This window comes from Antechinus flavipes, chromosome 2, assembly GCF_016432865.1.
Source record: "Antechinus flavipes isolate AdamAnt ecotype Samford, QLD, Australia chromosome 2, AdamAnt_v2, whole genome shotgun sequence".
NCBI classification, from domain to species: Eukaryota; Metazoa; Chordata; class Mammalia; order Dasyuromorphia; family Dasyuridae; genus Antechinus; species Antechinus flavipes.
The window spans coordinates 318290695-318398137 of NC_067399.1; the positions used below are offsets into that span (position 1 = coordinate 318290695).

Consider the following 107443-nt stretch of genomic DNA (forward strand, 5'->3'; position numbering starts at 1 on the left):
ATTCAATTTTCAGCTTCTAGCCACTACAAAAAAGGGCTGCCACAAACATTTTTGCACATACAGGTCCCTTTCCCTCTTTTAAGATCTCTTGGAGATATAAGCCCAGTAGTAACACTGTTGGATCAAAGGGTATGCAAAGTTTGATAATTTTTTGAGCATAGTTCCAAATTGCTCTCCTGAATGGTTGGATCCGTTCACAATTCTACCAACAATGTATCAATGTCCCAGTTTTCCCACATCTCCTCCAATATTGGTCATTCTCTTTTCCTGTCATCTTAGCCAGTCTGACAGGGGTATAGTGGTATCTCAGAATTGCCTTGATTTGCATTTCTCTGATCAATAATGATTTGGAGCACCTTTTCATATGACTAGAAATAGTTTCAATTTCTTCATCTGAAAAGTGTCTGTTCTTATCCTTTGACCATTTATCAATTGGAGAATGTCTTAAATTCTTATACATTTGAGTCAATTTTTTATATATTTTAGAAATGAAGCTTTTATCAGAACCTTTGAATGTTAAAACAGTTTTCCCAATTTATTGCTTTCCTTCTAATCTTATCTGCATTAGTTTTGTTTATACAAAATTTTTTCACTTAATATAATCAAAATTATCTATTTTGTAATCAATAATGATCTCTAATTCTCTGGCCCTATATTATTAAAGATTTTTATCAATGAATCATATAAAGACAAAGATAGTACAGTCATTGAATTTGCAGAGGGTTCATAGAATCAGGATTCAAAAAGAACTTTACAGGCTAACACACTGAATTGAGTCTAAAAAGACATATTTCAAAAGAGATGATTTTTAAAATCTTTTAATTGGGTTAAAAAAAACTTCATTAGTAAAAAAAAATAGGAGTTATATAATTATACAACAGTTATGAGAAAAAATCTGAGAGTTTTAATGGACTGCAAGCTTACTGGGATCAAGAATCTGAGGGAGCATCTAAGAAAGTTAATGCAATCTTGGGTTTCCTTGAAAGATACACCTCTTGGCTAGGTAGTTCACTGGACCTAGATTTAGGAATACTTGAATTCAAACCCTGCATTAGACACTATGTGCCTCCAGGTTTTTGTAGATCTAGTCCCTAACATATTGTGGACATTTAATAAATTCTTGTTTCTTCTTTTTGCCCTAGGCATAGGAAAGTGATAGTCCCATAGTATTCTGTCTTTGTCAGATCTCATCTGAAATATGTGTTTATTTTTGAATGTTACTGTTAAAAAGACTTTGATAAGCTGGTAAGGATCCAAAAGAAGGTCACCAGGAGGGTGAAGAGCCTTGAGTCCACTTTATGTAAGGATGGTTTTAAAGAATTAGGCATGTTTAGACTATATTACAATTGTGAGGAGAATGGGGAAGGAGAGGAGATCGGAACTTGATAGCTGTCTTCTACTTGAAGGGCTGTTGTGCAAAGGAAGGATTAGATTTGTCCTGTTTGACTCCAGAGGGCAGAACCAGATACAATGGATAAAAAGTACAAAGAAACTTTAAACTTAAGGTCAGGAAAAATTTCCTAATAACTAGACATGGTCCATAAATGGAATGGGATGTGTTAGAGGTAGTCACCCTTCCTTTGATTAGGAATCTTTGAGCTGAAGATGGACGATGACTTGCAAAGTTATATTATTGTGGGATTCCTTTTACATATAAGTCTGGTCAGATGGCTACTGAGGTTCCTTCAAACTCTCAAATTCTGTGAATCTGTTATTTTTCATGATTTTAGGGAAGGCCCTGCATTGTCTTTTTCATTGAAAATTTTGGAAAATTAGTTCATTAGGTATTAAGGTGGGAAAACCTTGTACCTTTATAATCCTCTTTGTTGCTTTATTTGCTTGTCGACTATATTTTAACTCAGGCATTCTTTAGACTTTTAGTTTTTAGCTTTTCTATTGAATATTCAGTTGCTTGTCCCTGATCCCTTATTACCCTTCCATTGCTGTAAAGCTGGTCCTGAGACTGGGTTTATTCAGCTTCCTCATGTTGAGAGCTATGGGCAGGGGATTGTTAAATTTTCAGTGTGAACAACATATCTCAGAAATTGGCAAATTTTATATTTCAGAACTTTATTATTTTATTGACTTTCAAAACTTAAGAAAGTGATGGAGAAAATGTTAATGCACATCAAACTTAAAAGTGTTTTTTTTTTTTTTTTTACTTATTTTGTTTTAATTTTCTTTTTCTGAGAACTGACGTCATTAAGCATTTACCAGCGTAACTCTGATTGTGGGAGGTTAGCCCATAACCAATTCCAAAAGAAAGGACTAGGCCCTACTAGATTTCCAGACCCCTTTCCCTCCAGTATACAGAAACTTTCCTCTCTACTAAGTTCTGGGTACTCTTCTGTACTGCTTACATTTTCCACATAACCCTCTCCTCCTTTGTTCTCCTTTCCTTCATGGGGCTTAGCATATTGTTCAACATATTGGCTGTGTTGGCTGCCTCTAATTGGTGAGGAGGCACAATGGAAGGACTAGGCAGAGAGCCTCACAGCTGAGCTCAGAAGATAAAAACCTGGGAGATTCTTATGCAGCTTGTGCTTTATATGTGGAATAGGTTTGGAAGTGAAGTTAATCCAGGCACAATTCTATTTCCTTAAAAATATTTTTTATTTTTTTATTTTCAAAACACATACAAAAATAGTTTTCAACATCCTTGCAAAACCTTGTGTTCCAAATTTTTTCTCCCTCCCTTCCCCCAACCCTCTCTCTTAGGCAGCAAGCAATCTAATACAGTTAAACATGTGTAATTCTTCTATATATATATTTCCACATCTATCATGCTGCACAAGAAAAATCAGATCAAAAAGGGGAAAAAATGAGAAATAAAATAAAAAGTAAGCAAGCAACAACAAAAATATGTGAAAATCCTATGTTGTGATTCACATTCAGTCCCCAGAGTCCTCTCTCTGGATGCAGATGTCTCTCTTCATCACAAATCTATTGGAATTAGTCTTAATCACCTCATTGTTGAAAAGAGCCACTTCCATCAGAATTGATCATCATATAATCTTGTTACTTGTACAAAATTCCCTGGGTTCTACTCACTTCACTTAGCATCAGTTCATGTAAGTCTCTCCAGGCCTCTCTGAAATCATCCTCTGGTCATTTCTTATAGAACAATAATATTCTATCACATTCATATACCATAACTTATTCAGCCATTATCCAACTGATGAGTCTCCACCAAGTTTCCAGTTCCTTGCCATTACAAAAAGGGCTGCTACAAACATTTTTGAACATGTGGGTCCTTTTCCCTTTTTTATGATCTCTTTGAGATTCAGACCCAGTAGAAACACTGCTGTATCAAAGGATATGCACAATTTGATAGCCCTTTGGGCAGAGTTCCAAATTGCTCTCCAGAATGGTTGGATAAGTTCACAATGTATTGGTGTTTCAGTTTTCCCATATCTCCTCCAACATTTATTATTATTCTTTGCTGTCCTCTTAGCCAATCTGAGAGGTATGTAGTGGTACTTCAAAGTTGTCTTAATTTGCATTTCTCTGATCAATAGTGATTTAGAGCATTTTTTCCTATGACTAGAAATGGTATTAATTTCTTCATCTAAAAATTATCTGTTCATATCCTTTGATGATTTATCAATCGGAGAATGACTTGTATTCTTATAATTTTGAGTCAATTCTCTATATATTTTAGAAATGAGGCCTTTTTCAGAACCCTTAGATGTAAAAAATTGTTCCCAGTTTTCTGCTTCCCTTCTAATCTTGTCTGCATTGGTAGAAAACTTTTTTTTTTAACTTTGTGTAGCTTTGTGGGTTTTTTTGTTTTTGTTTTTAATCAACATAATTAAGAATATAATGTTATATAGAGTATGTAAATCCCAGGCACTTTGCTAAGATGAAAGGTCAAATCCTTTGGGAACTTTGTGTACTCTAAAATCCCTAAATTCTGAACTGCTTGACTATTTATAGAAGACCCTCAGGGCAGACTAAGCTTCTCAGCCAATAATAAATATAAATAATAGATATTATTGATTTCTTTTGTTTTTACATTGTCTAAATCCTCCCCTACCACCTTGCTCTCATCTCCTTTTATTATAAGCTATTACTTGTAACAAAGTTTTGGGTTTTTTTTTTTTTTTAAAGACTTAAAAGACCAATGATCTAAAATACTGATATTGTAAGTAGTGTTCCACACTGTGGACAACCTGTCCATTCCTGCCTTTCTCCCTATTTTCATCCACTGCAAAGGATCTGAGAAAGATAGCTTCTCTTATCTTTTCATAACCTTATGGCTAATTTAGCAATGGACCTTTCTAAATTTATCTAGGCTGGCACTCAGGCAATAAGCATACATATCATTGCTGGGCCATACTTTAAGCCTTTCCACCAAGTCCTTAATTGCCTTTCCCAGGGGTTATTAACCTTTCAAATGCTAGGGACCCCTTTGACAATTTGGTTCATTCTATTGACTTCTTTTCAGAATAACAGTTTTAAATGCAAATATATATATATACACACACACACATAGGATTCCAAAAAAACTAATTATATTAAAATGTAACTATGCAAAGATTTTAAAAACAGGATCCCAAGTTAGAAACCTCTTCTAGATCCATTTGCTTAAAAATATTTCAAAGAAGCTGGTAGTATAATCCTCCATTTTCTTTCCTTTCAAGATAGGATTCAGGCTTTTCAAGACAATATGCTCCACAGTAGGAAGGCTTTTCTATTGAAAAGGCGTTTCTTTCTTCCCTACAGCTCAGCACATCCAGGCCCATGGGTGAGAAACTCAGTAAATAACCTCCGGACAAAATCTGTTAGTTGCTAGGAGAAGCCTTTTCCCTCTCCCATCTGGCCTCCCTGTGTCCTGGAAAATGTTTCCTTTACATTTGATGCCTGCAGCCACAGAACATGTTAACAACAGCTACTTAGTCACTGTCTAACTTCAGATGGTAATTTGATTAACTGGTTCCTGGCCAGAGAAAAAAAAGAAAGGCAGTGTCTGACAGCAGATTTTTGTTGCAAAGTGTCAGTAGAAGAGAAGGTTGGACAGAGAATTAAAAAACTGGTGTTTTTCTCTCATCTCCATTCATTATGGGGAATATCTTTAATAGATTGTATCAGTGAGTTTTGATTTTCTCTTCAAAATGGGAATAAATAGCAATATCATCTCCTTCAGTATTCCAGTATGTGATTAGAGAAGTCTGTTTATAGTGTTCACCTTTTCAGAGAAAGGACCTTTAAGAATCACAGATCATCATTGAATATGAACTCCACCTCTAAAATGAAAGGGAAAAAAAATGAGTATTTGATCAGGGCAGTCCTTCATCAATTTCACATATTTCTCTCAATTAAACCTGAGATTATAAAGCATGGACCTTTGTAGATTAAAGATAAAAAAATACCACTTATATATCACTTTAAGATTTTCAAAGTGCTTTACATATTTTTTTTCTAATTTGATCTTCACAATCACTCAATGGATAGGTGCTATTATTTATCTGTACTTCATAAATGAAGAAATTGGCATGAAAGGTTATATGACTTGCCTGGAATCACACATTTAAGAAAATATTTGAGGCAAGATTTGAACTCAGTCTTCCTGACAACAACAATAACACTACCACCATCACCACCATAGCTTTCTGACTCCAATTGTATGACTCAATCCACCCAACTCCCACCTACCCACTTCTAAGAAAGGAACACCTCTAGTTGAGTAGATAGTACTTTCCCTCCTTACTAAAAGGAAATTCCTCCACTTCAGTCTTAGTACCTGGGGCTTTATCTAAGATGACTGGTGTCTGAAGGCTATTAACCTTCATTTCAATTGGATCTTGGTGGGAGGGGAAACTGTAGTCTGAAACTGCTTAGTTCTTTTTTGTCCCCTTTCCCTTGATCATAACCCTATTACATATAAATATGTAATTCAGATTTTGAGTATGGGGCAGAAAGAGGAACACTGGTCTATTTTTATAACGCAGTACCACAAACATTAGGGTTTTTGTTTTGTTTTGCTTTGTGTTTTTTTTAAGAAAAAAGATTTTTTATCTCAGACGTAGGAAATGCTTTTAATAGTTTTTTCTTTTTCCTTTTTTGTAAAGCTTTTTTTATTTTCAAAACACATGCACAGTTTTCAATGTTCACCCTTGCAAAACCTTGTATTCCAAATATTTTTTCTTCTACTCTTTGCCCCATTCCCTCCCCTAGATGGCAAGTAATCCAATTATGTTAAACATGTAAATATGTTTAACATGTACAATTCTTCTATATATATTTCCACAACTATCATATTTCACAAGAAAGATCAAAAAGAAAAAAAAAAGAGAAATAAAACAAAATGCAAGCAAACAACAACAAAAAAGGTGAAAATACTATCACAAGACCATTGGAACTGGCCTAAATCACCTTGCACAAACATTAGTTTTTATCAACTAGTTTCAGTAACTGAATCTCAATGGCAGGGCCATAAAGTGTCAAGAACCGGAGAAGCAACTTATATTCAGACCCCAGATTCATGCCTTTGTGTTCTCAATCACTTATATGCCTTAGCAGGGCCCTCTTAACCAAATGTTCATATGGACATTGTTTCTGATCTGCAGCAGAGCATTCTGAGTTTATATTGATCTGATCAGCCACAGCTGGAAATGCTGTAATTCGACTCTAACTTAGTGATGTCATTTTGGTCCTTTTCAAAAACAAAGGACAACAATACGTCTCTCCTAAGCGTGGGTCAGACTCTGGGAACAAACTCCATCGCTGAGGAGTTTGCCTAGATTTTGGTGGAGGTGTAAAACATCTGGCCTGGAGGAACCACGTCCTGAGGAGAAAAGCTAGCATTTTGGTCAAAGCCTCTGTTCCAGACACTCACTCAGAAAAGGAAATTGATAGGAAATCTATCAGGGCAAGCAGGCCTGTGCTTGGGGAGGAGGGTGGTTCCGTGAGGTCCAGTTGACCAGTCACACCCCGTGGGAAAGCCTCGCCCCCTGGCATGGCTTGGGAGCCACCATGGTGCCGCCTCCTGCCCACGGCTTGGCTTAACTGGTTCCCAAGTGATTTTTATTTCCTTTCCCTACAGTCCCATGGGAGGCCCTGCTGGAATCAGCCACATAGTCATACTCTCCATTCAAGTAGTCCGGGAACCAGAGGCCCCTCTACCCTCCAGATTCTAGGCTTTTTCAGGGTAAAGGGTTATAGAAGGGCAAAGGACTGCTTCTTCAACTCTTCCATCACTTATACATACATAGGCAAGCCCTCAAACCAGGGTCTGTATAAGAGCATCGCCAGGCTGTGTCCCCACTCCTTCCGGCTCTCTCTGAGCCTCTGCGTTCTCTGAGGCTCTGCTTTCGGCTGCAATAACAAGGCTTTGGGTTCAGGCTGTTGTTTTTGCAGCTGGGATGGGGCGGGAGAAGCAGTGGGAAGAAGTCCCTATGGTATAGACAGTCTGAGAAACCCAGGATCCCTCATTCCCACTGAGAGAAGGGGCAGCTCTTCTTCAACCAGGGTGATTACTCTAAGATGGAAGAGAGAAGACCAGGGACATTGGAGAGCAGGAAAGAGCTAAACTGGGCTACGAATAATCAGAATAGCCAGGTCTAAAGTGACCATTCTTCTATACCAAGCTGCCTGGTCCTTTGTCCACTATAATTTCAACTGCCTCCTTCTTGTTTCATCACCCTCAATCTTCATGAAAGGCTCTGTGATGGTTTTTAGACAGTTCATTTTTCTCTTTAAATATCTTGCCCACTACTGTTTTAATCTTTGAATTGCCCCATATACTTCTGGTAGCAACCGAAAGTTTAAATATTAAAATAAAAATCATTGAGCTAGCTGCAAAGAAAGTGTTACTCCAAAAAGAGGAAAAAAAATTCCAAGTTCAACACTTTTTCCTCCCAGCACCAATTTCCCTTCTCTGCATAAGGAAGGACTTCAGCTTAGGATATACTCAGGTCTCCCATTCACGCAGGTCACATAGCAATACCCTGAAGACAAGGGACCCTCTGAAAAAGGACAGACATACCCAACAAGCTGGGCAACTGCTGCAATTCTGGAAACCCAATGTGGTACAATAGAAACAGCGTCAGATTTGAAGCCAGAACTGCTGAGATTACATCTTGGTTCTGCAAGTTACTACTTAGGAGGCACAATGCTTAGAGTGCCAAGTCTGGAGTCAGGAACACCTGAATTCAAATTCAGCCTTAGACACTTAATAGTTGTGTTATTCTGAACAAATCACTTCACCCTGTTTGTAGCAGTTTCCTCATCTATTAAATGAGCTAGAAACATGATAATTGTGGAGATGTGTGTAGAAGAATTGTACATGTTTAATATATATTGAATTACTTGCTATCTAAATGAGGGGGTGAAGGGAAGGGAGAAGAAAAAAATTTGGAACACAAGGTTTTGTAAGGGTGAATGTAGAAAACTATTTGTGCATATATTTTGAAAATAAAAAGATTAAAAAAGTGAGCTGGAGAAAGAAATGGCAAACTATTCTGAAATCTCTGTCAAGAAAACCTCAAATGGGGTAACGAATTGAAAACAATTGAACAACGATGACAGACAACAACCTGTGTGACCTAAGAAATTTAACCTAGTCTTTACATTTAGAGAGATGAAGTATATGACCATAAGACCCCTCCCAGCTCTAGAAATAAGATTCTATGATCATGCTGCCAGTCCATCAGTTAGATCAGTTTCTGGCAGCCAGTGAGGGCGGGGTTGATGGTTCCTGGCCAGGAGATGGCAGTGCCGAGCTGGCCAAAGGGTGGTTGTCCCCAGCGACTTTTGGTTCTGACTTGGAGGCCAAGTAGCTGCTCTAAAAGTTCTGGATCTTGGGGTTAGGGGTAATGAGGAAGGGATACAGAGAAGAGTATCTATAAAGCAGTAGGGTGGGGAGAAGGATGCCTTGAAGAGATCTAGAATTATCAAAGAATTTCTCCCCTAGGAGAAGAAAGTACATTGGAGATATGTGGAAGAGAGAGAAACTTAGTGGAGAAAAAGACAAATCTTAATAACACATCCCTATAGCACTTTAGGATTTAAAAAGCATTTTTCTCCCCACAATTCTGTGTCAGAAATAAAAGTACTTTTTAAATTCCTATTTTAAGTAAACTGTGGCTCAGCAAGCATAAATGACTTGTTTTCTATCACACATCTAGGTAAAGTTAGATAGAGCTATGAGTTTGGACTCAGGAACTCTTGAGTTCAAAAGTTACCTCAGAAACCTACTAGTGGTACAACCCTGGGCAAGTCACTTTATCCTGTTGGGTTCAGTTTCCTCATCTGTAAAATGGCAAACTACTCCAGTATCTTTGCTGAGTAAATCCCAAATGGGGACATGAAGAGTCAGACATGACTGAAAAATGACTGAACAATACTCGTGCAACTATTAAGTGTCAGAGCCAGCACTGTCTCCCTTCACTCTAATTCTAGAACACTTACCCAATATCTCTCATGCTATCTTATAGAGGTCTGATGTTGGAATAATTATTTTTGCATCTCCTTTCTTATAAAACATGTGATATTTATTAACTTTATTAGATCCTCCCAATATTCAGGAATGATTTTACAGATGAGGAAACTGAGATCAACTAGGTAGCTAATCCAAGACTCATACCAAGGTCTATAGCTTCCTAGTGCTGTGTTATTATTTTTTTAAAGGTAGGCATCAAAGTCTGTTGTTGTTGTTTTCCCCCAAAGTAAGTTATTTTTATTTATTTATTTATAATGTATGGAATAAAAACAATCATTTTTATATAGTATAATAGAAACGAGATTGCATATGAAACTGCAAATCTGTTATGTACAATTTTTAAATTCCTTTTAATATTCCTTTTAATTTATTCCTTTTAAATTCTTTTTTGCTATTCCTTTTAAATGTGTAATAGTAATATAAATGTCTTAATTTTTCTTTTCCCCAATTTTTCTCCCCCTCCCACACCTCTACCTAGAGATGATTGCCATTAGACACACATACACAATTATTCTAAACATACTTCTGTAAATTCTATTAAAGCAAGGTAAGTATGCTGCCTCTTCAGCAAAAAGGGGTGATTAATGAGATTAGGTGAGCTTGAAAGTTTTTTTTTAAGTGGTTTAATTTTTATTCTGAATTTATCAAATACCATGTAGAATGGGTACACGTACTTCTGTGTCCTTCTCCCTGTGGGATGCAGTGACTGTGTTTGAGGTGCTGGGAATCCGGGCTGGTGATGGAACATTGTGGCTGGCTAGTAGTCTATAGGAAGGGGGTGGTACTCCATCCTCTTCTCCCTTTCACTAATTCCCTGAGTCAGAATGGAAGAGAGATTTCAGACTAGAGATGGCTGCCAAATTGGAATGGGGTCAAGCTTAATCCTGGACTCTGTGAGGAGTTCGCCTGTCCCCCAACCAAGGATTGGGGAGGGGATCGAGGGCAGCTCAGGCAGGAAAGGCTGATGAGGGTGGCGCCAGAACACAGAGAGCCTGATTGTGTTACAGACTCTGTTCTTTGGGAAAATAAGCATCACGAATGCCTTTTGCTTGGGACAGTTCAGTGTCCCAGACATTTGGAGCCAAAAAAAATGTTAGTTGAGAAAGCAGTGCATGAAAGTTCAGTGAATCTGCAGGTGAAGTAAGGAATGACCTACATTACTTGAGAAAACAATGCATGGGGCGACAGTGAATCTGCAGGTGAAGTCAGGGATGTTCCAGGGAGATGGGAGCAGGTGGACAAGAAGATTCCTTACTGACAGCCTCCTATGGCAGACTTCCAGGGACTGAGGATGAACTTTTTGGTTCTAAGAAGAGTCAGTCTATCTTCCTTTCTTGAACTCCTCCTTCTTCCCTAGAGAAACCAGAGTAAACAGAAGCACTAGAGAAGGGATTTGTAATCTGGGGTCTATAGACTCCCAAGAGGTTCATGAAGAGATTTCAGGGCAGTCTGTGAGCTTGGAAGGAAATGTTACATCTTTATTTTTACTATCCTCTAACTGAAACTAAGCATTTCCTCCTATTATGAAGTTTTTAAGACCTATAAATCAGAGAAGAGATCATGGTTTCACCAGACTACAAAGGAGTTAACACAAAAAAAGGTGAAGAATTCCTGCCCAAATGAACAAACTGTGGTAAATACATGTAATAGAATAGTATTGTTAAATAGGAAATGATGAGCAGGAGGATTTTGGAAAAGCCTTGAACGACTTACATGAACTGATGCTGAGAGTAGTGAGCAGAACCAAGAGAACACAATAACAGGAGGATTATGTGATGATCAACTTTGATAGACATAGCTCTTCTCAGCAATGCAGTGATTCAAGATAATTCCAAGGGACTCATGATGGAAAATGATGATCACATCCAAAGAAAGAACTATGAAGTCTGAATGTAAATCGAAGTGTACTATTTTTACTTTTTTCTTTCTTTCTTGTGGCTTTTCCTGCTTCTTCTGATTTTTCTTTCACAATGCGACTAATGTGGAATTACATTTAATATGATTGTATTCATATAACATATCAGATTGTTTGCCATCTTGTGGAGGAAAAGAAGAGGGAAAGAGGGAGGAAGAAATAGAAATCAAAATATTATAAAAGTAAATGTTGAAAACTAATTTAAAAGAATGAAAAAAATCCTTGCCTGAGAATATTAGTTGAAAATTTCCTCAGGTTTTAACTTTTGGTTTTGTCACCTGAGATAGGCTGGGAAAACTTCCAGAATGAGGAGGAAGATAATAACAGCTCATATTTATATAGTATATTAAAGTTTGCCAAATACTTGCCTGTTGCCTCATTTGAGAATCACAATAAAAGTAGGTGTTATTGTTATCATTCAGATTTTACAGAGAGATTAGGTGACTTGCTCAATGACACACAATAAGAAGGTGTTAAGAGAGAGAATTCAAACTCTTAACCTTGCTGACTCCATGTCTAACATTCTATCCACCTACCACAGGCACCTCTCATTTGGTTTTGGGCAGGGCTAGTGAGGGTGGGTAGGTGGCAGAGTGGATAGACTCATTTTCCTGAGTTCAAATCTGGCCTCCAACACTTACCATGTGACCCTGGACAAGTCACATAACCCTGTTTGCCTCAGTTTTCTCATCTGTAAAATGAGTAGGAGAAGGAAATGGCAAACCACTCTAGTGTCTTCGCCAAAAAAATCCTAAGGGTGCCTAGGGGGAAAGTCTAGCCTCTCTGTCTGAAAAAGTTATATTTTCTATCTCATCCCCTCCAAATTGATTTTGTGGATGTATGTGCACATATTGAGACTCATGTGTTGCTCAAGGAAACAGTATTCTATAAGCCCAAATAAGGCAGTGAACTTTGATTAGAGCAGCCTGTGGACCTTTGTCTGGAGAGTATGTTATGGAAAATAATTTTTTGGCCAATGCTTTCCCAGCTCAGAGGTGCCGCCCTCTATGACTAGGTTACTTGTGGGAGATAGAGGCTTTGGATGGATTGGTACTGGGGCACCAATTCCCAAGGTCCCTTAGCCCAAAGAGACAGGAAGGGTAGACAGGGATGTAGGGGAAGAACATAACTTCCACCCAGAAATGTTTCAGAGGGATGAAAATCCCAAGAGTTCCTTTCTCAGGACCCTAAAAAGCATGTGTTGAGACAAGCTTAGCTGAGGACTAGCCAGATTTGGGGGAAATCAGTGCTCTGGGAGGCAGAGGATGGATTGGCAGGGAGAGCTGGATATGCACAAAGGGAGGGAATGACTGGACAGCTCAGGATACTTGTAGTAGGATTCCCTCTGGGGCCATGAGGACAGAAATCAGTGGTGCCCAAGAGTCCAAGACATGCCCAATTGATCTGGCACAGAGCTGAAAGGGTGACCCATTTGTATTGCAGTCGCCAGCCAAAGCCAACACAGGAAATGCCAGCCAGACCACGGCTATCCGGGGACCTCATTTACTCTGGTTGGCAGAGGGAATCTGAATTCCCAGAGCTATAGCATTGCCAGGATAGGGGGAGGGGAGAAATCCAACTTTCTCTGCCACTTAGAAAGGGATGTTCACTCTTGAGGCATTCCTCATGGGGCCCTCTTCAGTTCCACTAACAAAGGGACAGTATTCAGATGAGCCTTCCTCATCCCTTTGCATGTCCTTCAGGAGGTGCAAGCATGGAAAAAAGAGAGAAAGCAGGCAGGCAGGCGTTACTCTGGACGGGAGCCACAGGGGACGTTGGCTTGATGTCTCTCCTTTGAGTAGACAGGATCGCAGACAGTTGCTAGACACCGCCCGTCATGATTAAATCCAATGTTATTGGCCTCCCAAGTTGGGCTGGAGATGGGCCCCCACTGCCTTTGTCCAGCTGTGTCCAAAATCTTATTGGGTTGGGAATTGGAGGGGAGAGAAAGGGAGGGACAAAGGAAAGAGAGCAGGGGGAACAGTGTGTGCTGTGGCTGCTTGTGCTTTTCAAGTGAGTTCATGGAGCATCCCAGCCATCTTGGCTCATATGTAGTGAGCCGACATCATGATTTAATGGAAAGATGATCAGATCTGGAATTAGGGGATTTAGCTTCAAATCCCACATCTTTACATACTACTTCTGGGATACTGGACAAGTTACTTTTTTACTTTTCTGGGTCTCAACTTCCTCACCTATAAAATGAGGAAGTTGGATTGAATGGTCTCTAAGGTTTCTTTGAGTTCAAAATCCATGATCTTATGACCTTAGCATTTCTGGGTCCCTTCAAAGATGTAAAATGACTTTACTTATTATTATCCTTTGCACCAGGGTCAAGGTGGATAGCCAGATATTTTAAAATAATATTTTAATTTTTCCTGATTGCATGTAAAGACAATTTTAATATTCTTTTAAAAAATTTTTGAATTTCAATTTTTTCTCCTTCCCTCGCTCCTCTCTCCCTTCCCTAAGGTGGTAAGCAATTTGATATGTTATATATATATGCAATCATGTAAAACACATTTCCTTCTTAGTCATGTGATAGAAGAAAGAAGCCAAAAGAAAAAAGAAAGAAAGTAAAAATAGTATACTTTGATCTTAGATATTTCTTGGGAAAGGACAGTGTTAGTCATTCCCTAAAAGAGGCAAAGACTATAACTTAGCTTAGAGAAAATCCTTAAAGCCATGGTAGATAAAAATAGCTAGTATGTATATGGTGGCTAAATGAATAAATTTGGGAGTTTGGATTCAGAAATTCAGTACAAATCTGGCCTCAGAGACTAGAGACATGTCCCTGGACAAGTCATTCAACTCTGTTTATCACAGTTTTCTCATCTGTAAAATGAACTGGAGAAGGAAATGGCAAACCACTCCAGAATTCATTGCCAACAAAACTTAGGTCACAAAGCATAGAACATGACTAAATCGACATAAGTAACTTAACCTTTATTACCTCATTTCTTCAACTATAAAATGGGAAAGATGTTAACAGCATCTACTTTGCAGTCAAAAAAAGGGTTGAACAATGATAATGATAAAAAACCAAAGCGTTTACACAAGGTTTGTAAAGTGCTTTGCTAACTCATTTGCTACTTATTACAACCCAATGAGATTGGTACTATTTAGATTCCCATTTTGCAGATGAGGAAATTGAGACTGAAAAGTTAGACTTACCCAGAATCACACAGTTAGTAAGTATCTGAAACTGTGTAAGAACGAGTCCAGTTCTAGCCCCCATCCACCATGGTACCTAGTCACCTCTTTTTGCAGACATTGTATGTTCTGTGCAGCCACATGTATCTAATCTCCATGTGGATGGGCATTTCTCCATAAAATCCCAGGATGCTAAAGAACTTCTGGAGATTAATTGATTTATTCCTTCACCTCTAAAACTATTTCCAAAAAAAATGATTGATATACTCTACACATCTGCTGGTCTTTTATGCTTTTGTATAATTGTATAGGCGTGTCCTCTCTAAGAGTGTGTGCTTAGTACATGTGGGAATGTGAGCTCAGATGAAGAAATCAGACATTTGCATTTTGCTCATCCGTATTTCTTATTAAATTCTCGAGGCAGGGAAGAACTGGGTTAGGTGACAGCGGATGATAATTCTTGGGTTGTGACCATTTTATTGACTCATACTAGTGATGTAGCTCAATTCTTCGCCAAAAGCAAGGTCAGCTTCCTTTGGGGAGCTGAGCTTGATAAGACTGGAGAGGAGAAACAGAATTGCTTCCTTAGGGACTTACCTGGAAGCTAACTCCATTTCTAATCCTGGAAATGGGAGCCTAGGATTCTTGCCGTTATTGCTATTGCTACCTAAGGATCATGGGCTAAGGGAGGTACCTCTTGCCCATTATATGGACAAGGAGTTGGCTTGCTGTTGCCCTCCACTCACTAGCAAGACTTCTTGTCGATCATTTTCGTGAATGGGAAGTCCTTCAATGGAGCTTTATCTTCTCTCCCCTGGAGGGCTGGGACATGTCAGAGGCCTGGGAACAGCTGGAGACTGGAGGGAAGTGTAGGACGGTAGCTGGGCTAGAGGAAGAGAGACAAGCTCCATCTGGTCAGCATTAGCAAGACAGTGGGGTTGGCTGCCAGCACCCGGAGAGCATTAGGCAAGAAATGCCCCCCTGGGGGCTCCAGAGAAGAGGAGGGGATGAGGGGGAAGAATTTGTTTGCTTCGAGACACAGTGAAGATTGAAATGAAATCTCTCCCTCCCTGCTGACTTGGGCTCCACCCCAATACCCCTCTGCCGCCAGCCTGGCTGGGCTATGCTCAGCCTTGGGTCCCAACCCAGACCCCTGCAGTGGTTCCAACTGGGCAGAGGGCTTGACTAACAAGAAGTACCTTCTCTGGAGCAGTCCAGACTTTTGCTCTCCATTCCCTTTTCTAAGTTCTGTCTTTCTCCCTTTCTATCTTCCTTTCTGTATCATCCTCTATTCTGCTTCTCTGTTTCACAAAAACGTATCTTTTTATTCACTGTTCCTTTTCCTCAGAGTTAGACAATAGCTAACTTCTCACTTAATATTCCCCTCCCTTTTCTTGAAGTGGTTAGAGCAACAAGGAAAGTGAAGAAGAAAGAACTAAGGAGCTTTGGGGTAGGGATGGGACCTCTTCTAAAAAAGATATTTTCCTATCTGGTCCTTTAACTTCTCCCCAGAATAGAGAGATCTCTCCCTCTCCCCATCCTTTCTGGTCCCAGAAATCCCTGTATTCCTATATTTCTACAGCAGCTAGTAAAACACTGGTGGGCACTGGCCCTGTTTTAAATTATCTATGAAATTTGAGCCGGAAGAGATCTGTGAGGGTCCCATAGCATCCTGTCACTTAGAGGTGCGATGGATCTTTTCTGTCGACATCTCACTGCTTGTTGAACTTGGAGTCGTGGCCTTTTCCATTTTATATCCTCCAAGGTCAAGATTTTCACAGCACCATCTGTAATTCAGGGCCACCCAAAGAGAAAAGCTGAGTTGAGCCTGAGGATGGGTGGCAGAGGAGAAGGGGGCATGATGAGGGCATTCCAGAAAATGAGGAGCTAGAGAGAGAGCACCCCACACAGAAAACCTCAGAAAAGCTGGATTGTTCTTTTTAAAAAAAAAATTATTAGAGCTTTTTATTTTCAGGACATCTGCATAAATTATTTTCAACATTCACCCTTGCAAAACCTTGTGTTCCAAATTTTTCTTCCCTCCCTCTCCCCCATCCCCTCCCCTAGACGGCAAGCAATCCAATATATGTCGAGCATGTGCAATTCCTCTATATACATCTCTACAATTATCATGCTGCATACAAAAAAATCAGATTAAAAAAGGATGTATTGTTCCTAAAAAACAAGCAATCCATGGTTCATCAGAAGGAATGCTAACTTGGAAAAGTGAGACTCAAGATTTAAAACTAGTTCTGCCCCCATGTGACTTTGGGTAAATCAAAACCTCTCTAGGCCTCAGTTTCCCCATTAGGCAACCTCTAAGCTGCCTTCTAAATCCATCATCCTAAAATCTCTTGTATTTTCAAGCCTCAAGTCATAGTAGTCTGTCCTTTCCACCTCTGCCCCCATCTCATCTACCTCTTAAGACAAAGATAAATCTATTTTTCTCTTTCCACTTTTCAGAATCTTATCTGGCAGTCACCAATCATACCTACCTGAATACTTTTGTCAGCATGACTCTTCTTGAGCAGAAATTGTCTTTTACATATTCCTTATAGTGCCTGGTACAGCATTACATGTTACATAATGCATCATGAATAATGGTGATTAATGACTCACCTCCCACTCAGCCTCCTGCAAGCCAGCTCCCCAGAAGCAGCCAGTTCAGACCTCCCATCCACACACAAAGCAGGACCTAGACTGGAATGAGAAAGAAAAAATAAATAAATAAAGGCCAGTGCCAAGGTTTTCTCTCTTGTGCCCTCCTAGTATCTGCCTAATAATTTTTCCAAGGAATTGGTCTCTAGAAACATACCAGAAAGCCTCTTGGGAATTTGCACATTAAAATAAATGGCAACCACGTTCCTCTGTTCTTTTGAAGTAGAAGAAAAAATGATAGAAGATCCCAGAAGAGGAAGCAGAGAAAACCCAGTGACCAAGTTTTGTCTTTGATTGATATTGTTCACAATGTTGTACAGGCCCTGATTCAGTTTGGAGGACTTCTCCTGCCTCCACCCAAAGCTCCATCCAATCACATCCCCAAGACAAGAATTTTGTATAATACTGGCATCTCTCTTTTCAGTTTGAATAAGTCTCTGGGCAATGGCTAGGGATGAGGGAAAACTAAGCTGTTCGGAGTGTGTAGTACTGGGTAAATGTTTGGTACTACTCTTCAGGACACCAAGTGAAGAAGGGGAAAGTTTAGGGACATGGAGGTAATGTACCACTGAGGAAGTGACTTAATACTGAGGAGAGGATAAAGTGATTCTGTAGGACTGGAGAGAAGAATATTCACAAGACAGAGAAGAAAGTTCATTGGTCTAATCTCTTTCCTTTGGACACAACTTCAAACTCCCCTCACAAGATACAGTGACTCAGTCCTCTCACAGTTGCAGAGGACAAATAGTGGTAAAACCAGAGGTAAAAATCACGATAGAGAAAGGGGAGAAATATTTGTGGAAAGGCACCCTTCAAAGCCTGTCTAGCACTTCAGTCATGTTGATTCCTTTTTATAGTCACATATCTAAAGGATATTTCCATAGTTCATCTAGTCCAGTGTCTCTTGCTTTGTAAGCTTTGTAAAGCTTAAAGTACTGCTACAAATGTGAGTTGTTATTATTCAAAGGAGCATTATCTTTTTATTATACCTCACTTTGGCAGATTATTATATTTTTAAAAAATTAACCCAAATATTCTCTCTTTCCCCACCCCCTAAAGGAAAACATCACCCATAGTATATATGGGTTTATATACATTGTATATACACAGACAAAAAAATCCAGATTTCCACATTGGCCACATCCAAAACATATGTCCCATTCTGCATCCTGAGTTCATCTCTCTATGTTTAAAGGTAGACTGCATGTATTATCATGGATCTTCTGGAATCATGGCTTGTCATTGTATTGGTCAGAGTTCTTAAGTCTTTCAAAATTGTTTGCCTTTACAATGTTGCTGATACTATTGCTAATACAATGTTGCTAGTTCTACTCACTTCTCTGTGTATCAGTTCATATGTGTCTTCCCAGGATTCTCTGAAATCAAGCCCTTCATCATTTCTTATAGCACAATAGTGCCATTACGTTCTTTATAATAATTTGTTCCATCCTTCCCCAACTGATGGCATCCTCTTAACTTTTAGGAGTTTTTTGCTCACAACAAAAAAAGCTGCTATAGATAATTTTGTACTGTGGGTCCTTTTCCTCTTTCTTTGATTTCTTTGAGTTTTAGACTTAGTAGTTTCAGTGGGTCATGGGATATGTACAGTTAGTAACTTTGGGGGCACAGTTCCAAATTATTTTCTAGAATTGCTGGACCAATTCACAGCTCCACAAATAGTGCATTAATATACCTGGTGTCCCAGAATTCCTTCAACATTTGTTATTTTTCTTCTTTCTTAATTTTGCTGATCTGATGGATGAGCGGTAGAACCTCAGAGTTGCTTTAATATGCATTTCTTTAATTATTAGTGATTTAAAGTATATTTAAATGGTTCTTAGTATGTTGGATTTCTTCCTCTGAAAGCTATTCATTTATATCCTTTTATCATTTGTCAATTGGGGAAAAATTCTTATTCTTACAAATCTGAATCAGTTCCCTATATATGAGATTTTATCATAAAAATTTGCTGCAAAGATTTTTTCCCCAGTTCTACATACAAGGCAATGCATTCACATAATGAAGGATATTTACATAAAGTGCTACTATATATAATTTGACTTTTTTAACCTCAGGCTACCCCCTCCCAACTCCATATTATTTTTCTTGAAGAGGGAGTGGAAGTTAGAGTAATCCAGAAGTTAGTAAAAAGAGTAGACTGGTAGAAGAATATAATGTTGATGTAGATGTTCATTGTAAAGTATTTTTATGTGTTTGCTTTAATATATTAGTATCCACAATTTTGCCTTATAATTAAGTAAATGGTTTTTTATTATGATTTAAAGGTTTCATTATTATGAATGTCTAGTTGTATAAATATCCTTCATTATGTGGATGCATTGCCTTGTAAGTGGCTGGCTGTGTAGAAAGAAAATATATTTGATTGGGGTTCAAGTGCTAAAGTAGTAAATACAGAAAATGTGTTTCCCCTCAACAAGGTTACTCCTAGAAGTCTGATAGTTTGAATGTGACCCCTCGGTGATGGTCAGTCTCTGAAAACTTAGACTTTATAGCTGTTTTTGTTGTTTGTTTGTTTTGTTTTATTTAGGCAATTGGGATTAAGTGACTTGCCCAGGTCACACAGCTAGTATTAAGTGTCTGAGATCAGATTTGAACTCAGTCCTCCTGACTCCAGGGCCAATTGTCTGTCTACTGTGCCATCTAGCTACCCCCTCCTGTCTTTCCATAAATCTGAAAGATAATTTCTTCCTTGATTCTCTAATTTATTTATAATGTCATCTTTAATGTCTAAACTATATGCTGACTGGTATGAAGTATGAGATATTAATCTATACCTAGTTTCTGCCTGACTATTTTCCCAGAAGTGTTTCTTGAATCATGAACTCTTACCCTTGGAATCTTTGGGTTTATAGAACACTAAGTTATTTTGGTCACTTGTTTCTGTGTGTGAAAACCTAATATATCCCTGATCAACCTCTATTTTTTAACCAGTACCAAATCATTTTGATAATTACTGTATTGAAAATGTTTGTGGCAACCCTTTTTGTAGTGGCAAGAAATTGGGAACTGAATGGATGCCCATCAGTTGGAAAATGGCTGAAGAAATTATGGTATATGAATGTTATGGAATATGATTGTTCTGTAAGAAACAACCAACAGGATGATTTCAGAGAGGCCTGGAGAGACCTACAGGAACTGATGCTGAGTGAAATGAGCAGAACCAGGAGATCATTATACATGACAACAACAAGACTATAAGATGATCAATTCTGATGAATGTGGCTCTCTTCAACAATGAGATGATTCAGACCAGTTCCAATTGTTTAATGATGAAGAAAGCCATGTACACCCAAAGAGAGGGATATGGGGACTAAATAAGGACCACAGAATAGCATTTTCACTTTTTTTGTTGTTGTTTCCTTGCGTTTTATTTTGCTTCTCTTTTTTTTCTTGTATGGCATAATAAATATATATACATATATTGGATTTAACATATATTTCTACCATGTTTAACATATATTGAACTACTTGCCATCTAAGGGAAGGTGTGAGGGAAGGAGGAGAGGAATGGAATAAGGATTTTGCAAGGACTAATGTTGAAATATTGTCCATTCATAAAAATAAAAAAAGATAATTACTGCATTGCTGTATAGTTTGCTATTTGCTATAGCTAGAACTCCTTCCTACCATTTTTTCATTATTATAACAACAGATTTTATAGCAATACCCTAGTAACCTACTTTAATATAGGAGTTCTTCCTTTAATTTCCTAAATGTCTTTTACAACAATTTAAATCTGCCTTTATTTCATCCTAGAGCGGACATGGATAAATTCATAGCCACAAATGAATAAATTTTCAGATCTGCAAGAGACCCAAGAAATCATCTAATCCAAAATTCTTTTCATAGAGTAAATGAGGTTTAGAGAGAGAGAAATTCAATGATCTTGCTCAAGGTTGCAGAATGAATGAAAGGGATGTAGCCCCAATTCCTAGTAAGTCAGTATTTAAGCTCTGAAAGACACTGAAACATTCAACATTGATCAAAGGTCCCAGGCTTTAATCTATTCCTCCAAAGTTTTTATCATTGAAATCCAGGGGAGGAAAACCCATCAGTTTCTTTTCTCTGTCTCTTTCTCCATTTCTCTTTCTGTCTATGTCTGTCTGTCTGTTTGTCTGTCTGTCTCTCTCTCTCACACACACACACACACACACACATACACACACACTTTTGCACCTTCAGCTCCCTGTGGATTGGCAATGAAAACCACAGAATAACAGATTTCACTCCTTTCTCCAGCAACCACAGAGAAAGAGAAAGGAGCAAACTGATTTGAAATCAGTGAACCATGGTTTGAATCTCAGCTCTTCCACTCACTACATGTGTGACTTCAGGTAAGTTCACATCACCACTCTGAACCTCAGGTTCTTTCTCTATAAAATAAGGAATTTGTTCTCACTGACCACTAAAGTCCCTTCCAGCTCTAAATCTGTGAGCAGATGAGCCTATCATTAGCTTTCCACATAACTCATCTCCTGGTTCACAGCATGGCCACTGGACTGTGTTAGGAAGGTAAGAGAAAAGTTACCATGCACATAGCGGGATGGGCCACACGCCAGCAGCCCAGGGATGGTTACTCCAGGAGACATGGCCTTGGAGTTAGAAAAACCATAGTCCAAATCTGTCATGTGACCCTGTATAAGTCATATATTCCACCTCAGTTTTTTCATTTGTAAAATGAAAGGATTTCAACATCCTCTAAGGCCGCTGCTTTTTCTGAATCTGTGACTCTATGATTCTATTGTCACAGTTTTAACTTGAAAAGTGATAGAAATTTGCTATTTGTTATTTTAAGAAATCAGAATTCTTCAGTCAATGCTCCTAAAATAGGAAAGGGAGAAGGGAGGACTTTCTGTTCTTATCCATCCCCACCTTCCAAGGAACTATAACCAAGTATCCACAAATATGAACATTCTCACATACATATCCACTCCTGCAAACATGTGCACATGTACATGTGAATGGTAGTTTAGTAACTCACCATCTGGTGGGACATGGAGTGGGAATGTTCCATGGTCATTAGCATGGGGCTGAAAAGGACAAGGGAAGGAAGGAAGGAGTTTTGGGTGTCAGAGGAATATTTCAGCTTTTCTGCAGAGTGTGTGGCTAGTTCCCTGGGGCCCTCCAGAGTATTTACAGCTGGAGAAGCCTAAGAAGCAGACTAGATTTTCTGCTGAACTCAAGAGTCAAGAAGACTAGGGGTTTGGGTAAATTACTTGACCTCAATATGCCTCCATTTCCTCATCTGTCAAGTGAGGAGGTTGAACTAGATCATCTCTGAAGTCCTTCCAGCTCTAAATCAATCTTCCATGAGCTGGTGAAAGGACAGCACCTAAGCCTGGAAGAAGTGAACTGAGAAAGGAAGAATGATAGCAGCATGAACAAGAGGGACAGGCTAATCCTGTGGAGCCCTGCTCCACCTAGTCCCAGAATCTCCCCAGAGAACACTTCAATGGACCAGGCTACTACTGCCACCAGGAAAGTGGCTGTTGTGCTTAAGATTGTTGTTGTGCCATCATGTCATGTAATGATATTATCTATCCATCTTATTCTTTTGTTTCCTTTTCTTTTTGTTTCTGATTTCTCCCAGTATCTTGGGTCTTTTTAATTGCCTTGAATGTATCCATCCTTTTCAGTGGACATATAAAATTCATTCTTTCATTTATTTGCAAAGTGACTTGTCCAGGGTCACACAACTAGCAATTGTAAAATGTCTGAAACCAGATTTGATCTCAGGTTCTCTTGAATCCAGGGCTGGTGTTCTATTCACTGCACCATCTGGCTGTCTCAGATGTGTAAGATTCAAAAAAGCAGTGGAAGTCAGTGTTTTGCCGTAATAGGAATATTCAGAGCAGATCCAGATCCATCGGTGATAGGCACAATTCAAGGATATCCAATTCATCTATTGCACTTCTTAGAAGATGAACCCTGAAAGGTTTTAAAATGTAAAAGTTGTAGGGAGGCTACTTCAAAGAGGGTGAATTACATAAGCAAAGATATCAAAATGGAAGAGAATGAGACATTTTTGAGGGGCAGCAAATACACTAGTTTGGTTGGAGGGGAGATTTCTTTAAGTAAATGAACAATTAAGGAAATTTATTAAGTGCAAAGAAAGCATTGTGCTAAATGCTGAGGATACAAATAGGAAAGTATGACAGTCCCTGGTCGTAAGAAGCTTACATTTTAATGGAGGAGGCAATACATATGCAAGGTTTTAGCTAAGAGTCAAATGGAAAAACTCTATTAACCTTATAATTCAGCAGCAAAGCAGATGCCAATGTCTCTTTTTTAAATTTTTATTTTATTTTTAGTTTATTGAATGAGACAAATTTCCATAGCATAGTAAAATAAAAAGGTGATTGCATATGAAACCACAAATCTATTATGTACAATTATTACATGCAATTACACAATTATGTACTTGCTATTTCTTTTAAACATACAATAAAATTGTAAATTTCTTTCTTCTTCCTTTTTCTTTTTTCTTCCTTCTCCCCTTCTCCTGACTTAGAGATGGCTATCATTAATGAGTTCCCAGGGATAGGGTAAAAAGAGAGGCTGAGAAGGAAAATAGTGAGTAAAAATAAGATGGACACAAATTGACAAATAATTATAACTTTGAATATGAATGGGATATACATGTGTAAAAATGTTTGTAGCAGCTCTTTTTGTGGTAGTAAAGAACTGGAAAATGAGAAGATGCCCATCAATTGGGGAATGGGATATTGAGGGAGAGAAGGAAAGCATGGATAGTAACTTGGAGATTTTTGTTTTAGCCAGTGTGAGAGTGGTAAGGGAAAAAAGAACTGGTGGTAGCAAAACTGCCACTCTGCTACCTCTGTTATCGAGAGATCATCTAAACTCTCATGACTGTTTTCTTATTTCTATGGACCAGGTTGTATGACTTCTGTGATTCTTTCTCTTCCAATGCTAAATCTGGGATCTTATGATCTGGAAGGGATCTTAGAAATCATTCTGTTCAGTCCTTTCATTTTACAGATGATGAAACTGAGGCACACAGTGTTAAATGACTTACCTAGAGTCACACAGCTAGTAAATATCTGAGGTTATATTTGAACTCAGGAAGATGAGTCTTCTTGACTCCAGACTCAGAACTTGATCCACCAAGTTACCTAGCTGCTCTTACATTATAATTATTGTCATCTTCCTATGAGAGAGTTGAGGATCCTTGCTACATATATCTTTCTATCCCATAAAACAGTGCCTGGTATATAGCAATACTCAAATGTTTGAGTATAATACTGACTGGAAAAAAAAAAAGACATTTGGTAAACTGAAAGACTTTCCAGTATTTGCAACAACAACAAAAAAACAGAACTCTATAGAAAATTCAATATGAAAAATCTAGAAGAAATATAAGGAAAACATTAAAGGTTAGTTATAAAGCACTCAGTAGAGTAAAACTGTTTACTTATTTTACATATATACGTATATGAAAATGCAATCAGTATTCTTAAAACTATCATCATTACTAAGTCTGAAAGAAAGGTTGGTTGAGGCTGAGTTGTGTATGATGGGATGATTCTAAACAAAATTGGGTAGGAAAAGATAAAAGGGAGCAATCACATTATAAAAAATGGGCATTTATATTGTAGAATTACATTATGAAAATAAACATCATAAAAAAGATTTTTTGTTAATTGAAAAGAAAAAAGTTTGTTGAATATTTGAAAGAATAAACAAATAGAGCTGCTAAGGTTTGCAGAAGGTGCTCTCTTTGCCCAAGAGATTCAGGTATCCACGCAACAGAAAGCTTTTCTATGAGCAAAGGTGCCATGCTCTGGGTCTGGTTAGATTCTAGCCCTCCTGAAGTGCTAAGGATGGAATTTCCAGCTAGAATCAAATGACTTCAGTCAAACAGGTGGGAAAAATCTCAATGGCAGCAGCCCTGAAACATGATTTCTAAGACTCCTGACTATTGCATTTCCCACCCCCTATCCTGGGAAAATACAAAAAAGACTCACGTAACTCCAGTATATGAAGATTTTCTAGGAGTAGTTAAACTGCAATCCTGGGACAACCATAGTGATCTATTGATCAAAAGCCAAGCCTAGAACAAATTTTGGCATGTGAATGTAGTGGAATTATATTGTGTTGAAGGGAAATTCTATCATGTTGGAATTCTATTGTTGAAAGAAGTGATGAAAGGGACAGTTTCAGAGACTTTTAGGAAGACTTGTATGAACTGATGGGTAATGAAGTGAGCAAAATCAGGAGAACAATTTATATGAAAACATTATTATTATAAAGATTAACATACATTCAACAATTCTGGAGAGCATTTTGGAACTATGCTCAAAAAATTATCAACCTGTGCAATACCCTTTGATCCAGCAGTGTTACTATTGGGCTTATATCCCAAACAGATCTTAAAGAAGGGAAAGGGACCTGTATGTGCAAGAATGTTTGTGGCAGCCCTCTTTGTAGTGGCCAGAAACTGGAAACTGAGTGGATGCCCATCAATTGGAGAATGGCTGAATAAATTGTGGTATATGAATATCATGGAATATTATTGTTTGATAAGAAATGACCAACAGGATGATTTCAGAAAGGCCTGGAGAGACTTACATGAACTGATGCTGAGTGAAATGAACAGGACCAGGAAATCATTATATATTTCAATAACAATACTATATGATGATCAATTCTGATGGACTTGGCCATCTTCAGCAATGAGTGAACCAAATCAGTTCCAATGGAGTAGTAATGAACTGAACCAGCTACACCCAGCGAAAAAACTCTGGGAGATGACTAAGAACCATTACATAGAATTCCCAATCCCTATATTTTTGCTTGCCTGCGTTTTTTATTCCCTTCACAGGCTAATTGTACAATATTTCAGAGTCTGATTCTTTTTGTACAGCAAAATAACGGTTTGCACATGTATACTTATTTTGTATTTAATTTATACTTTAACATATTTAACATGTATTGGTCATCCTGCCATCTAGGGGAGGGGGTGGGGAGGAGGGGAAAAATTGGAACAAAAGGTTTGGCAATTGTCAATGCTGTAAAATTACCCATACATATAACTTGTAAATAAAAAGCTATTAAAATTTTTTTTAAAAAGATTAACAGTTTTGAAAGAATTAAGAACTTTGACCAATGCAATAGTCAATCATTATTCTAGAGGATTCACGATGAAACATGTTAACCACCTCCAGATAGAGAGATGATAGACCCAAGGTACAGATGGCAGCATCTGGTTTTTGGATGTAGTCAATATGGAAATTAGTTTTGCTTGACTATGTATATATGTTACAAGGGTAGAAGGGTTTTGTTTTTCTTTTCTTTTTAAAGGAGGAGTAGATGGGAGGGAGAGAGAACAGGTTTTGCTGTTTATTGAAAACAATTAATTTTAAAAAGCCTAATAAGCAAAGGGGAAAGAATATGAACTGCAAACAGGGTTACATTAGAAGGTAGTGGGTTTTCCTTCAAAGGAGGTCTTCAAGAAAAGACTAGATGACTGTTTTTCCAGTATATTGTAGAGTGGAATTCTTGGTAGGTGTAAGTTATATTTATTGGGATATAATGGAGAAAATACTGAGTTTAAACTCTTGCCTCTCCTGCTTGTTACTTATGTGATCTTAGTCAAATAACTCTCTGGTCTCCAGTTTTCTCATCTATAAAATGAGGGGATTGAAATAAATGACTTTTAAGACCTTGTGTGAATTATAGAAAGAAGGATTTGGAGCTAAAAGGAATTTCAGAGGTTATTAGTCCAAATCTCTCATTTTTCATTTTACATTTTCCCATCCAGTGGAGGAAATTCAGGCATGGAGAGGTTAAATGATTGGTTCATGATCACACAAGAGGCAAATGGCCAAAGAAGGATTTTTAAAATTGTTATGATTAATCACTTTATGTAACTAGCAAATTCTCAACTAATTAAGCAGAAGTTATAGAAGTAACTGTAGAGGCCAGGAAGATTTTGAGCTTAACATCTGTTTTCTTTCCTGGTGGGGGAACATGATGAGTGGGAGGAGTGGGGGAAGGGTGCAAATATCGATGTCTGAATCAGTCTTCTTGTTCAGTAGCAGATCTGCCTCTTACCTGAGTTTCAGGCATGTATCCTATGACTGAGATATGGGAGACCACTCCAAGTCTCCCTATCCCCATTGAATCTTAATGGTGACTTATTTTCTGGACCTCAACCCTGTGTCTAGCCGCTCTCTCCAGTCATCATCACCAGAGGAGTGAAATACTGACTCCTAATTAAATAGTTTGCTCAGTGTCTTTTTCCAGTCCTAGGACAACAGAGCCAGGTTTTGAACTCAACACTTTGCCCACTAGACTATGATGCATACTAGTAAATGACAAAGCTAGTTTTTCAATCCAACTTTTCTAATTCCAAACCCATTCCTCTTTCCTCTTTACTACACTCCCTGTCTAATGCAAACCCAGATCTAACTGTGTAATCCCTCTTCCAAAGCCCATTGATATGGGAATGTCTTCTTATTAGTTGAGATGAAGATTCTGTCCTGTGTGAGGATGGGAAGCAGTTAGTAAGAGGATAGAGAGCTTCAATTTTCAGCAGCCCCTTTTCTGATGCTCAGGATCCCCTTTGAGGGGGGACTTCAGGACTTTTTAGTGCCAGTCTTCTTTTGGACTTAGAAATTTCAACTATTTTTCTTTGATCATTGAGTCACTTTGGGTATCCTGGCTTTCAGTGCAGAGGGAGAAAATGGAAGAGACCAACCCCACTTCATATTGCTAAAGGAAAAGACTGTAAAAATATGAGAGAAGCTGGTAGTCTCCATTATGTATGTCCCTATATTTAGCTTGCCACTCTAGAGACTTTGGTGAGTTTTCTCCTGGGTGAGATCTAGATTATTCTCTCGATTAAGTTCTGTTACTCTCAGTGGGAGAACTCCTTCACCTTGTATTGTCTGGCATATATTCTTCTATGTATATCTTCTCTATTTTTTGTTTTGCTACTGATTTGGATAATTACTTTGGATAAATTTCTTTGCTATTCTCTATATAGATTCATGGCAGAACTGGTGAAAAAGGGATCAAGCCTTAGATATAGAGCTTGGAATTGTCCTTCCTCAAAATGACAATCAGAAGTTGAATCCTGATCACATGATTAGGACCCTAGGCTAACAATCTCCCCCCACCCTTTTCTTTATTTTAAATTTTATTTTCCAAACACATGTAAAGATAGTTTTCAACATTCATTTTTGTAAGACTTTCTATGTTCCAAATTTTTCTTCTTCCTTCCCTCCCTTTCCCCCTCCCAAAGATAGCTGGTAATCTGATATAGTTTAAATGTATGAAATTCTTTTAAACATATTTCCATAATTTTCATGTTGTACAAGAAAAATCAGGCCAAAAGGGGGGAAAATGAGAAAGAAAGAAAGAAAGAAAGAAAGAAAGAAAGAAAGAAAGAAAGAAAGAAAGAAAGAAAGAAAAAGAAAGAAAGAAAAAGAAAGAAAGAAAGAAAAAGAAGGAAGGAAGGAAGATGGGAAGGAAGGAAGGAAGGTGGGAAGAAGGAAGGAGGGAGGGAAGGAAGGAAGGAAGAAGGAAGGAAGGAAGAAGGAAGGAAAGAAGGAAGGAAAGGAAGGAAAGAAGGAAGGAAAGGAAGGAAAGAAGGAAGGAAGGAAGAAGGAAGGAAGGAAGGAAGGAAGGAAGGAAGGAAGGAAGGTATGATGACCCCCTGGATACTTTAAAATCAGTAGGAGTCAGGATAAGCGAAAGTCCTTGATTTTTATTCTTTATGGAGGGCGGAAGAGAGCTTGTGGACACAGGAATCTCCTCTTTCTTCTCCTGCTCCAAGCCACCTCACTCATCCTGCTCCACCCTTTAAATCCTGCCTCAATCTCTCTATATGCCAACAGATCAAAAACTGTACAGAGTAGTGGGCAGGGCCATTCTTTCTCCAAACATATACTAATAGGATATTGTCCAATTGGTAATTAGTTTTAAGTGCTCAGACCTCAGTGCATCAACTCAGTTTCAACCTATTACATCTCCCACTTTCTTTTGTTTTAGAATACAGGTGGTCATGCCATCCCTGACCTCTCAGGGAAGTGAGAGCCCCCAAGGGGAGGTGATCACACACACTCCCTCCCCCCCCCCCCACTTCTCAGGAAGGGAGGTGAAAGCATTAAAAAGGAGATGATCAGATTTTGAAGTCCTGCAATAGTCTTATTGTTTCTCAGAAAATCCAATGATTCCTGAGGGTTTTGAAGTCCTACAACAATCTTAACATGTCTCAGAGAATCCAATGATTCCTAAGGGTTTTGAAGTCCAATAATTTTTAATGTCCATGAGTCAAACACCATAACTGCCATGCTCTTTCAGTGGTGGGCACAGTCAGCAATGGAACCACCCGATGTTTCTTGGGTCTTCTCTTTTGTTTCAAGGGTCTGCTCCATCTCTCTCTGATGGATAAGGTGAATACGGCTCATTGGCATCCATCTGATTCCTTCTCCTCCTGTAGAGATAAAAGCAAACCCTCTCCCCCATGCAGTTAACCTATCTGGTCCCTTCCATCCACCACTTTCTGGGTCTTTATCCAAGCATTTGCAATTATGGCTGTGCCATAAGCAATAAAAACAGATAATGGACCTGCATATACTTCTAAACATTTTACACACTTTTGTGCACAGTATAAGATTTTACACACCACTGGCATACCTTTTAATCCTCAAGGACAGCAATAGTAGAGAGGAGAAACAGAGACATTAAGACGCTGCTCCAAAAACAAAAGAAAGGGGGAGCCACAGGTAACCCTAGAGAACTTCTAAATCTAGCACTTTATACTATTAACTTCTTGATTTTTGACAAAGATGCACTGGCTCCAGCAGACAGGTTTTATAACCCACCGGAAGGGCAGTGTCCAGTGCGAGCAGCTCCACTATCTTTAGATAATTGCCATTTAGATAATTTAGATAATTGATGTGGAGAGACCCAGAAAGTGGTGAATGGAAGGGACCAGATAGGCTGACTGCTTGGGGGAAGAGGGTTTGCTTGTATCTCTACAAGTGGAGAAGGAATCAGATGGGTGCCAACGGGCCATATTCACCTTGTCCATTGGAGAGAGCCGGAGCAGACCCTTGAAACGAAGGAGAAGACCCAAGAAACATCGGGTAGTCCCATTGTTGACTGTGCTCACCATTGAAAGAGTGTGGCAGTTATGGCGTTTGACTCATGGACATTAAAAATTGTTGGACTTCAAAACCCTCAGGAATCATTGGATTCTCTGAGACATAAGACTGTTGCAGGACTTGAAAACCCTCAGGAAACACTGGATTCTCTGAGACATGATAAGATTGTTGCAGGACTTCAAAACACTCAGGAAACATTGGATTCTCTGAGACATTATAAGATTGTTGTAGGACTTGAAAACCCTCAGGAATCATTGGATTTTCTGAGAAATGATAGGACTGTTGTAGACTTCAAAATCTGCTGGAATCATTGGATTCCCTAACACATAAAAACATATTGCAGGACTTCAAAAACTTGCAGATACCATTGGATTCCCTGACATGTGAAGCAATGGACAATAGATTGGTTTTGGACTATCTCTTGGCTGCTGAAGAAGGCGGATATGTGATTGTTGTTTACATAACCTCCTTCTAGGACTTCTGGCAATCTTTTACAACACCATGTTGATTCATATTGTTTGTTATATCACTACTTGCATGTACAATTCATGTTTGTTACACCACATCAAGCCTGCACTGACTGTGAGGAGAGTCATCACTAATAGCCTGTGCATTATTGCTATGTGCTTGAGTAATACCTCCCATGCTGATGGATTTGTGTATATGTGTTTCTAATAAGACCCTTCAGCCCAGAAACCTGCTAGCAACCCTCATTTCCCTTTGGTGCTTTTCATCTCCCTTCCTGAGATGTCAGGGAGGGTGTGATCATCTCCTTTTTAGTGCTTTCACTTCCCTTCCTGAGAAGTGTGTGTGTTGGGGGGGTGATCACCTCCTTTTTGGTGTTTTTCACCTCCTTTCCTGAGAAGTCAGGGAGGGCGTGATCACCTCCCCTTGGGGGCTCTGACCTCCCTGAGGAGTCAGGCATGGCATGACCACCTGTGTTCTAAAACAAAAGAAAGTGGGAGATGTAATAGGTTGAAACTGAGTTGATGCACTGAGGTCTGAGCACTTAAAACTAATTACCAATTGGACAATATCCTATTAGTATATGTTTGGAGAAAGAATGGCCCTGCCCACTACTCTGTGCAGGTTTTGATCTGTTGGCATATAGAGAGATTGAGGCAGGATTTAGATGGTAGAGCAGGATGAGTGAGATGGCTTGGAGCAGGAGAAGAAAGAGGAGATTCCTGTGTCCACAAGCTCTCTTCCGCCCTCCATAAAGAATAAAAATCAAGGACTTTCGCTTATCCTGACTCCTACTGATTTTAAAGTATCCAGGATGCTAACACGGTCATCATAGGAAAGAAGGAAGGAAGAAACAAAGGAAGGAAGGAAGGAAGGAAGGAAGGAAGGAAGGAAGGAAGGAAGGAAGGAAGGAAGGAAGGAAGGAAGGAAGGAATAAAGGAAGGAAGGAAGGGAAGGAGAGAGAGAGGGAAGGAGAGAGGGAAGGAAGGAAGGAAGGAAGGAAGGAAGGAAGGAAGAAAATAAAAGTGAAAATACTATGCTTTGATTCATACTCAGTCTCCAGAGTTCTCTCTCTGGATGTGAATGGTATTTTCCATCCCAAGTGTATTGAATTTGCCTTGAATCAATCACTTCATTGTTGAGAAAATAGGTTAACAATCTTCAAGGAAACACATAGATAGATTTCTAACAACAAACCTCCTCTCTCTGAGGAGAGAAGAATGGTAGTCTCTAGTTCCAACTTCCTACTTCTCCTCCCATCAGGAATGAGAGCCTCCCCTAGAGAGGGGTAGGAGGAAGACTTAGAGATATCTATTCTGCTTCACTTTGAGCCACACAACAGCCCTCACCATATGTATGTCCCCTTATGTTGTTAAAGTTCATCCTCTCTTTTTTGAGATTTATGGACTCTGGGAACTTCTGAGATCACTTCCAATTCAGAAATCCTGCCTCATTGGTGAGAATCTCTGAATTGGGTCTCATAAGATAGAAGGGAAGAAGTGCTATATTTTTGGAAGTTCTGTAACAAATTGGACCATATTTAGAGAAGTGTTAACTAGGGCTATTAAAAGAAAAAGTTAGAATTTGGAGCAATATTGATACCTTATGTGATACTTCAGCATCAAAAACTTGGAGTCTCTTCTTAGATACCTCCCTTCTTTCTTGGTTCTGGGAACACTTTGGAGAAAATAATTTTGGAGTCTGTACAGCCTCCAACTCTAGGCTGTTGTCCATTTAGAGCAGGAAGTGCTCATCCTAAGCAGAACAGGGACCTGCCCCTAAATCCACCTGGAGAGGGGCCAACCTGGCTGAAGCCCAAATCACATAAAACCCAAGGGATGTTGTCGGGAAAAGAGAAGGCTAAGGAGGAAATGAGCAGGCCCAAAAATTGAACTGGATTGTTGGGGAAAGGGGAAGGAGGAAGAGGAGAGGAACTATCCTTGTAAGGTCTATCCTGGGTCTACTACACGGTCTTCCCTGATTGTCAAGCACGTTTTGAGCAGGGTAACAGTCCTAGTCTGCCTCTACATACCCAGAGATCCAAGACTTTCAAGACTAAGTAATGGATCTGAAGTCAAGAAGACCAGAATTCAAATTCCACCTAAGATAACTTACTTAGCTATATAACCCTGATCAACTCATTTAATCTCGACCTCAATTTCTTCATCTGTGAACTAGGAATAATTATATTTTACAGGGTTATTGTCAGGATCAAATGGTGAAATGATAATATGTGCAAAGTAACTTAAATATTAGCTGTTGATACTATTACTACTTACTATTAGTAAAGGTTCTATGATAATTGGCACTGGCCTATGCTCTGCCTAGGGGCCCAACTCTGGGCTCCATTGGAGAACTCAGGTTCTTTCTTTTTTTCTTTTGACATGTCTGGTTTAATTGCTTTCTGAATTCAGTAAGCACTAAATTCTCTAATCACTTTTTTTAATTTACTTTTTTTAGGTTATACATGTACATTCTTTTTTTTTTTTTTTTTTTTTAACAAATTTTCATATGAGTCATGTTGGGAGAGAAAAATTACAATAAAAGGGAAAAACCATGAGAAAAACCAGAAGGAAAAAAGTTCTTTCTCTGGATGCAGTTGGCATCAAGTTCTGTCCTTTAAACTCTGAAAGAATGGCAATAAGAGACTCATCCTCTAGACTTCCAGTGTCCTCTTTCCAGCAACTAGGAGCTTGTAATAAGCTGTAGTCACTTAGAAAGCAGCCTGGGGCCTGGAGCATATTTTCTCTGCTCAGAAAATAAGTGAATGAGAAACCAGGGCCTGCCATGGGAATGTATTCCCTCTCGTCTCTCTGCTAGATGCCAATTGTACTGGGTTACCCATGTCCCTGCCTATATATATATATATATAAAACCTAGTATAACATTCCTTTAATTGCTTGATTCTTGTGGGGGAGGAAGGATGCCTTTCTGGTATCTTTTGATATCTGGAATCTCCAACAGTATAAAGAGGTAGTTAGTGTGATGCAGGACTGTCTGGGCAAGAAACAAGGAGAGCTGCTTTCCCTCACTGAAGCCGGTCTTGTTTTACCTAGTAATATTTATCTTATCCTGAAGTAGCAAAATCTTAGATTTTTGTGCTCATCATCCAGGAATATTAGATAGAAGAAGAAGGAGGAAGAGGAGGAGGAGGAGGAGGAGGAGGAGGAGGAGGAGGAGGAGGAAGAAGAAGAATAACAACAAGGAGAACAAGAACAAGAAGAAGGAAAAGAAGACAAGAACAAGAAGAATAACAAAAAGGAAAACAAGAAGAAAAAGGAAAAGAAGAAGGAAAAGAAGAAAAAGAAGAGAAAGAGGAGAAGAGGCTTAAGAAATTGATTAAGAAGATATCAACAACACAGATTAAATTTTAAAACATGTCATTCATATATTTTACAGAAGATCAGTTATTAAATTTACTAGCACACCACTTTGGTGGACCATGAGTTTAAATTAATTTTATCTCAGACTTCTATATTGAGAACAAGGGAGAGAATAGTGATAACAGTATTCATCCCTTCTAATCTGAACAGACTCTAGCTGTAGTATTGTGTCCATTTCTGGATGCCCCAGTTTAGACAAAATTGGTAAACTGAAGCATGACCAGAGGAGGGTGACCATGGCAATGAGAAGACAACTGTAAATCATATCTTAGGAATATGAGTTGAAAAATCTATGGCCATTTAGCTTGGAAGAGAGGACAAAGATTAACCTCTAGACAAAAGGGATATTCTATGGAAGGGGAATAACAATCATTTTGTTTAGCCCTAAAGGGCAAAGAACTATGGACAGAAGTTGCAAAGAGGCAGGTTTCAGCTAATGAATGCCAAGGAAGTTTCCCTACAACTAGAGATTTTCAAGCAGAGACTGAATCAACAAACATTTATTAAACATCTACCATCTATCAAGAGCAATGAGAGACTGTAGGGATAAAGAGATAAAAATGAAATACTCTCTGCTTTCAAGGAGCTTTTACTCTATCATGGGAAATAACCTGTACATATATCACCCCCATTAGGTACAAAATAAATACAGGATAATTTTATTTAGTCAATTAACATTTATTAAGTGCCTACTATTTGTCATACCATTACTAAGTGCTGGAGATAAGAAGGGAAAGAAGGGAATAAGCATTTATTAATCTCTAGGAACTGTGATTTTTTTTTCTTCCTGGAAAGGTGATAAAATTTATTCTATTAAAGAGTTTCAAAGAAATGAAATGAAACTGAAAATGGTTAACTAACAGTGATAAAAAATTGGAGCTTACTATTTATGAATTTCATTTTGAAAAGTAGACACATAAAACCAGCATTACAAATAATCAGTTAAAGAAGTGACATTGTTTCATTCTTCAGGTATAGGATTATTGTAAGCACTATCCACTTATCCACTAAGTTCTTACTTCTTTAGAAGAAGATTAGCTAATATTTTAAAAAATATATAAAAAGAGTAACTTCTACTTAAATAAAAAATTTATCAAAAATATTCTCATAGCACATTTTGGCAATTTTCCCTCTTGAAAAATAAAAACAATAAAAAAAAACCAGTAACATGTAACAGTCTTTTCATTTAAAATGTATAATCTCAGGCTAGTAGAAATAAAAATCATGAAATTAGTGTTTCCAGAGTTTTGAGTCCATCTTCGCTGTAGATAATAATCAGAATCTGATGTGGGTAGTGAGAGACGCTAATTACATCCTTTGCATAAACTTTAAAAAGTAGGCACTGTTATAATCTCCATTTTGTAGTTGAGAAAATTGAGGCAGAATAAGGTTAAGTAACTTATTTAGGTTCCACAACTAGTAAGTACCTAAGGTCCAATTCAAACTCAGGTCCTCCTAATTCCAGATTCATCATTCTATCCCCTGTACCCCCTAGCTGCCTCAATGTAAAGAAAGGCAAAAATAGTCCCTGGCCCCACATATAAACAACTAGGTGTAAATAAGCTTTATACAAGATAAATTGGAGATCAGGAAAAGAGAAAAGGTTCTATGAACCAGAGAGATCAGAAAAGGCCTCTTGTGAGCTCACTGAAAGGTGAGCCACTAGCACCAACCCTGAAGTCAGGAAGACCTGAGTCCCAATCCGATTTCACTTAACACGTTCTAGCTGTATGACCCTGGGCGAGTCACTTCATCCCAATTGCCTCAAGGGAAAAAAAAGTGAGCCACTGTCTTTTGCCTTTCTTTGTATGTCCAGTGCTTTACATAGCGTCTGGCATTGTGTTAAAAAATAAATCAGTGGTTAATAAATGATTATTGACTTTTAGTAATTGAGCTGAACTTTGAAGAAAACTAGGAATTCCATTTGTCAGGGAAAGAGCAGAGAAGATTTTTTTCTGTTTATGTCGAGGCTCGACTTGAAGACCTCTGAGATCCTTTCCAACTCCCAGGGTCCATAAGTGGCTGCTGTATCATTCACACATCCCAGGGCCCAGGGCACCTCTGCCTGATCTCAGCCTTGGCAGGGGATGCTTTCTCCCTCTCCTTGACCATGAGGTCCCAGCTCCAGACAAAGAGCAGAAGGAGAGAACAGGTGGCAGAGCTTGTTGGAACTGCAGGTGCAGGTTGCCGCAAGGGATATCCGGGGGTCCAGACACGTTCCCCCTCACACATCCTGCCTCCACCCCCACCGCATACCCTTGGAACGGGCGGGTGGAATTGACCCTCACTCAACACGAGGGAGCTGGCCCGCAGCTGCTGAGCAACGCAAACAGCCGCACGCATTCCAGCCCCGTGCAGGTGCCGGGGTGAGTAAACAGATCGGTGCTTCCTGCCTGCTGCCCCTAGCGACAGCAGGCCACCCCCACCCCCAACTCTCACAATGCTCACAGAGCCGTGGGGCACAGTCACTTCCCTGAATTGTCAGCCTCGGAACACCTGGTCTCCTCGGGAAGCGCTCACGTCCCGGGAGGGCCGGCCCGCACCTCCAGCTCGGCGGGTCGGAATCTCGTAGAAGGTGTGAGCCGACCAAATTGGCTTTGCCGGGAAGGAAGGGCACGGTCCTCCTGGGCACCTGCTGCAGGCTTCAGACAAAACATTTGCCTTGTACCAGCAGAGGCTCAGAAAAGATTTTGGCATTGGTCCAAATAGCCTAATGTGCCATTCAATCAACCAAAAAGCACTTTTATAAAACACCCACCATGTGCCAGATAGTGCTAGGGGATAAGAGTTAAAAAGTTAGTGGATAACAGCGAAATTACCTCTACCCTCAAGGGGTATATATTCTAGTAGTGAAACAATTTGTACATTTATAAGAGCACATGAAAAAAAAAATAGCCCAGAAGAATCATAGAGGACCCTTCAAGTTCCTCTAGTCTAATTTCTCTCATTTTATAGATGAGGAAACTGAGGTAGAAGAGAAGTGATTTGCCCAAGATTACACAAAAGAAGGGATTTGAATAAAATTCTTCTGACTTAAAATCTAGTGTTCTGTTCAGAGTTCAATGCTGTCTCTCAACCCGATGGTGCCCTCTGTTATTCAATCAGTCAGCAACAGTTATTGCATATTCACTGTGGGCAAGGCATCATCCCAGAAAATCTTGTCTGTCCCAATGAAGTGCCTCCTTTTTATCCTGTACAAAAACTATTCTGCCCATGTTGCTCTATATTCTCTCTGCATAGGACAACTGCATAACAGCTCATGGGGCAACACCCTGGATGACTATAGACAAGTCATTTCTGGCTCTGATCCCTCAATTTCTTCACCTTTATTATGAGAGTAATGTTAGTCTGGTTCTGAAGATTATATGTTTAACAACTCTGAGGTACCATCTCTCACACCTATCAGATTGGCTAATGTGGCCAAAAAGGAAAATGACAAAGGTTAGAGAAAATGTGAGAAAATCGAAACATTAATGCATTATTGGTAGAGTTGTGAACTGAACTAACCATTCTGGACAGCAATTTGGAACTGTGCCCAAAGGGCTACAAAACTATACATATCTTTTGATCCAGCAATACCACTACTGGGTATGTATCCCAAAGAGAGTATAAAAAAGGGGAAAGTTCCTACATTCACAAAAGTGTTAATAACAGCTCTCTTTTTAGTGGCAAAGAATTGGAAACTGAGGTGATGCTCTTCGATTGAGGAATGGCTGAACAAACTCTGATACATGAACCTAATGGAAAACTATTGTTTCATAAGAAATGAAAAGCAGGCAGATTTCAGAAAAACTTAGACAGACTTACACGAACTGAAGCTGAGTGAAATGAGCATAACCAAGAGAACATTGTACATAGTAACAGTAATATTGTGCAATGATCAACGATGATAGCTCTTCTCAGTAATACAATGATCTAAGACAACTCCAAAAAAACTCATGATGGATGACTAATATGAAAATATGTTTAAAATGATTATACATGTATAACCTATATCATATTGCTTGTTGTCTTGGGAGGGGGGAGGAAAGGAAAGGACAAAAAAATTTGAAATTCAAAATCCATTAAAAATTAATGTTGAAAACTATTTTACATGTAATTGTAAATTATTACATATAAATGTATCTTTACATGTAATACAATTAAGAATTTTTTTAAAAGATTCATATTGGAAAACGCTATTTCAAGAACTGAAGGAGTCTTAATGCAGATCAAAGCATACTATTTTCACCTTTTTTTGTCTTTTTTCTTTCTCATGGTTTTTCCCTTTTGTTCTGATTCTTCTTTCACAATATGACTAATGTGGAAATATGATTCATGTTATTGTACACATAGGACCTATATCAGATAACTTGCTGTTTTAGGGAGGAGAAAGGGAAGAAATAAAGAAAAAAAATTGGAAATCAAAATCATATAACAATAAATGTTGAAGAAAAATTATATATTTAAAACAGCTCTTTGTAGAATATACAAATATACTATACAAAGTCAATAGAATGTTGCTTTCTTGAGCATAGAAACAATTTCCAGTTTTACTTCCATATCCTCAGCTCCTAGTATGGTACATTGCCTATTGTAATCGATAGATAGATATGGATAACCACATATATATATATATATACATACATATAATTATAGAAGAACAGATATATACATAGACAACTGCATACGTACATAAATTGATAAATCATAATAATATCATAATAATGATAAATCATTTATCATAAATTGATAAAATTCATAGCTATATAGACAGATACATAACACATGTATAGATAGATAGATATATTAATAAATATAATATTCATAAACAATACAAATATTCATATCTAGATACATTGATACATATATAGACTAACATCTGTACATACACACATACATTTAATTTATATACTCACTGACAGATATGTATATAATTCACGAATAGACACATACATAGATATATAGCTGTGAACAGATTCGTATACAGACATATAAAAGTACACGTATAGAACATAAACAAATGCAGATAGATACATAGAGAGATAGATGATAGATGGATGAACAGATGGAAAGATGGAAGGATGGATGGATAGATAAATATGTGGATAGATGGATGGCTGGAAAGACAGAGAGATGATAGGTAAATGGACAGACAAATGTACATAGATAGGCAGAAGAAATAATACATTTTTCAAGTACATATTATGCACTGAGCTAAGTCCTGAGAACACAAACACAAGCTAGCAATACCTTCTCAGCTCTTGAGAAACTTTATATCCTAATGGGAGAAAACAATTTACAAAGGGAGTCCTTGTGATGTAGGAAGGTTGGTGAGATAGAAAGCAACATGGAGATCTGAGATTTAATAAGATAAGTTTCAATGGGAGGGAGATGGGTATGTCAGTCTCAGAATGAGTAGCATGATGAAACAGGGTTGGAAGAATAAATGTTTGTTGAATTGAATTGAATTACAAATGCAAAGAAACCTGAACTTTTCAAATTAGTCCAAAGGCCAAAAAAAAAAAAAAAAAAAAAAAAAAAGGAGCTGGAAGAGTGTTGTCCATCGCAGAAATTCTTTGTAATTATTGGGCCCACTCATATGGCATAGATGGAATATGTCTATGGAGCAGCTGGTGACCCAGGGGATGGGGCACTGGGCCTGTAATCAGGAAAAGCAGATTTCAATTTTGTGCCAAGACATTTACCACATAGGTAACTCTGGGTAAGTGATTTAACCTCTGCCTCAGTTTCCTCAATTGTAAAATGGAATTAATAATAATCAAATTGAATCAAATAATATTCGTAAAAGTGCTTAGCATAATGCCTAGCACATAATAGATACTACATAATTGCATATTCCTTTTTCCTTCTACCCACCTATTGACTATATTTGTGATATGTTGCTCTGCTGTCAGCAGGCATGAAATTCTACCTTTAGATATTAATTCCTTTGGATCCAGGGGATTTTCTTGTAAATTCAAATACAAATACTTCTGGAAGGTATCTAACACCTTATGATCTTTCTCCTTTTTCAATTTCCTTAGTCTTTGGTCCTACTTCTCTTACCAAACTTAATCACAATTCTCTTTTTCTTTAAAAAAATGGTTATTTGTGTAGTTTTCTTAGACCTCCTCCCCACTCCCAGAAAACTCTGAACTCCTCTAGGGTAGAACTCATGTTTTAATAGGAGCATGTTTCCGTGAAGAACAAGGATAGAGAGAGCATCTAGGTGGCACAGCCCTGAAGTCAGGAGGACCTGAGTTCAAATCTGGTTTTAGAGATTTAACACTTCCTAGCTGTGTGATCCAAGACAAGTCACTTAACCCCAATTGCCTCAAAAAAAAAAAAAAAGAATAAGGATAGAATTGAATTTTAAATAATTTTAATAAAAATATTTAATGTTAATGAACATTTGCAAAAACAAAATTATTTGTCAGGTCATAGATCCTGGTTTATGGATATAAATATAAATATAAATTAACTATACTCATTGAGATTTGAGAATATTTCCTTCTCTGAAGGAAAATTCTGGCATCATAGAATCTTCTGAAGTTGTTTAATACTGTCAAAGACTGAGTTTAGAAATATGTCTGCTTCAGGATGATGAAAAGTGCCTCCATTTATTTGGGGTTTTTTTGTTTTTATTTTTTTTTGAAAGCTTTGGGTTCATTTCTGCCCCACCATTCTGATCTCCCAAGGGAATCAGTCCCTAAGTAAAATTAACTCTCACCTCATTGAAATTTCTGTACTGCCTGGAAGTCATTCAGGTTTCATTGGAGAGAAGAGAGGAGATGGGACAGGCTAGTCCTACAGAATTGACAGCTAATATCTGAATTTTATATATTGGTCTCCTGTCTGCCATATTTATAAGGTAAGAGGCAAACTGAGCCCTAATTCTCTAACAAAAGCTAAGTCATGTAGATATAGCAATAAGATAACCAGGAAGTACTTTCCCTCCTCAGGACACAGAAGTACATGTATTAGCTCATTTTCTTTTGCATCTGCCCTAAGAGGGTAGGAATTGATTCATTCCTGTCAGAGATGGGCCATAAAGAAGCACAGAGTTGAGAGCAAATTGTCCAAGCACTTATATCCATCAGACTAATAGTTCTCAAAAGCAATTCGCATTCTTCATTTTTGTTTCCGATAAACTTTTGAAGATGGCAGATGAGGGAATTCTATAAATATTGTTTCCCTAAATTTTAGTTATTCTTGTAAACAAAATGGAGGCATGTAGCCTAGATGCTTGTACAATGTTAGATGATCTCAGAGCTAATTGAATGGTCTGAATCAAAGAATAATCATGAAATGGTTCAATGCTAACTTGGAAGAAGGTCTTTAACAGAAAGTGTACCAGATATCTACACTTGCTCTTTGGCCATGTTACATGGGGTCATTTTTAATGACTTGGATAAGATATATATGCTACACTTATCAATTTTGCAATTGACAACAAATTGGAAAGAAGAGCTAATGACAGGATCAGAGCCCAAAAATATAGTGACAGGTTATGATGTTTGGTCAAATGTGATAAAAATATATGTAATGAATAGCTTTTAAATAAAGAATTGTAAACTAAAGAATACTGTAAATCACTAATAATAAGAAAACGCAAAGCAAAGAAAAGGCTCAGAGTTTTACCTTGTACTCTAGTAAAGTGGAAAAGATGATAAAAGATGGGAAGTTAATGTGGTGGGGTTGTGGGAAGATAGGCACACTAATGCATTGTTGGTAAAACTATAAATCATTGTAACCATTTTGGAAGAAAAATTGGAATTATATAAAAAAGTAACTAAAATGTTCATACTCTTTGACCCAGAAATTCCACTAGTAGGCTTATACTCTGAGAAAAAAAAAGAAAGTCTCCACACAGTCTGAAGTATTTATAGCAGCATTTTCTGTGTGTGTGATAGCAAAAATCTAGAAACAAAATTGATGCTCATCCATTGGAGAATGACTAAACATATTATACTACATGAATGTAATGAAAATATTATTGTTCTGTAAGAAACGAAATGAATCACATGTGGAAAGATTTACATGAACTAATGTAAAATAAAGTAAGCAAAGACAAGAAGACAATATATGCAGTTATTACAATAATGTAAACAGAAAGGACAAACACAAAATAATATAAAGTAAATGCTGAAAAATCACAAACAACAAATGTTAATCCAAAGAAGAGATATAAAAAGATATATTGTAGATATGGATATATTGCATATGTTTTCAGATTTTTTTGATGTACTGATAAGTTTTTTTCCCCCTTTAAAAATATTGTTATATAGTTTGGCTCTCTGCAAGGGAAAGGGAAAAGTATACTGGAGAAAATTTTGCTGCTGTAAAAAAGTTATCAATTAAAAATTTATTTTTTAAAAAAGAATAAATATTAAGACTTCCATAAGAGTTAAAAAATTAAGTTTACAATATAAGATGGAGAAGGGAAGGACTGTATGATCCTGTCATATGATCATTAATTGAAAGTATATGTTTTAGGTCAAACAAAAACTAAAACATAGGCTCATAGGTGAAGAGGCTGAAAAGGACCTTTTTGTTGTTATTCAGCTTTTCAGTTATATCTGATTCTTCATGACCCTATTTGGAGTTTTCTTAGCAAAGATACTGGAATGATGTGCCATTTTCTTCTCCAGTTCATTTTACAAATGAGGAAACTGAGGCAAACAGGGTAAAGTGACTTGTCTAGGGTCACACAACTAGTAAATTTTGAGGTTGGATTTGAACATGAACATAAATTTTCCTGAGTCCAGACCCAATGCTTTTTCTAAAATATTATTTTTTAGTTATTATTTATTTTATTTTTTGCTTCATTGATTTGTTTATTTATTCGCTTTTTCCAATGTGCCACCAACTGCCCCAGGAAGGGGCCTTAGAAATCATTTAGATCTCTAGATTTAGAGATTCATTTCACAGTTGTGGATACTGAGACCCAGAATAATTTAGTGATTTGTCCAAGGTGATAGCACAAGTATTAAAGAGTTGGTCAATTCAATTTTTCTGACTCCAAATCCAGTTTACTTTCTACTATGCTCTTCCTGCTGCTTCACAGCTGTGAAATGAATCTGATCTAAATGGTGGACAGCAGCAACTTGTTTGAACTCTCCTAAATTCAGTCTCCAAATAACATTAAAATAATGCCTCAAAACAAATTCTGTAGTGGTAGAAGCAACAAAAGGATGGTGTGAAACAATTTTCCAGCTCAAGACAATTTAGAAAGTCAGCAGGAAAGGTCTGTCTCATTGGGGTAAGAATGGAGTGCAGTCTAGCATAAACCACATCCCATTAAGCGAGAAGCCTTGGTGACAGCTAAATTTGTGGAAGCAGATTCTAGAGCTTTCAGCCAATAGATAATAAAGGGGTCAGACAACAGTTTACAGGAGATGATGGGGTATTCTTCGCTGTCATTGGCTCTGCTGCGTTGCCCATACAATTCTAAGTTGAAGTGCAAGGAAAAGGAGGAATACTAGCAGGAACAGGCCCCTACTCACAATTCCAGAGTAGAAAAGAGTGCTTGTGATTGCTCATAGACCAGAGCACAGGCCAGAAGAGCAAAGACCATAATTCTCCTTAGATAATACTTCCTTGGAATAAGTGAAAGATTAGAGGCCCCCAAGAACTAGCTTTGAAAACAGCAGTACAAAAAAACTTGAAGTTTGGGATAGTGTTCTCTGGGAACAAAGACCCAGGAATAGGGTTAAAAGTCAAGGAATAGGCGGGAAAAAATGAGCAAAAAACAACAATAAAAAGAATCCAACTCTAGAAAGTTACTATAGTGACAGGGAAGATCAAAACACAAACTCAGAAAAACACAATCATGTCACAACAACTACATGCAAACCCTCAGAGAAATATGTAAATTGGTCTCAGGCCCAAAAAGAATTCCTAAAAAACAAATGAAATATAGAAGGAAAATTGGGAAAATAAATGAAAGAAAATCATGAAAAAAATCAAGAGTTTGGTAAATGCCTTCTGATAAAGAAGGCACAAAAAATACTGTAGAAAATAATGCCTTAAAAAACAGAATAGATCAACTAGTTAAATAAATAAAAAATCCACTGATGAGAAGAACTCAATAAACATCAGAATTGCCCAAATGGAAAAGGAGGTACAAAAGCTCACTGAAGAGAATAATTCCTTGGAAATTAGAATTGAATAAGAACAAATTAATGACTCCATGAGACATCAAGAAACAATAAAACAAATTCAAAAGAATGAAAAAATAAAAGAAAATATGAAATATCTTTTTGGGAAAACAATTGACCTGGAAATGGATTCGGGAGATATAATATAAGAATTATTGGACTACCTGAAAGCCATGATAAAGGAAAAAAAAAGCTGTAAACATAATATTTCAAGAAATTATCAAGGAACACTACCCCAAATATCCCAAAATCAGAAGATAAGATAGAAATTGAAATAATTCACAGATCACTTCCTGAAAGAGATCTCAAAATTAAAAACTCCCAAGAATATCACAGCTAAATTCCAGAGCTTCAACATCAAGGAGAAATTCTTGCAAGAATTGACAGAAAGAACCAATTCAAATATCATGGAACCAATTAGGATAATACAAAATGTAGTGATTCCTAAAATAAAGGATTAAAGGGCTTCAATATGATGTGCCAGAAAGCAAAAGATCTGATATTACAACCAAGAATCATTTACCCAGCAAAATAATAACAATCCTTCAAGGGAAAAAAAATTAAAATGTTTAATTGACTAGAGAACTTTCAAATGTTCCTGATAGAAAGACCAAAGTTGAATAGAAAATTTGACTTTCAAATAGAAGACTCTAATGAAGCATAAAAATGTAAGCAAGAAAGAGAACTCATAAGGGATTCAATAAAATTAAACTAGTTATATTGCGACATGGGAAGATGATATTTGTAACTCCTAAGAACTTTATTTTTATTAGAGCAATTGTTAGTTATATAGCAGTATAGTCTATATATTAGATAGAGGGCATGAATAAAGTTGACTGTGATGGAATGATATCCAAAAAGAAAAATTAAGGGATTAGAAAGTGGAATGTATGGGAGGAAGAGGAGGGAGAAGTAGAATGGGGTAAATTATCTCATATAAAGGGGGTGCAAAAGAACTTTTACAGAGGAAGAAAGGATGGATATGTGTATGTATGAATGAATGTATGAATCTTACTCTCATCAGAATTGACTAAAAGAAGGAATAACATACATAGTCAGTTGTGAATAGAAATCTATTTTACCCTATAGGGAAGTAGGAGGAAAAGAGGATAAGAGAAAAGGAGGAGGTAGGTGGATTGGGGGAAGCCATGGTCAAAGACAAAACACTTTTGAGGAAGTGCAGGGTAAAAAGGGAGAGAGAGGTTAAATGGGGTAGAGAGGAAAGTAAAATAAAGAGAAATACACAGTAATCATAACTGTAGGGGAGCATGGAATATCTTACTATTAGATCTATAGCTAAGGGAAAAATTTATAACCAAATGACCATTATGAGATATAAAATGGATAATTTTGATTATGTTATATTTAAAGGGTTTGCACAACCTTGAGTTCCAAATTTTTCTCCTTCCCTCCCTCTTTCCTCCCTTCTTCCTAAAAAGGTTAGCAATTTGATTATAGGTTATATATGTCCAATCATGTAAAACATATTTCCATATTAGTCATAGTTGTGAAAAAGTAACAGACTGAAAGGACAAAACAAAAAACAAAAAAAGTGAAAAAATATATTTTGATCTATATTCAGATTCTTAGCAGTTCTTGATCTGAATGTGGATAGCATTTTCCAGCAAGACATTGTAATTATCTTGGATCTTTGTATCGCTGAGAAGAGTTAAGTCATTCATAGCTGATGATCCCATAAGGTGGCTATTACTGCATGCAATGTTCTCCTGGTTCTGCTCATTTCACTTTACAACAGTTCATTTAACTCCTCCAGGGTTTTTCTGAAATCTACTCACTCATCATTTTTTATTAAACATAGTATACCATTACATTCACATGCTGCAACTTGTTCAGCCATTCAATTTGGGCTGTCTTTCCTCAGTATATCACCTCCCTATTAAAAAGGTCATTGGCTTCTTTAAATTGTCATCTCTCAATTCTGATGAAAGTGGAAGAAGTAATTCCAATAGCTAATGGAATCCATTGAAACAAATAGGGCGGTTTGTCTCTCTGTTCATTAAGCAGTTAAAATAACTGAGCACTAATTATGTGCAGAGGTCAGTATTCTTGACACTAAGAAAATAAGTGACACAGTCTCTACCTACTTACCACTTGCATAGTTCATATGTTTTGAAAAGCTAACACCTCCACAAAATAACAGTCTCCACCTAAGGTGCAAGGTCATTCTAAAACTATGCAAAGAGTGTAGACTTCATTAAATTCTGAATTTTGTTGGGGTTTATGTGATGCTGCAGTTGGGAAAGCTGAAGAACACAGGACCTACACCACCTAATCCACAGATTAGAGGATATTAAATCCCAGTCTTAACTTCATTTATTACTGACAGCTAAGGATGAGATTAGTACTACTATCCCCATTACACAGATGGGAAAACTGAGACCCAAAGATGTTATTTTTTAAAGGGACTACCCCCAAAACTTGACAAGCATTCCAAAACCAAACTGGAAGAAGAAAAGCCAGTTCTCAGTCCTGCCTGTGGGAGGCTGAGTAGAGTGGTAAATAAGAGACCTAAATCTTTCACAGGTATAATGTTCTCTTCTCTTATATATAATTATTCACTGAGAGCAGGTTTCTTGGGGAACTTCTGGAGACAGCCTTAGTTTCAATTCAGTTCAATAATCACCTCAAATGCAGCCAGGAATTAAAATCCAGTCCTTTATTGTCTCTTTCAAAATAGCCCAGTTAGCTTTCTTAAAGGCCTATCTCTCTCCTTGGTTCCAAGAGCTCTTGCCGCTAGTCTTTTGCCTCTTCCAGCTTCAGCCTCTCTTCTTCCGAATCTCCCACTCCTGCCTGACTGCAGTCTCTGGCTTCTCAATCACTTCTGTAACTGATTGAGTCACTTAATTGTCACTTCCATACAACCTCTCTACCCCACCTCAGGATTTAAAACTGGAAGGAACCAACTAGACCTTAAACTGGAACCAAGGCTAACTTCCTCATTTGAACAAATGGGGAAACTGAAAAACAGAAAGTTAGAATGACTTGACCAAAGTCACCTAGTTAGTTAGTATGAAAGAGATCCTGGACTCAAATGCAAGTTATCTGACTCGAAATTCAGAGAATCCCCTACTGTTCATCCTTAGCCCCAAAGGAGGTTATGGCAGGAATGATACTGGAAATCAAATATGATAGCAATAATATTTGTGATATGAGGAAGAGCTGCTTTTTTTAAAGATGGGGAAAACTAACTGCATTGACATTTTCTTACATCTATTTTGCAATTATATTAAGTTTTATAATCTCAAAATCAATTTATTCTTTAGAAATGTATTTTAAAATTGAAGAGAAGGATGGACAAAAGAAAGTTAGGTCAGGTCAATAATTCACAAAAAGTATCAAACCAATGGCTGTTTCTTTTATTGATATTTTTTGCTTTAATGTCATCCTCACTTCCAAATAGACTCTTCTTCTCTCTTCTACATAATGGTGTGATAGTATACTTGGAAAACTTTAGAGATTCTACTAAAAAGTTAATTGAAACAATTTTTGTCAAATAACAAGTAAAAAATAAACCCACAAAAATCAATAGCATTTCTATATATCATTAACAAAACTATATAAGAAGAGATAGTAAAAAAATTTCACTTAAAATAACCATAGACAATACAAAATACCTAGGAATATACCCACCAAAACAAATCCAGGAACTATATAAACACAATTATAATGTATAATTAAAAGAGATTTAAATAATTGGAGAAATATTGTTTTGGGGGAAGGAGCAAGTATGGCACCAAACCAATAAAATAAAAATTACAATTCTATCTAATCTACTTATTCAGTGCCATCACAATCAAATTATAAAAAATGATTTTGTTGAGCCAGAAAAAAATAATAAAAAATTTCATTTGAAAAACAAAAGGTCAAGAATATCAAAGAAATTAATGAAAAAAAAATGTAAAGGAAGGAAGTTTAGCTGTACCAGATTTTAAACTGTATTATAAGAAGGTATTTAACAAAACTGTCTGATACTGGCTAAGAAATAGAATGGTAGCTCAGTAGAATATAGTAGATATATAATACACAGTAGTAAATTATTATAGTAGCCTTTTATTTGAGAAATGTAAGATTTTAGTATTGGAGATAAGAATTCATTATTTGGTAAAAAAAAAATATTATTGGGAAAGCTGGAAAGCAGTTTGGCAGAAATTAGCTGTAGACCAATATACCATTTACCAAGTTAAAATTAATACAAATATGTGACCTTGACATTGAGATAAGTAAATTAGACAAACATGGAACATATTATCTATTAGACTTGTGGATTGGAGAGGAATTAGGAATAAATAAGAAATTGAAAGCATTATGAAATGCAAAAGTGATAATTTTTGTCACATTAAATTTTAAAGTTTTTGTACAAATAAAATCAATGTAGCTAAGATTAGAGGGCAAGCAGAAAATTGGGAAGGAAATTTTTATTCACAGTTTCAAAGATGAAGGCCTCATCTCAAATATATTGAAAATTTTGGAAAATTTATAAGAATATGAGTCATTAAAAAACATAAAAAAAAAAAAGAATATGAGTCATTCCCCAAATGATAGTCAAAGGATATGAACAAACAGAAATCAAAGCCACATATATTCATATGGAAAAAAAATGTTCTAAATCATTTATGATTAGAGAAATGTAAATTTAAACATCTTTGTGATTCCATCTCACATCTATCAAATTGGCTAAAGTGATAGAAGGAGAAAATGACAGATGTTAGAGATGTAGAAAATTTGGGACACTGTTGGTAGAACTGTGAACCGATTCAACCATTTTGGAGAGCAATCTATATAAAAAGTTATAAAACTTTGTCCTTTGACTCAGCAATACCATTATTAGATCAAAGTGATTAGGAGAAAAGGAACAGAGCCTATACATTCTAAAATATTTACAGTAGCTCTCTTTGTAGTGGCAAAGGACTGGAAATTGAGGGGATGCCAATCAAGTAGAGAATGGCTAATTAAGTTGTAATTATATGATTGTGATGGAATACTACCATGCAGTAAGAAATGATGAACAGGTTGACTTTAGAAAACCAAACTGGAAGAAGAAAAGCCAGTTCTCAGTCCTGCCTGTGGGAGGCTGAGTAGAGTGGTAAATAAGAGACCTAAATCTTTCACAGGTATAATGTTCTCTTCTCTTATATATAATTATTCACTGAGAGCAGGTTTCTTGGGGAACTTCTGGAGACAGCCTTAGTTTCAATTCAGTTCAATAATCACCTCAAATGCAGCCAGGAATTAAAATCCAGTCCTTTATTGTCTCTTTCAAAATAGCCCAGTTAGCTTTCTTAAAGGCCTATCTCTCTCCTTGGTTCCAAGAGCTCTTGCCGCTAGTCTTTTGCCTCTTCCAGCTTCAGCCTCTCTTCTTCCGAATCTCCCACTCCTGCCTGACTGCAGTCTCTGGCTTCTCAATCACTTCTGTAACTGATTGAGTCACTTAATTGTCACTTCCATACAACCTCTCTACCCCACCTCAGGATTTAAAACTGGAAGGAACCAACTAGACCTTAAACTGGAACCAAGGCTAACTTCCTCATTTGAACAAATGGGGAAACTGAAAAACAGAAAGTTAGAATGACTTGACCAAAGTCACCTAGTTAGTTAGTATGAAAGAGATCCTGGACTCAAATGCAAGTTATCTGACTCGAAATTCAGAGAATCCCCTACTGTTCATCCTTAGCCCCAAAGGAGGTTATGGCAGGAATGATACTGGAAATCAAATATGATAGCAATAATATTTGTGATATGAGGAAGAGCTGCTTTTTTTAAAGATGGGGAAAACTAACTGCATTGACATTTTCTTACATCTATTTTGCAATTATATTAAGTTTTATAATCTCAAAATCAATTTATTCTTTAGAAATGTATTTTAAAATTGAAGAGAAGGATGGACAAAAGAAAGTTAGGTCAGGTCAATAATTCACAAAAAGTATCAAACCAATGGCTGTTTCTTTTATTGATATTTTTTGCTTTAATGTCATCCTCACTTCCAAATAGACTCTTCTTCTCTCTTCTACATAATGGTGTGATAGTATACTTGGAAAACTTTAGAGATTCTACTAAAAAGTTAATTGAAACAATTTTTGTCAAATAACAAGTAAAAAATAAACCCACAAAAATCAATAGCATTTCTATATATCATTAACAAAACTATATAAGAAGAGATAGTAAAAAAATTTCACTTAAAATAACCATAGACAATACAAAATACCTAGGAATATAACCACCAAAACAAATCCAGGAACTATATAAACACAATTATAATGTATAATTAAAAGAGATTTAAATAATTGGAGAAATATTAATTGTTTTGGGGGAAGGAGGAAGTATGGCACCAAACCAATAAAATAAAAATTATAATTCTATCTAATCTACTTATTCAGTGCCATCACAATCAAATTATAAAAAATGATTTTGTTGAGCCAGAAAAAAATAATAAAAAATTTCATTTGAAAAACAAAAGGTCAAGAATATCAAAGAAATTAATGAAAAAAAAAATGTAAAGGAAGGAAGTTTAGCAGTACCAGATTTTAAACTGTATTATAAGAAGGTATTTAACAAAACTGTCTGATACTGGCTAAGAAATAGAATGGTAGCTCAATAGAATATAGTAGATATATAATACACAGTAGTAAATTATTATAGTAGCCTTTTATTTGAGAAATGTAAGATTTTAGTATTGGAGATAAGAATTCATTATTTGGTAAAAAAAAAATATTATTGGAAAGCTGGAAAGCAGTTTGGCAGAAATTAGCTGTAGACCAATATACCATTTACCAAGTTAAAATTAATACAAATATGTGACCTTGACATTGAGATAAGTAAATTAGACAAACATGGAACATATTATCTATTAGACTTGTGGATTGGAGAGGAATTAGGAATAAATAAGAAATTGAAAGCATTATGAAATGCAAAAGTGATAATTTTCATCACATTAAATTTTAAAGTTTTTGTACAAATAAAATCAATGTAGCTAAGATTAGAGGGCAAGCAGAAAATTGGGAAGGAAATTTTTATTCACAGTTTCAAAGATGAAGGCCTCATCTCAAATATATTGAAAATTTTGGAAAATTTATAAGAATATGAGTCATTAAAAAACATAAAAAAAAAGAATATGAGTCATTCCCCAAATGATAGTCAAAGGATATGAGCAAACAGAAATCAAAGCCACATATATTCATATGGAAAAAAAATGTTCTAAATCATTTATGATTAGAGAAATGTAAATTTAAACATCTTTGTGATTCCATCTCACATCTATCAAATTGGCTAAAGTGATAGAAGGAGAAAATGACAGATGTTAGAGATGTAGAAAATTTGGGACACTGTTGGTAGAACTGTGAACCGATTCAACCATTTTGGAGAGCAATCTATATAAAAAGTTATAAAACTTTGTCCTTTGACTCAGCAATACCATTATTAGATCAAAGTGATTAGGAGAAAAGGAACAGAGCCTATACATTCTAAAATATTTACAGTAGCTCTCTTTGTAGTGGCAAAGGACTGGAAATTGAGGGGATGCCAATCAAGTAGAGAATGGCTAATTAAGTTGTAATTATATGATTGTGATGGAATACTACCATGCAGTAAGAAATGATGAACAGGTTGACTTTAGAAAACCATGGAAAGATTTGTATGAAACAGTAGTGAGTGAAACAAGTAGAACTAAGATAATGTTATATATAGTATGACAATAGTGTTTGAAGAATAATTGTACAAAGTACTAAGCTATTCTGAATAATATGAATATTCAAATCAACTACAAAGAACTTATGGAGGAACTGAGAAAGTACTGATATATGGATATGTTGAAGAGTTTCTCATATATATATGTGTGTGTGTGTGTGTGTGTGTGTATGAATAAATATTTATATGTATGCATGTATGTGTGTTGACCACTCCCAGTAGCTTGAATTTAAGTGGACTCATTCAGCTGGAGATCTCCACCTGATATTTCTATTGAGTGGATTAGCCCAGGACCTCTCCCAGTAGTAGCTCAAACTCCCAGTTAATGAATGGCTTGAAACTCCCAAGATAAGTATTCTTTTTTGAACTGGAAATCTAGGCCTGGGGTTTCTTATAAAAAGATAATTTTAATCTCCAAATCTTTACCGAAGTCCAAAGCAGGATTATGCTTTGCCAAGGAAACTATTGGCACAGCTGTTTGCCAGGACTTTTGCCTGAGAAGCCAAGAGTCTTGTACCGAGAAGATACCCTCTTCTCAGTGATAATCTTTATTTCCCTAACAGCAAAGCTGGTTTCTCAGTGCCAATAAAAATCCCTTTCCTTGCCACATTCAGATTTCAGGTTTGTGAATTCTTTCACAATGGACCTGCGCTGACCAGAGGAAATTCTTACAACCCAATTCTTACATCTCTAGAGACCACTAGCACCGCATCAAAGGGATACAATAGACACCAGGAATGATAAATATGAAACAGAGTGGGAGAGCATATGAAAGACAAGTTCCTCAGTGGAACCCACAATTACCCAGTAGAAAGGGAGCATTCCATGAGATTGGGGCAAAGCTAAGGGCCATAAGTAGTTTTATAGGGAAAATTTAGTCTCAGGGTCTTGACATAACTTGAATTTTTGACTGGATTACCTTTAGAGGCTGGGACCAAGGAACTAACCAGATCTCCATTATCAGAGCCTTCTTCCTGCTTGGGGATTAATTTTTATCAATTCCTCTGCTAACCACACCTAACACTGAAGACCTCATCTGTGAGAGGGAGAGAGCTCAGAATTCAAAATATAATAAATACAAATATATAAAATGAATAACTGAGAGGTTAAGTGATTTGTCTAGCATCGCACAGTCATTATATGTCAATCAATAAATATTTATGAAGTGCCTTCTATATGCCAGGCATTATGCTAAGATACAAAGAAAGACAAAAGGCCATTCCTGCTCTCAAGGAGTTTACAATCTAATGAGAGAAACAACATACAAATTATTATGTACAAATAAAAAGTTTGCCGACTAGAGATAATCAATAGAGGGAAGGCACAAGAATTAAGGGGAAAAGGCTTCCTGAAAAATTGGATTTTAGCTGGGATTTGAAGAGAGCCAGAAGGCAGAGATGAAGAGTAAGAGTATTTCCAGCATGGGGTGTCATATGTCAAAGGTGAGACTCAAACCCAGGTATCGCTGACTAAGCACTAGGTTCTTCTATTTCTAACACATCCCTTATAACTGAGTTTAAAATGAACAACAACAAAAAGGCAATTTCTCAAAACAAAGCATTCACTGACTTTATCTGACAGAGAATGCAATATCTCATACTTCTAATCCCACCCTCTATAAAAAAGAGTGGGAGATTTACTTTCTTAACTCTTTTCTGGGACTAAGCCTGGTCAACAGATTTGCACAATGTTGTGTTGTTTTTATTTTTCTTTCCCAACTATAATCTTAAAATAACAATGGATATAGTAAAAAGGGTGATCAACAATCTACATACACCCTCTCATTCAAAAGAACAAAATTTAGTCAGCTGGTCTTCCATTGATGCAAGTTTAGCACCTGTGGAATGAGCTTTGTAGGAATCTCCATCTGCCCATCAGGAACCCTTCAAAAACAATGAAAATGAAAAACACACCTGTTCTGAAATATTTGTTAGTGACAAGTTTTTTCCTGGGGAGATACAGTCAGTCTGCTAAGTCCCATAAATGGTATGACTAACAGTATTGTTTTTTATGTATATTCACTAACAAGATCTGCAGATACAGCTGTTGAGTTGTGGAGTAAGAGGAAGGAACTAGGATTATTTCGTCAGCATGGGGAACTCTTGCACCAGTGAGAAACCATGCAGCCAGTCTATGACATAATAGTCCAAACCTGAGGACTTTTCTAGAGACATAGAGAGAGACTTGAAAATGATCACTGGTTTAAGATATTAAGTGTCAGAGGAGGTATTCTAGTCTAGGTCTTCCTAACTTCAAGTTGTAGAACTCTATCCATTATATATTCTCCAATATCACACTATCTTCTATTGATCTACAACTGTAAATGACTAATATTAAATATGAATAGCTAGGTGGCATAGTGAACTGGGCTTGAAGTAAAAGAAATTCATTTTCCTTGTTCCTAAGTTGAAATCTGGCCTCAGATACTTATTAGCTATGTGATCCTGAGCAAGTCATTTAACCTTATTTGCCTCAATTTCTTGTTCTGTGAAACGAACTGGAGAAGGAATTGGCAAAATACTCCAGTAACTTTACCAAGAAACCATCAAACAGGGTCATGAACTGTCAGATATGACTGAAAAACAACTACAAAAATATTTTTAAATTTTTTTTTGTTTACCCAAATCAAAACAAATCTGTGAGTTCTAGTGTACTTGAAGCTCAGTGTGCAGGGGGACATGTGACAGCCAAAGAATTCATATTATTTTGACCTGCATTAAAATCTAAGTATAGTGGGAAGGATCAGGGAGATAGAAATTGCTCTATTATCTATATACGCTGGTCATACCTCAGCTGGAGAATAGTGTCACGTAGGTATCTCATTTAAGGAAGGACAATGACAATCTGAACACCTTCAGGGTGACCAAGTGATAAAGAAGGTGAAGAGAGTGGAAAATGGGCCACAGTAATCTTATTTGTTAAGGACATTACAATGGGGGTTTGTGTTTCAGTAAAAGGATTTGCATTAGATGACCTCTAAAATTCTTTCCAGCGGTGGGAATCTATAATTCTAAGTTTCTAAGAATTCTAAAATTCTAAGTAGGACCCAACACTCAGAAAGGGGATGGGATGACTCAGAATTAGGAAAAGGACAAAAATCTAGAGAGCTAAGGTTCTAGTCTCTTCCCTGTTATTGTCTAGCAATGTGAGCTGCTTGTTCAGTACTTTTTCAGTTATGTTCAATGCTTCATGACCCCAATAAGGGTTTTCTTTGCAAAGATATTGGAGTGGTTTGCCATTTCCTTCTGCAGCTCATTTTACAGATGAGGAAACTGAGGTAAATAGGATTAAGTAACTTGCCCAGGGTCACACAGCTAGAAAGAGTCTGAGTCTAAATTTGAAGTCAGGTCCTTCTGACTCCAGGCTCAGAACTCTATCCACTGGACACTATCCACTGTATCACTGAGCTGCCTCAGCTTAGGCAAGGCATAATCATAGATCATTAGAGCATCCTTGAAAATCCCTTCCTCTCTTAGAGCTTCAGTATACTCATCAGCAAAAAGAGAATGTCGGATTAGAAAATTTCTTAAGTGCTTTTCAGCTAAAACATAATTTTTAAGACATGTCAAGAAGAGTGGATTCAACACTAGAATGAACTACATGTAGTCTGTGGAGTCTGTCTCATTAGTGTTATTGTTCTTCTAGTATCCATGTTCTGGTTTCCTGATAAACCAATCACAATGTATTGAGTTCTCCTATATTCAAGAACCCTATCAGGCATTAGAGGGGATATAGAAGATATCAGACACAATGCATTTCTTGAAGGACTCTTTCTCCTTCTCCTTTTCCTTTTATCCTCCTCCTCCTCTTCCTCCTCTTCCTCCTCTTTCTCTTCTCAATGTCCTATTCTTTGCCATCAGAAAAAGAATTGCTACAAACACTTTTGCACATGTGGATCCTTTACCCTCTTTTACAATCTCTTTGGAATACTCCTGGATCAAAGGACATGCACAGTTTTTAGTCTTTTGGGCATAACAACTCAAAATGTAAAAAAAGAATGTTAAAATTGTTTCTATATGTAATTGGGGAAAAAACAAAATGGTAAATAAATATAATTTTTAAAAGGGGAAAAAGGAATTCCTGTTTAAAAAAATAGACAGCAATCTGTCTGAGTGGTTCAGTTATTCACCTGCCTGAAGGCAGGAGGCTAGAACAGATGCTTTCTTAATGTTCTTTCCAAAGGACAAATCACTACTTTAAAAAAGCAGTTCCTTTAAAAAAAAAAAAATCCCATACTAATTAGTCAATGCTGCTGCAAGTCATGAAACCATCTTTTTCCCTGCATCTGTGCTCAGGGACAATAAATGCATGACAGTATTACTGATTCATCCCAGGCCATGAACATGTGAAACTAGCAGCCCCTCAGCAGGCTGAGTTCCAAAGAGTGACGTGAGAAGAGGATGCAGAAATCAGCAAGGATCATCAAGCTTCAGGTTGCTCTAGTTACAAGATGTTTAGTCTATACATTCTCTCATCTCTCATCACAGTTCATAACAAAGCAATGTAACTGCTAAAGGAAATTGATGACTCCCTGGAACCTCAGACTCAGAAGTGAGATGATGTCCAGCCATTCCGCAATTGTACTTCCTGCCTGAACCACCCAGCTGAGTTAGGATTTGGGCTTCTTCATCTACACTTGTTGATTTTAAGTTTCTTAAAGCAAAGATCTGTTTTGTTGGAGTAGAATGGGCAAATTCCTATGACTGAACCACAGTTCAGTGGTAACAACACTGAATGTTACTTCGGCCAAGTCACTTAACCGCTACATAATTGCTCAATAAGACTTAATTTCCTTATCTATAAAATGGTGATAGTACATACACTACCATAACCACAAGGTTATGAGAAAAGTACTTTGTAATCTTTTTAAATGTATCTATAATTCCTTTCATTTTTGAGGGGGTAAAGATGATGAAGAAGGTGGAAAATCTATAATTTCATTGGTTTAATAAATTCCCAGTATGGAACTCTCTTCACTAATACATTTTGGTATCTTGTTTGTAACTTGAGTTTTAGAAAATTGCTTGGGAGGTTAAGTGATTTTCTCACAGGTCATAAAGCTAACTCTACCTTTCAGTGTGGAAAAATCTCTTCACTGAGATTTATTGGAACTCCTCTATAATTTATAACTTTAGAGATTGCCTGGGGAACTGATTATGATGCCCATAATCACATATCTAAAATGTGTCAGAGATAGGATTTGAAGCCAGTCTTGATTCTTGGACTCTGTCCATTGTAATATGCTATCTTTCACACATGGGCAAATATTAAGTGTTTGTAAGAGCGAAAAGTAAGCTATATTTGTTTTTGGAAAAGGAGGCTACTTTTGTCTTTCAGATATGTGTTAAAAATATAAATTGCTTTTTTCTCTACCTCATTCTCCTCACCTGTACAAATTCCTAGGCAAATAAGTGTTCACATGCTCAGAAAAACAGACCAATCTTTTCTATGCACATTTTTCTATGTACATATATATACAAGGCACCATGTTAGGGGTGGTGGAGAATCTAAATAGAGATGAGATTTAAAGTATCTGCCTTCAAAGAGCTAATACTTTAATTGGGATAAATACAATGCAAAATAATAAATGTTGGAGATTTGATTAGGGGTCTCCTCTCCAATCAATTGACTTCTGATGAGATTATAGGCTTGAGGGAAATTTTTCAAGTCAGCAAAAATTTATTAAGCATAAAATATATGCTTGGCACTGTGCTAAACACTGATGTGTTAACACCTTAAGGAATTAAAAGTAGTATAAAGAAATATTTATATCTCACTGATCTTCAGGAGATATAAAGAAAGTCTTCCAACAATGTGATATAATTATACAGCTGCTATTTGCTGGTTGAAGATTATAAAGAATGTATTATCCATTTGGTAATTAAGGGCAAGCACAGTGAGGGAATCTTCACTGATTTTTCCAGTTTTTAATTCAAATTCTCACTCATGACTTGTTCATGTATGAAAAATACATTAAAAAAACCCAACTATAATAAGAATTCTTGAGCATATGATATCCACATAGAAAGATGTTCCCTATTTAACACAATACCACCAATACAATAAAGTAAAAAATAAATGACATAAAAGGTAATATTTTTCAGTTAGGTGCTACAATAGAAAGAGGACTGGGTTTGGAATCAGGAAGATTCATTTTCATGAGTTCAGATCTAATGCCAGATATTAGTTGTGTGACCCTGAGCAAGTCAACCCTGATTGCCTCAGTTTTCTTATCTGTAATATGAGCTGGAAAAGGAAATGACAAACCACTCCGTAACTTTGCCAAGAAAACCCCAAATGGGGTCACAAAGAGTTGAACACAACTGAAATGACTGAACAACAACAAAGTAGTATTTTTCAGGGAAACAGGAGTTAAGTCCTTTATGTTTCTTACAAGTCATTAACAGGGGTCTCAAACTACAGCCCACGAGCCACATGCAGCAGCTGAGGATGTTTATCCCCCTCACCCAGAGCTATGAAGTTTCTTTATTTAAAGGCCCACAAAACAAAGTTTTTGTTTTTATTATAGTCCGGCCCTCCAACAGTCTGAGGGACAGTGAACTGGCCCCTATTTAAAACGTTTGAGGACCCCTGCAATATATCACCATTTTTCCTAAATAGAACTAAGAATGGTTCCAAATTTAAGAGGGAGTCCAATCAAAACATCTTGCTCATCACTTGATATATATGGATGACATCAACTAGGGTTCCACCAACATTACTAATACACATTAATGGGCCCCTTTATCAATAATAAATAAATAAATATTTATTATGTATCTAATAGGCACCAGGCACTCTGTTAGATCTGGGAATACAAACACAAAAAAATTAAAATAAAACAATCTCTATTTTCAAGGATTTCATATTCTATTAGAAGAAGTAATATGTACAGACACAAATAAGAAAAATGAGAATGGATTGTGCCACAGACAGAATCAAATTAGAAGGAAAAAAAGATTTTGGGGAAAGATGATAAGCTTAATTTTGGATTGCTGAGTTTATTCAATCTTTTTTCAGTGATATAAAAATGTTATTTAGCCTCAGTAAATGCCATTGTTTAATGTATATAGAGGAGAGACAGACTTAAGCATTCGAGCCTGATCTGGAGGTCACATTAAAGCAAATGTATAAAAGTGATACCTACAGATATATTCTTCTCCTCTGGACAAAACATAACAACAAAGAGAAGATTGTAGATAAATATGTTAAGAGATTTATAAGCAACCTGAAATCAAACTTGAATAGGAAGAATATATTTAAATTAATTAACAGCAATGCATTGTTTGTTTTAATGCATATCTTTAGGGCTATAAAATAGGCCACAACTAATTTATCCTGACAAAAACCTGCATAGTTAGACAACAAACAGATGGACAACAGTCTATCACTGATAATACAATTATACAAAGAGCCAGACTTCCTCATTGGAAAAGAGGAAAGAGCTTGTTTGGCATTTTTAGAACCCATGACAAATGAATCAAAAACCTGCAGAAATACTTTTGAAAGAAGTACATATCATTTCACCAAGCAATAATAAAGGCTGACACTGGAATTGTCAAATGTAATCAAAAGTAGTTTTTTTCTGGGTAGAGGGTATGAAATGGCTAACATCCAAGAATGGTATTAAAAGGCCCTCCATAGAATATATCTACATAAACTAAGTCAACAATATGTCAACAAAGAAGTGAACAAATGTCTTAGTCATGCATATTTGTTTGTGGAAATAGGGATTATGATGGCAATTTAGACTAGGCCATTGCTATCAGAAATTATAAAAGGGTTTTCTTTAAGGAGCCTGTTAGCAAATATTTCAAAATCAGATTATTCATGCAAAATTGTAGAAACTGTTCAACATGTTATATTCTTTGGATGGTAAATTTTTAAATTATAGAATACCTAGAAAAACATGATTTGGTGACTACAATTAGAAAGAATTGTATCTTATACAGACTGACAGAGGACAAATTGTCACATAACAGAGATCTTAAAATATCTTTGGGACTTCCCCCAAACTGGTCTTGAACTACTATTATAAATCTAATTATTTCCCACAACTTCCTAGGCTTCATATTAATCCATCCTTAGTGAATGTTACCATACCACAAACTCAGTTTCCAAGCTTTATGGTCAATAAAAATCTATTAAACACTTACAATGTGTTAAGGTTAGTGGAACAGTGGATAGAGTACCTCCATAAGAGGTCTTCTTCGACAAGAAAACACCCAGACATGAAAAAACATCAGACATGACTAAAAACAGCAATTTTCCTAGGCTGGTTAGGTGGCACAGTGGATAGAGTACTGGACTTAAAGTCAGTCATCTTCCTGAGTTCAGATCTTGTTGGAATCTTTACAAACTGCTAACTAATTAGAGTTGGTCTAATCTTACAAGAAGATGTTTTGGGCAGAACCTGAAACAAGGTACTAAGTAGAACTAATTAATACAAGGCTTGTGTTCACATCTTTATTCATTGGAGTTCACAAGTATGCCAGCTTCACAAAGTAAACTTTCTAACTTCAAGGGAGTTCACACCTCCCTTAAAGCTCTTTGGGCCAGAGAGCACTATGGGAGAAAACCCATAATCCCATTCTCTCAGAAGATTCACATATAAGGTGAGAGAGCTATTCCAGAATACTTTTCCCACTTGGCTGGCTGGTCGCAGAGGAGAGTTCAGCTGGACTGGAGAGGAGCGACTCTAGTGGCAGACGAAGAGTTTTCAGAGGATAAAGCTACGAGTGGAGAGTTCAGTGGACAACCAGATTCATCTTAATCTCACACCACTGTAGTTGGTGCCTGGGCTCCCCAGAAGGAGACAAGAGAGTCATTCCATCTCTGTGTTGGTTGGAGGCTGAAGAAAGCAGAGGCAGAGGCTGAAGGACAGAACCTTTGGATTTGGAGACATCCGGAGGGCTCTAAGCTAAACCGGCTGTGTTTTGAGAAGAACAAGAACTCCAACATTTTGAACTCCCAACAAGATCTGGTCTCTGACACTTACTAGCTGTGTGATGAGCAAGTCACTTAAATCTGTTTGCCTCAGTTTCCTCACCTGTAAAATTAGTTGGGGAAGAAAATGGCAAACCTATCCAGTATATTTGGCCAAAAAAAACCTCAAATGGGGTCACAAAGAATTGAGGAAGTCTGATTGATTCAATGGCAAACTATTCCAGCATACCTGGCAAGAAAATCTCAATGAGGAAACAAAGAGTTGAGGAAGACTAAAAACAATTGAATAACAACAATGTGCTAAGCACTAGAAATACAAATATAAGCAGAAAGACAGTCACTCTCTGAAAGAAGCTTACATTCTAATGGAGGAAGATAACTTACAAAGGGAAGCTGAAGGGGAGTTGGTTGAAAGCTGAAGAGGGAGCCATGGTAGAGAAAATCTGGAATATAGCCTGGAGGAGAATAAAAATATAGTTGATCTAGCCATCCTTCTTAATGGAAGTTTAAAGAGAAGTCATTCAACCAGATAGAGGATCCCCAGGGGCAGAAGATGTTGAGGAGGTATGAGTCCAAGAGCTAAGGTAACCTTTCAAAATAAAGAGGTTCTTTGGGCATGCTGGAGAAGTCTGGAGGAGTGCAAATATAATGCAAATATCAATGACCCTTTTATATATCAGGAAACTAAAGCTCAAGAGGTTGTGACTTGCTCATCATCATTTAGCTGTAAGGAGAACCAAGAGTAGAGACAAGGTTTTCTAACTCCAATATAAAATAGTCAATAGAACCCCAAAATAGAATAGTCAGTAGAATAGGGTCAAATGAATACTACCAGCACTTAGGCAGTCAAGCAAACTTTTACATAAGAAATGTCATTTGACCTGGTTTTGGGCAAATTGCTTAATATTTTTGGGTCTCAGTTTCTTCATCTGTAAAATGATTGGATAGGACGGACTTCCAGTTTTCTTCTAGATCTTTATTTGTGATCATATAAAAGATCAATAGATTTTAGATAAGCAAGGAGGATAATAAGGCATTCCAACCAGAGGAGAATGCTTAGGTAAAAACAAGGGAGGTTAAGAATTCACATAATAATTTGGGAAGGTAGTGAATGGATCGATTTTTCTGGAATGGATGGTTTTTGTAGTGAGAGAGATGCAGGTAGTTGTGAGACACATGGCAAATGCTTGTTCTCTTTGTAGGTAGTCTTTGGGTGAATGGCAGGAAGAGAAGCCCACTTATCCTTTGCAAAGTACATAAGAAAATTCAAAATGAGTTTTCCTCAAGGAAAGTTTGCTAGGATCAGAGGTCTATTTCCAAGTTCTCAAACCTTATATTACCTTACAAACACACACACACACACACCACCACCACCACCACCACCACACACTGCTTTCAGAATATTTCTTTCTCCATCTGAGATGCCATCAAGGCAGACCATTTGGACAGGCCCAGTTGGAACCTTCCACATACCTTTATGGCACTACAACATCAGGGAGGAATTATCAATGTATAAATTCTCTGTCTGGTCTAATATGTGTGTGTGTGTGTGTGTGTGTGTGTGTGTGTGTATGTGTGTAGAAAGAGAGAGACAGGGACTGAGACAGAGACAGAGAATTCATTTAGCCCAACCTTCCTTTTCCTTCTCTACTTCCCTAATGGAACTCTCTTTAGTTGGTCTTTTTCCATCTCATGACTTTCCCAGGAAAGAAGGAGCAAGGAGGAACAAGTGGTGATTGGTAATAGAGAGCCATCCATCCAATGGAGGAGACAGCCTCAAGCTATCTGCCTGTTTCTCCCATTAGCAGGATGGTGGTGGGCTGGACTGTAAGGGGAGCTGTGTTGAGTAGTCACAGCCAATTAGTTACAAATATAGTTTCCTTCTCTAATGTATCAGTTACACAGCAAAGAGAATGGGATGATTGTTCTGAGGAAAAAAGAACCTTTCCCTGCTCTCTTCCCTCACCCCCTCCCTCTCCTACCCACAGCAGCTTCGATATACAACAGGGAGGGAGACTCTGGAGCTCTCAGAGGGAGAGAGATAGAGATGGGGGTGGAGGAATCACATTGAATGAAGGAAAAATATAAATACAGAATAGAATGAAAAGAGGGAGGGAAGAATGAAGGACCAAAGGAAATATTAAATGAAAAGAGAATATGGAAGGTCAAACCCATGGGATAGGAGAACCTGTACTGGACTATAAGAGGAGATGCTGGGGACAGAAAATTCAGAGAATGGGAGATGTGAAATGAGAGGGCAATGAAAGAGAGCAAGGGCGGGGGGGAGCTTAAGGGATCAGGGTGGGAGAGGAGATCAGCACAAACAGCCCCAATTCCTTAAGCAAGACCTTCCAGATGGCCCACAGCTGGGCTGGGATTGCCAGGCTATCGGGTAGCAGAAACACAGCAGGTGCTGTGCCTGTGTACTTCACAGAGGCCCTCTGGATACCTTGTTGACCCAAGTCACTGCCCTCCCTCATGGCAACTATAATCAGTTTCTCCCAGCTTTCCCTGCACCACACAGATCCTGGGAAAAAAAAAAAAAAGACACACACAACCCAGAATCCTCAAGTTTCAGGATTAAGTTGGGATATCCTAGAAGGTCCATGCATGAAAAGGATCCACCGCTCATTTTACAAATGAAGAACCTAAGTGTCAGAAAAGTGACTCAAATGCATCTTTTAATTCCATTTCAGGCTTCCTTCCCAGCAAGGAGGCAGGGAGAGCCAGAGGTGTGGAAGAGAAGGTAGAGCCTTTGGTTGGTATCAACCTTCCCAGCTTGTTGGTGGAAATTGTTGAACTTTGAAGGAGCAGGGATTCAGAACTCAGCCCCAAAACTAGACCTATTATGAAGCTCTGCTCAGCAGGCACTATTCACTACGAGGCCCCCCCCCCCCAACAGGAAACAGAACCAAGGGGAGACCAACGCTCTAGCAATGACTTCCTAATCACCCTGAGCTGCTCTTTAACTTCTATACAGCCTCTTATCCAGCATATGGAGAGGCTTCCCCTCCCCCATTCCAACCAAGACACAAGAGCCTTTATTCCCCTTTACTACCTTCATGCATTTTCAGGGACTTCAAGTAGGTAATTCTTAGAAAAGTCAGAGTTGGTAAGATCTGTTTATATCGTCTATACATGAGTGTTTATCTTGCCTTATCCATTACAACATAAACTCCTCATATTTCTCCATCCATTCTTTCATCACAGAATAAATGTTTACTAACTACATTCTATGTTCAAGGTCTTAAGCATTGAGGATAGACACAGAAATAGATAAAATATTGCTTCTGTTTCTCAAGAAGCTTATAGTCTAATAGGAGAGATGAGATGTACATAGATAACTATGACATGACTTATGTACTAAGGAAAGATACAAATAATGAAATTTCCTAAGAAGGAAAGAATATTTCTGACTAGAGGAAACATGGAAGATGCTGTGGAGGAAAGGGCTGTTGAGTTAGAACTGAAAAGATAGGATACAATTTTCAGGAATAAAAAGACAGACATAGGAAAAAGGTGTGGTCAAAGGCATATACAAGTAGGAAATTGCAAGTAGTGCAGTGTGACTAGAACACAGAATAATGAGGAAGATAAAGAATGTGAAATAAGACCAAGTAGGAAGATGAGAGCCAGAGGTTCTGAGCTCCAGTGTTCTTTGACTAAAGCTATGAATGTGGATGGGGCCATCGCCAGTCGTCTTGACCTATGTCTTGCCACTAGACTTTGGTATCTGTGGAAAAGAAGATTGATGATTCTGCACAAGTTCTGCCTCACTTAGGTCCAATTCACTTGCAAATCAAGACATCCCTCCAGTGGGATCAGGGAGGTATATAGTTGTAGAGGAAAGAGGAGACAGATAAGACAGATACTTATATCCTTTGTTTTTATCAAGCAATCAAACAAGTATTCAACCAGGTCATCATTCATTTACCCTGCCAGGTTATGCCTTCTAAGGGACACAAAAGAAATACGAAATATGTCCTGTCCTCAGGGAGCTTCAAGTCTGGCTGGAGAGACAAGATGAGTAGAAAATATGAAGAGGCATGGAATAAAATACTAAATTGTGTAGTGCTACATTAACAGGTGAGCCATCTTTATTCTGCAAGTCCTCCATTACAATAAATCTTCACTAAATGCTGTTGCCTGACTATACTGTGGCAGCAATAATGACATATCCCAATTTATGTTCACAAAGCTCCTTCCTGGCTTTTTTGCTGCTCCCTGCACAGGAACCTTTCTTTGGTTGCCATACTTTTTCACCGGTTGTCTGGAATGCTCTCTACATCCTTATCCTCACCTCTTGGCTTCCTCCAAGACCCAGCTCAAATCCCACATTTGGCAAGAAAGCCTTTCTAGGTTTCCCTCCCACAAACATCACACACACCCCTTCTAAATACTGCCTTTACTTTGAGTTTACCTTCCATTTTATCTTTTATTATATTTATTTACCTTTTATTTTTTGTTTGTACATAGTTATTTGTATGTTTTTTCTCCCATTAAACTTTAAGCTTCTTAAGGTCAGGGATGATTTTTCTTTTGTTTCTTTTTATCTTCAGTGCTTAGCACAGTGCCTGTTTGGCATATAGTAAGTACTTAATTAATGTTTACTACTTGTTTCTTGACAATTCTTTGAGAAAAGCAGTAAAATAATACTATTATACCCGTTTTATAGATGAAGAGAGGCCCAGAGAAATTAAGTGACTAATAATTGCAGCCAGCAGGACTCAAACTCAGGTCTCTTGACTCAAGGACTAGTCCTCTTTCTATTTTACAGTGAATCTTCCCCAAGATATCTTGGGGTTTACTGGCTAGATTTCTTTCCTAAAGATCAGGTCTTAAACCAAAACCAATCTGATTTTCATTGGCCACCAATAGGTCCTGGGTCAAGCCCCATTAATCATTGTTTGAGTCTCAAATGACTCAGATTGAATGTAAATAACAGTCATTTCTGCTATGGCCAGAAACCCTGAAGGTCCTCGAGTCACAGATTTATTTAGTTCATTTCCCCCACTTTTTTTGGACTGGGTGAAAGGGAAGATACTTTGCCTCAATTGCTGCCTAGCCTTAAACACTGAATGGGTGTGACCTCAAACCTGTTGAAGACCTTAGCTTAAAAAGGCCAGTCTCATCCTGGACCATCTCTTGGCATCCTGATCTCCAAGGTCTCCCATTGCATCCTGAGCCATCTCCAGCATCCTGATCTCCAAGGTCTCCCATTGCATCCTGGGCCATCTCCAGCATCCTGATCTCCAAGGTCTCCCATTGCATTCTGGACCATCTCTAGGCATCCTGATCTCCAAGGTCTCCCATTGCATTCTGGACCATCTCTAGGCATCCTGATCTCCAAGGTCTCCTATTGCATTCTGGGCCATCTCCAGCATCCTGATCTCCAAGGTCTCCTATTGCATTCTGGGCCATCTCCAGCATCCTGATCTCCAAGGTCTCCCATTGCATTCTGGGCCATCTCCAGCATCCTGATCTCCGAGGTCTCCCATTGCATTCTGGGCCATCTCCAGCATCCTGATCTCCGAGGTCTCCCATTGCATTCTGGGCCATCTCCAGCATCCTGACCTCTGTCTGGCCACTGGACCCAGAGGGCTCTTGCCCAGCCCTCCCTCACCTAAATCCCGTTCCCTTGTGCGTCATGCATCCCCTCCCTGATGTCAGTGTCCTGTTCGAGAATGAAGGACAAACAACAACAGTGGAGGTCGGACCGTCCATCTCTGACAAAATAATGACTCCTTCTTACCATTCTTAAGCTTCTTCTGCCCAAACCTCCCTAAGGAATGTGAGAAGGGCTGGGGAAATGCGCTGTGAGTAACAAGGGTCAGGCTGGGGTTAAGGCCGAGCCCAGGACACGGTACATACCTACATCCACCATCGGGGGCCATACCTGTGGAATAACACTGGTGTCCAAGGCATGTTAACCCTTAATAAAGTAACATGGCTGCTCTACTCAGGTAAGAGGAGGTTAAAAACCTGTGAGGAGGGAATGAAGGGGAACTAATAAGGAGGACATTGGTTCTGGTCCAACTTCAACCTTCACAACCCAGGAAACAAAGCCCTGGGGGTAACCTCTATCGAGTGGGAGGTTGAGACAGACCCAGAGAGCTGCGGACGGTCAGCAGCCCTGAGGTATCTCAGTAAGGGAATGGGCATGTTGCACCCTACAACAGAAACATACACACGGCCACATTCACCCTGGTCTATCTAACCAACTCCTAAAAGCCCCAGCAAGTCAGAACTTGGATTAAAACTCTCTTGCCCCCGCTTAGCCCGTCACGGGCCAGGCTCCTCCTGCCCATGCGCTCCTCTCCTCCCCCACTTCAGGGCCCTAAAGTGTGGAGTGCCTTTGGAAGCCTCAGGGTGGGTGGGCAGGCGAGCAGGACACAGAGGTCACCGGGGTTAGGGTCAGGCCTGGCCCTGCCTGTCCTCCCCCCAGGAATGTGTGCCTGCAGAACCCATATTCCAGGGCCCTCCCCCAGCGGCGGTCCAGCCCTGTGACCTACAGCCCACCAACACATGGCTGGAAGATGATCCGGGGGAGCTGCGGAGAGGAGAGGACAAGGCAGCGGGGCCGTGAAAGGGTCCCAGGAGAGCAGAAATACACACACCCCCGGCAGCCCCACACTGTGCAGATACACTGGGCACACTGCACACACACACACACACACACACACACACACAGAGCACACACTGCATACACAGGTCACACACACTGCATACACACTGCATACACATGTCACACACACTGCATACACACGTCACACACACTGCATACACACATCACACACTGCATACATATGTCATACACACTCATACACACGTCACACACTGCATACACACTGTATACACATGTCACACACACTACATACACACGTCACACACACTGCATACACACTGCATACACAGGTCACACACACTGCATACACACATCACACACTGCATACATATGTCATACACACTCATACACACGTCACACACTGCATACACATGTCACACACACTGCACACACACTGCATACACATGTCACACACACTGAAAACACACTGCATACACATGTCACACACACTGCATACACACGTCACACACACTGCATACACACTGCATACACAGGTCACACACACTGCATACACACGTCACACACTGCATACACATGTCACACACTGCATACACATGTCACACACACTGCACACACACTGCATACACACTGCATACACATGTCACACACACTGCATACACACGTCACACACACTGCATACACACTGCATACACAGGTCACACACACTGCATACACATGTCACACACACTGCATACACACGTCACACACACTGCATACACATGTCACACACTGCATACACACGTCACACACACTGCATACACACGTCACACACACTGCATACACACGTCACACACACTGCATACACACATCACACACTGCATACATATGTCATACACACTCATACACACGTCACACACTGCATACACATGTCACACACACTGCACACACACTGCATACACATGTCACACACACTGCATACACACATCACACACTGCATACATATGTCATACACACTCATACACACGTCACACACTGCATACACATGTCACACACACTGCAACACACTGCATACACATGTCACACACTGCATACACACTGCATACACATGTCACACACACTGCATACACACATCACACACACTGCATACACATGTCACACACACTGCATACACACTGCATACACAGGTCACACACACTGCATACACATGTCACACACTGCATACATATGTCATACACACTCATACACACGTCACACACTGCATACACAGTGTATACACATGTCACACACACTGCATACACATGTCACACACACTGCATACACACGTCACACACACTGCATACACACTGCATACACAGGTCACACACTGCATACACATGTCACACACTGCATACACACGTCACACACTGCATACACATGTCACACACACTGCATACACATGTCACACACACTGCATACACACACCACACACTGCATACACACACCACACACTGCATACACATGTCACACACACTGCATACACATGTCACACACACTGCATACACACTCATACACACGTCACACACTGCATACACACTGTATACACATGTCACACACACTGCATACACACGTCACACAAACTGCATACACACTGCATACACAGGTCACACACACGTCACACACACTGCATACACACTGCATACATATGTCACACACACTGCATACACACTGCATACACACATCACACACTGGATACATATGTCATACACACTCATACACACGTCACACACTGCATACACACTGTATACACATGTCACACACACTGCATACACACGTCACACACACTGCATACACACGTCACACACACTGCATACACACTGCATACACATGTCACACACACTGCATACACACGTCACACACACTGCATACAAACGTCACACACACTGCAAACACACTGCATACACAGGTCACACACACTGCATACACACATCACACACTGCATACATATGTCATACACACTCATACACACGTCACACACTGCATACACACTGTATACACATGTCACACACTGCATACACACGTCACACACACTGCATACACATGTCACACACACTGCATACACGTCACACACACCGCATACACACGTCACACACTGCATACACACTGTATACACATGTCACACACACTGCATACACAAGTCACACACACTGCATACACACTGCATGCGCTGCACACACTGCATATGCGCTGCACACATATGTCACACACACTGCATACACACGCCTCACACACACTGCATAAACACATCACACACACTGCATACACGCTGCATACACACATCACACACACTGCATACACTGCACACACACGTCACACACTGCATACACTGCACTCATTGCATAAAAACATCACACACCACTGCAAACACACGTCACACACACTGCATACACACGTCACACACACTGCACACACGTCACACACACTGCATACACATGTCACACACTGCATACACACGTCACACACACTGCACACACTGCATAAACACGTCTCACACACACTGCATAAACACATCACACACTGCATACACGCGTCACACACTGAACACACACGTCACACACACTGCACACACTGCATAAACATGTCTCACACACACTGCATAAACACATTACACACACTGCATACACACTGTATACACACATCACACACTTCACATACTGCATAAACATGTCATACACACTGCATAAATGTCACACACAGGGCACACACTGCATACACAATGTATACACATGTCACACACACTGCATACACACGTCACACACACTGCATACACATGTCACACACACTGCATACACACGTCACACACACTGCATACACACGTCACACACACTGCATACACACGTCACACACTGCATACACACTGCATACACATGTCACACACACTGCATACACACATCACACACTGCATACATATGTCATACACACTCATACACACGTCACACACTGTATACACACTGTATACACATGTCACACACACTGCATACACACGTCACACACACTGCATACACATGTCACACACACTGCATACACACTGCATACAAACATCAAACACACTGCATACACACTGCATACACATGTCACACACACTGCATACACACATCACACACTGCATACATATGTCATACACACTCATACACACGTCACACACTGCATACACACTGCATACACATGTCACACACACTGCATACACACGTCACACACACTGCATACACACGTCACACACACTGCATACACACGTCACACACACTGCATACACACTGCATACACATGTCACACACACTGCATACACACATCACACACTGCATACATATGTCATACACACTCATACACACGTCACACACTGCATACACACTGTATACACATGTCACACACACTGCATACACACGTCACACACACTGCATACACATGTCACACACACTGCATACACACTGCATACAAACATCAAACACACTGCATACACATGTCACACACACTGCATACACACATCACACACTGCATACATATGTCATACACACGTCACACACTGCATACACACTGTATACACATGTCACACACACTGCATACACACGTCACACACTGCATACACATGTCACACACTGCATACACACATCACACACTGCATACATATGTCATACACACTCATACACACGTCACACACTGCATACACACTGTATACACATGTCACACACACTGCATACACACGTCACACACTGCATACACATGTCACACACACTGCATACACACTGCATACACATGTCACACACACTGCATACACACGTCACACACACTGCATACACACTCATACACACGTCACACACTGCATACACACTGTATACACATGTCACACACACTGCATACACACGTCACACACACTGCGTACACATGTCACACACACTGCATACACACGTCACACACACTGCATACACACTGCATACACAGGTCACACACACTGCATACACACATCACACACTGCATATATGTCATACACACTCATACACACGTCACACACTGCATACACACTGTATACACGTCACACACACTGCATACACACGTCACACACACTGCATACACACGTCACACACACTGCATACGCACTGCATACACAGGTCACACACACTGCATACACACATCACACACTGCATATGTGTCATACACACTCATACACACGTCACACACTGCATACACATGTCACACACACTGCATACACACTGCATACACTGCACACACTGCATATGCGCTGCACACATATGCCACACACACTCCATACACACTGCACACACTGCATACACACGCCTCACACACACTGCATAAACACATCACACACACTGCATACACGCTGCATACACACATCACACACACTGCATACACTGCACACACACGTCACACACACTGCATCCACTGCACACACTGCATAAAAACATCACACACCACTGCAAACACAGTCACACACACTGCATACACACACTGCACACACGTCACACACACTGCATACACATGTCACACACTTGCATACACACGTCACACACACTGCACACACTGCATAAACACGTCTCACACACACTGCATAAACACGTCTCACACACACTGCATAAACACATCACACACACTGCATACACGCGTCACACACTGCATACACACGTCACACACACTGCACACACATGTCACACACACTGCACACACTGCATAAACATGGTCTCACACACACTGCATAAACACATTACACACACTGCATACACACTGCATACACACATCACACACACTTCACACACTGCATAAACATGTCATACACACTGCATAAATATGTCACACACAGGGCACACACTGTATACACACTGTATACACACATCACACACAGAGCACATACTGCATACACACATCACACACACTGCACACACTGCATATACACATAACACACACTGCACACACACACTGTATATATACACTGGACACACCCACTGCACACACTGCATACATTGCACACATTGCATACACACTGTATATACGCTGCATACATACGTCACACACACTGCATACACACGCCTCACACACACTGCATAACCACATCACACACACTGCATACACACGTCACACACACTGCATACACACGTCACACACACTGCATACACTCATCACACACCACTGCAAACACACGTCACACACACTGCAAACACACGTCACACACACTGCATACACACGTCACACACACTGCATACACACGTCACAAACACTGCACACACGTCTCACACACACTGCATAAACATGTCTCTCACACACTGCATAAACACATTACACACACTGCATACACACTGCATACACACTGCATACACACTGCATACACATGTCTCACACACACTGCACACACTGCATACACACATCTCACACACACTGCATAAACACATCACACACACTGCATACACATGTCACACACTGCATACACACGTCACACACACTGCATACACACGTCACACACACTGCACACACACATCTCACACACACTGCACACACATGTCACACTGCACACACATGTCACATACTGCATACACACGTCACATACTGCATACACACGTCACACACTGCACACACTGCATAAACATGTCTCACACACTGCATAAACATGTCTCACACACTGCATAAACATGTCTCACACACTGCATAACACATTACACACACTGCATACACACATCACACACTTCACACACTGCATAAACATGTCATACACACTGCATAAATATGTCACACACAGGGCACACCCTGTATACACACTGTATACACACATCACACACAGAACACATCGTTGCATACACACGTCACACACACACTGCACACACGTCTCACACACACTGCATAAACACATTACACACTGCATAAACACATTACACACACTGCATACACACTGCATAAACGTCTCACACACACTGCATAAACACATTACACACTGCATAAACACATTACACACACTGCATACACACTGCATAAACGTCTCACACACACTGCATAAACACATTACACACTGCATAAACACATTACACACACTGCATACACACGTCTCACACACACTGCATAAACACATTACACACTGCATAAACACATTACACACACTGCATACACACTGCATAAACACATTACACACACTGCATACACACTGTATACACACATCACACACAGAGCACACACTGCATACACACGTCACACACACTGCATAAACACATCACACATACACTGCATAACACAATGTGCACACGCTGCATACAGAGCACACATGCTTTTCTGCAGAGCATAAATGCACACATATTCATTCACACCAGATTCTGCTTAGCTCTCCCATGTGCACAAAAACACACATGTTCTCACTGATCTTGAGAATAAAGCAGCATCCCCTAATGTACATGCCAGAGGATTTCCTTCTGTGGATGAGGAGGAAATGCCTCATTAGGACTGCTCACCTCTACACATGTGTTATCCCAGGCAGGAAGGGATAGGGAGACAACCCATTTCCGAAAGGAGGAAAATAGAAGCCTAACTGCCAGGCCAGGTGCCCTGAGGTGTTTCTAGTCACCCTGAACAGAGCTAAAGTGAGTATTCTTCCTAGAGCTTGCCTTCTGGTTTTTCACTCTTCTTTAGAATTCTGAACTCTTTTCAGGGACAAAAATCTTACATGGATGGGAAAACTGAAGCAAAGCCATGATCTAGTTGGCAGGAAATAAGCCTAAGAACTGTCCTCCTCTGTGGTTCACTCCTCTAGAAGTAACTGGTAGTAATGGGGGGAATCTCATTGTTCCCTAAGATTTTACCTGAGCTGATCATTCCAACCCAGAGGTCAATGAAGTCTTGTTCTAATGGTTGGACTGATCAAATGCATTCATTTCTCTCCCATTTCTAGGTCTGGGCAAGGAAGCAGCCATGGGAAAAGGCCTTGAAAAACCCTCTTTACAGGGAAAGGGACCTGTATGTGCAAGAATGTTTATGGCAGCCCTTTTGGTAGTGGCCAGAAACTGGAAACTGAGTGAATGCCATCAGTTGGAGAATGGCTGAATAAATTGTGGTTTATGAATGTTATGGAATATTATTGTTCTGTAAGAAATGACCAGCAGGATGATTTCAGAGAGGCCTGGAGAGACTTACATGAACTGATGCTTAGTGAAATGAGCAGGACCAGGAAATCATTATAGACAGCAACAGCAATACTATAGGATGATCAATTCTGATGGATGTGACTCCTTCCAACAATAAGGTGATTCAAATCAGTTCCAATTGTTCAGTGATGAAGAGAGCCATCTATACCCAGAGAGAGAACTGTGGGAACTGAGTGTGGACCATAACATAGCATTTTCACTCTTTTAAAAAAAATGAAAAGAACATGAACTCCTTGAGGGAGTGTTTTTCCCCTTTTGTGTTTCCAGAGCTGAACACAATGTCTGGCATATATTAAATACTTAATAAATGCTTTTTAAAAAAAGAAAAGAAAAACCCTCCTTACCAGTTTAGTATCACAGGCATTTTGCTAATCCCAATCCATGGAAACAGAATCATAGATTTGGAGTTATTGGAAGGAATTTAAGTCATCTAATTCACCCCCATTCATTACAAAATTTGTCCAAGGTCACATAGGTTTTTAAATTTAAATTTTATTTTTTGTTATTAACAAGTGTCTTATTTTCCTTCCATTCCCCTTCTGTGGGGAGGAGAGAAAGAAAAGAAAACCAAACTCCTGTGACAGTCAATAGAAATTGAAATTTTTCTATTGTCCATATCCAGAAAAAAGTGTTCTTCATTCTGAATATTGAGTCTACCTCTTTTGGAGAAGTGGGGGGGGGGGGTCACATGGAGAAGAAAGCTGTGGAGTCAGAATTTGAATACAGGATCCTCTGACTTCCAAATTTAGATTTTTCACTATACCAAATTTGATCCTGCTTGGGATCATGTTTTGGGAACTGCATTTGCCTAGGGTCTCAGAAGCCACAGCGTTCTGCTCGCTCCTTCCTGCCACATATATTCATGGACATACTCTATCCCCCACCCTTTCTGACCAGTCCTCAAGCTTTACCCCAGGCTGTGTGAGGTTCCCTGGAATAAGGAGTGTCCCCCTTCTCCCAGCTCTGGACAAAGATCAGGGCCAGCCCTTGCCTGGGGCGCCCCAAGTCTGAGATACTCATCTGGGTGTTCTGGGGACCCACTGAGAAGGGGGGGGCCTTGAGGGGTGATAGGGTTGGAGGAGAGAGGGGGTAAGGGGGCCAGGGGGCAGTGCTGAGCAGGGCAAAGAGAGAACCCTGGAAAAGTTGTCTGCTCCTTCCCCGCCAGCCCGGGCCAGGCCAAGTGAGGGCCACACCTGAGTCACCTGCGCGTTGCTCAGGATCAGCCATGACGGCTTGTTCCAGGGTGGCCCACCTCTGCAGCAGGCCAGGAGCCCCCGAATGAGGACTTCTTTAGAAGGGGATCACCCCAGAGAACACCGGAGTAGAGGGCTCCCTTTCCTTCTCCACGTCCCTCCTCACCTACCTCGGCTGTCTCCCTTGGTTCCTGGGGCTCCCGAGGACCTCCCGGGTCCGGCTCCTGTCGCTGGAAGCCCCCATGCACCAGGGCTCCGGGCGAGGCGGGCAGGCCCGAGTCTTGCTTCACCACAGAGGCAGCAGGCAGAGGGGAGGGACTTGGGAGGAGGAGCTCCACCCTCGGGCAGTTCCCAGCCCATGAAACAGAGTAGCAGTCAGCAGCCGCTCTCAGATGGGAGCCGCTCTCGGAGGCAGCAGGGACCCCGCGGGCGCCCAAGACTGAGCCCGCAGCCCCTCACTGGTTCGGACATCTGGGCAGGAAGGCACCAGCCTGTGCCTGGGCACCCCAAAACTTCCCGCCAGCTCTCTTCTTAAAGAGCTTCTCTCTACGCCTCACTCACCTGCCGGCTCCTGGAGTTTCCCAGAACCCGCTTCAAGATGCTCAGGTTGTGGGTACTGGTCCCTCTGCCTCACAGACCCAAGTGAAGTGGACTTTCCAGGTCTCTTCCCCCACGCCTGCCCACCAAGGGAAAGCTTTCCTTGGCATCTCCTCCCCTCCTTCCCTCTCCTCCCTCTACCTGGGGGTCCTCCGTGGGTTCGAGCATGTTGATTTTCCTTTGGATCTCAAGCCCCATGCCCCAGGACTTCTGAGTCGATGTCAGCCATGCGGCTGTTCACGTGTGTCCTGCAGCTCTTGGCTGGTCTGTCCCTGCCCGCTGCATCTCCCCAGGTAAGGATTCTCCCTTCCCTAACCCCAGCTCCTTCTCCCTCCCCATGCCCAGCATCTGGCCGGGAGTGGGAGAAGGCCAGGAAGAGGCTGTGGGCAAAAAGAAGAGGCCACTTCCATGGACAGACACCCCCTCCCCACCCCGAAGAGCTTAGGATAATCAGGGGCTTCAGGTACTTCCTAGAAGCCCGGACCCACCTCACCTCCAGAATGCAGAACTCAGGTTAAGCCAGCCCCCTGGAGAAAGACCCACCCCAGCTAAGCTTTCTACCCAGGAAGGGGGTGGAGGGGGTGGGGGGAGACTATAGGGAAACCACAGCAAAGGAGGGAGGCTTCCTGTCTGGCCCCAGGGCCTTGGCGGTTTTGCTAAAAGCATCCCAGTTAATCCCAGGGCTGGGCTCTGGCCTTGTGGTCAGGGTCGAGGCCCTGGTGACTAGCCCAATGCTTTTAGGACCTCTGACCCAGCAAGGCTCTGGGGACAGTGAGATTTGGGGGGGCAGGGTCACCAGGGAGGTAGGCCTCCAGGGTGGTTGGGAATATGCCAGACCCATGCCCAATTGCTCCAATTACGGCCAAGTTTCAGGGGTTCATCTGGATAACAGGGACCTGGAGAAAAGGGGGCCACTGAAGTGCCCATGCCATGGCTCAGGCTTAGGGTTTCAAGTAGTTTAAGGGGACAATGCGCTCTCTTCTTGGGTCTGAACTCACTCACCCAGGGTCAGCCCACTCCCAATGTCCCCATGTGCTGGCAGCTGACCTGGAGGTCCTGAGTCCCTGGGCCAAGAGAAGCTCCCGAGTTCTTTTCCCAGGAGCTAGGGCATGTGGCTTAAGGCCTTGGCCCAGGTCCAGCCTGGGTAATGACGTCCTGCCAAAGGCAATAATGTCCCTTCCCACCAAGGAGGGAAGTCCTCTCTCCCACCCGGGGCCTTAATGCCGAAAGCAAGGGTGTTGGGGGGGTAGGATGGGGAGGGGAGGGGAGAAGAGTGGGACGTGTTCCAGAAGTAAGGTATCAAGCAGAGGGGGGATGACTTGTATTTCCCTGGACCGTCCTGAGGGAGCCAGGCTGCTGAGTGGCCTTGTTGTAGCATTTCTGCAGCTACCAGCCCCAGTGGCCCCCTGCTCCCACCAGCTGATCTCCCTCCCCACAGGGCTCTGGCACCCAGCCAAGCTGGGACATTAAAGGGGCCAAGGGGCTCATGTGGGAGAGCACAGGAAGGGGGATGGGTGGACGGAGGCCGAGCATAAGCAGAAGAGAGAGCAATTATAGCCTGGAGAAAGCTTCAGCTGGAAGGGGCCACTGAGATCTAGTCTCAGCGCCTTTTTTTTTTTTTTACAGGTAAGGAAACCGAGGCCCAGTGGATTGAAATAGCTTACCCAAGGTCTCTCAGCAGACCGGGGCCAAGGCCTGAAAGATGGGGGGGGGGGAGTTAAGATGAGGCAAGGTACAAGTGAAGGGAGTGGGGAGGAAGGAGAGATTCACAGGTGTCTGGATTCTTGAGAAGACTTTATAAAGAAATTGACTTCTCATCTGCCAAAGCAACCAAACCCCAGAAGTTTTCAGTGGGCCTGACTCTAACTTTCCCTTATTCCCATTAATTCTTTTCTCAGCAGTGGGACACACCTCCTGAGAACAGCACAGCAGAAGTAGAAGGTAAGCTGGCCATGGGGACAAAGAGAAATTAATCTTTTCCTCTTCAAACTTGTGTTCACCAGGACTCATATTCTGACTTATCCCTAAATCTTTAAATACTTATGGATGTGAAAATGGGGGTAAAAGAACCAGAATAGGTTTGGCAAAACAGGATTTAAAAAAGAGAGAAAAACTGCCTGGGACCCCAAAAATCTGGGAATCATAAAGCTAGAAACACTGATTTACTCCATCCCCCTCATTTTTACAGAGGAGGAAAGTGAGGTTTAGAATGGTAGGTGGATTGTTCAAGGTCACATAGCTAGTTGGTAACAGAATGGGATCTGGAACTTAGTTTTTCCAATTTCTTATCTAGCGCTTTTCCCACAACCACTACACAGGGTCAGGGATGGGGGTAGGAAGCTGCCAAATTATCAATAAGGCAAAAGATGAGGGGCAGGAGGGGATGGGTGTTCCCACTTCAACACTCCCTCCTGGCCATGCTTTGGGAATCTGACCAGAACTTCTCATTGATTACAAACAGACAAAACCTTAGTAACTAACACCCTCCCTCACTTAAGTGGAGAGGGAATCTTCAAAGCGCATGCAGACGTTTGCCAAACAGACATACGTGCAGAAAGCAGACTGTGCAATGCCAGGCTCTCCACAGAAACGTGCCGAGTGTCCACACGCCGTTGCCTTAACCCCTGCCAGTCACTTCCTCCTCCCACCCCCAAAATGAGCCATTTCTGTGGGTGAGGAAGCATGTATAAACAGGCTCACGAACACGCGAGCTGTTCCCCTCCAGAATAATATCCTGTCTCAGATCTGGAAACACCTTCTGCCTGCCTGCATCATTCCCTCCCTACCTTCCCTTCCCTCCCTCCCCAGACAGACTTACCTGCTCTGTGTTCTGTGACCCTCCTGAACCCAGCCAGGTGAGAGAAGCAGCGGACCAAATCCTCTGAGTTAATGAGCACTTCAGTGTGCCCATAGGGAACCATCACTGACTTGGATACTGTGGGGTATGGAGAGGTGGCCAGTAATTCTGCTCTTGAAATACAACCCGATTCAGGACTTACCTAGGGAAAAGTTTTCTTTTAAAAGAAAATACAGGTATCTCTGCACACGTTATAAAGAAGCAAAGTCTGCTTTTTTTCCAATCAGGGTTGTGTGGTAGGAAGGACTCCAAGGGTTTGCATTCAGATTTAGCTTCTGACAGAATATTCCTGTCGTCATAGACAAGTCAGAAGTCTCCTCAGCCTCATCTGTAAATGGTGAGATTTGGGACGACTTCTGAAATGCCGGGTCTATGGTCTTGTGACAGACACTAATAGCCCCAGTCAACCCAGATTCCAGCCATTCCCTGTACATCATGCTTTAAGCTTGACCTTACTTCCTCCTCTTGCCGAACCATGAAAAGAGAGAGTCAGAGGAATATGATGTTATCAGTGAGGAAAAGTTCCCCAATCAAAAGAAGAGATTTTGCAGGAAGATTTTCCAACTGTATCCACTCTTGTGGGAGGCTCTCTCCATGTCAGGCTGGGTTGGTACATCTCTTCACGGGGACACCTGCTGTGCTCTAGGCCAGGAGCCAGCAGCCCCGCCCGGCCCCTCTCCCTTCCCTCCCGGCAGGCAACAAGCATGAAAAGTTTTCTTTCAGGCACTGAACATTTCCCTTCTTGGGTCTCCGCCCAGCAGGGATGGGAAACTGGAGCCAGATGGGTTCAGCAGGAGGCTTTCGTGTAAAGGGGGAGAGAGAGAGAGAAACCCTCTGGTAATACCAAGAAAATCCCTCTTAGGGGGCTCCCTGGTCATCCCAAATCAGCCAGATACCAAGCAGGGCTGCCTGGCGCTGTCTGTTCCCCCTGCCTCCAAGCATGGCCAGCTGTCTGTCTGTGGGGAAGAGTCTGGGGGTGAGTTGGAACAAGCTTTAAGGAACACTAAAAAGGAGAGAGAGAGTAGGAAAGGAAAACATTGTACAGAGCTGCTTCTCCAATGAGTAAAGACAATGTATGCAGGACACGTAAAGTAATGTATAACTGGGAACTATTATTAATAGTATAGATCAAAAATTCTTAAATTGGATTTTTGTTTATTTGTTTTTTGTTTGTTTTAAGTGGGTTTTTTTAAACTGTGCACCCCTCTGGCAGTCTAAAGACTTCTCAGAATAATGTTTTTAAGGGTGTGAAATAAAATATATAATGTTACAAGGGAACGAATTATATTGAATTGCAGTTTTCACAATTAAAAAAAAAAAGAAGCAAAAACTCAAGTTCACAGTTAAGAAGCCCTCATAGAGAAAGTATAGAACATCCATAGATCCTTGGGTAGACATCCAGTCTTGAAGCCAAAAAGCCCTGAGTTCAAGTGCCACCCTTGACACATGATGGCTGTGTGAGTCTAGTAGGTAAGCCATTTAATTTTCTAACATTCTAATCTCTGAAACCATATGTTGCAGAGAAGGTACATTAGTAAATGGAGTTTTTTCCACTTGGATATAACCACCACCAATTAAACCATAAGCCCTGAACCTATCCTTATTACTACTATCACTACTACTAACCACTACTACTACTACTATAACTACAACTACCACTACCACTGCTAGTACTACTACTACTACTATTATTACTATTACTACCACTACTAGTACTAGTACTACTACTACTACTATCACTACTACTACTACCATACAGTACTACTACTACTATTATTACTATTAGTACTACTACTACTATTATCACCATTAGCACTACTATCACTACCACTACCATTACTACTACTACTACTATTATTACTATTACTACTACTATTGCTACTACTACTATCATCACTAGCACTACTATCACTACCACTACCATTACTATTACTATTACTACTACTACTACATTACTACTAGTAGTAGTATTACTATTACTACCACTACTAGTACTACTACTACTATTATTACTATAAATACTACCACCACTATTACTACTATCACTACTACCACTACTACTACTACTATTACTATTATTACTACTAGTATTACTATTATTACCATTACTACTACTACTACTATCACCACTAGCACTACTATCACAACCACTACCATTACTACTACTATCACTATTACTATTAGTAGTAGTATTACTATTACTACCACTACTAGTACTGCTACTATAAATACTACCACCACTATTACTACTATCACTACTACCACTACTACTATTACTATTATTACTATCACTATTATTACTACATCACTACTAGTAGTTGTAATATTACTATTACTACCAGTACTACTACTATCACTATTACTATTAGTAGTAGTATTACTATTACTACTACTATAAATACTACCACCACTATTACTACTATCATTACTACCACTACTACTATTACTATTATTACTATCACTATTATTACTACATCACTACTAGTAGTTGTAGTATTACTATTACTACCAGTACTACTACTATTACTACTAATATCACTTCTATCACTACTACTATTACTATTACTACTACTATTACTATTACTACTACTACCACTATCATTATTACTACTAGTATTACTATTATTACCATTACTACTACTACTACCATCACTATCACTACTAGTACTACTATTACTATAACTATCACCACTACTATTACAACTATAACCATTACTACTACTAGTAGTACCACTACTATTACTACTACTACTACTATCACTACCACTATCACTACTAATACTACTATTACTGTACAACTACAACTACTATTACCACTACCACTATTAGTACTACTACTATTACAATTACTACTACTACTATCACTACTACCACTACTACTACAACTACAACCACTACTACTACTATCACTACCACTACTAGTACTACTACTACTATTACTACTACCAGTACTATCACTACCACTACCACTACTACTATTAGTATTACTATTACTATTAGTACTATCACTATCACTACCACTACTATTACTACTACAGCCACTAGTAATTATTATTTGGGAAGGCTGGAGCAGATCAGTGATATCTGTGTCTCTTCCATTCCCGTCATCCTTGCTTTCCAAAATACACCTCAGGGTTTTGAGGGAAGAATTTCCCCATTTCTCCCAGTTTTTCATAGTAAAGTAGAGAATTGAGCACGCCTCTTCCTCACCTCTGCCCTCTGAAGCTTCCTGGCCTCTCACCTGGGGAGATCAGGCCTTACAGGAGCTGCTGAAACTGCGTTTACACAGAAAGAGAGAGGAAAAGGGAAATCATTGTCTCTTTCTGCTGCCAAGAGTCAGTTTTGCTTAACTCGGCTGCTGCCCTCTGACCGCGGCTGGATAAAAAGCTGTCGCTAGCTCATTATGAACTGGAGGAAGGAGTTGCGCCACTTTTAGGAGAAAATCTGCCGGAGGACAACAGGCGGTGTCGTCTATCTTGCCTTAGCAACTGTATCTTTTTAAATTTTATTTATGTTTTCAGTTCAATGAGATTAAATGCTCAGAATAACATCAATGTATCATAAGGGCTTCAGACTAAACATGTAGTTCATAAAGTTAAAATGTTAAGTGCTGTTCCCTGTCTCTGTGCCTCCAGGCTGCCCTTTCTCTCTTCCAAGGCTCTTATGGGTTTGGAGACATGTTGGGGCCCTCAGCTCCATTCCCATGCCCAGAGAGGGTCCTTGCCTTCCCCCACTCCAATTCCCACTTTCCTTTCCACTGTTCTAAAGCTGAGAGCCTCGGGCTTTTGGAAAGGTATGGAGAGACTCCCAGAAGGCAGAGTCAGGGATAGCTGGTCTACCCTCTCTCTCTGACCCCCACCTCAGCCCTGGAGTGTGACTGTCACCCAGATAAGCATCAGTGTATTGGCTCTGCAGAGGCTGTCTAGGCCACGTGGACAGCTACGTTCTGGGTATTTTCCATAGACTATCATCCTTTCCCAATGGCCTCTGCTTGGACCAAGGTTTATTTTTCCTCGGGGATTACCCCAAGACCATGCCATCATCTGCTCAGTGGAGTGGACTCTGGACCCTTCCATTGTCTCAGAATAGCAAGCAAGCAAAGGGGAGGTGTTGACTGGGTGGGGGGCAGGGGCAGAGGAAAGGAGGCTTCTGCAGGAAGTGACACAGCTCTAGTCCAGCAGCCCAGGGGGATAGTCTGGTCCCAGTTCATAGCATGTCACAGAATTCAGGGAGCTGAAAGAGACCTTAAGGTCATCTAATCCAGAGGCTTTTAATCTTTTGTGTGTCATGGACCCTTTTAACAATATGGTGAAAACAGATTATATTTTCTTTCTCAGAATTGTATTTTGTTGCTTACATTTATAATTTTTTGGGGGGAGGCAATGTTGAGTTCAGGATCACATAACTAGTAAATATCTGAGGACAGATTTGCACTCAGGTCCTCTTGGCTCCAGGGCTAGCACTATGTCCATTATAACACCTAGATGACTTGTCTACACTTATAATTGAAGGAAATCCTAAATTTTAGTTAGAGATTAACAGAAATAAAGGGGGGGGGAGAGAGAGAGAGGAAGGGAAGGAGAAGAGAGAGAGAGAGAGAGAGAGAGAGAGAGAGAGAGAGAGAGAGAGAGAGAGAGAGAGAGAGAGAGAGAGAGAGAGAGAGAGAGAGAGAGAGAGAAATTAGATAGATAGAGTTCAGAGACTCCCTGAAATTTATTCATAGATTCTTTGGGAGTTTTGTGGACTCCAGATTAAGAGTTCCTAATCTTGGTCAATTCCTTCATTTTAAAGTGGAAGAAAGTCAGACCTCGAAAGATCCAATGATTTGTCCATTTGGACAAAACAGTCATCTACTGCTTCTCAATTGTACTCTACCATATTGAATCATTTTGTTATCTGGTTGGTTCTAGGTTTCTTCAACAGGGAAGAATTTCTTTTGGGGGGCGTTATAAATCATTTTAGAGGCAATTTGGTGGTTTTGGATCACAAGAGATTTTCAATGGTTCTTCACTAGGAAGTGTTCTGGCCTGGAGATCCCAAGGTTGAGTTTAAAAATATGGAAGAGGATATAGAATATAAAATTTTATTCTAATTCTCAAATTGCTTACAAAGTAAAGAAATTACAATTGTAGGGTGGAAAGAGGATTTAGAGATTGGTCCAATCCCCTTGTACTGATTAGAAAACCAAGGCTGAGATAGCTGGGTGATTAGAAAAGTGAGGCTGAGATAGCTGGGATATGAACTGCATACCCAAAATATGTACCTATGTGACTAACCAACATAAAAATATTCTTCCTTGTAAGGAGCCAGCATGATTCAAGGAGAAAATAGCAGCTCTGAAGACTGAAGAGCTGTATTCCAATTCTGCTTCTGACATTTGCTACCTTTATGACTTTATGACAAGTCACATAACTTCCTCTTGCCTCAGTTTCCCCACCTGTAAGATGAGAGAGTTGACTTCGGTGGCCTCTGAAATCCCTTTTAGCTCCAGATCTAATATAGAATTAAGAATCTGGCCAAAATACAACTTGTTTAGGGCCCAACCTATCTCTATTCTTTTCTACCCATAGAAGATATGATTTGCCCTTCATCACTCAAGTGGTAAACAGAACTGATCCTAAATCCAGCAAACTTTAAAATATACTATCATGCGTAGACTAAAGATGATGACATGTACTATCTTAGAATGTTCACTGTTGTTTCGTGTATATGAGTGCCATTTTCTCCATAGATTGTAAATATTTTGAAAGCTGATAAGAGAGTTCCCATTCATGCAAAGAAATGTTCAGGGAAGGTTTAATAGAGGAGATGGAAACTGAGCTCGATTTTGGAGGATGCTGAGATTTGCAATGATGAAAAAAACTACATAAGAGAGAACAGGATGATGTTTGTTTGACAACAAGGAAAACAACCTGGCTAAACTCGAGTTTATGCTGGTAGGGAGGATGGGGCCAGACCCTGAAGGGCCTTGAAAGCCAGACACAGAAATTCACACTTCATTCATTAAGAAATAACTCTTGAAGGTCTTTGAGCTCGGGAGTGATATGATGTTTGTCATTCAGCTCCCACCATTCCCAAGGAGAGATGAGATCTACTTTCTCAAGTTCCTCAGGACCAGGGAGTCCAATAGACTTCTATTAATTAAAACCTACAAGGTTTATATCAGACCAGATTGAGATTAAAAAATCCTCAATTCATTAGTCATTATTTTAAAACATAAATTTTATTGATGCTTTTTGTTTTTATGACTGAGTTTTTTATATATGCACACTCCTGGTAAATAAACTCTTACTTGTAATAAAGTAAACATTTAAACAAAACCAACCCATACGGTAACTACATTTAACAGTTAATGCTACATTCTGTGCTTCTAGTCACCTACCTCTCTGCCAAAAGGAGAAAGATGTTTACTTATCTCTTCTTCAGAGCCAGTGTTAGTCACTGCAGCAATTAAGCATTCAAATTCATTTTGGTATTCTTTTTGTTTACATTATCAAAGCTTGGGGTATGTTGTTCTCCTAGATCTGCTTCTCTCGACTTTCTCTACATCATTGCCTACAATGTAGTGGGTGTGTTCTAGTGAGGATTTTCTTTCTATGGATCATAGATTTAGAACTGGAAGAGACTTTATTTTAGTATGAGGAAACTAAAATTTAGATAAGTTGAGTGATTTGGCCAGGGTCACACGGTAAATTTGAACTTGTCTTTCTAACTCTTAACATTTCATCAAACTCACTGTCAAACGGGGACTAGAACCTCAATTAAAAATTAGGAAATGCTTAACAAAATAAATAAAAACGTAATATGTCATAGTTAATGTTAATTTGTGGTTTTCTGAGTCAATGTGGGGCCTACAGGGATCCATTTCTATTTCAGTTTGACACTGTTGCTTCATAGAGTCCTACCTCTCTTGAGTTGGCTTAAATGGCCTCTAAAATCCTTTCCAATTCTGAAATGCCAAGACTCTGTGAAGTCTTCCCTTGTTCTCAGAATTACTCATTGTCATCATTTCTTGCAGCATAGTAATATTCCATTGCATGCATTTGCCACAGTTTGTTTTAACTCTTCCCCGATCAACAGATATTCATTTTGTTTCTAGTTTTTTGCTACCATGCCAAAAAAAAAAAAATGTTCAGCAGTCATTTGCCTTGCATTTTGAGAGGCTATAGAGAGATCTCTAGGCAAGTCACAACTTCCTTAATTTAAAATTGGAGTAGTAAATAGTTGTAGCTTAAAGGGTTATTATGAGGATAATGTGATAATTATGTGATAATTTGTAAATATATTTGTTTTGTGTTTATCATTTTAAGCTTTGCAATTATTATGATGAGTTCTACTATTGGTGGCAAGGGGACGAGCTTATGCATTTGGCACAATATCGGAAGAGAGAAAGGGTTAAAAGTGAAGGTCTTGAAACCTCAAGCTCAATCTAGAAGAGCCTAATGGAACTCAGGGTGAATAACAATCCAGTAACTCAATTCAATAGATAAACTTTATTGGGAATCAACATGTGCCCAACAGGTGCTGCTGGGATTATGGAAAAAAACAAGTTTCTCCATTCTAATATAAGGTCTAAGGACATTTAAATAACATAGCAAAATAAATGACAAAAAAGAGTCCTTATAAACCCAGGTATATACTGCTCCTTTGGTTTATACTATACAATAAGGTGGTGGACATATGTAGGACACAACTGTGGTGTGACCAGGGATCACAATGGAATAAGCATGTGTATAGAGAACATGTGTGGCTAGAAAGGCAATTCATGCTTCTAATGCTGTGGAGCCACCAGGGCACTAGCTTTCACTTTCTCTGTCTCTGTTTCTCTGTCTATCTGTCTGTCTGTCTGTCTGTCTGTCTGTCTGTCTCTCTCCCCCCCCCCCCCGCCCCTTCCTCTTCCTCTCCTTCTCCTTCTCCCTCTCCCTCTCCCTCCCTCTCAGTTTTCCTAGCCATGTTGCTTTCTGCTAGGCAGAAAGTCTGCCTTTATGCTCTAATATTATCTTCTAGTTCTTTCCCACTATGCCGTCTCTTTCCTCAGGGAGTGGGACTCAGATCCTCAGTTTGATAGTTCTAGGAGCCACCTTTTGCTCTTTTATGATACAAATCCTAGAGAGCCAAAGAAAAAGATCCTTAAGTATTTTTGTCTGTCTCTTGAAGTCCTATAATTCTGCTACTGGTGTTTGGGATGAGTCAGTCTAACCCTCATATGAGTCAGGGTCTGAAATTCCTTTTTAACTCTTATTATATCCCTTTGGCAGGAAATTGGGTACCCTCGAAATCATCTCCACTCAGCAAAACTGTCAAACAACTAGGATGAGGAAATTCCTTCCAAGCCCCTTTAATACCCCTGCCTTCCATGCATGTTGAATCAAGTGGAGCTTGATTCCAGGGAATAAGTCCCTGGTTTTTACCAGTAGCCAAAATTGCCATTTTCCCTCCATATGTTTATCTCAAAGTCAATGTGGATCTAGTCATCAGGGAAGATTTCAAGGAAGAAATGTCAAGTGAATTGGGTCTCATAGGATTCAATAGACATTTCGATTCAACAAATACTTTTTAAGCATCTGCCAAGTACAAGGTATTGTGTACAGATAAGTAGGGGAATAAAATCTAGGTGAATAGGAAGTAATATGTTTAAAGAGCCTGTGAAGAAAACAAATAAGGGCTGAGTGTGTCAAACCTACCTTGTCCTCAACTTTGGTGCTTGTCAAAGAGGGAGTTTCCCTGCATTTCCTCTTCCCTAGATCTCAGACTCTAAACTTTTTTTGCTTCTTACAGTGTTGCCCTTCCAGGAGGTGTGGGGCCGAAGTTTCTGCCGCTCGCTGGAGAAGCTGGTGGATGTTTCCACAGAGTACCCAGGAGAAGTGGAGCACATGTTCAGTCCGTCCTGTGTCTCACTGAGGCGATGCACTGGCTGCTGTGGGGATGAGAATCTCCATTGTGTTCCTGTGGAGACAACCAATGTCACTATGCAGGTACCCCCACCACCCTACTTCTGGACCCTCTCCCAGCCCAGAATGTTCCCTTCCTGAGGTTCCACTCTTTTCCCATCATTAGAACTTACCCAATTTTTTACTCTTCATTGCTTGACCCACACCAAGACTACATTTTAAAACATTCATTAATTCAATAGGCATTTTATTAAGTACTTACCATCAAAAAAAACCCCTGCAAGTTCTAAGGCTAGCGATTTCTATTTTATCACCCTTCCATATCCCCTACATTTTGTATAAGGTCATAATGGATGATTCTTTTAGTTGGGGGCAGGTGGATTCCCTCAAGCTGGTTCTGGTTTTCTCTATAATGGGATCAGCTGAAAGAAATGTCTGGGACTGATGAGATAGTTTGATTCCTTGGTGTGGGTCTGCCACTGTAGAGACTGCTGCTGTCTGCCACCTGGTGAGCTTCTTGTCTGGCACGCAGCAGAGGTAGATAGTGCAAAGGACTCAAGAAACAGACTGTTGCTGGAGGAAAGGCAATGAGGAAGAGTTCTGTGTTGGGGGAGAAGAGACTACCTTCTTCCAGAGGAAGGATCCTTGACTTTTTTTTTTTTTTTTTTTGGTGCCACAAGCCCCTTTGGCAGTATGGTAAAGGCTATGGATGCCTTCTCATCATAATTTTTGTTGCCTCCATAAAGGAGGAAGTGAAAAGCAAAATTTAAAGTTAAAAGTCAGTGGAAATAAGTTTAATTATTTTTCTCCCTTTCCAAGTTTAGAGAATCCCCTGAAATTTATTCACAGACTTATGGTTAAATATCCACTATTCTAGAGGAGAGATGGATGGGAAATTTTAGGTTTTATCTTGCCCTTCAAACCTCATAACCAGCTTCTTTTTCACTTTTCCAGCTTCTGAAGATCAAGTCTGGGGAACAGCCATCCTACATGGAATTAGCATTCACTGAGCATGTGCGGTGTGAGTGCAGGTATGGGATCCCTGCCTCTCACCACCGACATGGCACAGGCTGTGACCAGGGCCCTAGGCACTCCCGGGCCTGTCGTGGAGGGTACTAATATTCCTACTGTCCTGCCCACCCCCAGCAGGAGATGGGAGATGGGATAGTAGAGTCACAGAATTCCTATTTTGGTTCTGTTCTTACTTCTCTATATGATCTTGGGCAAATCACTTACCTTGATGTACTTCATTTTCCTCATCTGTAAAAAAAAAAAAAAAAAAAAAAAAAGTAGAGTGGGGGTGGACTAAGCGGTCCCTATAAGGTCCTTTCCAAGCCTGGCTCTAAGATCCAGTTAGGGGCTTGTAATTCTGGGACACATGACATTCACTATTCTAATGGGCCATTATTCAGAGCCACATCATGTGGTTCCACAGCCCAGACTGCTGTCTTCTATGAAAAACTATGCTGTGTCTAAGTTCCTAGACTCCCCTTTCTTGGAAACCAAGGCCCTTTGCTTAAAGTGTAGTGATCTTTGTGAGCTCTTGATCAGCAAATCAGTGGTTGAGGCAGACGGGTGGTCAGGTCTCCACTGAAGCCTTCTGCATTTTGTTTCCTGGATTTTTGGAGACAGGGAAATAATTAACTCACCAAGAGGCACTCTGGCTACAGCTGCATTTAATTTCCTACTCCTTTATCCATCTCTCTCCCCACCCCCAATCCCCATCCTCCTCTTCTAGCCTTTGCCTGGAGAGGTAGAACCAACAGCTGGTTTACAGCTGTGTGGCAGAATGAGGACTCCTGGGTCCCATCCAAAAAGCAGGAAAGAGAAGTTTGAATAACTGCTAATCATGCAGGACTTTACAAGTGCTGGGGTGCTCAGTCCTAGGAGGAAGCTGTAGGCCTGGGAACCCTAGCAACCAAGCACAAACTGCAGCCACTCAGTGGGGACCTGATGGAGCTTGAAAGTTTTGGAGGCTGATCTTTGCTCCGGGGCAATTATGCTTGGAAAATTGGAGCAGGTTCCATAGACTCTTGATAGAATAAAAGGACAAGTCCATCTGAGTGCAGCCTGCCCTGGGAAGGGACTCTTTGTTAGGTCAAAGGGAAACACATGTGGTTTCTTTAAAGTTCCAGGCCATGGCCAAAACCTCCCCTGAATCATAGGGCCCCTGGAACTCCCGCCCCAGCTCAAGAGGCACAGAAATAATGGCTCATTGTCCCTTTGGCCCAGGGGGTAGACCAGCAGACATTATTGCTAGTAAGGGGTCAGGAAGACTTGACATCCTCAGGAATCAGGAGATCCTACAAGCAAGAGAGGATGCTATTCCTTGTGTCCTCGGGCTCTAGACTAGCAATAACCAAATCCAATAACTCGGGGAACCCCTAAATCATCTAGCTATGGTTCTGGGTCCCAACTAATTATGAGCCCTTTGTCTTCCCTCCCCTGTTTACACATCTGTTCACATGCCAACTCAAAGCCACATAGAACCAGGCTTTGCCTCAGCTTTGACCGGAATGAGTGGTGAATACTTTCTCCTGACTTTATGGACATAGTCACTCTTCCAGGGCTCAGGCATATCAGAGTTTGAATCCTGCCTTAGACACTTTCTGGTTGTGCAAATGAGGGCAAGTCATTTAATTTTTCTCAACCTCAGTTTCTGCAGTTGTAAAAGGGCTGATAAGAAAATAAATGAGAATAGATGCACTTTGCAAATCTTAAAGCACTACAGCTTAGCTATTATTATTAGATTAGCTCTTAATCCATCTTCTGGTGACACAACTCAAGATTTTGGGGTAGGGAGGCAGTTTAGATCAAAGTTTCATTTGTTGGTGGAGAGAACCTCCTAGTCAGGAAATTTTTTTCTATCAATGTGAAAAAGGAGCTCTTTTATAGCTTTTTAGAAGATTTCCTGGGGGGCACCATGAGATGAAGTGATTTGTCCAGGATTGCATACAGTTATATAGTCAGCAGGTGTCAGAATTAAGACTTGAATCCAACTTGATTCCAAGGCCACCTCTTATTAATTTTTGTGGTGGGGGTGGTGGAGTGAGGCAGTTGGGGCTTATGAGGCAAGTGACTTGTCCAGGGTCACACAGCTAGAAAGTGTTAAGTGTCTGAGGCTATGTTTGAACTCGGGTCTTTCTGACTTCAGTGCTGGTGCTCTATCCACTGCCCCCCAAGGCACTTCTTTATCCACTATACCATGACTCCTTTCAACCACATGATCTGGTCTTAATAATTTTATCTGATATCTATATAACCCTTTATCAATTTCAAGACTTCCAAAGACATTAGTTCATTTTATCCTTACTACAGCCCTATAACTAACAGAGTGTTGTTAGTGTGGGAAGTTTTGGAGGGGAGAGGAAGGTAGGGTTTGAATTATTATGATATCTGTTCTAAAAAGAAACCTAAGGAATTAAGTGACCTGTCCAAGAATCTCAGATCTCAATGAAATGGGTATTCCCCTCCAGTATGCAGATAGCAACCTGATCATGGTCTGTGATTTTTGCTCAATCTGGCCACAAAATGAGGTAAACAAAATGCTTTCCTCAAGCCACCATAAGAGGTAGGTGATGTTATTTATATTCCCATTTTACAGATGAGGAAATAGAGGTTTAGCAAGGCTGGTCAATTTGCCAATCATCAAAAAGCTAGTATGTTGGAAGGACAGAGCTTCAGTTTTCTGACTCCCATACCAATTTTCTTTTCCTTGAACCCCAATGGACCACCCCCCCAAAATAAAACAACACCGCATAGAGCTTCAATATCATTTGCAACCCACGGTGATCTTCAGAGATCCACCTCCTGAGGATTTAATACCAGGGCAGACTCATTCCCTGGGAGACTTACCTTTGAAGCATCTACTCAAGTATGATCCCTGAAGCATCTACTGGAGCACTAAAGAAGATCCTACAAACTGAACACCAGACTGATGCCTGCACATCCCCCTGATCCTCACTGGCCTCTCCTCCTCCTCTTAACCAGACAGAAGAGGAGACACGACTAGAATACTTTGTTTTCCAGTTGAACAGCCACAGTTGCCGGGAGACAGAATCACCTGAGAGATGAAAGTTCTTTGGGTTACAGCTGATTCTTCACTCCTTATTCTATATTCTCTCTAACAGTTGCTGGTTTTCTGGCCTCCAGTCTCCATATCCCTGTATATCTCTTTGAGGGGTTTCATGTCCTCAGAAGGCCATCTCTAGAAAAGGGAGAGCTGGATCTGGCCCCTAAGGATTGCTGGTGTAGGACAGGAGCTAATATTCGAAACCAGCTAATATTACTGACGATCTACTGTGAATTAGCTATTCTAAAGAGTCTCTGTTCTCCCTCTCCTTTCAAGAAGAGAACTGAGACCCAGATACTTATCCAATCTTTTTATGAATCCTTTTTATAAAAAGCAAAGGATTAGAAATAGAAGATGAGAAAGGTACCAAAGGGAAGGGAGATTGAGGTGTGAAATCATTGACTTTGAACCAACAGAAATATTGGAACTCCCAGAATTTAACTTTGAAAATATTTTATATTGATTTATTTTTTTTTCACATAATTATCATGTCTTATATCCTTTTCTCTAGTAGAACTTTCTCTCTATTCTTTCTTTCTCCCTTTTTGGTATGGATCTATGATTTCATTGATGGAGGGAACTCTGGTATAGAATATGGAAATACCCTCTACAATTGCAAAAATCTTAATTGACTGGAGGCACTGAGAGGTAACTTATTCAAGATCACATGCGTGTGTGTGTGTTTGTGTGTGTGTGTGTGTGTGTGTGTGTGTGTGTGTGTGTGTGTGTGTGTGTCTAGAGGAGGACCTGAATTTAGGTCTTCCTGACTGCAAGGTCATTTCCATTGAGTAATGCTACCTCCAAGAGCCCTGCCTTTCTTGTAAACAAAGTTTAGTTAAAAGAAACTGGTCTACTCTCTTGTTCTTGGTGCCTTAGGGAAAGCTACTTTGGTAAGGTAATCAACTATTGATTGATAGTTGGTTTGGGGGGCATTCTGCACTTTGCAGGGGTTGGGGAAGCTGAGGAGAAGAACAGCATTTCCTCCTGAACTCCCTCTCTGAGTTTCCTGCTTTTAAAAAGTGTAGGATTTGGGAAGAGACTGAATTTGGATTTCCACTCTGCTTCTCACTAGCTAGCTATGAAAGCCTGGTGGTCCCCCTTCCCTGCTGTGAGCTTGAGTTTCCTCATCTGTAAAGTGAGAGTAATGATTCTTGTACAGCCTACCTCACAGGGTTGTTGTGAGGAAAGCGCTTTGTAAACCTTAAAGCACCATATAAATGTGAGTTCTAATCATAATGATTGTTATCATTATCTCCATCTGCAATCCCACTCGACTATTCAGGGTAGAAGTGGTCATTCCCCTTCAGCCAGCTGATGCCATTCCAACTTTAGATCCTGTAAATCTAGAGGGCTGTCTCTTACCCCTGACTCCAACTATGCTCTGGGAATTAGGGTTCTCCCAGGCTACTTCGGTCCCCTCTCCCTAGAGGCCCCCATTAAATTGGCCAGTGCCAATTACTGGCCCTGAGAATATGATCTCTCCCAACTCACCTTCATCTCCTTCCCTTCTCTTCTCTACCCAGGCCTCGGAAAGAGAAGATGAAACCAGAAAGGTGAGTCTGGGGTGCAAGTGAGCTGGGATCCAGCTCAGGACAGCCCTTCCCCCTTTCCCCCAGCCCATCCAAAGCCAACTCGTCCTGACCCTTTTGGTTTCTTACACAGGAGGAGAATCAAGGGTAGAGGGAAGCGGAAGAGAGACAAGCAAAGAACCAAAGACTGTCATCAGTGAGTGTGGGATGGGAAGGGGAAGATAAGGAGGCTGGGGTTCTGGGGCTGGTAAGGGTGGGAGAGAGGAGTCAGATTCTAGGCTAGAGAGAACCCTTTAGTGATGGAAAGAAGAGTATCTGGGCAGCAGGGGTTCCACCTAGATATCCTACTGCCCATATACTGAAAGTCTGCCAAACTACTAAGGAAATTAGCTGACCTTGATCTTCCTACCATGTAGAACTTATTTTTCCCTTCGTTCTCCTAACAGAGTCCTCCTTCAGAGGAACTTTCTCTCTATCCCTTTCTCCCTTTTTTGTATGGATCTATGATTTCCATAGTCTCTTCTTATTGACTTCCTTCAGACTCAGAAGAGGTAGAAGTCAGTGTGAAGGGAAAGATTCCATGATCTTTATTCCCTCATCCATTCACTCATGGTGAAATGGAAAGATCCCTGGATTTGAAGTGGGAGGGTCTACTGCTTACAGCCTCCTTGGGCCTCAGTCTCCATATCTGTAAAATGAGTAGGTTGCCCTCGATGGCAAGTCTGTGATCCTCTGACCTCACAGTTACAATTTATTCTTAGAAACATGGAAACAGGGAGAAGAAGTAACCCATCCAGGATTATGCAATCAATGGCAGCCAGGGCCTGGACTTAGATCTGAAGGTCCTAGTTTGTGCAAAGGGCCCCTTTGTTCTTTTCATGATCCAAACAAGGCACTAAAATGTAAGCGCTTGGCTCTAGCCTTTCAGACCCCTTCACAAGAGCACATCCTCAGATTTCACTCTGGTTCTGCATTTTGTTTTGGGCAGGTGTGAAGATGCTGTTCCCCAAAGGTAACTCAGTGGACGCTGGAGAGAGCAGCCTCTGCTCAGCTTATATTTATTGTCCTTTTCACAATCTTAATTACCTCCCCAACCACAGCCCCTCTATTTATTAGCCAAATGTAACCCCTGCTGAATGTCTACTTCTCCCTCGGCGGGGAGACTGACCCTCAGGACTTTGGTGCCTTAAGAAGAAAAAGAGGAAACTACAGGAGGATCCAGAGTCGAAATCATGTGGAATGTACCTACACACTGAACACTTAACTATGACTCAGGAGAGTGGAGGGGAGGCAGGGTTTTCCTCCTCATCCCAGGAACCTGGGACACAGAGGGGAGGAAGCAGTGCCTGAATTCTCTCCCTCTCCCATTCTTGCTTCCGAATGAAACAGGGACTTCTGGGCCTTCCAAGGGGAATGTATGTATCCCTTGTCTGAGGTCTGAGTAATGTTCTTTTGATGGAAAGGAAAGAGCCACTTATGACCCATGTGGAAAGAGTAAGCTAGGGAAGTCTAGCCTAGCCTGTTCTTCACAATGGAAGAGAGTAGGTGGAAAAAAAAAAAAAAAACCTAGGAAGTGGAACCTGAACAGGGGTATCTGGGAGAGGACGGTCACCTTTGCTTAGTAGAAGAAGAGAAAATGATGGCTAAGGTCTCAGGAGAAAATTTGCTGGAGCAATTAAGACTTTTCTTAGCAAGTGCCCTCCCACCCTGGCAGCCATGCAGAATCTCAGAGGGCCAAACCTGGCACAGTTGTGAAGAACAGTGGATACCATGGTGTGGAGGAGACTCCTCTAGTCTCCTATTTCTCCCAGGACCTTGCAACCCTTTCCTACAACTTGACTGCAGGAATTTATCTCCTGGCTTGGGATGCTAATCCCAAAGAATCATCCAGTGCCACTCTGACCCACTGGAAGTACCAATGAGTACAAATGCCAAAAGGATGTAGGCAGACAGCCCTTAGCCCTGGGCATGATGGTTAAGGTATAGGAAAAATACCTAAGGACTCCAAGGAAGATCCCTCTACTCTGTTGCCATGTTCTCGGAACAGGGCATCCAGCCCATTGAGGAGCACTGTTGTATACCCAGGTCTTCTGTGAAATGGGTTCATTAGGTTCCTTTTCGAGGAGGCTGGGAACTTTCTAAAAGGGTAACACCAGTACTTCCTGACCACCATGCTCAGTAGGCACAGGGAGACCAAAGAAAAATCAGATTCTCTTAAATAAAGTATTTTAATCCAATTTTTTTTGCCTGGGAAAATGTAATTGCTTGCCAGAAAAGGATGATCTCCTTAGTTAAGGCTGGACAAAAGCCTATGAATCTGGATTAAAAGGGCATGCAATACTATCCCCATTTGAAAGCTGAGGAAACAGAAGCACAGAATAAAGTAACATCCATCCAGTTGGAGACAGAATGCTGACTCTTATTTTTTTTTTTTTAATCTATGACGACTCTGTCTCATACAGGTAATTTATGAAAGCAGAGGTTCTTAACTGGGTTCCACAAATAGATTTAAAGGAATTCAAAAGTTGGACAGAAAAAGTTACATCTTTATTTTCATGAATCTCTAACTGAAATTTAGCAATTGCTTCAATTATGAATGTAAGCAAAAAAAAAAAAAGTCTTTGCCTTTACCAAATTAAAACAAGGATCTCTAGAATAGCTAGTCCTTTTATGTCTTATTATGAAAGTACTTGGGGTATCTTACCAGTTGCTTCCTATATAGTTCTGGATTCTGCCCCAGAATCAAGAAATGAAGTTGGAACTTCCCATGACCTAAGATGTTCTCAAGTCTTGAGGGATGAGACTATTGTTTTTAGGGGTCTTCTATCGAATCTTCACCCCAGTCATCACTCAACATGTTATCCCACCAAATTCAGCAACACCCTCCTATTTCCATCCAGTAATTGGCTTTACCCTCAGCCTAAGTGGAGATGGGCTGATCATTGTTCCTCAGAGCCAACACAGATCTTCATAGTCCACCTGGGAAATCTGCCAGGTTAGAGAGGATCCCCCCTTTTTGGGGCCCCCCTGAGGGATTTGGAAGAGATGTCTCCATCATATTCTGGCTGGAATGCAGAAGAACATCTGTTTGGAAGGGGACAAGAACAGTCAGGGAGCTTAACTCCTAGACTCCTCCTTTCCTGCCTTCTCCCCACTCCAAAATCTTGCTTTATCATATTCCCTCCTGCTTAATCCTTTCTGCCTCTGGCCTCAGAAGGGACTCCCCACCTCTCTCTCTCAACTTCAGGGAGGCTCCCACTGGAATGTTACTGTAACTTCCTGCCCAACCTTTTAAAAAGAGGCAATGTAGCAAAAAGGGCCCAGAATTTGTAGCGGAAGGATTGAGCTATGAATCCCAATCCCAATGCTTTGGGCAAATCATTTGATTTTATGAATTTCAGTTTTCTGATTTGTAAAGTGAAGGTGATTGGCTGAGATGTCCCCTAAGCTCCGTTCTAGTTCCAATCCCTATGATGGTTCTTCCTATTCTCTGCTATAGTTTTTTGTTTTTTTTTCCCCCCAATCTAGTCCATTTAAAGCAAAGACTTCATTGAGACTGGAAAGAGACACATCTTAAAGATGGAACAGGAACATGTGCCTGAGACTGTCTCAGCCTGAGGTGACCCAGTTTGATGGTCCATCTGGGAAGGAGCGAATAAGGGTGGGAAAAGGTCATTCTTAGGCCTGCTGGAGTGAGTCAGCTACCATGGGCGTAACATTTGCAATGATTCAGGGGACCTGAAAGGGGACTTTAGGACAAGAAGTGTTCTTGACTTAACATCACAGAGGGAGACTCTATGCCCAGACTCCTAAAGACAATCACTTCCAAAAAGGGAATTGGTTCCTCTTCATTTAATTGCTTGGATCCAGAGCTTTGAGCTGCAGAACTTAGTGTGGGGCTGTTCTGAATAGGAAATAATTCCATTTGACTTTTTAAAAGATCTGGGAAGAACTCATCCTTACTTAGTTTAACATTTATTTGGCCAGAACAACTGAATTATCACTGGGAATTCTAGCCCAATCTTCCATAGCAATGGTTTTCAAACTTATTGCCATCAAGACCCTCCCCCCCTTTCTTTTTTCAGTTATTTTTTCAATTATGTCCAACTCCTCATGATCCCATTTGGGATTTTCTTGGCAAGGACATAGGAGTAGTTTGCCATTTCCTTCTCCAGCTCATTTTACAGAAGAGGAAGCTGAGGCAAACAAGGTTAAGTGACTTGCCAGGATCATACACCCAGGAAGTAGCTGAGGCTGAAAGATGGGTTTTTCTACCTCCAGGCCTGGCACTTTATTATCTATATAACCTAGCTGCCCAAGACCCCTTTACACGCTTAAATGGAGTCCTATTTCTTCCTACCCTCCCCCACACACCCCAGAGAGATCTTCTTTCTGTGGATTATACCATCATATTTGCTGTATTATGAATTAAAACCTCTTAGTATTATGAAAATAGTTGTGATGTTGTAAATTCCCTGAATGAATCTTAGGGACCCCAAGGGGTCACAGGACCATACTTTGAAGGCTGCTTTTTAAAAGTATTCCTGACTCTTCCTCAATTCACACAAATGTTTTCCACAGATGCCAGTGACCACTTGGATTGAAAGAGGGAGAACATTAGGAAAGAATCTCCTAGGGACCCAGAAAAATAATCTGCTCTTTGCAGATTGTGTCCAGACTACTACAAAGCAGAGTGACATGAAGTATATTTTTTAGTTCGTTTATTTCATATACAGATTAAAAATGGATAATTCAAAGGATATTTTCAGCCTGGCTAAGCAAATTGACTGGGTGTTTTCTCTAATAACAGAATGTTAGCAATAAAAAGAACTTTAGAATCACTTATCCAACTCTCTCATTATACAGGTGAGGAAACAAAGACCCAGGAAGTGAAGTGATTTTCAGGCCTGAAGTCAAGAAAACTTATCTTCTTGATTTCAAATCTGACCTCAGATACTCCTAGCTGTGTGACCCTGGGAAAATCATTTAATCCTGTTAGCCTCAGTTTCCTCATTTGTAAAATGAGGAAGGAGAAGGAAATGGCAAACCATTCCTGTATCTCTGCCAAGAAAACTCCAAATGGGGTCACAAAGAGTCAGACAAGACTGACATGATTAACCATCAAAAACATACTAGAGCAATGGGTAGATGTCCCAGGAGGGTCAGTATCTAAAACAGTGTCTCCAGTAGGCAAAGGCAATATTCAAAACCCAATGTTCCCTTTCCCCGTCCTGCTCCCAGCTCAGTTCCTGCCACCTGCTAAGTTCCCAGCACCCTATAGAAATACTCATACCTTCCATGAATAATTACAGAATCATAGATTATAGAGATAAAAGGTTTTTCAGTGATCATATATTCCAACTCATACCTGAAAGAAATTCTGCTCTAACCCCTGAAAAGTCAACACTCAGCCTCTGCTTCAAGATCTTCAGTGAGGGGACCCCACCATATGCACACTTCCAGCATCCCTCATTCTATTTCTTCAGTGCTTTCATTGTCAGAATATTCTTCCTAAGATCAAACCTCATTCATCTCTGCAGATCTTCTACTCATTGTTCCTGACTCCCCCTGGAGCCAAACAGAAGCAATCAAATCATTTCTCAGTCTTACCCCAGTTTTTTCCACTGTTTCCTACATGACATGACTTGAGACCTGATTGTCCTTCTTTGGGCATTTTCCAGTTTATCAGTGTCCTAAAATTGTGATTCTCAAAATGGAACGTAACTCAGAGGTAATTCAACCAAGACAGAGTACAAAGGAACTATTATTTTTTTCTTCCTTGTGGAAGCTGGTCTTCCTGAACACAGTCTAAACTTGCATTGGTTTCTGTGTCTGCCACATCACATCTCTGACTCACACTGAGCTTGTAGTCCACTTGAATCCCTAGATCCTTTTCCCCCTGAGGCAAATTGCAATCTGACCATGTCTCATCCATTCTGTACTTATGTAGTTGCTTTTTGCATGTTTGTTTTTTTTTAGTTTGTTTTTTAAATCAAGTGTAGGACTTTTATCCTTATTCAATTTCATCTTAAGGGTTCATCTTGAACGTTGACTACCATCATCCGGACTAGTTATCCCTCCTAACTCAGTGCTATTTGCACTGTAATGAATATGTTTTTAGGGGATTTAAAAATATTAAATGACACAAAGGCAAGAAAGAGCTCTCTATTAACTCCTTTTGGATGCTTCCTACCAAGTTGACAGTGAATCATTCATGACTACTCTCGATCTGGCCAATCTGTCAAGTCCAAATTGGGTTCTTTTCTCTAACTCCACTAAAAGGAAAATCGGAGCATAAGAGAAAGAAATATCAGAGACAAGAGTGGGTAGAGCAATGAAGTGTGTATGAAAGGGATATGGCAGGTGGAGGATAGATACAGAAGCAGAGTTTTAACTAGGGTGGAGCAAATGGAACTTTGCCCCAGAGTGCTGAAACTAAGATGGTAATGATAACAATTGTAGTCCTTCAACTGTGAAGAAACAATTGAGTTTAGCACCAAGACAGCAAAAAATAACAAGAATGGGGCAGCTAGGTGGTACAATAGTACACAGAGCACCAGTCCTGGAGTCAGGAGGACCTAAACTCAAATCCCACCTTAGACACTTAACACTTACTAATTGTGTTATCCTGGTCAAGTCACTTAACTCAGATTCTCTCATTAAAATAAATAGTTGAAATACAAAGTTAACAGATGACATCTCTGGTTATATCCTATGTAAGTTCCTTCCTAGAATTGTTCCTCCCACTTCCATGGCCTCTTTACCATTGCACCCAGGTATTGGGCAGTTTTTCAACTATAATTTTTTTTGGGGGGAGGAACAAGGCAATTGAGATTAAGTGACATGCCTAGGGTCACATAGCTAGTAAATGTCAAGTGTCTGAGGCGGGATTTTGAATTCAGGTCCTCTTGATTACAAGGCTGGGCTCTATCCACTACCCCACCTAGCTGCCTCCATTTTCAACTATTGTCTCTTCTAAGGGACTGAGGAAATTAGGAACAAATAATCCCACACCCAGTGAATAATCACACACTCAATGGCATTTGGTTTGAGAAATGTATCATCCAGTATTTTTGCAATCTTTGCCTTTCCAACTATGCTTTGTTTTTAATCTCTATTTTACTCCATAATAAAATTATATTCCATTCCTTAAATATCTAGGAACTGGCTGGTACCAGAGGCACCTAGATGGCCCAGTGGCTAAAGCACCAGTCTTGGAGTCAGAAAGACCTGAGTTTAAATTTAACCTCAGACTCTTAGTAGTTGTGAGACCCTGAGCAAGTCACTTAGCTCTGTTTGCCTCAGTTTCCTCATCTGTAAAATGAGCTGTAGAATGAAATAACAACACTCTCCATTATCTTTGTCAAAAACAAAACCAACCCCAACCCCAATGGGGTCACAGAGAGTTAGACTTGACTGAAATGACGTAGCCATACAATACTGGCTAGTTGAGGAGGGAACCTCCTGGATAACAGGGAGGGTTCAACTGATCTTGACAGGCTGAAGCACTGGGCTGAAGCTCTTAAGGTAAAATTGAATTGGGATAAAAGTCCTACACTTGGTTTAAAAAGCAAACAAATCATATTCAAGAACTAGTTTTGTCTCAGATTCTGGAGGGAGTCCCAAGCACTCTCAAAAGAAGGGCATAGCTCAAGCTGGAATTTAGACCCTTTGAAGGCCTTCCTCACCTTTACTTAACCTCAATATAAAAAAGGCTCATTGTCACTCCTGTTCCGCTAGCAGAAACAACCTATATTAACATGGACCTTCATACCTTCTAGCATGGCCTTACATGCATTATCTAATTAAATCCACATGGTCTTCCTGCCAAGAGATAGACATCATTGTATTTCCCATTTTATGGATGAGGAAACTGAGGTACAGAATAGGTGTGATTTGCCCAAGCTCACCAGAAGATAGCATCCTTCCATGATAGTTATTGAGAATTGGAATCCAGGCTTCCTGATTGCTAATCTACTGCTTTTTCCCTAAGACTATGTTTCCTTTACTTTTGTCTCTCCCTAAATGGAAAAGCATCTGATGAGATTTCATCTACTCCAGGGGCTGGCTGGCTGATTTCTGTCCATCTTTTAAGATAGCCATCAGCTAGGAGAGGAAAGTAGCTACTTTGGACCCTAGAGAGAGATCGGGGAGGATGATAGATATTGGAGATGGAAGAAAGGATGAGTTCCACACATTCTCAGGGATGCCTAAGATCCAGACAGGACAGGTGTCTCAATGTGAATAGATGGTAGTCTACACATCTTAGGAGAAACAGGCACTCTCTGAGGTGAGCTTACAGTATTCTCCCTCCTCCAAACATTTGTTTCATAAACAAATAGGCCCCATATTCTGATCATGACTCTACCTAGGAGGATGGCTCGGGTGTTTTCCAAGAAGAGGATGTGTTACTGGTCTGTGGAAACAGTTCAGTTAGCATGGAAACAAGCAGGAAGAAGACGTGACATCTCTTCTTCATTCACTGTTCCTCTCAGAGATTTTATAATAAAGTAAAATAAAGATTAAAAACCAAGCATTTTTGGGTAAGCTAATATTGTAAAAATACTGCATGACACATTTTCAAAACTAAATATCATTGAGTGTGTGATTATTTGCTGGGTGTGGGATTACTTGTTCCTATATTCCTCAGTCCATGTTGTACTAGAAGAGGGCCTTAACCCTAATAATAATAACTAACATTTATTTAGCATTTACAATTTGCTAGATACAATGTTAGAGGCTTGACAATTATTATCTCATTTGATCCTCCTACCTGAGAGATAGTTGCCATAATACCTATTTTACAGATGAGGAAACTGAGGAAAACCATTAAGTGGCTTTGCTCAGGATCACACAGCTAGCAAATATATGAATCATATTTGAACTCAGGTCTTCCTGCCTGTAGGTTATGTGTTCTATTCACTGAGCTACCGAGTTGCCTCAAATCCTATTCCAGTTCCCCTTTTCAGTAAGACTAAGCTTACTAAAAGCTGAGATGAAGGGTTCCTCCTTAACTGATTCACAGTCTCGACAGAATATGTTCCCCAAGGACTAGTAGTCAAACTCAGAGGAGGTTGGAGTTCTCTCTTTCTTTACTCTATCCTGTGTCTTCCCCTTCTCACTTTCCCCCAGACTCTCTCCTTCCTCCTTCCTTTTCCTTCCTTCTTTTTTTCTCTACCATCTGTCTTGCTCCCTTTTCTCTTTCTTTTCCTCTCCCTTTCTTTTCTCTCCTTTTTTCTCCACCTTTTCTTTCCCTCCCTCTTCCCTCTCTGCCCCAGATTCTCCATCTTCCTTCTCCCTCCCCCTTCTCAATCTCCTAACTCTCCTCTCTTCCTTTCCCTCCCTCTTTCTCCACCTCCCCTCCTTCCTCCTCCTCTCTCTCCCCCACACACGCCATCTGCTCAGACCACCCATGTGCCTCTGTGAAGGCACCACAGTAACATGAGCTGTTATGCTGACAGCTTTGGGCAGACTTTCAATGATAGCTATAGCCAGGCATATACCCACTGTCTCCTCCAGACTGATCCTAATTGCTTGAAGTAATAATAATAATGCCTTTGACTCAGACAGTACTTTAGACTTTTTAAAAGTGCTTTCGCACAGATGATCTCATTTGATCCTCTCAACAACCTTATATGGGAAACAGAGAAGGTCTTATATTATTCCCATTTGACAGATGAGGAAACCCAAGAACCAGGAGGAAAAGTGATTTGTAATAATAATAAAGTGTTTTTAAGATTTACAGCTTCTGATAAACATTCATTATCTTATTAGATCAACCCAACAACCCCTTGTGATCAGTACTATTATTATTATTATTCCCAATTTACAAATGAGGAAACTGAGACTCAGAGAGATAAATTATCCTAGAGATCTGTGCTGCTTAACATTTTTATCAATGACTTGATAAAGATTGAGACGGTGCTATTTATCATAGTTGCAGATGGCCTACAGCTGGGAGGGATAACTAACATACCAGATGATAACAAAGATTTAAAAAATCTTGACAGGATAGAATGTTAGACTAAATCTAATAAAATAAAAATCAATGTTGTGGAGGAGAAAGAAATTTGTGACCAAAGATGAACTAGAGACCATTACTGATCACAAAATAGAAAATTTTGATTACATCAAATTAAAAAGCCTTTGTACAAATAAAACTAATGCAAACAAGATTAGAAGGGAAGCAACAAACTGGGAAAACATTTTCACAGTTAAAGGTTCTGATAAAGGCCTCATTTCCAAAATATATAGAGAACTGACTCAAATTTATAAGAAATCAAGCCATTCTCCAATTGATAAATGGTCAAAGGATATGAACAGACAATTTTCAGAGGATGGAATTGAAACGATTACCACTCACATGAAAGAGTGTTCCAAATCATTATTGATCAGAGAAATGCAAATTAAGACAACTCTGAGATACCACTACACACCTGTCAGATTGGCTAAGATGACAGGAAAAATAATGATGAATGTTGGAGGGGATGCGGGAAAACTGGGACACTAATGCATTGTTGGTGGAGTTGTGAACGAATCCAACCATTCTGGAGAGCAATCTGGAATTATGCCCAAAAAATTATCAAATTGTGCATACCCTTTGATCCAGCAGTGTTTCTATTGGGCTTATATCCCAAAGAAATACTAAAGAAGGGAAAGGGACCTGTATGTGCCAAAATGTTTGTAGCAGCCCTGTTTGTAGTGGCTAGAAACTGGAAATTGAATGGATGCCCATCAATTGGAGAATGGCTGGGTAAATTGTGGTATATGAATGTTATGGAATATTATTGTTCTGTAAGAAATGACCAGCAGGATGAGTACAGAGAGGACTGGCGAGACTTACATGAACTGATGCTAAGTGAAATGAGCAGAACCAGGAGATCATTATACACTTCGACAACGATATTGTATGAGGACATATTTTGATGGAAGTGGATTTGTTTGACAAAGAGACCTGAGTTTCAATTGATAAATGATGGACAAAAGCAGCTACACCCAAAGAAAGAACACTGGGAAACGACTGTAAACTATCTGCATTTTTGTTTTTCTTCCCGGGTTATTTATACCTTCTGAATCCAATTCTCCCTATGCAACAAGAGAACTGTTCGGTTCTGCAAACATATATTGTATCTAGAATATACTGCAACATATCCAACATATAAAGGACTGCTTGCCATCTAGGGGAGGGGGTGGAGGGAGGGAGGGAAAAAAAAATCAGAACAGAAACGAGTGTCAATATAAAGTAATTATTAAATAAAAATTAAATTAAAAAAAATAAAAATCAATGATGATAAAAATCACTAGTAAAGTGATCCAAAATACATCACAAATATACCATTAATTAAAATGATTAATCAATTAATAATTAATAAGAATAGCTAGCATTTAAACAGTGCTTTAAGGTCTGCCAAGGGCTGTACATATGCTATCTCATTTGATCCTCACAACTGCCCTGTGAGATATATAAGAAAACAGTTCAGTTAGTATACTTTTTATTACATTATTATTATATTATCATTATTATATAAGGCTATTAAGTGTCTGAAACTCAGGCCTTTCTGATTCCTAGCTCCACACTCTTAATCAATGCAACTAGATGGTATGACAAGACAATAATACATCTGGAAAATATATAGAACTTTCAGCAGATTATATAAATTAAGTTGAGTCTAAATTTATGATATGGTAAAAAAAAATGTCTGATGAGCTCTTAGCTAGGTGATACAGAGTATAGAATACTGGCCTTGGAGGACAGAGACCTGAGTTGGAATTCTATCTCAAACACTTACTGCATCACTTAGCTGCTCTGTCTCAGTTTCCTCACTGGTAAAAATAGGGATAATGAAAAATTATAGCACTTACTTTCCACTTAGTAGTATTTTTTTTCCAATTGTATGTAAAGATAAGGGGTCAATATAATTTTTTGTAAGATTTTGTGTTCCAAACTTTTTTGTTCCTCTCTTCCCTCCCTTCTCCTCAAGAGAACAAACAATCTAATATAGGTTACACATAGTACTTACCTTCCAAGGGCAGGTAGGTGCACACTAGGCCTGGAGTCAGGAAGACTCATCTTTCTGAATACAAATCCAGCCTCAGACACTTAGTAGCCATATGACCCTGGAAATGTCACTTATTTTATTTGCCTCAGTTTCCTTATCTGTAAAATGAGCTGGAGAAGGAAATGGAAAACCACTCCAATATCTTTGCCAAGAAAATCCCAAATGAGATCATGAAAGGTAGAATATAATTGAAAAACAACTGACTAGCAACAATCTTCCAGGGTTGTTGTGAGGATTAAATGAGAGAACATATTTAAAGTGCTATACATAAATGCTATTAATATGATTAATAAAGAGAAGCATAGCATTCAGGAATAAGGAAGTGGCTGTCTACTGGCCAGACTTCCAAAGTATTATGTTTGGTATTAAGCATCACAGTTTAGGAAGAACAAGAATGTAGTGCTTGGGGCATCTCCAGCAACTCATAGGGCAGATTCTCTAGAGAAAGGCTACCTCAGGATCAAGGTGACCCTTGGGTACAGATGCTCTAAAACCATAGTAGTATTCAGCCAGAAGGGGTAATTAGTTCAAAACAAAGGGGGAAGGGGAAAAAATTCATTCATTAAGTACTCTCTACATAACAGAATGTTTACAAGTATTAACTCACACCAATTTACCTCCACCAATCCAAGGGGGTAGATGCTATTATTATCCCCAATTTTACAGATGAGGAAACTGAGGCAGCTGAGATAAATCACTTGGCTCACATAACTATTAAGCATCTGCAGTAGGATTTGAACTCAGTTTTTCCTGACTACAGGCTCTATCCATACCATCTTACTGCCTATAAAACCATTTAATGAATTGGTTTAATGAGAAAAGTTTCAAAAATTATAATTTGCAAGACCACTGTTTTATCCCCCAAAGCTGGGACACACTCTCCAACAAACACAATAGACAGCAAATAATGAACAGATACAGGGAATATATATATGGAGAAGCAGTCACATAGGAAATACATTTGGCTAGGGTACCTGGATTTGGGAGGACAAATAATTCCTTGGCTATTGTAGTAGTTACTACTGATGTTCTCTCTCTCTCTCTCTCTCTCTCTCTCTCTCTCTCTCTCTCTCTCTCTCTCTCTCTCTCTCTCTCTCTGTCTCTCTCTCTGTCTGTCTCTCTCTCTCTCTTTCTCTCTTTCTCTCTCTCTGTCTGTCTCTTAGTCTTTCTCTCTCTCTGTCTCTGTCTCTGTCTCTCTGCCTCTGTCTCTGTCTGTCTCTGTCTGTCTCTCACTGTATCTCCTCTCTCCACTTAAATAGCACAACTTTATTGAGATAAACGAGAGAACATCCTGAGAGTCCTAGATGGTGAAGGCCCTTGGAGGCATGTTTTATGAGAATCAGTTGATGGAAATGGGGCCATTTCTCCTGGAGAGAGATTTATGGGAGTCATGATAGATGTTTTCAAGTATTTGAATGGCTGCCATATAGATGAAGAATTAATCATGTTTTTCTTGGCCTCAGATGACAAGAATGAGGAGCAACAAGTGGAAGTTATAAAAAGTGAATTGAGGCCACCTCTTAAGGTAGTGCGTTCCTCTGCACTGGAGGTCTCC

The 107443-nt window shown here is 39.7% G+C and overlaps 1 protein-coding gene and 1 long non-coding RNA gene across 2 annotated transcripts; one reads left to right on the plus strand and one right to left on the minus strand.

The window, feature by feature from the left end:
* Window positions 1-2143: 2143 nt before the first annotated feature.
* Window positions 2144-76147, minus strand: LOC127549497 (uncharacterized). Its single transcript, XR_007950637.1, has 3 exons — window positions 76054-76147; window positions 17130-17210; window positions 2144-5246 (listed from the first exon to the last, which is right to left on the minus strand). It is a non-coding gene; the product is annotated as an uncharacterized LOC127549497 (long non-coding RNA).
* Window positions 76148-76681: 534 nt separating this feature from the next.
* Window positions 76682-96239, plus strand: PGF (placental growth factor). Its single transcript, XM_051977589.1, has 7 exons — window positions 76682-76773; window positions 78379-78421; window positions 88116-88312; window positions 89183-89259; window positions 93824-93853; window positions 93963-94025; window positions 94818-96239. The coding sequence occupies exons 1-7, from the start codon at window positions 76699-76701 to the stop codon at window positions 94843-94845; spliced, it is 513 nt and encodes a 170-aa protein (XP_051833549.1). The 5' UTR covers window positions 76682-76698; the 3' UTR covers window positions 94846-96239.
* The last annotated feature ends 11204 nt before the right edge of the window (window positions 96240-107443 follow it).

Coding starts and splice junctions, on each gene's coding strand:
- PGF (XM_051977589.1), top strand. CDS start 76,699: ATGTCAGCCATGCGGCTGTTCACGTGTGTCCTGCAGCTCTTGGCTGGT. Junction 76,774..78,378: donor TGCCCGCTGCATCTCCCCAG/GTAAGGATTCTC, acceptor TTCTTTTCTCAG/CAGTGGGACACACCTCCTGA. Junction 78,422..88,115: donor CAGCACAGCAGAAGTAGAAG/GTAAGCTGGCCA, acceptor TGCTTCTTACAG/TGTTGCCCTTCCAGGAGGTG.